This window comes from Ostrea edulis, chromosome 4 (genome assembly GCF_947568905.1).
Source record: "Ostrea edulis chromosome 4, xbOstEdul1.1, whole genome shotgun sequence".
In the NCBI taxonomy this organism is placed as follows: domain Eukaryota; kingdom Metazoa; phylum Mollusca; class Bivalvia; order Ostreida; family Ostreidae; genus Ostrea; species Ostrea edulis.
The window spans coordinates 59,194,720-59,338,898 of NC_079167.1; the positions used below are offsets into that span (position 1 = coordinate 59,194,720).

The following is a 144,179-nucleotide window of genomic DNA, read 5'->3' on the forward strand; positions in this document are numbered from 1 at the left end:
TTTGCATAATTTTCTTGGTTTGATTACGACAAAGTGCATATTGCCACCGTTTATTGGTTATTCATGAAACATAAAAGTGACTTTCAAAAAGAAAATGCAGATCTTTATGGAAAATCTTCCCACATCCAGGTTTAGATTTGTTTCTTTTCAATCCAAATTGTAGAACAGTTAAAGCTATTCAATTCGTTATATGTATAATCCGTTTTATTGTTTACTATAACTTTAATTTCCATTCCAAGTTCTTCTGTATCTAAGTTTTTACACTGTGCAATCCCATACTTTGTTTACACAAAAATTGTTTCTAAGTGCATGTCGGGTTAGACAGTTTTCATTGTATTTTTGATAAAAAAAACAAACCCCAACAACATTGTATTGTGATAATCTATTTTCAAAACGGTTAAAAAATAGGCTGATGTCGTAAGCTTCAGTTTTTACCAGAATTAGCCACATTATTTTGTAGACCAATAATGATATGATCTTGTCAAATTCAAGAAAAAGTGAGAACGTTTTCAATCACGAATGAACAATGCCTATCTTTCACTATAAAACAATGGTCACTTGATTTCATGAAAAGATCAAGTTGATTTAAATCAAATTATTTTATCTACATTTCTGATAATATACATGTACATGTAACTCGATTAAAATGAAAATGAATATTTCTATACGTCATACGTTTCTCTTTGACCGTATTGCCCTTTGTGTATTATCACACTGACTTACCTCCCTTTGGGATGTAATTTATTGATTTCTGTATATTCATTATGAATATTTTGTTTGCCAAATCATTTCTATCAAAAGTTCAGCAACCCATTTTTCTTGTATAAATTCTTTGATGTCATATGCAGGTAACCTTGGATCAGCCATTTTGTTTGCTCTGTTGTAGAACCTTAATTTCTATTAACATATGTTATGATGATATCCCATGAGATTTTTTTGAACGAGAGATTGTTGATAATCTTTGTAAAATCCCAAGTGAATAGCATTATTGGTTTCATGTCTGTTTTCCGTTTTACTAGTAATTAATTCATAGAAAGATACATTTTTGATCATGTATGTACACTTTTACATTGTACATATCATATAGAAGTCATTGAACATTATTACTGTAGATGTAAACATATTGTATAAATGATAATGTTTTATCAAATAATATCATCTAATCAACAACTATTTGAATAGTTCTCATTGGTTTCTTTTTAGTCATGACCAATACTTTACTTTGATAAAGTAACAAAACATTTCTTTCTATAAATCCTTTTAAAAAAAATTGAGAAGAGGGCAAACGCGGACGACGGTTTGAAGAGGGCAAACACGGTGGAATCAGGTGCCTAGGAGTAATCTTCTCCTCACACCTACTGTGAGGCTTATATCTTGTTAAGGTAAACAGAGTAATCCGTAGTCAAAATCGGTATGTAAAGAACGGCCTAACAATTGGTATGAAACACGTGTTATAGGTTGTATTTGTGAATAAGATCATTATAACAATCATATAATTTGCGAAATGCTGACTTTGAACAATACTGTTGAAACCCTTGTAACGTCGACTTATTTGTCATTAGACTGCATTGGGCTTTGAATTGATCATACACAAAACATGCTCTCGCGTATAAAATCAGTTGGGGAACATAAACACTATATGCGGGTGAAAATAAGAATCAAATACGTAATAGGGCCCGTAAGAAGATATCTTTACAGCCCTGTCCAATCGCCTTTAAACCCAAGGATGAGAACATTACGAAGGAAATCTAATCTCATAATCCATATAGCTTACTTTGAAGAATTTTTCACAATTACTATCAATCAATTTACTAGTAATTTGTACGTTACGGATCATGGTCAGCATTTCTAATCTATAACTTCTGCCTCTGTGCATCGAAGCACATAGAAGTTGTCAATTAAAGTTGAGTGTCAAAAGATTAAAATATTTATTATATCGTTAGAGTTATGTAATTTTATCAATTTGTTAAATGCTTAAGGTCCTATGTTGGGTATTCAGCATGAACATTTTCTTCCATCATCAAACATGCAGCACGATTTTTGATCGATTGAAATTGACAGTTTTTTGTTACAGAAGTAAAGATCTTTTATAGGTGGAGTAAAACATTTTTACACAGGATACACGTTTTATTATATAATTGTTTATAATATAATTATAGGGGTCTGTGTTTGCCCAAGTTCCTATTTTGTATTCCTTATAGGAGTTATGAGATTGATCACTGTTCGTTATCGTTACCTTTCATTTACATAAATCTGGCTCCTAAAATCGTGTTTGTCACCACGCTTGTCATGAATAGGAAAATGCGGAGTTGAGAACACCAAGATTAGTATATAAAAAGCATTCAACATTTTGACATACGTTAATGATAAATCAATATAGGAAGAAAACACAAATAAGAAACAAAAAGTTTTCGTTGTAAAGGCTTTCTTCCCACCAAAGCCGCAAACTGATAGTTGAGTTACATGACGTGTAAACATAAACTGAGCTCGTGCCTCGTTTTGAGATGTCTCAACTGTAACACTTCTACGGTACCAATTTTGATGCACCAGATGCGCATTTCGACAAATAATGTCTCTTCAGTGATGCTCAAGCCGAAATTTTGGAAATTCGAAATAACAATAAGCAAAAAGGAAAACTAGAGTGCCAAAAAACTAGAGCCAAATTCGTCCAAGGATAAGAGCTATGCATGAGTACTACATCTTTGCGCCAGTTTTTGAGATTTAGGTTTTATTGCTATGTTTTACACGAATCAAATACTATCATATTATTAATTAGATGTCTACATAATTTAATGTACCAAAATCGTGTCCGTGCCCCTTTAGCCTTGAAAACTAGTAAGAACCAAGTTCTTCTGCAGAATACCGGTCATTTTTGAAAACTTTATACAAATCAATGGAAAATGTGTGCTTTAGTCTCGTTCATTACAAACTTACTCTTTCAGGGACCTTGATCTTTCACCTGTAGTAAACCAAGATCTTTATTCAAAGCGCTATTTCTCCAACTCTGATAGATTTTGGGTTAAACTGTTCCTTCCTTGAATTTTCTACACAAGAAAGGATTTTGCCTGCTTTAGAAGCAAGTACTTAATTTTCATAAGACTCTTGGAATTTCACTCACAATCTGAATAAAAGTGTAAAGAATGTTTAGTCCTTATAACTCCACATTGTTCAAAATATGTTTTCCATCGGGGGTCCCTTTATTTTAATACCTCAAACGTTAGAACAAATGCGTAGGAATACAACATCTGAAAAAATAATCCATAAATATGGAAACGTTTGTAAAATTCAGTAAACAAATATCAACATAAACATATTCAATTTTAACTAAACGATTTTTATGATAACACACTTTGAAAACTGAACGAGCTTTAAATCCCGTTTGGGTCCAATATCTGAAGAATATGGTCTCTATTTGACGACTGGTGCATTTGTTATTATGGAGACAGCGTAGTGGTAGAGCAGGTAGATCCCATCAGAACCTGAGATAAACAAAGTTTACCGAATTGTAAACTCTTGAGCAGCTAGGTTATTAACCGATGAGAAGGCTTGATTATTGATTATGTGTATTAGATTACAATTATTATAGGATAAACTATTCTTTTTATAGAATATATCGATGTGCAAATTCTTGACATTTTACTCACAAACTGCATAAAAGTTTCAAGTGTTTTTATGTAAAGTATGTGAATTAAATGGCAAGAGTTTACGTGCCGATAAATTCATGGAAATAATGTTTAAAATCCTTATAATTCCAATTCGTTGAAAATATGTTGGCTTATTTATCGTTGGTACAAACACGTAGGAATATATTGTTTAAACAAATACTAGTAATCCGTAATTTTGGAAACGTTTGTGAAATTCAATAAGCAAACATTAACATAAGCATGTTTAATTTAACTATACGATTTATATGATAAACAATTGAGACACCAAATATAAACTAGTATGTTCATGGATAACAAGCAGTAAACACATGGTATGATCTTCACATTAAATCCAGCAGTAAACACATGGTATGATCTTCACATTAAATCTATAGCAGTAAAGACATGGTATGATCTTCACATTAAATCTATCAGTAAACACATAGTATGATCTTCACATTAAATCTATAGCAGTAAACACATGGTATGATCTTCACATTAAATCTATAGCAGTAAACACATGGTATGGTCTTCACATTAGATTTAGCAGTAAACACATGGTATGATCTCCACATTAAATCTATAGCAGTAAACACATGGTATGATCTTCACATTAAATCTATAGCAGTAAACACATGGTATGATCTTCACATTAAATCTAGATAAAGTGAAAGCAAATGAACGAACTTCAAGTTCCATAAATCTGCCATTTTTTCGTGTAGTATTTGAAGAATATAGTTGCTGATTAACTGCATAATGCAGACTAATACCTTTGTTTTTGTTGAGACAGGAACCAGACAGAGTTTATCGAATTTAAACTCTTGAATGGTTAGTTCATTAACCAATGAGAAGGCTTGATTATTGAATATGTGTATTAGATTGGGATTATTAAAAAAAAAAAAGCAATATTTTCTTAACATTGGAATACTGTCACTTTCACTTTATCAAGATTTAATGTGAAGATCATACCATGTGTTTACTGCTAAATTTAATGTGAAGATCTTACCATGTGTTTATTGTTAGGTTTAATGTGAAGATCATACCATGTGTTTACTGTGAGGTTTAATGTGAAGATCATACCATGTGTTTACTGTGAGGTTTAATGTGAAGATCATACCATGTGTTTACTGTGAGGTTTAATGTGAAGATCATACCATGTGTTTACTGCTATAGATTTAATGTGAAGATCATACCATGTGTTTACTGTGAGGTTTAATGTGAAGATCATACCGTGTGTTTACTGTGAGGTTTAATGTGAAGATCATACCATGTGTTTACTGCTATAGATTTAATGTGAAGATCATACGACGTGTTTACTGCTATAGATTTAATGTGAAGATCATACCATGTGTTTACTGCTATAGATTTAATGTGAAGATCATACCATGTGTTTACTGCTATAGATTTAATGTGAAGATCATACCATGTGTTTACTGCTAGATTTAATGTGAAGATCATACCATGTGTTTACTGCTTGTTATCCATGAACATACTAGTTTATATTTGGTGTAACCTTGGAGGCCAATACGACCAATGTTTCTATGCAAGAAATCATTCATGCAAGTTTGATGAAAATCAGATACTAGTAGGAGATGTAGCTTCGAAATATTACACAATGTCGAACCAATGAATGCATTCTCGTTCGAACATTTTATATCCACCACTACAATTACAGACACACTGTTCACAGGACACGTGGTATATCATAATATTGGTGTTTTGATATCTAAACCTATATATAACAGCCGCCCATAGTCCTAGTTTATTCTTGTTTAGTCATAATAACCCGAGGCTTAGAATGATACTCAGTTGATATAGGTAACAGATATTTATTTAATTAAGTGTAGATAGTCTTCATATACATGATGGAGCATAAAATGTCAAAATATTTTTGGATCAAGAGTTTCCTTTCAACATGTCAGACATAATCTTTTATTTCAATATAAACAGTTTTATAGTCAGTGGAATGACGTTCTGGGAGTTCTATGACATGCTTATTTGCATAAAGCCATTATCCTGAGTAAATGATTGAGATTAATTTGTCGTTACCTTTAGATATGATACTTTTAATCTCTTGTAGAGATTTGTTTTGTAGAAAAATTAATCTCTTTGTGCAGTATCAATCTCTTACAAACAATATACCGCCAAAACAGCTGAGACACGGTATCAAACTTAAAACAATCAATCAATCATTGGGAATATTGCTTAAAAAATAATAATATGAACATCTACTTAACGATGAGCTTATCAACGTTTCTTGTATTTTGAACAATTTCGATAATATTTCACCTCTAACACCGTTCATATTAAGATTGTGTGTTAAGAAAATATAATCTATATTTTTGTCTTCGGAAATTAAGAATTTGTTTGGCTCTGTTTGGCTCTATTTCTTTTATTTCGTGGACTAGAATTGATCCGCTTTGTGTTATTTTCATTCAGTGGTTTATCTCCAATCTTAGAAGGAGTTAATTACTCGCAATCTTAAACCGTTAATCAGTATAATAAATGATAAAGTGACAGTTGATCTCATTAACAATTTTGCGAAGTCAATCGTATTTAAAAAAGAAAGAAAAATGGCAGAGAGGTCAAGACGCCGAAAACGGAAATAATATAATAAGAAAATGGCGGAAGTAAATGTCACCTGATTTTTTTTTTGGACCATAGTTTATCGATTTTTTGGTGATAGCTGACGCTAATTACTTCTAGCACGTATGGAAGATAGCTTAATAGATGTACCTGGACAAAATGTGTACAATTCTAATCAATTTTGTTTTCAATATACATTATATACCAGGGTATACCCAAGGATTATCTGGAACCTTATTGTCTAAGATATATTTTGTTACCTAAAAACCAATCATAAAAACTTACAACTCAATCTCTCTACCTTAGCGGAAAAAAATAGTGCAAATTTATTTATATATTTCGTTTTCAAGTAACACAAAGAAAAGTAAAAAAAAAAAAAAAAAAAAAAATTGAATACTAGTATCTAAAATATCGTATACTTATTTTAAAATTGTTTGGTAGATCATTCTTTTTCTCAAACTGTGTTTTGAATCTTAAAAAAATGTTTTTAACACAGTATATTTTTTTCTCTTTTTTAATCTCTGGAGAAGTTTATTTCACATAGGTGTTGGTATATCCTTGCTATTATGTGAATTGTTTTCCATGCTCATTTGAAGCAAATGCAAAAGTTAAAAACCAAACAACAAAAGACACCCCTAAATGAAACACAATAAATAGATTGGGGGGGGGGGGAGAAAAAGAAAAACCTATTCCCGAAAATTAAACTGAAAAATCTCTTGAACAAACAAACAAAAAACAAACACACCCCAAATAACGTCATTAGAATGTTTCTTTTGTTCCCTTTTGCATTATTATGTTGTGTATCTAGATTTATCATTGTAAATCGGTGGCAGTGACTCTGTGGGGAGTGTTCGCTTTGTGATTAGGGCGTCGTGGGTTCGAACTCCGGTCATGCCTTGGCCGCGTCATATGGAAATCGTAAAATAAGTAGTGACTGTTCCTAATGATCGACAGCTAAAAGTGAGAGTCGCAGGTATTTCGTTGAAAACAGAGATAAGGTGTTGGGTTCTAGGATCCTGAGCACCATTCATAGGTCCACATTTGTGGCCCTTTACCTAGAGTTGGTAACGTCCCGAATATAAGTGAAAAATTCTCAAGGAGACGTAAAACAAATAAGCAAAAGTTATCTTTAGTTGCATTCGTGACAATTACTTTATTTGAAAGATAAAATGTACTCAGGATAATTTGCCATAAAATCACCACCATTAAATCACCCCAAATTATTTAACCATGAAATGAACAACATGTTTTGATATCAATTGATATTAAATCAATATTCCATCCACAAAATCTAAAGAACTTCGTAGGTTTTGCTCCTCTGCAATTGGCTATATGCAATAAATGATGACTCAATGTTATTAAAAGGTGCTCCATATACTCTCGTTCCCGTGGCCATATCGGAGAGCATCAAAATTTAGCGATACAGGATTGCTAAGGATCCCGTTTCTTTGCTGCTACAATTCCATTTCCAGACGTCATTTTCTTCCGCTAATTAAAATGATTAGTGATTGTATCTGTTGTCTAGAGTCATTATGTCTAAAGTAAAAGTTGTGTTGGACCATTATCACCGTTTCACTGGGTCCTTCCGCCCTAGTTTAGTGCTCTCTCCGTTTTCCTCTCGTATTATTATTTTGAATTCTCTGTCATTGTCCATTATATCATAATGTATGGCGATATATTTCACTGTGGTCACCCACGGTTTGTTCGAATGGTTAACCATAAATATTCAAACTCCCTCAAACAAACGATAATTCGGTACGTAAACTTTGGTAGCCTATAGCTTTCGTTCATTTCATAAATAGACCTGGAGAAAAAGGATCATTTTCAGTTGTTTTTCTTTTCCTTTCTAACTAAACACAAAATTTTCTTTCTGGAACATTTTCATAATGTAAACTTTAAATTTCGAAATACTTTTTAAATTGATTAAACCAAACTTTATGATTCAATAACATCATTTTCCACAGAAGTACCCACAAATGCTCTATCGTCAGACGCACCAACGACAACAACAACAGAAGCACTGACAACCAGAAAACCAACTGATATTCCCTCGACAACATCAACAGAGATACAAGAAACAACTATGATATCAGAACCAACAACTTTTACAACATCTCCAGTAGAATCTACTGTCCAAACAGCGACAGAAGAATTAACCATTACAACAAATAAGGAACTCACAACCACCATACCATTGATAGAAGAAGATGAAAGTACTACAATTACAAAAATAACAACGACTACAGATGTCACGAGTACATCATCAACAGACACCCCAAGTGCTATATCAACGGATACACCAACTACTATATCAACAGAAACTACAACTACTACATCAACAGACACAACTACTGCACCAACAGACACACCAACTACTACATCAACAGACACACCAACTACTACATCATCAGCCACATCAACTACTGCATCAACAGACACACCAACTACTACATCAACAGACACATCAACTACTACATCAACAGACACACCAACTACTACATCAACAGACACACCAACAACTACATCAACAGACACACCAACTACTGCATCAACAGACACACAAACTACTACATCAACTGACACACCAACCACTACATCAACAGACACACCAACTACTACATCAACAGACACACCAACTACTACATCAACAGACACATCAACTACTGCATCAACAGACACATCAACTACTACATCAACAGACACACCAACTACTACATCAACAGACACATCAACAACGACATCAACAGACACACCAACAACTACATCAACAGAGACACCAACTACTACATCAACTGACACACCAACTACTGCATCAACAGACAAACAAACTACTACATTATCAGACACAACAACTACTGCATCAACAGACACACCAACAACGACATCAGCAGACACACCAACAACTACATCAACAGAGACACCAACTACTACATCATCAGACACACCAACTACTGCATCAACATACACACCAACAACGACATCAACAGACACACCAACAACTACATCAACAGAGACACCAACTACTACATCAACAGACACAACTACTGCACCAACAGACACACCAACTACTGCATCAACAGACACACCAACTACTGCACCTACAGACACACCAACTACTACATCATCAGACACAACAACTACAGCATCAACAGACACACCAACAACGACATCAGCAGACACACCAACAACTACATCAACAGAGACACCAACTACTACATCATCAGACACACCAACTACTGCATCAACAGACACACCAACAACGACATCAACAGACACACCAACAACTACATCAACAGAGACACCAACTACTACATCAACAGACACAACTACTGCACCAACAGACACACCAACTACTGCATCAACAGACACACCAACTACTGCACCAACAGACACACCAACTACTACATCAACAGACGCGCCAACTACTACATCAACTGACACACCAACTACTGCATCAACAGATACACCAACAACAACATCAACAGACACACCAACAACTACATCAACAGAGAAACCAACTACTGCATCAACAGACACACCAACAACGACATCAGCAGACACACCAACAACTACATCAACAGACACACAAACTACTACATCATCAGACACAACAACTACTGCATCAACAGACACACCAACAACGACATCAACAGACACACCAACAACTACATCAACAGAGACACCAACTACTACATCATCAGACACACCAACTACTACATCAACAGACACACAATCTACAACAACAACAGACACATCAACAACTACATCAACAGACACACCAACAATTACAACCACAGACACATCAACTACTACATCATCAGACACACCAACTACTACATCAACAGACATACCAACTACTACATCAACAGACATACCAACTACATCAACAGAGACACCGACTACTACATCAACAGACACACAAACAACTACATCAACAGAGATACCAACTACTACATCAACAGACACATCAACTACTACATCAACAGACATACCAACTACTGCACTAACAGACACACCAACTACTACATCAACATACACAACAACTACACCAACAGACACACCAACTACTACATCAACAGACAAACCAACTACTACATCAACAGACACAACAACTACTACATCAACAGACATACCAACTACTACATCAACAGACAAACCAACTACTACATCAACAGACACATCAACTACTACATCAACAGACACACAAACAACTACATCAACAGAGATACCAACTACTACATCAACAGAGACATCAACTGCTACATTAACAGAGACACCAACTACTGCATCAACAGACACATCAACTACTTCATCAACAGACATATCAACTACTACATCAACAGAGACACCGACTACTACATCAACAGAGACACCAACTACTACATCAACAGACACACCAACTACTACATCAAGAGACACACCAACTTCTACATCAAAAGACACAACAACAACTACATCAACAGACACACCAATTACTACATCAAGAGAGACATCAACTGCTACATTAACAGAGACACCAACTACTGCATCAACAGACACATCAACTACTTCATCAACAGACACACCAACTACAACAACATCAACAGACACACCAATTAGTACATTGACAGAGACATCAACGACTTCATCAACAGCAACACCGACTACAACATCAACAGATACTCCAACTACTACATTAACAGATGCACCAAGTACTACACCCACTACAACATCAACAGAGACACCAACAACTACGTCAACAGACAAACCAACTACATCAACAGACATACCCACAACTACATTAACAGACACATCAACTACTGCATCAACAGATACAATAACTACAACATCAACAGACATACCAACTACTCTATCAACGGACACACCAACTCCAACAACAACAGACACACTAACTACTACATCAACAGACAAACCAACTCCAACATCCACAGACACACCAATAACAACAGCAGAGACAGCAACTACTACAACAGACACATCAACTACATCAACAGACGCACCAAATACTATATCAACAGATGCACCAGCTACTACACCAACAGACACAGTAACTACTACACCAACAGACGCACCAACAACTACATCAACAGACACACCAACTACTACATCAACAGAAACATCAACTACTACATTAATAGAAGAACCAACTACTATATCAACGGAGACATCAACAACTGCATCAACAGAAACACCAACTACTACAGCAATGGAAATGCCAATAACTACATCAACAGGCACACCAACTATTCCATCAACAGACACACCAACTGCTACATCAACAGACACAACAACTACTACATCAACAGACACACCAACAACGACATCAACAGACACACCAACAACTACATCAACAGAGACATCAACTGCTACATCAACAGAAACACCAACTACTACATCAACAGACACACCAACTACTACATCAACAGAGACATCAACTGCTACATCAACAGAGACACCAACTACTACATCAAGAGACACACCAACTACTACATCAACAGAGACATCAACTGCTACATCAACAGAGACACCAACTACTACATCAACAGACACACCAACTACTACATCAACAGAGAGATCAACTGCTACATCAACAGAGACACCAACTACTACATCAACAGACACACCAACTACTACATCAACAGAGACATCAACTGCTACATCAACAGAGACACCAACTACTACATCAAGATACACACCAATTACTACATCAACAGAAACATCAACTGCTACATCAACAGAGACACCAACTACTACATCAAGAGACACACCAACTACTACATCAACAGAGACATCAACTGCTACATCAACAGAGACACCAACTACTACATCAACAGAGACACCAACTGCTACATTGACAGAAATGCATATTATTACATCAACAGACACACCAACTACTACATCAATGGAGACACCAATAACTACATCAGTATATACACGAACTGTTACATTGACAGAAATGCCAACTACTACATCAAATGACACACCAACTACTACATCATTATATACGCCAACTACTACATCATCAGAAGCACCAGTTTCTACATCAACAGAAACTCCAATTTCTACTATATCAACAGATACACTGAAAACTACAGCAACAGTGTTACCAACTTCTACATCAACAGACACACCAACTACTACATCAACAGACACACCAACAACTACATCAACAGATACACCAACTATTACATCAACAGAAGAACTAACAACTACATTAACTGACATACCAACAACTACATCAACAGACAAACCAACTACTACATCAACAAACACACCAACTACTACATCAACAAACACACCAACTACTACATCAACAGACACGCCAACTACTACATCAACAGACACACAAACTACTACATCAACAGAAACATCAACTATTACATCAACAGATATACCAACTACTACATCAACATACACATCATCTACTACATCAACAGAAACATTGAGTTCTGCATCAACAGAGACACCAACTACTACATCAATATCAACTTCTACATCAACAGAAACATTAACTACTGTATCATCAGACACACAAACTACATCAACAGAGGCACCATCTACTACATCAGCAGAGTCACCAACAACATCAACAAAAACTCCAATAACTCTATCAACAAATACACAAACTACTTCATCAACAGTAACATCAAGAACAGCATCATCGGAAGCACCAACTACTACATCAACAGACACACCAACTACAACATTAACAGAGATACCAACTACTACATCAACAGAAACGCAACCTACCACGTCATCAGAGACATCAACAACATCATCAGAAGCACCAACTACTGCATCAACAGACACACCAACTAGTACACCAACTGAGATATCAACTACTATGTCTACAGAAGCACTAAGTAGTACATTCTTAGATTTAACAACTACTACATTGGTTGATGAAGTGGTAACTACATCAAAAGAGGTACAAACATCATCAATAGAAGGACTGACTGCTACGTCAACAGATGTATCCACCATTTCATCATCAGAAACACCAACTACCACATCAACAGAATCATCCCCATCTACATCAACAGACACATCAACTACTTCATCAGCAGACACATCAACTACCACATCAACTACTACATCAAAGGAAACACCAACAATGACATCAACAGAAACATCAACTTCTACATCAACAGAGATGCCAACTACAACTTCAACAGACACACCAACAACTACATCAACAGAAGGGCAAATTACTACATCTAAGAATGCATTGACTACTTCATCAACACCAGCAACTTCGTCAACAGATATGCAATCTACGTTATCAAAAGAGACACAAACTACTACATCAACAGACACACCAAGTGTTACTTCAACAAATGCACCAGCTGCTATCACTACGGTAGTTCCAAGCATTACCACAACAGTGGCACAAAGTACTACTTCCCCAAAGACATCAACGACTCCATCCGTAGAGACACCAGTTACTGAATCAACAATGATATCAACTGCTGCATCAAGTGACACGCAAAGGATTCTATCTACAGACTCACTGACAACTACAGCATCCGAAATAGAAACTACAGTGTCAACAGAGGGTCAAACTATACCAACCACTACTTCAACTGAATTGCCACATTCTACAACAACTGACATACCATCTGCTACATCAACAGAAACACTAACTACAACATTGACAGAAAGAGAATATTCAACATCAACAGAACCACCAAGTACTACATCAAGAGAACCAACAACAACTACTACATCAACAGAGACACAACACCCTACATCAACAGATCTACCAACTACATCAACAAATGTACAAAGTACTACATTAATAGACAGAACAGCTACTTCATCAACAGAAGCACCTATTAATATATCAACAGAAACACAAACTGCTGGGCCAACTAGTGCATCTACAGGGACACCAACTACATCTACTGAGACAGAAACTACTTCGTCTGTGGAAGTATTAACTTCTACATCATTACGAACAGAAACTACCATGTCATCAGATGGACAATCTAGTAGATCTACAGAAACGGGAACTCCTACAGTAACAGAGACAATATCTGGTATATCAAAAGAGACATCAACAATGAATTCAATAGAGGCACACACTACAACAGCTATGGAAGATCCAGGTACGGCATTAACAGAAACACAAACTACTTCTTTATCAGAAACACAATCTACCTCTTCAACAGCGATACCAATAATCATATCAACAGCCACACAAACTTTCACTGAAGCCCCAACATTAACAGATACAAAAACTACTACAATGACAATGACATCAACCACTAAACCAGCAAAGACATCAAGTTTTGCATCAACAGAGAAACCTACCACAACATCAACTGAAACAGCAACATCAACAGGAACAAAACCTACTACATCAACAGACACACCAACTACTACATCAACCGACACACCAACTACTACATCAACAGATTCTTTTAAATCAACAGACACATCAACTATTACATCAACAGGGACACCAACTACTACATCAACAGATACACCAACTACTACATCAACAGATGCACCAACAATTACATCAACAAAAATACAATTTTCTACATCAGCAGAAACACCATATACTACATTAACAAACACACCAACAACTACATCAAAAGATATATCTACTACATCATCAACAGAGACACCAAGTACTACATCAACAAAAACACAAACTACTACATCAACAGACACACAAACTACCACAGCAACAGAGACACTAATAACTACATCAACAGAATCACCAACTACTAAATCAACAGATACATCAACTGTTACATTAACAGACACACCATCTATTACATCAACAGACACACCAAGTACTACAGCAACAGACATACCAACTACTATATCAACAGAGACATCAACTACTTCATCAACAGAGACACCAACTACTACATCAACAGAGACACCGACTACTACATCAGCAGAAACACCAACTACTACATCAACAGTCACACCAACTACTACACCAACAGACACACAAGCTACTATATCAACAGAGACACCAGCTACTACATCAACAGGAACACCAACTACTACATCAATAGACACACCAACAACTGCATTAAAAGACACACCAACTGCTACATCAACAGACACACCAACTGTTACATCAACAGACACACGAACTACTACATCAACAAACACACCAACTACTAAATCAACAGACACACCGACTACATCAACAGACACACCATCTACATTAACAGATATACCAACTACTTCATCAACAGGGACAACTACTACATCAACAGACACACCAAATAATACATCAACAGAGACATCAACTACTACATCAACAGAAACACTGACAACTACATCAACAGACACACCAACTACTACATCAACAGAAACACAATCTACAACAACAACAACAACAGACACACCAATTACTACATCAACAGACACACCAACTACTACATCAACAGTCACACCAACTACTACATCAACAGACACACAAACAACTACATCAACAGACACACCAACTACTACATCAACAGACACACCAACTACTACATCAACAGACACACCAACTACTACATCAACAGAGACACCAACTACGACGTTAATGGAAATATCAACTACTATATCAACAGAAACACCAACTAGTACATCAACAGACACACAAACTACTACATCAACAGACACACCAACTACTACATCAACATACACACCAACTTCTACATCAACAGACACACCAACTACTACATCAACATACACAACAACAACTACATCAACAGACATACCAAGTACTACATCAACAGGGACACCAACAACTACAGCAACAGACACATTAACTGCTACATCAACAGATGCACCAAGAATTACATCAACAAAAATACCATTTTCTACATCAGCAGAAACACCAAATACTTCATCAACAGACACACTAATAACTCCATCAATAGATATATCAACTACTTCATCAACAGAGACACCAACTACTACATCAATGGGCACACTAACTTCTATATCAACAGAAGCGGCAACTATCACATCATCTGAGACACCAACTACCACATCAACAGAATCACCAACTACTACAGCAATGGATACACCAAGTACAACATCAACGGAGACAACGACTACTACATCGATGGAAACACCAACAACTACAGCAACAGAGACACCAACTACTACATCAACAGACACACCAACTTCTACATCAATAGACACACCATCTTCTATATCAGCAGACACGCCAACTACTACATCAATCGACACATCAACTACTACATCAACAGACACACCAACTACTACATCAACAGAGATGCCAACTACTACATCAACAGACACACCAACTACTACATCAACAGACATACCAACTACTACATCAACAGACACACAAACTACTACATCAACAGACATACCAACTACTACATCAACAGACACATCAACTACTACATCAACAGACACACAAACTACTACATCAACAGACACATCAACTACTACATCAACAGACACACCAACTACTACATCAACGGACACATTAACTACTACATCAACAGACACACCAACTACTACATCAACAGACACACCAACTACTACATCAACAGACATACCAACTACTACATCAACAGACACATCAACTACTGCATCAATGGACACACCAACAACTACATCAACGGACACATTAACTACTACATCAACAGACACATCAACTACTACATCAACAGACACACCAACTACTACATCAACGGACACACCAACTACTACATCAACGGACACATTAACTACTACATCAACAGACACACCAACTACTACATCAACAGAGATGCCAACTACAACTACAACATCAATGGAAGCAACAACTACATTTATGGAAATACCAACTATTACATCGAGAGATGCACCATCAACTACACCAACTAGTACATCAACAGATACACTAACTACTTCAACAGACACACCTACTGCTACTTCAAAAGACACACCAACTACTACATCAACAGAAATATCAACTACTACATCAACAGACATACCAACTACTACATCAATGGATACACCAACTACTATGTCAACAAACACACTAACTACTACTTCAACAAACACACCAACTACTACAACAACAGACACACCAACTACTACATCAACAGACACACCAACTACTACATCAACAGACACGCCAACTACTACATCAACAGACATACCAACTACATCAATAGACACGCCAACTACTACATTAACAGACACACCAACTACTACATCAACAGACACACCAACTACTACATCAACAGACACACCAACTACTATATTAACAGACATGCCAACTACTACATCATCGGAGACACCAACAACCATATCAACAGAGGCACTGACTACTATGACAATGAAAACACCAACTTCTACATTAATGGAAACACCACCTATTGCATCAACAGAGATACCATCTGCTATATCAACAGAAACACCAACCACTTCATCAAAGGAAACTACTACTTCAGCCGAGACATCAAAAACTACATCGATGAAGACATCAACTACTACGTCTAGGGATACAGCAGGTAGTATATCAACAGAATCACCAACTCTTACCTCAACAGAAACACCAAACAATACATTAGAAGAAACAACTACTCTATCAACAGAGACACCAACTACTACATCAACAAATACACCAACAACTACATCAACAGACATACCAACTACTACATCAACAGAGACATCAACTATTACATCAACAAATACACCAACTACTATACCAACAGAGACATCAACTACTACATCAACAGACACATCAACTACTGCATCAACAGAGACATCAACTACTACATCAACAGACATACCAACTACTACAACAACAGAAACATCAACTACTACATCAAAAGAAACACTAATTACCACATCAACAGAAACAAGAACTACTACATCAACAGAACAAACAACTACACCACTAGGTACACCAACTACTACAACAATAGAGTCACCAACTACTCCATCAACAGAAGCACTGACAACTACATCTACATACACAACAACTACTACATCAACAGACACAACACCTTCTACATCAACAGACACAGCAAGTACTACATCAACAAACACACCAAATACTACATCAACAGAGACACCAACATCTACATCAACAGACACATCAACTACTTCATCAACAGACACTTCAACTACTACATCGACAGACACACCAGCTCCTACATCAAGAGAGGCATCAATTACTACATCAACGGAGGCATCATCAACTACATCAACAGACACAGCAACTGATACATCAACAGAGACACCAACTACTGTATCAACAGACACATCAACTACTTCATCAACAAACATACCGACTTCTACATCAACATACACATCAACTACTTCATCAACAGAAACACCGAGAATTACATCAATTGAGACACGAACAACAACATCAAGAAATATACCAACTACTGCATCAACAGAGACAACAGGTACTACACCAACGGAGACATCCATGGGGGCATCAACAACTACATCAACAGACACATCAACAACTACATCAACAGACACACCAACAACTACATCAACAGACACATCAACTACTACATCAACAGACACATCAACTTCTACATCAACAGAGACACCGACTACTACATCAACAGAGACACCAACTACTGCATCAACAGACAAACCAACTACTACATCAACAGACACACCAATTACTGCACCAACAGACATACCAACTACATCAACAGACACAACAACTACATCAACAGACACATCAACTACTACATCAACAGACACACCAACTACTACATCAACAGACACACCAATTACTACATCAACAGACACACCAACTACTACATCAACAGACACATCAACTACTGCATCAATAGACACACCAACTACTACATCAACAGACACACCAATTACTACATCAACAGACACACCAACTACTACATCAACAGACACACCAACAACTACATCAACAGACACACCAATTACTACATCAACAGACACATCAACTACTGCATCAATAGACACACCAACTACTACATCAACAGACACACCAACTACTACATCAAAAGACACACCAATTACTACATCAACAGACACACCAACTACTACATCAACAGACACACCAACTACTGCATCAACAGACACACCAATTACTACATCAACAGACACACCAACTACTACATCAACAGACACAACAACTACTACATCAACAGACACACCAATTACTGCACCAACAGACATACCAACTACATCAACAGACACACCAACTACTACATCAACAGACACACCAACTACTACATCAACAAACACATCAACTACTACATCAACAGACACACCAACTACTACATCAACGGACACATTAACTACTACATCAACAGACACATCAACTACTGCATCAACAGACACACCAACTACTACATCAACAGACATATCATCTACTTCATCAACAGACATAACAACTACTACATCAACAGACACATCAACTACTACATCAATATCAACATCAACTTTTTCATCAACATATATACCAACTACTACATCAACGGACACATTAACTACTACATCAACAGACACATCAACTACTGCATCAACAGACACACAAACTACTACATCAACAGACATATCATCTACTTCATCAACAGACATAACAACAACTACATCAACAGACACATCAACTACTTTATCAACAGAAACACCGAGAACTACATCAATTGAGACACCAGCAACTACATCAACAGACACACCAACAACTACATCAACAGAGACAACAAGTACTACATCAACGGAGACATCAACGGGGGCATCAAGAACTACATCAACAGGCATTCAAACTGCTACACCAACAGACATACCAACAACTACATCAACATACACATCAACTGCTACATCAACAGAGACACCAACTTCAACATCAACAGAGGCAACGACTACTGTATCAATGCAAACACCAACAACTACATCAACTGAGACACCAACTACCATATCAATGGAGACACTAACTATTATATCAACAGAGATGTCATCTACTACGTCATCGGAAACACTGACTACTATATCAACAGAAAAACCATCTGTTATATTAACTGAAACACCAACAACTGCATCATCAGAAACTACTACTTCAGCAGAGACATCAAGAGAAAGCATTACATCAGCAGAGAAGTCCATTACTACACCAAGAGATACACAAGGTAATACATCAACAGAAACACAAACTCCCACATTAATAGAGTCAACAACTGCTACATTAAAAGAATCAACATTGACTTCATCAAAAGCAACAATGACTGATATATTAACAGATATACCAAAGTCCACATCAACGGAAATACCAACTACTATATCAGCAGAAACACAAGGTACTCCCTCAACAGAAATATCAACTACAATTTCAACAGTAACACCAAATACTACATCAACAGATATGCCAACTTCTATATCAACGGAAACATCCACTATTACATCATCAGAAACATCCATTACAGCTTCAAAGGAAAGACCAACTACTACATATACAGACACACCAACTACTACATCAACAGACACAACAACTACTACATCAACATACACATCAACTACTACATTAACATACACACCAACTACATCAACAGACACAACAACTACTACATCAACAGACATGCCAAGTAATACTCCAATTACATCAACAGACTCACCAAGTACTATATCTACAGAGAAACCAACTACAACAACAACAGACACACCAACTACTACATTAACAGATGCACCAAGTACTACACCAACTGCTACATCAATAGACACACCAACTATTACATCAACAGAGACACCAACTACTACATCAACAGACATACCAACTACTACATCAACAGACACAACAACTACTACATCAACAGACACACAATCTACAACAACAACAACAGGATCACCAACTACTACATCAACATACACACTAACTACTATATCAACAGACACACCAACTACTACATCAACAGAGACATCGACTACTACATCAACAGACACACCAACTACTACATCAACAGACACACCAACTACTACATCAACAGACACACCAACTACATCAACAGACACAACAACTACTACATCAACAGACACACCAATTATTACATTAACAGACACACCAAGAACAACATCAACAGACACACCAACAACTACATCAACAGACACACAAACTACTACATCAACAGACACAAGAACTACTACATTAAAGGATACACCAACAACATCAACAGACACAACAACTACTACATCAACAGACACAACAGGTACTACATCAACAGACACACCAACTACTACATTAAAGGAGACACCAACAACATCAACATACACAACAACTACTACATCAACAGACACACCAACTACTACATCAAGAGAGACATCAACTACTACATCAACAGACACACCAACAACTACATCAACAGACACACAATCTACAACAACAACAACAGACACACCAACTACTACATCAACAGACACACAAACTACTACATCAAGAGACACACCAACTACTACATCAACAGACACACCAACTACATCAACAGACACAACAACTACTTTATCAACAGACACGCCAAGTAATACTCCAATTACATCAACAGACTCACCAAGTACTATATCTACAGAGAAACCAACTACAACAACAACAGACACACCAACTACTACATTAACAGATGCACCAAGTACTACACCAACTGCTACATCAACAGACACACCAACAACTAAATCAACAGAAACTCCAACTACTACATCAAGGGAAATGCCAACAACTACATCAACAGAGGCACCAACTATTACATCAGCAGACACAATAACTAATACACCAACTACATCAAGCTACACTACTACATCAACAGATACACCAAATCTTCCATTCATTGATTCAACAATTGATTCATCAACACAAGCATTAATTGCTTCATCAACAGAAACACAAAGTGATACATTAATAGAAATATCAACAGGAAAACAAACTACTTCACCTACAGATATAGGAACTTCTGCATTAACATATAGACACACAACTTCACCAACAGAGACACAAACTAATACACCAACAGAACCACTAACTACTACACCAGCAGAAGCAGTAACTACTATATCAACAAATGCACACATTACTACATCAACACAAGTACCAACTACTACATTTACAGAAACACCAACTACTACAACAGTAGAACCATCAAGTTCTACATCAAAAGAAACACTAACGATTATATCAACAAAAGCACTACCTATTACACCAACAGATGCAGAAACAACTACATTGACAGAGACAATAACTACTACATCAACAGAGACACCAACTACTACATCAACAGAGACACCAACTATTACATCAACAGGAGCACCAACAACTACATCAACAGAAACATCAACTCCTACATCAACAGATATACCAACTACTACTTCATCAGATGTAAAGTCCGACAATACTGCGTCACTCCTGACAGAAGTACTATCGACCACTTTAGCTAAGATGACCACAGTTCCGACGACGGTTGAAATAGATAATTTGACAAACACAACTGATGATGCTGTAGAAATAACTTCAACAGGTGCTGCTACTACAATACATATTGATCAAACTACAGCTTCCATAACAGGTAAGAATATTAGGTTTGATACCTGTTTATTGTCTGGTGACTTCAGTTGACATGGAAAGGTTAAAATAACGAACAGTGATCAATCTCATAACTCCTAAAAAGAATACAAAATAGAGAGTTGGGCAAACACGAACTCCTGGATATAACAAATGGGATCAGGTGCCTAGGAGGAGTAAACATCACAGACAACTGTTCACATCAGTCATGAGCCCTATATCTTGATCAGGTAAAAGGAATAATCCGTAGTCAAAATCAGTGTGTAAAGAACGGCCTAACAATTGATTTGAAACACGTCAGACAGCGTTTGACCCACTGACAGGTTGTATTGGCAAATTAGATCGTTATAACTATCATAGAATTTGTGAAATGCTTACTTTAAACGAGACTGTTGAAACCCCTGTAACATCAGCTTATTTGTCAGTAGCCTACCCCGATTTAAAACTGATCATACGCAGAACAAGATCTTGCGTATCGAATCAATTGAGAAACATAAACACCATATGCACGTCATAATGGAATATTGCTGCATAAATATGGGAAGTTGATGACGGAGAAGCTGAGGTCATCCCGATTGTCATAAAGTTGAGTTAGTTTGCTGTTAACATCTATGTTCAATAAAATATCTTAGTATGAAACAAATGTGGAGGACTCTGTGGTGTCTTTTATTTCAAGTTCACCGGTATATATCGAAATGATACATGAATGAAAATAATTATTGTTAGTAGATAAATCGTTATCGATATATATAAATGTCGAGTTCAAGGCCACAGCAAGAGATTTTTTCTTCTCATGTGGAATTTGAAAAAATAAATTTTGCCTCGTAAGAATATAAAAACAGGTCAGTAATGAAGGAGCACAATTCGTGTCAATGGGAATACCAACATACTGTTGGAAGACCTGATCACCAAAGACTACGGAGATATTGTCACTGAACAACCATCTACACTAATTCTGACTACGGATTACTCCGTCAATCTGATTAAGATTTAGGGCTCACGACTGGTGTGACCGGTCGACAGGGGATGCTTACTCCTCTTAGGTACCTGCTCCCATCTTTGGTATATTCAGGGGTCTGTGTTAGACCTGCTTTCTATTTTGTATTACTTATAGCAGTTATGAGATTGATCACTGTTCGTTATCGTCACATTTTTATATATCACAACAAATAGTATTACTAGTACCATATCGGAGGATGCCTACCAGAGCACAACTACGGTAAAACGAACAGCACCACAAACTACCACAAGAACTAGAACTACAGGTGAAACAGGCAACTCTACGACTGCGATAAAGGCGACAATAGCATAGACAACTTTTGCAGGAACAACAATTAACACAGAAAGTACAATGCAAGAAAATCCATATGAAATAACAACAGGAGAAGAAACTGCAACACCTGAACTAGGTTTAACTACTCCAACTCAGAGCACTACATGCACAACGATTTCAACTGATTACAGCGCAAGCGATTTGTCAGATACGACTGGAAACGCCAACTTGACATTTTCCACTGAAAGAGCAACATTGGATGACGAAGGCTTATCTTTAATATAGCCACCATCTGAGAGTACCAGTCATTCGACTACAGAAGATAGTCTACACATAGAAACTTCCCCGACAAGTCAATCAACTACGCAAAATAGCATAGACATAACTTCCTTTACAAAAGATAAAACAATTTTACCTACGACTGTAACAATTACAGGAAACATACAGACATCTTATTCAACCACCGAAAGGTCAAGTAAATCTTTTATTACAAAGAGTACCGTTGGGTCAGTTATAAACGATTCAACCACAAATACGATAGTATCAAATGCAAATACAATAGGACACATCGCTGCAAATGACCACAAAAATGAAAACATCAGGTAGTACGACAACAAATGATGGAATGAATGGCAAGTACGACAACAAATGATGAAATGAATGGCAAAACACATACACCAACAACCACAGACATACGGACAGATACTGATAATACGATTACAACTGACAGTTTAGCCTCTACAGACATCGAAACAATTGCATCAACAACCACAGATACAAAACCATCCACTGAAAACACGATAATCACAGACAGTGCAACATCCTCTTGTAGTAACACAGCACTAATTGCAGACTTAAGCACAGGTATTTGGACAACTACAAATAGTGTAACTACAGTAGAAGGCACAAAAAGTACAATTGCAGATGATACCATATGAATTATTACAGACAGTCCAACTACAATCACACCAGAAGTACGATGACAATTAAAAACAGGCAATACAACAAGTGTAGAAAATACATCACAAAAATCCACATTTACCACGAAAAATGCAATCATGAACATCCCAACCTCTGTGGGAAATGAGATAAATAGTATCACCACATTAACAATTATTGTGGTCAACTGCTAATTAACTGGATGCATCAACTGATCACCGGATTTCATCGAAAGAAACACTTAGTAAAAATAAGTATTGATACTACACGTACCAGATATACATCGAACATTAAACGTATTTGTAGTCCTTTCATTTATAGCTTCACCCCATTTCATTACTGACTAGTTACAAAAAAATCCCTTTCTTTTCTGTCTCATAATATCTACCAATGTATTCAAACTTTATCTTTGATATAATAGGTATGGTGTTTTTAGAATCAGTCTTTTTAATATTGATCTGAAGTTATAAGATGCTATGGTAAGGTTAGAATATTGATGAACAATGCTAAAAATAGTAGACGAGCAAACGTGGGACTTCCCTTTAAATTTCAGACACAACTACTCCATATAACACCGTAACAACCACAAAAGAAACTACACCCTCAACATCGGAATCTGTTCTCACCACAGAGACCACACCAGCCACTACTAATGCTTCTACAGCGTCGTCGTCTGCGAACCCCACCACTTCCACGTCTGCCACCACCACCACCACATCAACGATACAGCCAACGACTATCAAAAATCTTCTTACAACCATGGTTAATAACGTTTTAACCACGACAGCCAGCGGCGGGAAGGTTACTACACTGGGAATTTTGACGACAACGTCTACCATCATTGAGGACGACAGTGAGGTAGCAGGTGTTATCAAGATTGACGAGGAGTTTGACCAGTCGTTGCTCGATCCCACCTCTGATGCTTATGCAAATAAGGTTGCAGAAATACTAGCACTGGTAAGGATCCAGGGAAAGCCACTGGTTGTATTGTTGTTGGTTTTTCATTCTGTCATCTACTCAAGGAAAAAAATCAATTCTAACGTGATGATTCCATCAGTATTGTTAGTATGCATCAAATTTGATAAGCATTTCATAAACTTTGAAGAAGATATTTTGTTTTCTATTCACGAATTAAAGAGCACCAGTGATCCACATTAAATACTACAAATGTTCTCTATTTTAGCTACAAAAACTTTTTGCCATTGCTGATCTTTCACAATATATCTCCAGCATCAATATAGAGGGATTTGTGTAAGTATGCTAAACCTAGATCATCTAAATTTATTCAGGCATTTGCGTAATTATATGACTAACATTAATTAAACTATTATATCATTGTTTCAGACAGGGCAGTCTCATTGTGAAGTTTAAAGTATCTTTCATTAGTGTCAGTTTTGACGCGTCCTACTTGAAAACTACGTTGAATACTGCTTACTATTCTGTTTTCGAGCCTCAGTATAAAATCAGAGATGAGTTCACACAATTTTCAGGTAAGGAGCTTAGTTAGGGAGGTATACTAATTAGTTAGGGAGGTATACTAATTAGTTAGGGAGGTATACTAATTAGTTAGGGAGGTTTACTAATTAGTTAGGGAGGTATACTAATTAGTTAGGGAGGTATACTAATTAGTTAGGGAGGTATACTAATTAGTTAGGGAGGTATACTGATTAGTTAGGGAGGTATACTAATTAGTTAGGGAGGTTTACTGATTAGTTAGGGAGGTATACTGATTAGTTAGGGAGGTTTACTGATTAGTTAGGGAGGTATACTAATTAGTTAGGGAGGTTTACTGATTAGTTAGGGAGGTATACTGATTAGTTAGGGAGGTATACTAATTAGTTAGGGAGGTATACTGATTAGTTAGGGAGGTATACTAATTAGTTAGGGAGGTATACTGATTAGTTAGGGAGGTTTACTGATTAGTTAGGGAGGTATACTGATTAGTTAGGGAGGTATACTGATTAGTTAGGGAGGTTTACTGATTAGTTAGGGAGGTATACTAATTAGTTAGGGAGGTATACTGATTAGTTAGGGAGGTTTACTGATTAGTTAGGGAGGTATACTGATTAGTTAGGGAGGTATACTGATTAGTTAGGGAGGTATACTGATTAGTTAGGGAGGTATACTGATTAGTTAGGGAGGTATACTGATTAGTTAGGGAGGTATACTAATTAGTTAGGGAGGTATACTAATTAGTTAGGGAGGTTTACTGATTAGTTAGGGAGGTATACTAATTAGTTAGGGAGGTTTACTGATTAGTTAGGGAGGTATACTAATTAGTTAGGGAGGTTTACTGATTAGTTAGGGAGGTATACTGATTAGTTAGGGAGGTATACTAATTAGTTAGGGAGGTATACTGATTAGTTAGGGAGGTTTACTAATTAGTTAGGGAGGTATACTAATTAGTTAGGGAGGTTTACTGATTAGTTAGGGAGGTTTACTGATTAGTTAGGGAGGTTTACTAATTAGTTAGGGAGGTATACTAATTAGTTAGGGAGGTTTACTGATTAGTTAGGGAGGTATACTGATTAGTTAGGGAGGTATACTGATTAGTTAGGGAGGTATACTAATTAGTTAGGGAGGTATACTGATTAGTTAGGGAGGTTTACTAATTAGTTAGGGAGGTATATTACATAACCATAATGACTGGTTTCCTTTGAAACATGAATGAAAATATGAATATCAGCAATATTTGTCTATTCCTTTTAAAGGATCAGTTCAGTGTAACCAAAACAAAAAACAAAAAAAAGAAAAGAAAAGAAGACCTATAGGGGAGAACAATTTTCCGGAAAAAGACGCATTTTTATATAAAATTTCTTTAGTTACTTCCTGTCATATATATATATGATTTTGTTTTTATATTTTCATTCCGAACCTATGATTTATTATCTACGATGTTGAAATTAACCTTAAAGTTCTTGCCATTTAATTAAGCACCGATTTTGACATGCATTTTGGCTTTGAAGTCCTTCAGACAGGCCTCTCCCTAAGATTCTTTTTGATATTTTGATTCTCATTATATAGGACATTAAACATACAATCATAAGACTGTTGTAAATTTTCTTCATTTCAGTCATTTGACTCTAATACGTTCTTTTTCTAAACGATGTCGCTTTAATGATCCCTGTTGAATTCCAACTAACATTTACAATGGATGCTTGGCGTTTTTTATCGTTATCTCCGTCTATCATTATGGTATGAGTTGAACTTTTCTAACGAAGAACATTTCTTCTTTAGTTAACGGTGACTTCGAGACCATAATGGGGAAAACCGAAACTACAACAAATGGTAAGTTACAGGGAAAATAAACTGCAACTATATTTGATGAAACGTTTTAAATCAAAGATAATTGGGCAATCGCAGGTTTGAACGAATTTAAGGACTTTGATCGTATCGCGCAATTTTCTCTGCATTATAATGAAATGCGTTCAGTTGAAGAGATCATTGATTTTTGAGATGTAAACTAGCATAAACATTGTAATTCATAACCATCTGATTGCCTGAATTGTAAAATTACAGCAATTGACCATTGCCTGAGTAACACATGCCCCTCCATGGCTACCTGTAAGAGTCTGCTGACCAGTTATCAATGCCTCTGTCCCCAAGGCTACGTGCTCAATAATAATCAGTGCCAAGGTAAAGTCTATTGTCTGCAAATTACTTTTATCCAGGGAGAGGAAAATAAAGTTCGGTGAAAATAAATCAACACTTCATTCTGCACATTTAGTCAAAGTCGTTGTAATTACATGTAATGCATCGCTGTTGAGTAACGGTAGATGCTTCCGGCATGTACACAAAAGAGGAAAACAAATGCATTTTGGTAATCATTTTGACCTCCACATGCTAAATTCAGAATCAAAGGAATTTTGTGAAGAGAAGTCAAATTAAGGAAGTGACGTTTCTAGGAGTCCATTTACAACAAACTGAACATCAGCTTTAAGGCTGTATTAATGACATTTTTTTTTATCGGACTCCTCGCCGTGTCCAACCAATTCAAATACGCATGTTACGTATGCATCTTTTGGTTCAATTCTTTATGTTTGTAGATGTGGATGAATGTCTGGAATTCCCCTGCTCAACACACTTTGTCTGTAACAACACAGTAGGAAGTTACACCTGTACGTGTGAAGAGGGTTTCGCTCTGGTCGAAGGCAGATGTGAAGGTAGAGTTATCCAGACCAAGACTTTTAGGACAAATTCAGGACGAGGAGTGTCACAGGAAAAACTTGAAAAAATGTTTTATGAATCAAAACCCGAGAAAATGTAATATCAGACAATTGTAATGATTGAATATTTCGATCATATATCATTCTCCACTTCATGCGAATATCGACACAGTTAAAGCACCAGCGACGTCTGCAATTTTTTGTTGTTGCTGAAATATCAGCATAAAAATTCAGATAACTAGAATGCACTTTATTAACATTTAATAAAACGTGATCATCTGATTAATTCTAAAGATATTTGTGGAGAAGATAACAATGATACATGTAATTACAGTAATGCTTATTTTATGGTTCAGATATCAATGAGTGCAATATTCAGAATGTCTGCCCTGCTGACTCCAACTGCATTAACTTTGAGGGCAGTTATGTGTGCGCTTGTAACAGTGGTTTCACCAAGATTAATGCTACGTGTATAGGTAATGGTATTTTTTCAAAATATCTACATGTATTGGAAGCTAAGGTTCCATATTTAAAGAAAATTATTGAAACTTTAAATCCGTGGCCGGTATTTCAGTCTACATAAAAATGGACGTAATTTTCGTTCAACTTAGTCGCTTTAATTAATTAATCATAACACACCAATGTATTCTATAATCTGACTTTTCTACAGATGTAAACGAATGTCAGAACAATGTTTGTCCAGAGCATTCTAATTGTCACAACACAGATGGAAGTTACACCTGTGACTGTAAACAGGGATTTGTCAGCAGCAATGGCGTCTGCGTCGGTAAAAAGAAATACAAGATTAACGAGATAACTTACAAGTTTAATCAAATTATAGAGACTAAATGGTATTAGTTTTAGTTGTATTTCAAATTTGCTTTAAATAATCTAGAATATTTTGTGGAGGAACTTTTGAGAGAGAGAGAGAGAGAGAGAGAGAGAGAGAGAGAGAGAGAGAGAGAGAGAGTTCCTTGATTTTCTGTACATGTAATTTACTTGTATCTCAAAAAAGTATGTAAAAAAAAGTTTATGCCGGTAATTTTCCCTCTTTAATATACCATTAATAATTTTTTTTAAATTCTATTTCAGACATTAATGAATGTTTAAACAATATTTGTCCTGCAAATTCCAATTGTGAAAATACACTCGGAAGTTACACTTGTTCGTGCAAATCAGGCTTTGTTGAAAACGGAACACAATGCGTTGGTAAGATAAGTAGATATTACTCACATTCATACTGTTATGGGGTATATGCATATCTCGGTCAATTTCTGCAATATTCATAAATATTGATTTTTATGTGGTAAAGTCCCTTAATCACAAGAAATTATGAACTGAATAGGGGTACTATCAGTTACAGCTGATTATTATGAACTTAATGGGGTGAAATTCGATCGTAAGTTTCCATTGATAAATATATAGGAAAATGCAGGCTATTGTAGAGGCTCAATATTGCGATAAATATCCCAATTCCCGTTTAGATCAATATACTTACCAGATGAAAAAACATAAAAGTGACTATGCAAAAAATTAACGACATCCGAAAAGAATTACGGGAGTCACAAAAAATTCGCCCACTATTGTTTGCCTTAAAAGCACCTGCTTGCATTCAATAGTTCTTTCAAGATCAAAAGTTCCATGTTGATTTCATTGCAATTTGTGCAGTTTCCGTCTCACATGAATATATTTTCAGCAAATTAGGCTAGCTTTTTGCCAGTTCATTTAAATTTCATTGATGCTTAAAATGCTCATAATTTTCATCTTTCAGTTTTTACCGATCTATTAGAACAACTCTTTTGTTCAAAACTAGTTCAAAATGCCCTCTCCTGCTTTTTGGTCTAAATAAAAATCGCACAGGTCTCCCAAATTTGCCTGTGTATATCGAAATTTCATTGATTTTATTATGTACTTTTCACTTTATGATTAAAAAAAACTTTAAGTAAATTGCACTACATATAATATTTTGAAGGGACTTGATGTGGATGGTTTTCAGAAGAAAAAACAGGAAACCAGAACATTTTTTCTCTTTTATAGTGCTTTTCATGATAGTTTTTAAAAATATTTATTCTACGTAATTTTTAAAAAGGTTTAGGTAAGCATCACGTAAAATATTACATAGAAATTGCACTTTTAGCTCTCTACCTTGATGATTTTGGTTGCATTCATCAATTCTTTTTAATTTCATTATGTAACTGTTATCTACATAGGTTTCAAATATTTATATCAAAACGTTCACAACTGATACAAAAAGAGATATTATGAAAACATTAGGTTTAATGAATAGACCCCTATTTCTTCATTTTATAGAACATTTATTATGGAGATTCACTCATACTAACTGTAATAAAGGTAAAACAGCTAAATGTAAAATTTCAGTCAAAAACGGTCAAATTCAAAACCGCCTGACTCATTCATAAGCATACACACTCTTATTTTTCTCTCTCAGATTTTGTAATATATCATAAATAATGTAGATGTATTATGATAAAAGTATACAAAATTGTTCTATGACTTTGAAATGCAGGAGGGAATACAGGAAGGACATGTAAGTTTAGTAACAAGCGATGTCTCCTTCAATGCAATGATTAAGGGAACACCTACAAGCTGATTTATTTATATTTTCTCAAGACATCGACGAATGCTCGAAAACGCCAAGTCCCTGTCGCGATAACAGCTTCTGTACCAATAGCTTGGGCACCTTCCAGTGCACGTGTCAGCAGGGTTACCTAGACACTGGAGATTCTTGCAAAGGTAGAACACATTATCATTTTTGTATATTACAATGTTTTCCCCACTCTCTTTCGATATCGGAAATGGAGACGAACTTCGTAATTATCCATCATTAATAGAGAAAATAAAACATTTTTACACAGATATAAATGAATGCGAACTTGGAAAGTGCCCGGATTTCTCAGTCTGTACCAACACAGGTGGCAGTTATTTGTGTACTTGTATTGATGGGTATATGATGGAAAATGGGACATGTGTGGGTAAGATTTACAAATACCTGCTCATAAATAATCAAAACCATACGCTGTCATTCATGTGTGGTTTATCTTGAAAACATTTGAAAGCAATGGCGAAGTAACATTTGATCATTTCACTGGTGTCATTTTCTCTACCAAAGATGTTCAGAGTGTTTGTGTTTAGAGTAAATCATACGAAATTCAGTACGAATTTCACAAGATAAGATTCATTTTGTGTAGCAGTTAGTGGAAATTCAGTACGAATTTCACAAGATAAGATTCATTTTGTGTAGCAGTTAGTGGATATGTTTGTGTAACGATATTGATCAAATCTCTGTTTAAAACAGCTTCATATAAAGAGAGATAACTCTAATAGCGCAGAAGAGATTCGTAAGTTATGTCAAGATTTAGGGAATCTAGTCAAACGTTTGCGGTCTTCGAATCCTTTCGTTGTATATTCCAGACATTAATGAATGCAAGAATGAGATGTGTCCTATTAACGCAGTCTGTTCTAACACTGTGGGGAGTTACACATGCACTTGTGATCCGGGGTACATTATGACAAGCGGTGTCTGCCAAGGTACGCAAATCTTAAAGTTTTCTTAAATTTACAACTATTACTGTTTTCCCCTCATGTAATAAAGCAACATTGAAAATTTTGGGTCTAAACGTTTACACGTCTGTATTCCAGATATCGACGAGTGTACCAATGATGTCCGACAATGCCCCACTATGTCAACGTGTATGAACACTGATGGGTCTTACTATTGTAAGTGTAAGGACGGCTATTATCAGTCAGGCCTTCATTCTTGTACAGGTATGTTTGATTCAAATCACTGCTGCAACAGCAAGCAAGTTCACACAACACCACTCTTATACTTATCATCTCCCCATTATACTGTATGAAAGTTATATTTATAAATTCATGATAATGCTTTTTTTTTCAATCGCTGACATTTCTGATGGTGCCATATATGGACATTTGTGTTTCAAGGATTACTTTTATTGAAATTTTCATTGTTTTCAGAGAGCAGTGTCTATAATCTTGACATTCGGATACAAAAAATAAATGGCAGTGACGCCATTTATTCAAACTCTTTGAATGATTCCAGTACTTCTGACTTCAAAAGTTTGGCAGGAAATCTAGAACACGTTGTAAGTACTTCTGGAAACTCTTTTGAATAACTAGTGTTTTCTCTAAAACATATCGCAGTTTAAATGCTCTGACAGTTATGGGCCCTTGCAAAATAAAATGGCAACCTTTTTGAAATTTTTTTTTTTAGGGAGAACTTTTATCTGGCAAGTTTCATTCTAAGGTACGAACTTGCCTACTCGTCTGGCACTAACGTGAAAGTCATGTGCGAAACCCGTGCGCTATAATGATTCCTAGTATTTGTCAAGGCATTCGAATTCATTGGGTTTTTTTCTGTCACAAAACGACTGTGTTTCAAACAGCATGTGGTTTGAATTCTTATGCACCATCCCCTTAATCCTCTTTGTAACTACTGACGCTTAAGACGTACAATAGTAGGATATCAAGGGAGTCTTTCACGCAGTTTTTCTTCTAGGACAGACTGGGTACAGGACTAGACAAACCTTATATTCATGCCATAGATTTATCTTCCTGTATAGTACTGAACAAACCTTATATTATCTTCCCAGTACACACACATGATAAGAATTTAGTTTGTTCAAAGCTGTACTTTATGTTTTCTGATAGAGAAATGTTTTAGAAAATCAGCATTTTAACCAAACTTTAGTAGAATTGAATAATATACAAGTTCAAATATAAGAACTCTTGTGTATATGAGGTGCATTTAGTGCTACTCTGAATATTGATTGATTGATTAATTGTTTGTTGAACGTCTTTCTCGAGAATTTATCGCTCATATGGAGACGTCACCAAGACCGGTGAAGGGCTTCAAATTTAGGCCACAGGGACTAAGCCCGTTTGGGCCCGAACTCTGTGATACCATAAATATAGAAAGGGGTCTAACTATGACCCAGATAAAAAAAACTACCCACCTGCTTCAAATCCCTAAAAAATCAGAAACTAGGTGCGGTATGTGTAATTTGCCGGTCTTCTTGCATTTTAACTACTTACATGCCAAATTTCAAGCCACGGGTTCTAAAAATAACAGATATACGTCATCGTTCTCTCGAAGATAAACTAGCTTTGAATATATGTCAATGGAAAACAAATACTTTGACTGAATTCCGGTCTTTCCATTTCATATTTTCTTCGCTGCCTTTCAACTTTGACGTCGCGTTTATTGTTTTTAAAAAAAAATATATTTAACCTATGATATCTCGGTGAAACAATAGTTTGACATCCATCACATGAGATAAATAATCGAAGGATCACAATGTTGTTACACACTAATCTTACAAAGTGAAAAAAAATGATGTAATTTTATGTCAATATTGCTTGTAATGATTCTAAAATATACCTACTTATGATAATAAATATAATATTTTCAGACAGATGGCATAGTTAGGACGTCACCAATACGTGAAGGTTATATGGGGACAACGTTTTATAAGTTTGAACCCGGATCTATTGTGTCTCACGGCAATATGTACTATGAACTGGAATCTAGCTTGTTATCTTCCGAAACTGATATTTTTGTTTTAAATTCTACGTCAGCATATCTTCAGAATTCAGTTGAAATATCTGAACTTAGTATTACAGGTAAATGTTTTCACCATTTGTAAATTCTGATGTTTAAAAAAAGGATTTTGTAAGTCAACTTCAATCATTAAACATTTTCTTTGTAAATTTCTAATTTCTGATATTTGATTTAGATATAAATGAATGCCTTCAGGAAGGTTTAAATGAGTGTTCTGAATACTCAAATTGCACAAATACACCTGGAAAATATAACTGTACCTGCTTCTCCGGATACTTGGATATTTCGGAAGATTCCTCGAAACCAGGAAGACTGTGTGTAGGTAAGTTTCATAAAGTGAATATCGAAACTGAACGAGTATTATATATATATATATATATATATATATATATATATATATATATATATATATATATATTTATGACCTTGTATCCACTATGTGGATCTGACACTACTAGGTATCGGGTGTTGTTGGACATTAATGCTGTTTTTATCCACTGCATCATCCTGATCCGCCTGTATACATATTTTCCTGTTTGTTCTATAGTTTGTCTCAACTACATCCCCATACACTTCATTTGTTTGCCCTTGTTTTCGTGCATGCATCTATATGTCGCATGACTCGTATTTGTAGGTGGACTCGCCTGAATTTAATTCATTTAATGCCTAATACGTACTATGTATCTTATTTTCTTTCGTTTCGGCCTTGGGTGTCAACCTTGAGTTTTCAATTTGTACCATTACTGTATTGTTCCAGATTCTTTCACGAAAATTTGTTTCCTAAAACAGTGCTAGAATTATAAGTTTGATATACATTTATTGCATGATAGTGAGGGAGATATGAAGTTCTATTAACACAAGAAAAATCATATTGCCCTCGGTCGTTGCCCTCGGGGAATATGATTTTTCTTGGATGAAGAGATTTTCATACCTCCCAAACATTCATGCAACAAGTTGTTTATCATATCAAAATAAAGCAAGACTACAAAAATGCATTTATACATTGTATGTAGCTGAGATCGCCCTTACGGTAACACCGCGTCGTCAACGTATTAGAGGGTACAAACAACGAAATACAGTGTTCTTGTATTTCCTTTCTCCTCGAATGCTGATTACTAGTATACTTAGCGCTCAGGATCCTACATGGTTTTTGTATAAACCAAAATCGGGTGATTTAACTGTATATCGGAAACCTGTGTATTAACAAATTCCTTTTGTGTCTTACGAACCTTGAAAGTAATGACTCGGACTTATTGTGACGTCACAATAAACTAAGTTTACCTTGACGTAATTTATGGAAACCGCACGAGGCTGTCGAAGGGGTGAAATAAGGTAGTGAAATATAATGTTTGAGAGAGATGTGAAGTTTTATCCTCCTTGCACGTGACTGTCTAAACCAATCAGGTAACGCATTGTATAGAATTCTCATATTGAAGTACAATGATACGTCTTCTTTCAGCAATCAGTGACCAACATAAAGACGTGATACAAGGACTGACACTGGAAACTGATAAAATTCACTACTTAAGATCGGAATCTGTTAGTGTAACCATACGGCTGTCACGTGGTTCTCATGTGTCCTATAACATTTCATACGGAGACGGGTCAACAGAACAACGTGGTTACAGTGAAATTTTGTCCTTTCTCTCAGAAGCTGTTTTCTCTCATAAGTAAGTGTACCTGTTTATTGTTTTCTTTCTCATATTTTGTACTTAATTGATTCAGGCAGGGTGTGCCAGATTATTAATCAAATTGGGAAAAGGTAAATACCGTTCCAATACGTAGATATATATATATATATATATATATATATATATATATATATATATAGCTCGCGCCGGTGAGAAAGTTTCCCAGTTTACTTTCGGAAGGTCGGTGGTCTCTTCCCAGGTACATTGTATCTGGGTTCTCTTTTCCACCAATAAAAACTGGGCGCCACCATATAACTGAAAAATTGTTGAGTGTGTCGGAAAACATCAATCAATCACACACACACACACACACACACACACACATATATATATATATATATATATATATATATTTCTTTGCAGGTACACAACAGCTGATACGTACAACGTGACTGTATGGGCAGTTAACGAAATAAGCCATGAAAGCAAATCCGTGACCATAAACGTCGTCGATGATATTAGGAATTTGAACTTAACGCACACATCAACTAATTCCAGCTATGATGGACAGAAGAGATTTGAACTAAAGACTCCACAAATTTTGCGAAACGTGAACGTGACTTGGGACTTTGGAAATGGTTTTGAACAACCGAAACTGATGCCAATATTCTCTTCCATTGTACCTTTGACTGTTGAACATTACTTTGATGTGGGAAACAAACTTGTTAGAGTAAATGTATCGAACGAAAGGACTTACCAATTGATAAAGGAAACGTTCTACATCGAGGAGATGATCTTTGGTCTGGCTGTCACATGCAGCACGTATGTCACAGAACCTCTGAAAACTCTGTACTTACGATTGAGCTTTTTGACAGGATCCAATGTGACTATTTACATAAGCTATGGAAACGGAAACCAATTAAAATCGGTCCTGAATAATAACCGTCGAGGAGAGTATACGAATTACTACCCATTTGTTTATTCAAACATCGGAATATACAACATTTCAGTTAGAGCTGTGAATACTTATTCCGAAATGAACGCTTCAACTTCCTTAATCAATGTAGAAACTCAGATCAAAGACCTTTCACTGTCGACCGGAAGTGTCGTAGACCTACCACCAGGACAGGTAAAGCTGACATTGTCCTTTAGCGGAAGTGATCAGGAGCCATGTTGCATGACGTGTAGGACGTATATAAAGGGGTTGTATCAGCAATATGATGAAATCGCTCTTCTTAAAAAAGGCAACCCGACTGAAATTTTAACTGTTTGGAAAAACGAAAATGATGTAGGAACCGCTGACATTGAGCTCCTTTGTGAAAACAAATTAGGAAACCAAACTTTCAAAATCTGGACCACTTTTCAAAGAAAGATTGAGAATGTACAAGTGAGTGTAAACAAAACGTCAATTAGTGCTGGTGAAAGTATAACTATTAATTTTGACATTGGGATCGGCTCACATATACACTATCAGTACGACCTAGGAAATGGTGTTCAGAATAGTGTAAATATTCAAAGCACCCTTGTTATGAATTATTCGGTAAGTTTATATAACAGCTATCAGCAAATTGGAGTTTATAAATTGAAGTTTAACGTCAGCAATCTTGTGTCCACAGTCATAAAAACCGTGGAAGTCCAAGTCCTAGAGAAAATCAAGGGCTTGAAATTATCACGATATTACAAGGTATCCGATTTAACGGAAACCTTACACTATGGACATGGCTCAAATGGTGATATATTTCCTTTGGAACGATCTGTTATTTTTGAAGCCACTGTCAGTAGTGGAAACGAAATCATCTATACTTGGAAATTTGGGATGGAAAACGGGTATGTTACCAGAGATGCGAAAGTAACGTATAAATTCAAAAGTATAGGATCACACTTGATATCAGTAAATGCAAGCAACGGATTATATTTTGAATATAAAGAATTTAATATCATATTGGAGGAAATTGTGAAGCCTTATTCATTGAAAAACGATGGACCAAAAATGGCATATGATCTGATGACATTTACTTTGGAGTTGGCGAATCCTGGAACAAATCCTTGTTATCTTTGGTTCATGGGAGATTTTTCACCTATCATCATCTATGGTGAGGCTACTTGTAAAGAAAAGGCTGAATTGAACAATTATGAATATAAATCATGGAATGTGTCCAACGCAATCCTTCATCAACACATGTTCCAGTCCAATGGAACTTTCAATGTCAGGGTTACAGGCTTTAATTTGGTATCGAGCCAGAGTATCAATGACATAGGTGTAATAACAGGTGTCAATTGTTACTACCCAGTTGTGCACATTATTGGCGGAGGACAAAGAATAGACGAACCTGTCGATATGTATAGATCAGAATGGATTAATCTAGAAAGTTCAGCGGAGATCAATTGTCCTGCGTCTACCGGTCCCGATTATCATTGGAGAATATTTAAAATTCAGCAGGGTGATACGTACCTCAACAGAGTATTTAATACCTACGAAGTCAGTGCCATTTCTACTGATCATTTCAAAATATTGTTTCCACCCAAAACATTTTCATCAGGGTTGTATCGGATAAGCTTAAATGTTTCAATGACTGGCATTCCAGGCATTTCGTCCGAGGATTATACATATCTAAACATAACAAAAACTCCGCTAGTGGTTCGAATCTCTGGTGGAACTGCGCGTAATATTGGTTATGATTCTAAATTAGTTTTGAATGCATACGAAATGACATATGATCCAGATTCACCCGACTCCTCTAACTCACCTAATTTCACATATGAATGGAGATGTCGAAAGGAGAAAGAGGTATTTCCTTCTGTCATAGATTACATTAGCATTCCAACTCTTGAAGAGGCATTGAATCAAACAAGACGTGACGGGTGTTTCGGTACAGGTATAGGAAAACTTCCAATTTCATCTGGGTTGATTGAAGTCTCGACGTTGCTTCTAGATCCCCATTCGAAAAACGTCTTTGAAGTACGTGTCAGGAAAGATACGCGGGAAGGCATATTTCAGCAGACGGTTGAAGTTATTGATGGAGATCCTCCAGTTATTCAAATTGTGTAAGTCTCAGCATATTGCTATACCTTGAGACATCGTTTCTGCTACAGGATATACGTATATTTATATTATTTGTAATGTCAATTTTTATTACCACAGATGTGTGGAAAACTGCAACTCCAAAATGAATCCTTCAAGTTCATTCAGTATCCAAGGGCAATGTCAGTCTTGTAATCTTTACGAAAATGTTGACTTTGAATGGCATCTCTTCTTAGAGGAATCTGGAGAATTTCAAGCGGTCAATAACCTTGATTCACTGTTGGTTACGGGTAAGTTACAAACTTTTTTCTCCTTCTTTCACAAAAGGTAGTTTGTTTAGTATATCTGTATAAGAAAATTATTTGATCAACAGATACAAAATCCTCAGTCCTCGTTTTTGAATCCTCAACTCTGATTGGTGGGAGATCATACCGATTAAGGTTATTGGCCATTGTCTATGGATATACCAATAGTTTTACAGAATATGAATTTATTACAAACCTACCGCCCTATGGAGGAACATGTGGCATTAATCCGACCTCTGGTAAGTCGCTCTTTACTGTACAATTAAGAATGTGATTACGGCACATCTGACAAAAGATTTGCTCTAGTTTATTATAATTCCTTGAAACTATGGCCAAAGTTCATGAATTAGAAATATTCTGGGGATTTTTCCTCATTTAGTTACTGACTATATGAATTAGTAATAAATGAATTCAAAGAAAGCAACACTTTTGATTTGGCGAGATAGATTATCAATGATTCGTGTATAAGAAGGAACTTACAATATTTACACAGTTGAATTATACTAGAATTTAGTATATATGCTCTAATTTCACTATCTATACAGGGTATGCATTAGAAACCGAATTCATTATAAGCTGTAACAACTGGGTGAATCCTGGTGAAGAAGAAAACAAAGGGGCGGGGTTGCTCTACAGATTTTGGTCAAAGCTTCGGGGTCGCCAGGACACACAACTTCTGTATTATGGTACAGATCCGTACACCCCAGATACAACCTTTCCCTTGGGTCCAGAGGAAAGTAATTTCTTACATGATGTGATTGTAAGGATAGAAAATCCAATTGGAGAATACGTGGAAACGTGGTTAAGTGTTAAGGTATCAAAGCCGGTTATCCAAAATGATATAAGTGAATTGATTTCGCTCACATCAGGGCAGGACAACACGCTTGATAATCTTCTGTCTTCTGGGAAAACACAAGAAGCCAAACAAGTTATCGTTGCCGTAGCCTCGTTGATCAATACATCTCCTGCAGAGGTTTGAGTTTCCTTGGTTCTAGAAATTTACTTCCTATTTTAGAGATTGTTGAATGTATAATTTGGATAAATAAACATTTTCTCTTTCATTTCACAACAAAAAGAATTTTAGATAGTATTTTCCTCTATTTAAAGATCGGAATATCGAGAGCATCAGTAATAAAATCTAATGACCCCGGTCTTTCAACAACCACGAGATCGACAACAAAAGTGACAACGACGCCGATTCCATACACTACCACATCTCTACATTTAGATTCTCAACCTACTGGAGAGTATGTAAACACTACTACAGATATGCCGACAGTATCAAGCAGCACTGCCAAATCTACCACAAGCAAAATTACGACACCAATTACCACATTATCACCAACATCAACTGAACCCCTTACAACTTACTTTGTCGGAACAACTTTGGATCCTGCAGTCGCTGAGGCTGAAAGACAGCGGAAAGAAATGGAAGAAAAGCAGAAGAGGATAGAGGTAAAGTTGTTTGCGTATCACATGCACAATTATTAAAAATAAATTTCGGTTATGGGCTTTCATATTCTGTGAGTTGTCTTGGAATATTATAGCTTCGGGAGTCACTCTTGACGACACTCTCTGCAGAGACAAACTCCTTGACTATGGATTCTCTACAACAGACAGCGCTTTGCTTCAGAGTTGTCACGCATGAATCGTCCGAGTTGTCCGAAACCTCACAGGTAGTTAAAATGCCCAGTTTGCAACTTTAGATATCACGTGAACGTGAAATTTGCATAATGGAAAATAAAAAATTTACAATAGAATTTTGATTTTTCCTCCATAGTTACAACAATTGCTATGACTTTTCATGATAAACAAAATAACATTGTTAGGAGTTAGCAGTTGATGCAATGTCTGATGTAGCTGATTCCTTCAAGAAGATCATCAGTCAATCACAAACAGATTCTACAGTTCAGACATACAGCGCAGCTGAAGGTAGAATTATTACCTTGCATAATGTAGAATTCTGTTGTTTATGGCATTCATTCGTTCTTGTTTTATTTTCTTTCTTGCAAAAGGTCGTATTTGTTAGGCGTAAACGGACAAAATAGTTAATATCCCGCTTTGATAAAGTTATGTCATGTAACAAATGCTGTGCTTCTAGACATTCTGGCCTGCCTGAGTTCTGTTATAATTGCTGCTACTGGAGAAGAACTAGCGGAACTACAAAAGATCAATGAGGAGGAAGGGTCCATGGGAGATGACAGTAGCACGATAGATAAACAAACAACAACTACTACTACCACAACACCAGCACCGATCAATGCAGGTTTAACAACAGAAAGTCTAGGAACGACGAAGTCTCCAGAGCAAATAAAACAGGAATCAAACGAAAAAGTAAATATCTTGATGTACCCAATGTAAGAAAAAACTAACAACAACATATAACCTACAACAGAACTTATTCTAGACGAATGTTATGTCTTCTTTTATGCAGATGTGTTCTCATCTTTGATATGATAAAACGGACATGCACTAATTTATAGGTTCGAGCATTGGCTTCCAAAGTATTTGATGTAGCAGAGGTTGTCTATAAAACAATTATTAAGGACCGGGTGCCCGGAGAGCCTCCAGTTGTTTTAGAGTCACAACTTTTCACTATAGTAGCTGAGAGATTGGCTCTAAATGCTGTGAACAAGACGTATCTTGATACCACCACAGGGTCCTTCCAAATGCCCACTATGGACACTATAATGACGCAGAACACTTCATATGTTGATACAAAGGTATATGGAATGCAAAAACAAATCATGTTGCTTAAGTTGATTCGGATGTATTCGCTCAGTTTTCCTTAGTCGTGTAAGTTAGATGATAGTAGATAAACCTTTGTTGTAGGTTCTGAGTTCCAAAACAAACCCCTACGTATGGGATTCTTCAGCGAAATACATCAACTCTCCAGTCCTTACTCTTAATCTGTACAATAGTGAGGGAAATGAAATTGCGGTGAAAAATCTAAATGATAGCATTACGATAGATATCAACATTGATGACTCGAAACTGAGAAGATCACAAATTAATTTTCCGTTGACTTCAAAGGAAACACTATCTTATCATTACTTCACTGTCAGGTCAAACATGTCATCTGTTCATATTGTCATAAAACCGGAAGATCCAGAAACAAGACTCGAATGCTACATAGGCATTGGTAGACAACCAACAGTAAACAGTTTCGACTCCAACTTCACAATTCCACGCAAGCTAACGTACAGCATTTTGGATGAAAATTTGAGGCAAGAACTTGAACATACAATATTTCTTGCCCCTGAATATGTACAGGAAAAAGGCATTGGAGCGTATTATCTTGGAGTTCGACCAGTCTGTAAGTAAGATTGAAATTACCAAAGTAATAAAGCGGTTTCAAACTGTCTAAGTGATCTCCCCTCGATAGTATTTGTTTACACAGAGCGCTAAACAGCCATATCATACTCATTCATCTACATATACTGTTTTGAGTGTGAGCACATGATACTTCTAAGAAAAGGTGTCAAATGTAATACCTTATAGAAAGTCGTCTTTTCTAGACAATGAAACAGAAGAGGAAGAATATATAAACTATGACGATTATTACACTGACTACGGTATAGTAACTCCACCTGATCTGCTGAACTACACCATAAGCTTTGTCACTTCTGGGTGTTTCTACTGGGACGTCGACTCAAATCAATGGGTTTCAAACGGATGTCAGGTAAGTGGTACAATACAATAGCGTTTCAAGTTTTATTATACTTGCATCACAAGGAATTTCATGTATGGTTGTTAAAATTAATAGAATGAATATTTCATAACATATGCATGAACACATCAACACATCCAAAACATTGTTTTGGTAAGATTGCTAGAATCAACAGACTATGAAGTTATTGTAATTAGAATATATCACAATACAAGAATGTAATTGTTTTACGTAAATTTTATATGTTAGATTGTTTTAAATTTTAGGTCAGTTATTTTTCAAATTCCAACTATACCAGATGTCTGTGTAACCATTTGACGTCATTTGGCTCCGATTTTTTCGTTCCACCAAATACAATAAACTTCATGACAGTTTTCAATGACTTTGAGGCAAAATTAAGAGACAATTGGGCAGTCCTAGCCGTGTTGTGTTTGATGTATTTCCTTTACATGGTTGGAATGGTCTTTGCAAGGCATAAAGATAAAAGGGATATCATAAAGGTATTAGAATAAGCAAATTCATTTTTACCTTTACATGTTTTTGTATATTGCACATGTGATTTGTTTTACAATCGAACTAATATTTACTTTCAGTGGGGCATAGCGCCACTCGCCGATAACGTAGTATGTGACAAATATTTCTACCAGCTGACTGTGTGTACAGGGATGCGTCGAGGAGCTGGAACCAAGTCTAAAGTCAGTTTTGTCTTAGCCGGAGAAACCTATGACACCGGGGTCAGAGAACTGATAGACGAAAAGAACATTAAGGTACGTGATATGTCTTCAATGATTCTTAATTGAAGGAGACAGACGCAGGAGAGTGTATAGACCTCTTGTCTAGTTGAATTTCAACTTTGTAGCAATACTTTTTCTTTACGTTTTTATTACAGACCTGTGATCGTGGAAATATCAACAACTATGTGCTGTCTACATCTGAGTGGCTGGGGCCATTAACATTTATAAGGATCTGGCACGATAATACTGGGGAGGGGAAATTTCAGGGGTGGTACCTTAGCAAAGTCATTGTCACTGATCTCCAAACATCAGAAACGTATGTACTGCTGAAATACTGAATAATGAATGTGTTCTTTGGTTGCAATTTTATTTATTTCTCTATCTTATTTTTTTTTTTTTTTTTTACATTAGGCACAAATATTATAAAGTACTATGTATTGTATTTTATCACCAGCACTCAAATGAATTGCTTATCTGAAGTTTTGATGTTATATTAACAGATACTGCTTCCTTTGTAATCGTTGGTTAGCAGTAGAGGAAGACGATGGGATGATTGACAGACTACTTCCGGTTGCTAGTAAAGAAGACATGACTAACTTCCAAAACCTCTTTATGACAAAAACTAAGAGGAGCTTCACGGATTCTCATCTCTGGATCTCTGTATTTAGCCGACCTCATCGGAGCACGTTTACTCGCGTTCAGAGAATGTCTTGCATTTTGTCACTTGTCATGACAACAATGATGGTGAACGCCATGTTCTATCAAGCAGAAGACAGAGTACAAAACAAGGAATACGTCTCTCTGGGGCCTTTTGAATTTTCTTTGAGTGGATTTTACATAAGTTTCGTTAGTAGTATGATCGTTTTACCAATAAATATAATCATCGATCAATTATTCCGAAAATCAAAACCCAAACGGAACAGAGTCACCAATGCGTTTATGGGTAAAAATGTTCAACCCCTAGCAGCATTGTCACATATCAAATTGAGACCATGGAGTCCACCAGATGATACGAAACTGGAAGATTACGTAGATAAACCGTATACGCGCCCTGATAGTGCAAACAGTACATACTCCATGCACTCCGATTCTGCACTCATAGAGAAAGGAAAGAAGAACAATGAAATAGCCATGATCAGCAATCCACAAACAAAACAGTCCAAGAAAAAATCAAAAAAGTTCATGTTACCACATTCCTGCATCTATGTGGCGTATTCACTGGTGTATATCTCGGCATTACTTTCGTCGTTTATAACATTTCTGTACAGCATTGAGTGGGGAAAAGAGAAATCATTAAGCTGGTTGTCATCAATTCTGATGTCCATTTTTGAATCGGTGATAGTAATCCAACCATTCAAGGTACTTTGATCTTGAAAATTAAAGAATTGCTCCTTACTTTTCGTTATCTTCAAAGAAATAATACGCAGAAATGGTAGGGAGATAATTGCAAATTTTAATATTTTTACAGATAATTATTGTTGCCATGTTACTGTCGATCATACTTAAGAAACCAGATATCGAGGAGGAAACAGAAACGAGTGAAGAATCTCAGATGACCAACCAGTTATTACCTGATGAGGAATTGTTATACAAAAATCCAGTCAAATGTACTTGCATCAAATATTGAGTTAAACGTATTCCCTACATGAATAATGAAATAAGAAGGATATGAAATGAGACAACACAAAGCTATAAATGAAAATAAATATCATAAATCATTTGCTAGTGAAAACTTTACTGTATGTATAGTTTTATATTTGTCTTCATTGTTGCATTTATAATTTCAGCCGAGAGACCGGCATTGAAAATTGATCCACCCGACAAGGAAAAATTGGCCCAGGACAGGGAAAAACGATTGAAGGAGATTACCATGTTCGAGATAATACGGGAGATTGCATTTTACTTTGTTTTTGTGGCTCTGATTGTTCTAGTGGCCAGTCATAACAGGGATAAAAAGGCATACTACGTGAAGGAGGCCATGAGTAACGTCCTTAATATTAACAAAATCAGCAATGTAAGCTATATTTACAGCATTGTCTTCATTTAAATTACAAACAATACAACTTACAATGCAACTGGCACATAGACAAAAATTATATACAAATTATTTTCTATTTCAGCGAAGTCATGTACCAGACTTTTGGCATTGGTTACTGAAAGTCCTCTTACCACGCCTGTACATTTCAAAACAGTGGAACAATAATCCGGTGGATAATGATGAAAAGCGAATGATAGCGACAAGGGTAGCCTATAGAGTTGGTCCTGTGCGTATTCGCCAACAGCGTGTTCGACAAGGTAAAAAGAATCGGAACATAACATAACGAAGCGAGCATTTTTTTTTTTTACAATTACGACCAGAAGTTTTAGTACCTTGAATAGCAGATTTAAGGTAGCTACGAATATCTTTATCAAGAATGTTCTGTGTATTATAGAGGAGTGCAAAGCTGTTCCCATGATGTACAAGTTTATCGAGTCTTGCAGCCAGGAGTGGTCAGTTACGATGGAAGACGATGCAACATATATGGAGGGATGGACGACTCCTATGGTTAATCACACCACCATGCTTATGAACTATCCCTGGAAGCACCGCTCCTTGTTTGATGATGCGGGGCTCCCTTTTTCGGGAGAGTTCGGTGTGTATACGGGAGGAGGCTATGTCGCTGATCTGATCGGGGATCGAGAAAGGGCGATGAAAATTGCAAATGAATTGATGTTGAACAATTGGATTAATCAGTATACGAGGGCAATTTTTATAGAATTTACTGTATATAATCCGTACGTTAACATGTTTTCGAATGTATTCATAGCATTCGAAATGCCGACGATGGGGAAGATGTTAATAAAGGACTCCATCAAAACCTTTCGTTTGTTCTCCTATCTTGGTGGTTATGGGATATTTGTCGTGCTGAGTGAGATCGCAACATTGTGCATTGTGATATACTTTATTGTGAGGGAGGCCAAAATTATCAAACAGCAAAGGAAACACTATTTCAAGAGCTTCTGGAATTGTCTCGAGATGTTCAATATGGTCTGTGCTATTACAGCAGTGGCAATGTACATTGTACGACATATGATAACACAATTGGCAATGTACTCGGTTAAAAAACTTAGAGGTAAGAATTCATTATACATAAGAAAATTTATTGGGATAATCAATTAAATATACGAAATTCCAAGAATATTGCTTTTTTAGCTCACCTGAACCGAAGGTTCAAGTGAGCTATTCTGATCACATTTTGTCCGACGTCCGTCTGTCTGTCTGTCTGTAAACTTTTCACATTTTCGACTTCTTCTCCAGAACCACTGGGCCAATTTCAACCTAACTTGGCCAAAAGCATCCTTGGGTGAAGGGCTTTCAAGTTTGTTCAAATGAAGGGCCATGTCCCTTTCAAAGGGGAGATAATCGCAAAAATAGGGTGGGGTCATTAAAAAATCTTCTTCTCAAGAACCACTGGGCCAGAAGAGCTGAAATTTACCTGAAAGCTTCCTGACATATTGCAGATTCAAGTTTGTTCAAATCATGGCCCCCCCGGTGGTAGGATGGGGCCACAAGGGGGGATCAAAGTTTTACATACAAATATATAGGGAAAAACTTTAAAAATCTTCTTCTCAAGAACCACTAAGCCAGAAAAGCTGAGATTTACATGAAAGCTTCCTGACATAATGCAGATTCAAGTTTGTTCAAATCATGGGCCCCTGGGGTTGGATGGGGCCACAATAGGGGATCAAAGTTTTACATACAAATATATAGGAAAAATCTTTAAAAATCTTCTTCTCAAGAACCACTAAGCTAGAAAAGCTGATTTTTACATGAAAACTTTCTGACATAGTGCAGATTCAAGTTTCTTCAAATCATGGCCCCCGGGGATAAGATGGGGCCCCAAGGGGGGGATCAAAGTTTTACACACAAATATATAGGGAAAAACTTTAAAAATCTTCTTCTCAAGAACCACTAAGCCAGAAAAGCTGAGATTTACATGAAAGCTTCCTGACATAATGCAGATTCAAGTTTGTTCAAATCATGGGCCCCGGGGGTTGGATGGGGCCATAATAGGGGATCAAAGTTTTACATACAAATATATAGGAAAAATCTTTAAAAATCTTCTTCTCAAGAACCACTGAGTCAGAAAAGCTGATTTTTACATGAAAACTTCCGGACATAGTGCAGATTCAAGTTTGTTCAAATCATGGCCCCCGGGGATAGGATGGGGCCCCAAGGGGGGGATCAAAGTTTTACATAGAAATATATAGGGAAAAACTTTAAAAATCTTCTTCTCAAGAACCACTAAGCCAGAAAAGCTGATTTTTACATGAAAACTTTCTGACATAGTGCAGATTCAAGTTTGTTCAAATCATGGCCCCTGGGGATAAGATGGGGCCCCAAGGGGAGATCAAAGTTTTACACACAAATATATAGGGAAAAACTTTAAAAATCTTCTTCTCAAGAACCACTAAGCCAGAAAAGCTGAGATTTACATGAAAGCTTCCTGACATAATGCAGATTCAAGTTTGTTCAAATCATGGGATCCGGGGGTTGGATGGGGCCACAATAGGGGATCAAAGTTTTACATACAAATATATAGGAAAAATCTTCTTCTCAAGAACCACTGAGCCAGAAAAGCTGATTTTTACATGAAAACTTTCTGACATAGTGCAGATTCAAGTTTCTTCAAATCATGGGCTCCGGGGATAGGATGGGGCCACAAGGGGGATCAAAGTTTTACATACAAATATATAGTTAAAATCTTTTTCTCAATAACCACTGAGTCAGAAAAGCTGATTTTTACATGAAAACTTTCTGACATAGTGCAGATTCAAGTTTGTTCAAATCATGGTCCCCGGGGGGTAGGATGGGGCCACAAGTTGGGGGGGTGTCAAAGTTTTACATACAAATATAGAAAAAAGCTTTAAAAGAACCATTGGGCCAAAGAAGTTGACATTTACATGAAAGCTTTCTGACATAGCGTAAATTCAAGTTTGCAAAGGGTAGTTTGGGCCATAATAGGGACCAAGGTTTTACATGCAAATATATATGGAAAGTCTTCAGATATGGGACAAGGTGACTCAGGTGAACGATGTTGCCCATGGGCCTCTTGTTTTTATCATGCATTAGTAAATGTTTTAGTACAATTTCTTCTTACATTTTTTTGCAGACAAGTTTTACAACTTTCAAAAAGTGGCCATGTGGGACGAAGTCTTCGGATATTTCATGGCTTTTACGATTTTCGTTTCCATTATAAAACTTCTTCACTTATTTCGCTTCAACAAAAGGATGTCTATGATTGCAGGAACCCTGAAATACTCTACAAAAGAACTTTCTGCTTTTTCTGTTGTTATAATCATTCTGATCATAGCGTTTGCATCCTGGGGATATGTTATGTTCGGTCCAAAGATGTTTGCATACAGGAATATGTTCCAGTCAATTGAGACGCTGTTGGCTTTTGCACTAGGAGATTTTGATTACCTGGCTTTGGAGAGAATCAATCGCGTGTTTGGACCAATTTACTTCTTCTTGTTTATTCTATGCATTATGACTATTTTGTTAAATGTTTTTGTTACAATCCTCAACGAATCTATTTCGGCTGTTAAATCCGATATCTCCAAACAGTCTAATGAACACGAAATTGTTGCCTTTATGTGGTTACGTTTCAAAGACTGGGTTGGCATTGACTTCGATAAACTCTTCGAAGAAGTAAAGAGGAAATATATTCTGGGTAAGTTCCCACGTTTTCTGATGATAAAATGTCCATGTGTTCTGTTAATATCATAGTAAATTACAATAATCATATGATATCAAAGATGCAATATTTTGGAAGTACATTGAGTATAATGTATCAAAACTAGCTACGTGCTATATGTATACATTTGTAAATATAACATGCACCCGTAAATCCTTAATAGGAGCTGGCAAAACAAAACAGAAAGAAAAGACTGAAGACATTGAAGAAAAATTGCGCGAAATATCCGAAAGACTGGAAAAACTGGGACAATACGACTCATCAAGAACGGACCATCCACCCCCTGATATGAGACCAATGAATGAGGCCACGAAGGAACTTTTGTTTACTCGTTTGTTTCCAACCATGAGACATCAGAGTATTAATTTACATTAATCGGAATCTGATATTGTATTCTGTTTGAAAGAGCGGGTACGTTAAAGTGCAAAAACAATTCTAGTGATACATGTACTGGTATCTATGTCTATATATAGGTATAACGCCTAGTGTTGATTGGTTAATCAATTTGTTAAATGAAGTTATGAAAATGATATATGTGATATTAGTTGTTAGAAAACGAGGGTTGTTGAGATTGAAGTTTTGACCACTGCAGATTGCTAAAGTTCTGTTGTTGGAGACGTGGTGAAAGTTTCAATCTGTATTTGTCCCATGTTCTGTTATGTTGTGGATTACTTTCTTCTTTTTAGAGATATCTATTTCTACCCTTTACCACACGAAAATTCAACTTCCCCTTCAATATTATTTCACACACACATATACACACACTTTTGTCATGTTATATATTTTGGTACTGTATAATAAATTATCAATTTGTCTAGATTAATACGTAGTTATTGAGTAGTTACGTCATAATCGTGGATTTATTACACAAAGGCATACCGTATGCAATATGCTGTTTACTGACGATATGTAAATTCTATATCCTACTCATATAGCCTATTGATGACTAAATGAAATCCACTCCCTTTTGACTTACTGACGGTATACGAATTTCTATGATATGCGTCATGAGTGAAGCCATGTGAAACCCAGTGAATTGTCTGCAAAACTACTATCTTTGCTCTTAATTTTGCATTTTGTTTAGGATTTTTGGGATTGATCACTGTTCGTTATCTTAATCTTTTTCATTTTAGAGGTGATAATTCTTAAACTGCTGAGTTGTAAAGCCCATTCTGAAATCAACAGTGTAAACGAACAAAGCAGTCCACTTCTGTTCAATTCAACTGATTCAAAATAATCAAATTTTGAAAGATTGATTTTCAAATGCTATTTATAATACATATCTTGAAATAGTTCAAAACCGTAATCCCTCTTGTAAAATGGAATTTGAAAAAATCCTTAACTAAATGTGTTTTCAATCTAAGATATTCCGAGGCATCTTCTTGCCTCCCGATTGAACGTTAATATCCCATTTTGGATATATCTCACTTGGACTGAACCTGTTAACCTCAACAGAGACCGATGACGTAAACCAGCTGATCGTTATCATCCATAATGGCGGTGCAAATAGGTGTTGGCAGTATTCAGTCAGTGTTCGCCCGTTTCTTTTCATTATAGAGCAGGACAAATTAGCAAGATATGAGTATGGCATGACATGTTAATTATCTATTTACTATAAAACATACCCAATGCATTGATTCTGAAATGGGAAAATAACACAATAGTAGTATAATTTTCAATCAAAATTTATTGTACTTTTGAATCATTTCTAAATCTTATACCTCATTAAAGAAAATGTATAAAAAATAAGGTGGAGATAATGAACAGTAATCAATCTCATAACTCCTATAAGCAATACAAAATAGAGAGTTGGGCAAACACGGACACCCTGGACATATCAGAGGTGGGATCAGGTGCCTAGGAGGAGTAAGCATCCCCTGTTGGCCGGTCACACCCACCGTGAGCCCTCTATTTTGATCAGCTAAACGGCATTACAATCGGTATGAAACATGTCAGACCGCATTTGTGACCCAATGATAGGTTGTTAACTTGCATTAATCTTTAGAATGGCTGGTAATGATTCATGGGATCACCAGTGGTTAAATTTCGCGATTTGTCCTGTCCGTACCACGAGTCTGGTCGCAATGAATTAAACTTCTTAAAAATAAATTTACAAACGCGATTACAATTTTGTATAATTTGTTTCTCAATTAAAATACATACCACATACAATTGAGGATGCTCGTTGGTCGACAATGGCAGTCGGCAGGTGATAATATTGTCAATGTTACCATCAACTTCAAGCGGTATATAGATTTGTCAACAATTGCAAAGATCAGTTTATGAAAGCTCAGGTGAGAAACTTTTTATTTTAGTAATCCAAATATTCTCTACAACAAAATAGTTAATCGATGAATTAACAGTAACAAACGATGTAATGTTTGAAGGACAATATTCTCGCCGAGTAAGTGAACAGGTTCACCAGCAAAACTGCCGGTCGTCTGTGTTTTTGTTAGAAAATGATAATTCGTAAGAAACAATTTGAAGGAGGCTGCATATAGATAAGTATACATTGCTTTATCATGGTAATATTCTCTCAAACAATACTGAATATTTCGTGATTGAAGTTAAATATATATACATGTACATGTATATGTATTCCTTTCTCATATTTAACCAAACATAAGATTTTAATTCATATAGAAAATAGAAATGCATGTATTCGCAAATTGTGCAAAACATTAGTTTATAGTTTATACATTTTTAGGAAAATTCATAAATCTGAATAAGATGTTAATACCTAGACCACGCTATGAATGAAGAAAACTCGGAAGTAATTGTATTACACAATTTTGTTATTTCAGATGATATATACTTGACTACATAAAGCCTCAAGAATCGAGAAACCTGCTTCTTTGAATGTGCTTGTATTGGGTACTTGTGAATATTTATGCAAATCCCATTACTTGTTTAAACCTCTTCGTGAAGTAGTCAATGAACTCGTACTCATTCTGTTTCCCTTCAAGGTTTTCTTTGACTGTCGAGAATGCATCAGCAATGATGGTCAAGAAAATGCTCATCAGACCCACGTATACGACCAAAATGAACATGAAGAAAAATATGGGGCCCAGCACGGGTTGTGCAGTTTGCATGGCAACAAAATCAAAGCTGCCCAGTGTAAACGCAAACATGGACTCTGCTGCGCCTACGACATTGCTATAGGAAATCATGGAATTGCTGAAGAGCAAGAAACCCGTGGCTGTGAAAGTCCAAAAGTACAGCAAAAATGCAATGCTAAATACTTTGAGGTCTTTTGTAGCGTACTGTACTGTTTCGCCCAACATGCCCATCTTCTTGTTGAATTGTAAGAGTTTCAGGAACTGGACAGTGGCTAAGAACACTACGAAACCACACATGAAGCCATACATTTCATCATAAAGAGCCAGGGATTGGAAATTCACGTAATCAGCTGCAATACAGAACACACTCGTTGTCAAAAACGTTATTTCAATAAATTGAAGCAGATGCACATATTACGACATTATCGATGTGTATTTTTTCTGCCCACATTTTGGAATGATAATCAGTGTTACTATCATAGTATATATTAATCTGCATATCACCACTGCGTGCGTCGTGTAAGGGTTGCTTATTAAGATTGCGTAGAGGGGTATATTTCGAAACGGATACTCGGTCTGAAGAATTTTCATCGGTTACAACATCTGCAATCAGTTGGCAGCAATATTGTTGGCTTTTTCATGATAAACATATTTTAAGCAGTGCTTATTTTATATATTATTTGAAATTGTTTGTTGTAAATCTAGGGGATACTATGCGATCGATTCATCTCATCTACTCGTTGATATGATATCACATTTTGCTGTTTTAAACTATACAGGTAATTTGCGTTCGAAAATTTATGCGCGGAATTGCAACTCCACAATCAATTGATACATCTCTCAGTATGAGGGTAAATAAGAAAATCCAGAATTTTCTATATATTCAACAGAGAACGTAGTAACTATGTTTCGCATCGTTCTTACCTTTTTCTGGATCCTTTAGCGCTTTCATTGCCAACGTTGTTAGTGTTTGTTTAAGTGCATACATAGCTATGACGGCTATGCAGAAGCAGAGAAGCGCAAACTCCAATTTGTTCCAAAATTCCTTGAAATACTTCATCCTCTGTTTCTTCACTTTTTTGATACACCGTACAAAAAAGTACAAACTGAAGATAGCATAAATAACCTCTGCGATAAGGACCATTACCCCCAAGCCCCCAACGTAGTTCAACAATCGGAACACCTGAAAAACAAAACAAAGGAAAATATAGGGGAGAATTATAGTCAATACTATTCCTTAGACATTTTCGCAGTTTGTTTTATGAACACGTGACAATAACGGGCAGAGAATAATCTCATAAATCCTAGAAAGAATACAATATTAAGAGAAACAAACACTGACCTCTGGACATACTAGGGGTGGAATTAGATGTCTCAGAAGAGTAAGCATCTCCTATTGACCGTTCACACCGATCCTGAGATATATACCTTGATGAGGTAAACGGAGTAATCGGTAGTCAAAATCCGTTTGTAAAGAACGCTCTAACGATGTGTATAAAACACGTCAGGCAGCATTCGACCCAGTGAGAGTTTGAATTTGCAAATTAGATCGTTATAACGACCATAGAATTTGCAAAATAATGACTTTAAAGGAGACTTTTGAAACCCAGTAATATCAACTTATTTATCAGTTGACTGTCTCAATTTAAAAACTGATCATACGCAGAACATGCTTTTACCTTGCACTCAAGTCTTGGCACTGCTCCTCCAGTCGACAAGAATTCAATAACCATAATCATAGAGCCAAACAAATTAATGTTTGGGTTGTACACTGTGAATTCTAGAAAAATTGCTCTGGTATGAGCATCCATCCAAATATCATTTTTCAATCCATTCAGACTGTGTTTGGTTCTTTCAACATTTCTTTCGAACATGTACACATATCCGCCGCCTTTGTAAGTCGACATCGTTGCCATATATGGCGCATTTGCTAACTTTACCGAGCTTTGGTATACCCAAGGACCAGGGTTTTTTAACTTTGTAAGCATTGTTTCATTTTCAGGACTGGGCTTTTCCCATTTCGGTAGATAAACTTTGGCATCGTCGTCCGTCCATCCGTATTCATCTCGGCAGTGATGGATCAAAGTACGCATATATGGACCGACTTTGCAGGTATCTGTTGAGGACAAAGAAGCAAATATAACGTTGTCAGAGTAAATATTGGCAATTAAGACTCGCATGTGGCAGTTTATGGACTATGGTAAACTCAAGAGTTCTAGGAAAACGTACTTGGTTTAACACGAAGCTGCCGTAGCCGAGGAATACCCACACGTCTTGAGGCCATATCTTTAATACACCTTTTTTCCCACCAACGCCTGATTTCAGTCCCATTATGATAATGGGTGGCGTAAAGAGAAGGAACCAACTTAGTTTCAAGCCATACCCAGTACTGATCAACTGTAGATATCTAAAAATGATTTATATGTAGATCAACAATTTTTTAGTTGCGTTCACCGACAGAAGTAAGTTAATATAAAATATTTCCTTCAGTCTTATGAACAGAAATATTTACCGACTCAAAGTTGTGGGTAAAGCTGTTCTTTAGATTCGATGCATACATATAGGAGTTCGAGTCCCTTTGCTGGTAAGAGAGAAAGAACAAGATGATGACAAAGAAGATATAAGCGCTTAGTTCTTTCAAAACTTCTTCCATTTTCAGTTCTAGCAGGCGTTGCTGTCTCGCCTCTTCTAGTGTAGCTGGGTCTGGAGGTTGAAACTCAGCGTTTGCCTCTTTACGCTTTGCAGCAATTTCTGGAAGAAGAAAAAAGTGTTAACAGTTAAGATATCAAAGGTACATGTACACAGATATAAATTAGTGAAAATATTACAAACCCTCTATTGTCCCATTATCCTTTCCAATGAATTCCTCATCATGTGCTGCAATGACATTATTCAAGTCTTCATTCGTGTCCTCTTCATCTAAAGCAGGTTTCTTTAGGATACAAGCTATGAAAGCAACGAGAAACATCACCTGCAAAGAAACATTATTTTTAAAAACTCATTTGTAAAAGGTTGAAATGTGGATTGCCGCTATATCATTTTTATAAACACGAGATAGAAAGGGATATACTATACCTTTATAGGTTGAACAACGATAACAGATTGGAAAAAAGACAAAAGGAATGTCGTGAGCCATTCATTTGCCTTTTCCTTCCCCCACTCTAAACTATACAGGATGGTAAAGAATCCTGCCGTCGTGATGCTGAAGAAACACACTAGAAAGATGATAGTATATGATACATATTTATATTTGTCTGACATGAGATCGACAGAGAAAATGAAAGACAAACCCTACGAAGTCGATACTTACAAACCCAAGCAATGTAGAGACACCAGTGTGGCAGAGTTCCTGGTTTCTTTTTCTTCTTCTTTTTCTCTTTTTCATCTTCAGGTACACCAACAATTCTTGTTTTCGGAGCGTCGTCATCATCTGAATCATTATCATCTGCTCCGTACTTGGCCTTTTGTTTGAAGTTGACTAGATCAGAGATATAATCCTTAAACCGCTTCCATCGACTTGGCATAGTCACATCACCCCAAATTTGCGACCCGTTCGTGACATTCTTCCATTTACCACGCTTTGGCTGTTGTTGGTGCCTTTGTATCACGGCATTTTGTTTTGGGCGACATTTTTTGAAGAAGGTGATCAATATAAAGTTGACAGGAAATACTAGCATTGTGCTGGCAAAGCTTACAAAGAACTAAAAGAAAATATGATTTTTATATTACTGTATATATCAATATCATGTGTTATATATCTAAGCATATACTATAATCAATAACTTCAACTTACCTGTTGTACAGTGAATGACACCGGACCAACTTTTAGAGCTTGTGATTGCTTAGCATTATCATCAGATTTAAACCACATGGCGTTTGTAATCATCGTCATAAACAAAAGTGACATGCAACATGAAATACGTTGTGCACGCGTGAAGCTGCTTTTCGTAGGTCTTGAGAAGACGGAAAACCACAGATGTTCATTGGAAAGCTTTTTGCGGACATTGGCAGAAAAGAGTTGCTTAAAAGCTACTAAGTCCTCCAGTCCAGCCACTGGGAGGATTCTGTCTACCATTCCGTCATCCTCCTCCAAAGCTAGCCATCTGTCACAGAGGAAAATGTACCTGGAAAGGATGAAAAAGGTTAATTTAACGAACATTGATCAATCTCATAAACTATTCAAAATTTGAAAACCGAGCAAAATAAGGCGCTTAGGATAAGTAAGTATCAAAGGATGAATTCGCATGCTTAATATATCAATATAATTTCATTAAATCATTCATTCATTATATACGAGGGCCCTCGTAACACAAATAGTATCGTAAGCCGTTCCATTCCATTCATCGGGATAAACGGTAATTTGCAGAGAGAGAGAGAGAGAGAGAGAGAGAGAGAGAGAGAGAGAGAGAGGAAGGAAAGGGTGTGAAAGGTCAGTATGGTTGAGTGTGAACGGTCAGTATGGTTAGTGTTTGGGTGTGAGAGTTTCCAGTGGTGCTATTGTATGGTGGTTGTAAGTTACTCTTGTGAGTTCTTTTACTGATTTTCGTGCTATACAAGCAAGATCCTAGTAAATTCCACACAAATCCTACACCACTCCTACATTTACCCGGACCAAGTGATTATATATTCAAATAAAAAACCATATTCAAGAAACTTAGTTCCACTGCAATTTCTATGTTTTTCGAGTTTATGGTAAGAGTTTGAATTTACTCTATTGGTATATATTAGTCTATTGTACGACATTCTAGATACTTTGAAATCATTATTTTAATTTAACTAAATTTGTAAGTGAAAGAGCATATACCGATCGTATATATTTTTATCACATGTTTACTCCTTTATCCAGTGGATATCATCCACTACATAAATTTCAATTATTACACTATGTTTTCCTGCGGTGTTTGTGACGTCACAAACAAACGTCAATTTTACGTAGTTTGTTTACAAACTGTCAGGAAGCAAAATTCCCAACTTTAAATGAAACTGTCAAAACCCCTGTAACTGTAACTAATTTGTCAGCAGCCTGCCTCGGTTTGTAAATTGATCATACACATGATATGCACTCGATTATCGAAACAATTGGTACACATAAGCACCATATGTAGGCGATAATGGAATATTGATACATTTGTACATAGACATTGAAGTTGACGACGAAGAAGAAGTCATCCCGTTTGTGTTCGATTGCCATTAACGTCTATGGTCCATTTTATTTAAAATTGGAAATATTCATTCTGTAAAGCAGGACCATTGGTATAGTGTTATATATGTTCTCTGGGACAAAACAAGTCTCCCTAACGATTGTAAATATTATTCATGATTGTGTTTATCAAGGTTTATGAAAATAAGATACGAAGAACATCAGAATTAGAATATATACATTGTATACGCTATATACACTGTTCTATTTACAATGCACAATCGAATTCTCAAACATGCCTGTCACCAGTCTGAAGGTCAGTGATTTGTACTTGATCCAGAAACCAACTCTTCGATTTCCCTTTGCCACTGTTGTCGTGCCAGATCCTCATGAAAGTCAGAGAGCCAAGTGGTTTTTCCACACTACAAATGTAGTTTAGAATACTACCACTTTCGAGTTCCTGTGAGAAATAAGGATATATTAGATAATGAGAATGTCAATACAATTAATCAATTACAATGTATATCCGTTTTCTATACAATTGCTTATATTCTTTATAAACGTTCTCTGTGAAAGGTGAAGATAACGAACAGTGATCAATCTCATAGCTCCTATAAGCAATACAAAATAGAGGGTTATGCAAACACGGACCCCTGGACACATCAGAGGTGGAATCAGGTCTACACAATTTATTGTTCAGTTTCCTTTTTTTGGGAGCAAAAATGGTCCTGGATTTCTTAAATGTTTTATGTAGAAAATGAAATGCAGTAATTCAATAACATATCCTTTAGTAACTACTGATGGAATGAGAGAAATATATACACAGTTAAATTGGCAAATGGAGTAATTGAAATACAGTATATTTACATGTGGTTTCACTCCCTACCTTTCTATGACCATCGTACAATCGTCTAACACCGCTGTCGCCATTCTCCCCTGACATAATGAAGCTGACTTTGGACCTCGTTGTCGCGTTCTTACGGACGCCCGTCTGTACCGTCATCTGGTAGTGATAGTTATCCGATGGAAGGTTGTCTTCCAAAGGTGTGGCACCCCACTGAAAGGATAGGAAGAAAGTTATTGACTTTCCACGTTAACAAATTAATGCATGTCGAGGAATCCCGGCGGCAGATTGCCAATCAGTTTATTCAAAGCTGAAAGTTCTGAATATGATATAAATAATATGGTTTTCCCCAGTTGGGTCTTTATTTCGTAATATTACAATTGTAAATGTTGAATACCTTTATAATATCCCTCTTATCCATATATCGTGACCAGATTAGCAACATGATGTATACGCCAATCAAAGCTACGACGGTGGAGAAAACAGCTGCATTCTCATTCAGATTTGCAAACTTTGCCCATACGTTGGTAAAGTCAATTGTGTTGGGAGGTACAGCAAAATCGCCACCAAACGAAGTCAAGTGAGTACACAAGCACTCAGTGTTCCACTTTGTTGTACCATTACCAACCTATAATAGTTACATTATGATACTGTTACCTTCATTAGCAAAATTTTTATTAATGACAAATTTCTCTGTTTCAAATGAATATGCCGGTCTTTCCCAATGTACCGAGTTTACTTAAAGAAAGTGAACATGAAAACAAATATTTGCTGCATAATAAACTTAAAAAACCTACTGAAACTAAATAGTGTGGCCTGGAACTACTGTGCTTGTTTTTATTATTTGATCAATTAAACACTCCAAGTTAAAGATTTATGGAGGTCATCTATTATTTCCCAGCATGCATCTGTGCTCTGACGTAGATGAGGAACATTGGTGCTGGTGACTAGGTAATTGTTTCAGCAGAAGAACTTATGGATTCCTATTATAATTGATGGATAAGGTTTTGGAGTTCTCCAGCTCCTCCAACTTCTGAACGTACCAAGAAGCACTGTACATTTCAAGATTCAAAATCATGCAATTTACAATTATATTATTTGTTTACACTAAACAAAATACTTATTCAAAAGCTGTATTAGAATCTGAGGTTTTAAGAAATCTTTCTTAATAGTAGTGTTCATTAGGAAAATCTCCTTTAATTCATGTCATAACAAATGAGGGTTTAACAACTCTGACCCCCCACCCACCTAAGAGGCGGACCTCGTCTGACCCAGTAAAACATAAATCTTGATTGCATGTCTGCAACAGAAGTATTACTGTATTCTATCACGTGTATGTTACACATATTGGAAATGTTTACACACAAATGGCGGCTTAGGTTTAAATTTTAATGCATATGAATACAAAATGTATTTTTCATTTTTTGTGTTTTTCTTACTTGTTATTTAAGTCCTTTGAGGCTCTTCCTTTCTGAATACATAAATGTAAGCTGTATCAATTATAACTGGACTTAGACACACGATGTCAAAATATGGGTGTAGAGAACTACACTTTATGTGTATATCTATGTAATCGGACACAAAATGTTCAAACTCCTGACAAGAAAGACACCCCTTGAACATAGGTACAATTTCCATAAAGAAAAATCCTCTCTCATTAAAATCAACTGCTGGTGAAGAACGCAGCTAGGTTAAGGGCTTCCATAGTAAAATGCACAATAATAATGAGGTGAAATTGCACTTCAGATTCACAGGTATTATTACACTTGTTACGGTTAAACACCGAAACGATACTACCCATATGTTGACTGACTGAGCTACCGTAAATTCCCCTTATGGTAATTTTCCGTGACGTCAGTTGAATATCACGTAACACTGTATTGTTAGAAAACAACAAGAGGCCCTACTTGTCAACAAAAGTTCAGGTTCATGCGGGTAACCAGCTGAATTTTTATTGATATACTCGGAAAGAAATAAAAATTCTTAAAATGGAAAGTGTTGGGAACAAATGCATACTCAAACTAAACATGCTATAACTTAACAACATATCAACAGTCATCAGCGAATTACCGGGGTTGTCCACATTCCTATACATATATACCGTTAATATACAAGATAGAAATTGTTCCCTGCATTTTTCAAACGCATGAATATATCTAAAAAATATTTCAGAAAAATTCATATTGTTTTTACAGCAGATGAACCTGAACTTTGCCACTGTTTCTGTAGTATGAGATTATTTATGTACATAAGAAAATTTTTATTTTTTAAACGCATCAGTCATTCAGATTAGGGGCGATTTCAAGGTCACAATATAAATGAATATCACCTTCGTGCATACTATATATAAAAAAATGGAGAATGATTTGATGTCATAAAGGAATAATATATATACATGTAATCATTAGACAAGAAATGTTTTCAAGTATATAGCTTATCACTTGATAACAGTAGTAAATAACGACAAAATATTATGACACTTTCTCCGCGATACAATTATCAGAACCTGTACGTTGTGACGTACTTTTTCGTTGTGACGTCATATGGTGCAAAGTGCACAGAGGTACATTTAACAGCACTGTGATTTTTCTCGGATAGCCTTAAGTGAGCTGCGAAGCATTATTCTGAAAAACAATTTCTTCCTCTGTAACATCAGGTTCAAATTGATATCCCACATCTAATTCACTTTCGGCTTATGACGTTTTAATGTTGATGCTGAAATACACAATATTTCCTACTGACGTCAGCATCAGAGCTGCCCTCTAGTGGATGCTAAGAGATAACCCAGCAGGGAAGTCATGAGTTTTTTTCAATATGGCAGCTCACAAGGATTGAAAAGGTTAGTTAACCTTTATGAAATATCTCCCTACTGAATAAAACTACATGTCAATGATTTTTAGAATTCATTATATACATCAAAATGACAAATTAAAACCCTATGTCACACTTTCATGTTCACTTCCTTTAATATTTCACATACCCATGAAAATACAAGAACTGTCTCGTTTTGGGGCATACGAATCGATACTTCGACTGAACACATGGTAAGTCTTGCATAAGTTTATTTTCTCATTTGAGGTATTATCAGACACCTTTTATGTTAATAAATACATGATCATCTTAGGTATCAGTCACAAATCACTGAGAAGAATCCAGAAATATACATATTAAGGCATATAGGCAGCCTAATACTAGTACAGTTATTCCATTTAAAATCTTCTCTTTAACCCACCCCACTCCTAACCTCCGAATATGTGGTGTTGTTTGTTGTACATCCATAATGTTTAATTTACCTTGCAACCATCCCCCTTCCATGTCTCTGTTTCGTCGTCCCAGAATTTACAACTTGGTACAAAAGACTGTGTTGAGTAGTTTAAACACGTCTCACTACTTCCAAAATCGACGTCAGTTTCTGAACGAAAATGCATGTGATAAAAAATAGATTCTTACAAAATAATAGGGCACTAGAATATAAATTGTTCCCTCGCATAGATACTGATAAAACAACTCTTACTTGCAATCCCAATGCTAACCCAATATGTTCCATTCAATTTCGTCATATTCTGTGGCGGATAGAAGGTATGCAACATCTGATTCAAAACATCTGGATCTTTACTCTGATGACCAGGGAAATCGATAGGTTCGTGGGGCATTGTTGTCTTGTAGTCATAATGGGTGGCATTTGGCCGATCTTTGTATTTAAAGTAGACATTGAATCTATCTCCTTTTCTGTCGGGCCACAATAGGAAGTGGAGCGCAGTGTCATTTTCAGTAACTGGTACAGGATGGTTGTTCCACTGAGTGGCGTCTTCGGGAGAAACACCCCTTGGTACACACAACATCCACTGGAATGGTTCTGGTACATCTTCCGCTTTTCCTTTTGGAGAAGAGATTGAACGGCAGGGTAGTTACATATATTCTTACATCAATTAATTTCTTATATGTCGTGTCAACTTAAAACAATGAAAATGTGCAACGATCTCTCCATGCCTATTACCAAACTCCACAGTCATAGAAATGGCAATCATGGCCATCTAATAAAGTCAAAATTTGCTTACCTTGTATCATGAGTTTCATTGGCGCTTTCGTGTTATTCACCTTAACTTTACTTCCGCCACCACTTCCAGACAAATCCAAAGACAAGACGGAAGATTTGATCCCATTGGAATTAGCGCCCCAAGTCTTGGGATTACCTTTGGTGGTAACGAGCTAAAAACCAAACACGGTAACAATTTAATGAATTCTCATAAAAGTGCTAAAAGGGCCAAATTCAGAGACACACTTACGGTAGTGCCAACTCCGCCTCCATCATCTGATTTTGGTATAACTCCTTCAGGTATTTCAAAACTACCAAAACTTGATGACATTTGTGCTGGACCTAAAGTTGCGATGATACAATTAAAAAAATTAGAAGTTACCATCAATAATTCCATTGCTGGATAATCATTTTCTTTCAAAATTTATATTTTGTAAAATGTACATTCTTATGATATTGACCACTATCAATATGACTACAAGGTCATTTACGAGACTGATCATAGTTCGTAAATTTCACTTGTTCATTCTTCTAAAAACGGTTGTCAACAACCATGAATCTATAATCTCCGAATAATAGTTTGTTATTATCACTTTACTGAAAATAATTGATATGGTGCGTAAGGATTATGATGATGTTAAAATGTCTGAAATATGCAGTTATAAAACAGAAACAGTTCATACCAGGTTGATCCGGATCAATGTTCTTTAACCCCAGTCCCATCCCTGGAGCATTTATAGCACACTCTTGTTCCAGGTCGTCTTCTCCCTCTACTTCGGCCTCTGCTTGTGTTCCGTTTCCAGGAAGCGATCTTCTTCGTCTTCGTCTTCTAGAGGCTTCCATTTTCCCCAGCAAAAGTCCAGATATGGAATCAACCGCCCCAGTGCTTGCTGTTGCTACATTTTTGTCCTATATTTACGTATGAAAGATACTGAAGTTAATGGTAGTCTCAAAGTTTTCATAAAATACTATACATCGAATACAAAAAGAATATTTTGAGGCAGAAATATGATTTTAATATGTATTTAAAAAAAGACCAAAAACTGTCCATTCTGGTCGTAGAGATCAGTTCTTTATCTTACAGAATGGACAGTTTGAGGCATGTCCCCTAACTTAATCATTATCCACATTCTTAACAAAAGACACAGTAACAGGTAAACACTTCCTACAGTCTTTGAAAAATTATGGTGTTTTTCATAGATATTGTAACAGTGTTTTGTTAAAAGAAAGGACAGCTGAAGGTAACCTCATGGGATAATTTCAACGAATCAGTCTTCCCACAGTTTTTAAAGACGAATTACTTCAATATACACATATATTGGGAATTAAATGATAATGATGATAAGGTGAAAATAGGGGGTGGGGTAATCAATTTAGAAAATCTAGTGTTTTTAAATATTTCATAACATCATCTCTTTTAAATTATTTCATCGAGTTACTCAATACCTCTAAATTTTACATATATGATACACTTATTTCTACGAATCCTTTATATTCCATTAAGGGCAGCTGGGGAATCATGCTATCATGGATCGCACTTGCAAGACCATATAATTCATGGAACTACATATATTTGTCTATCAACGTCCACCCTATCCCATTACATTGCATTTCTGAGGAGGATGTTTATGGTGTTTTCTAAAAATATATATAACCCTTGTTTTCTTTTGGGCATCAGTTCTGGGATATGGATTTTTTGAATACATAGTCATATTGGATGCTTTAAATGTGGACTAAGAATATGTGATCACATGTAAAGAACAAAAGGGTGACGTCACATCAATGATTTGATAGTTGATAGTTTGATAGTCTGATCCTTTTAAATACGTTACTGTTATATACTGAATGTTGTGAAATTTATACATACTGCCAGTAATCTCTCTTGGTCTAGGAGATCTTTCTCATGCCTGCAATACTTTAACAAATATTTTTCAACATCAAACGGTTCCCACTCGATTATAACGTCCCGGAAAAATTCTTCTGCGTCGGCTAAAGTGGTTTCCTTGTTAATCCACATTATTGCATAGTAGTTTTTCACAGCACGTCGAAATGCCTTTTTAAATATAAACACAAATTCATATAAATCGTCAAAGAATCGATGAAGATTGGCATCTTCTTCCTTCATTATAAGGTCGTACGAGTCGAGTTGGTCGGCGTTGCTGTCTGTTTGAAGTGGCACCGGATTCTGGGATGCTTCCCGCTTTTTCCTCCGTTTCCTTGCCGCCACTTCTGCCTTATCTTCCGTAGGGAGCAGGTTACTCATTCCTGTTACCGCACCTGTTGAATACAAAAAATATACATTGATACTCGGTTAACTATTTACTTTGTAATGAAATTATGATAAAAGAGTACGATTTTGTAATCTTCATAACACTGGGATTACATTCAAGATGATATTTTGAAACGTTGATTTTAAAAAATCGCTCCTTCTAAAGCCTTCACGGATCACTGTCTGATAGAAGAATTAATATCCTAGGCACTTTCCCTGACAATATGATGATTATTTCAAACAGAGTTTTAATATAATTTAACTCACTAGCTGAGGCGTCTTTTACAGCATCGTAATTGGAATTTCCAAATTTGTCTTTCATCGTGTTCATACTCTTATTGACAGCGCTTCCTCCAGACGCCTGAAGATATAAAGAACTTCTAAAAATCAAACCGATAATATTATTCAACTGATTTATAAAAAATATTTGCATGAATTGATTTGGTACCCTAGCAGAAGAGCTGGTCTGGTCCGGATTTGATGTTAGACCCGCTACAGCACCCGCAACTCCTTTGCACTGGTCAAGATTTTCTGTTTTATCTGCCAAGTTATCGAGCAAATTTGTCATAAATGCACGGACCTAAAAAAAGAAAGATAAAAAGATAAATTATATATGTACTAAGAAGTACGATTTGTTTTTTCTTCTTCAAACTAATATTGTTAAGGTATCTGTATTGGCACTACACAATAACTTATGCAACGTAAACTATTTGATTTCATTTCAGATGAAAGGAATAGGTTGAAATTTTAAGTTCATTCTTAACTAATTTAACTTTCGGACATCCTCGGTTAAATGTATATGTACATTGCATTCGTCTTCATCACACGTGGTCGTAAAGAAAACAAGGCGTCGGTAAGTTTTGTCATTGATTTCATGTCCCGTGGGGATCCGGGTTAGAATAGGTCTTCAGTACCCCTTGCTTGTCGTAAGAGGCGACTGAATAGGGCGGTCCTTCGGATGACGCCGCAAAACTCGAGGTCCCGTGTCAATGCAGGTGTGGCACGATAACGATCCCTACCTGCTCAAAGGCCATAAGCGCCAAGCATAGGCCTAAATTTTGCATGCCCTTCACCGGCAATGGTGACGTCTCCATATGAGTGAAAAGTTAAACAATATACAATCAATTAATCATTGATTTCATCGACTGTAAATATAGGAATAAGGACCCGTCAGTCTAAATTCATTGTACTAATTCATGTGTAAATTACTAAAGGTAGTTATGCACAGGTCTAAGAATTTGTAGAAAAAAATAGACGTAATATATGCTAATAAGACAGTCACGTGGTCAACACTCGGCTCGTTTTGGAAAGAAAATATGTAAAAATACAGACTGTATTTTGAAAGTATTTTTTCATTTATATCTCTACAACCGTAATTTTTTTAATGCATGTTTAATAGTCTTTTTTCTTTTTCTTTTTCTTTTGGTTGCATTTAACAAATTAAAGATGAATTCTTATGATAATAAAATGTATATAGTATATTTCAATTTGTACCGTAAAACGTGAGGGGAAAAAACCTTACCTCTGTCAATTCTTCTTCTTGGTCATCACTAGTACTATTTCCCTGTCAAGAGTATATTTTTATATCGATTAAACAAATTGATATTAGAGATAAGTACTAGCATTTTGAAAGTCTGAGATTGGGTTTCACGTTTGCATGTTTATTGTTTGTACCAATAATTGAAATGGGTAGAGAAAACACATGGATCTCAGAACCTTGGGAACCAATTTCATTCAACTTTTAAATTGTATATTTATATTTAATTCAAGAATGTACGTCCCTTACCGCGCATTAATATACAGCATAAAACAAATAAGAATAACCATACAGCGGTGAATACTGACCCCACCAGTTAAAAATTCTCCAGACACCACGGCCACAGCCCTGAGTAAACTTCCACAATCTTTTATACTCGCCATGGCATCCAACTGACCGGCAATATCCGTTGAATTGGTCAATTTAATTTTCACTGTCTGTGTTGTGCTATTTATACGACCCTCTTTTGAAACAAACAGTTTGAAAACAAACTCTTCGGAAGCAAAATATTCTGCTGGAAAAGACACGCGACCATCCATAACCGAAATGGATTTCGTCATGTTGTCAACATTCATAAAACAATCTCCATAATCGTAAAGTTTTACAGGATTATTTGTACTCTCTTTGAACATATTGTCCTCGTAAATCAATGTAGATCTTGATGATAACTGCTGGAAGGAGACGGCGTCTGCCGATTCAAAGTCCTTGCTTGTGGCGCAAACAAGGTCGAATTCTAATCCGGTCTTGCTTTTTGTTAACAAATCAGGATCACGGGAAGGATTCAAATCAAAAACTGCATTGGCATATATCAGAAAATCTGTTTCTTTTTCGCCTGCTATTTCAGCGTATGGATTGGATGCTTCGATTGAAACAAATACCGACTTTTCTTCTGTCCTTAGACTGTGACCCAATGGGGCCACAGAAACCGTCAGTCGGTACACGCCATACGATAAGAACACTGCCGGGACGACCAAAACGTTATCGGGCGATTCCAAGGAACAAATTTCTTTAATTGGTTCCTTCTTGCCCTTGTTGAATTTCTCAGCTTTCCATGAAAAGGTAAACAGATTAGCCGATACACAAGAAGATGTTGCAGTGACCGTTATGTTGAATTCTTCCGAACGGATTCTTGTTATGGGATTAGCGAAAGAAGATTGAACATTTGCAAAGTTTACCGCAGGCTTTTGACACTTAATGTCGTTTACATCATCTACAATGATGCTCTGACAAAGTTTAGCTCTAACAATAGAAAATGCATTCCTTATTTTTACGTTCACACTATATCTTCCACTTCTTGTGTACAAATGTCCCACTGTAATGATCTCATCTGATACTCGAATAGCGTAAAACTGCGTTAAGGATGTCACTGATCTAATCTTACGATGAAGATTTTCTGTAGTTGTTATCGATGTTGTTTCTGTTGTTGGATTTAGCGTTGTTGTGGAATTGAGATTCTCAACTACAGTGATAAGGGTGGTCAATGTCTGTGTAGCATTACTGGAATCTTCCAAGGATGTGTCATTTGTCGACGTACTGTTTGAATCAATGCTTACATCATTTTCGTGACTTCCACTGGTGACTATTCCATTTTCTAGCTGTCTATCTGTAAATGTAAACTTTCCATCGCCAAAATCTATCTCATACGTGACATCAGATCCAGTATAGGTCGTGATGTTAACCTTTGCATAATCATTTTTGAGAACACGACCTAAAGTTGATGTCTGTAAATCTACATGAGTAAGGTTCTGTCCTACTTGAACCAAAATGCACTGAAAGACCTCACTTATTTGATTTTTGGCCGTTACACAGATTTTATATATTCCCCAGTTGTCATACACATGTTTATTTTGAAATGATGTAAACTTTTCTGATGGACTTCTGTAGCTGACGTCATCAACCTTGCCGTCTCCATGTCGTATATGAAATTCGACTTTGTCCGGTCCAGGCATATTACCATTCAGGTCCACCTTTACTACCACGGGGAGGGTCTTATCCGTTATGTTACTTGTAGTCAGTTTCATAGACACAATGGGAACTTCAATAGAAATTAAATCCTCTGCACGAGAGACGCTGATATCATTAGACATGTCCACGACGACAGGGTAGTATCCAAGAGAGGGGTATTCCACTTCAAACGTCATTCCTAATGATTCCTCTGATTTGTCAATGTAAAACATGAAGTGTTCACCTATACCAAAAGAGCAGTTAATGAACGTCTCCAGTCCGACAGGAATTTGAACGGTAATGTTGGTTGTGAGATGCCAAGCATTACTTCTTTTCATTGGTGCAATTGATGCCTCCTCCACCGAGTGTTGTACATAGAATATACGTTTAATAAGCGTCTTTATCCCACTTTTAATGGTAATAAGATTCTCATAAGGTTTTAGGTCTAATGATTTGACCAGAATCCCATTCTCCAATACTTTGGATTCTAGTGTTTGTTCTCCATTACGTATGACATTCAAGGTCTCTAGGTATCTTTCGTTACCATGAATCCTGAACAAAAAGGAATCGTTTCTGTTGTGATATAGAAATGGAATGTCAAATAACTTGGAAACGAATGTTGTTGAATTCTTCGTTTCTCCATAAACATTCACACAAGTATATTCGATAAGATATTCTCCGAAAGAGTCGTATGTGTGATTGATGTACACTTTGTTGAAATAATTTTGTGACGCCTGCTCATTGAAGGCCTTCATGTCTCCAAATGTAACCGTGCATTTTGTGACATAATTGCTAAATGCCAAGAGTTCATATTCGGCTGATTGCTGGATTGGTGAGTGTATCGCTGACACAACAGCCATTTCTGGACGTACCCCTTCATCCACGTCTTTCACTTCGAAATCAACCTCCGCCGACAATAATATATCACCTATAGACGTGGAAACGGTGACTGTGAAAATATCTTGAGATGACCAAAAGTGACTTAAGACCTTCTCTTTGGTATTCAGTGTAATACCATCTCCAAACTGAACTTTAAAATTTTCCTGTGTATCAAAGTTTGTTCCTATTTCGATACCAACGGTTTCAAAAGGTTTAGTATATGAACTTTTATGCAGAGGGTGTGCTCTAACCGTCAGGTGATAGTTATGTGTTGTTGTAAGTCCAGACACAGAGTAGAATTTACCGACTCCTGACCCTGAAATACATCGTTCGTCTGTGACGATCAATGGTAAAACATCAAGATTTAAGCAGTTGCACTTATCATTTGGACTAATTTCAACTATGGGACTGTCGCAGTGTGCTCTACAGGCGTGAACTGCAGTTTCAGATGTTGATAAATTCAACAAGGAACCTTCATCTGTACTTTGAAGTCTGCATCCGAGGTAGTAACGTTCATCATCTGCAATTGTTTAAGGTATTTCATAACTTATAACAGATCAATCTGTAACATTATTCGTTTGAAATAATTTACATGAACAAAATTTCATATCAAATGTAGTAAAAAGAATAATAATATTTGTTTACCTATTGGATGGTTATCAGTGTTTTCTGCAGAATTATAAATGAAAAGATCTTCAACATCGAACAGGTTTTTGTCGTCAATCGCCCTCCCCTCCCTGTCCCTTCCGATAACAATTTCGGAAAAGGGATCAAAATTGTCTCCTTCATATTCTCTCTTTTCTGGTCCAAGTTCTTTCAGAAGATGTCCGTCCACGTAGAGCTTTAATCCGCCACTATCGTTCCAGGAGCCAAAGATATTGGTCCACACATTCGGGAGTAGTCGGAAAGTGTGTTTCCATACATTTTCGGATTTGGAAATACCGAATTCATACTGGTCGCCGTACCTTTGCAATAGGTAAAACCCTTCAGAGAAATATGAATGTCCCCCGTTTGTAATGACGACAACTTCCGGTGATGTTTCGTTTCCTGGTCTCGGTTTTAAAAAGAAAGTGACAGTTATACCATTCGAGCACTTGTTGATGTTCCCCAAACACCAGTGTTGGTAAATTCCGAAGTTGACATTGGAACCCACTTTTGGGGATGTGCCTGTGATAAAGGTCACATCGTCCTCCACGTACGTCAAGTGAACATCATTCGCCAGAACAGGAGAAATAAGCAGCCCTAAAATGATACATGAGATATGGCAACTAAAACTATATACTTAATTTCAAAATAGAGAACTTCATTATTGAAATTGTCAAAAGTTAAAATGCACGTCATATGCATAAAAGGTGAAGATAACGAACAGTGATCAATCTTATAACTCCTATAAGTAATACAAAATAGAGAGTTGGGCAAACACGGACCCCTGGATATACCAGAGGTGGTATCAAGTGCCGAGGAGGACAGTCTGATTAAAACCAGCCCCCCTTCTCCTATCGTCGTCAAGACGACGATAGGAGAAGGGGGCTGGTTTTAATCAGACTGCGAGGAGGAGTAAGCATCCCCTGTCGACCGGCCACACCCGCCGCGAGCCCTATATCATGATCAGGTAAACGAAGTTATCCGTAGTCAAAATCAGTGTGCCAAGAACGTTCTAACAATCGGTATGAAACACGTCAGACAGCATTTGACCCAATGATAGGTTGTATTGGCAAACTAGATCGTTATTTCATTTTGGACTGATACCTTTTTTTCCGGTTTTTTGATAGAAAAAAATCATATAATCAGTAACATCATTACTATATCGTATATCCTGAGAGATAATCATCAAAAATATTCAAATGAATATCGAGACAAGGAAGTAACAAATGCTTCAGTGTTAAGGAAGTATTTTTCTATTATCCAGATACATCTAATTGCATACTTATATGAATTTTAACATTGAAAGTTTTACTATTTTACCAATGATTGACAGTAATGAAAACAATCGGGAGCGATGGGCAAAATAACAAAGTGTTATGAATCCGTTATAGCCACAACGCTTGCGATATATTTATATCACTAGATGAGTCGAAACTAAAACGTGTAATGATACTCGAATCGTTCAGAGGTGGTGGTGCATTAGCGGCAGTATCATTACTGATATGCTCTTCCATTTCATTCTATGAACAATGGACAAACCCATAAGGCTTTTTTTTTAAAATTTGATTTTTAATATTTCTGTCAAGGAATTAAATTATTCCATACGAATTTGAAACAATCCATTTTTCACTAGATTGAGAACACGGTAACAATAAAGAGAATATAGAGGTGACATCAATATACATTTATATATAAGCTACTTAACCAAGCCCAAATATCGTGTTTTGATAATTAAACATCTTACATACCTACAATGCAGAAACAAGTTAACCTAAACCAAAGTCCTGTTCTCCTATTGTCGGACATTTCATGGGCGAATCTTTCCTCTAATGGTCTTTCCAAAACTGTTTTCTGAAGTCGTATGTTAACCTTAAGAGAATCTTGAGGGCAAATCTATGTGTCTGAATAATTTAATAAATCGATATGAATTGGCTTGATTTGATTACGCCAAGAAATCATTTGCAGACATCTGGGAATTTTGAAGAAAACTTCGGTATTGTTTCTTTCCACCTGACCATCAATTATGCATGTTTAATTAGTCACCTTCATTCTTTTCTATAGCTCTGGTCACTACTTCTGTTTGACGTAAGAACAACAAGTTGGAAATAACTAGTTTTATGCACATCACGAAACACACACATAAACTAGATTTTCTTTTAATTACCTCCTCCTCGAAACTTGTATCAGATTGATCTTTGATTTCAGTTTGCAATGGAAGTCCTTCAAGAAAAAGGACAAGAGAGAAATTATATAAATCACTAGAATGTGTATCTAAACTAACCCAACTACACAAACGATGAAAATTATGGTACAAAACTTGTATCATTCTCTCTATTTATGACAATTATATACGTCATCTGAAATACATCTCAGTATAATTGGTAATAATACACACATTACAAACATTTATTACGGAACATTGATAAGGGGAGGTTACTTTGACAACCATAACGACATGTATAGTTACCCTAACAAAAATATAGTTGATAATATCATCATGTTTTTCAAATACTGCCAGCTACAAAATATCAGTGAACCTTACCACTACTTTAACATCAAGACTTGGTATAGATTACATGTATAGACCCCCCCCCCCCTACTTGTTTAACCGTATGCCCCCACCCCCTCTTTTTTCTTTTGACTTATGCTACGTTCCCACTGTCGTGCGATCCATTACGGACGACAAGATTGATCATTCGTAGCTGATTGCGGAAGTTTTCTGGAATTTCAGGTTTTGATACGAGGTGATGCGAGTTAATATTTTCTTACACGATTTGTTGGGCTTTGACACGGTAATGTCACGGTAGATATATTTCAGGTAACACGATGTGTCACGGAATGAACAATATGAAATTAATTTATCACATGTTCTAGAACACGTATTCTATGTTATGACTTATATTAAAGCCACTACCATTGGTTACTATTTTTAACATTCAACCTGTAAAACAGGTATTCAAGCAAAGCACGATCTTCCTCATTCGAAGGCTTTTCTTAGCCGTATTTCCCCTCCTACCCACAGTTTGCACAAAGTTACAATATTGTTTTAGTTATGAAAGTATCATGTGCTTCTACTAATATGTATTTTTTGTTTTGTTTATTACAGATGAAGTTGAAATGAAAACTGTAATATATTTGTACGTTTAATAAGTGCGAGCATATAAGCGCTTCTTTCTCTTAACATGTGTGTTGGTATATTGTAAATAATTTATGTTCGTTTGAGTGGAACGAATTAGTACATAACACCTGTTCAAATACGATCACATACGTTCTGATACGATTGTCCCGATCTTTACGATTGGACCTCAATTTCATACGATCATTAAGATCCGGGTTCCTGATTTGGGACGAGCGTGTACATGTACGAGCAGATACGTTTGTATACGTTACGATACGTCAATCACGAACCGATGCTCCATGTTGCGATATCGCGATGTCTTTCACAATCAGGATCGAAGACGGTTTCAGGTACGTTTGGATCCCGACAGGTATATGTATAGATCTGCAGTCCGACTGACCATTGACTTCATTAATTTTCAAACATCTACAGAAAGTGAACACTGGAATGGTTGAAGTTGAGGTTGATGACAATGTGATATTTACAGCATTACTGTATGCTTATATCATAAAGTTCTATTGTGACAGATCGTGGGACATCGCAACATAGCTTGGTGTTTATCTTCTAAAATATTGAACTGGATCATCACGATTTGGAAACACGATTAGATGCGATATGTTGCATTTTTATTATATGCAATAAAGTCTTATGCAATTATGACGGCTGAATATTAATCGTTTTGGTTGCCAAAAAACAAAAAAAATGGTAGACGAATTTTTTAACGAACAACACAATTTTCACGACTAATGTCAAGATTGGGTAAGATTTGATACGATCATTTATGAATTTTGCCTGTAGTTGAGGGTAACATTGAAAATTTTCACCCCGACAAAACCATTGTTGACCAACCGAAGCGTAGCGTAAAATACGACGAAACAAAAAATTGTAAACAACAGGGGGGGGGGGGGGGTCCTCGGTTTCGGGGCACATTTTCCAAGTAATTACAGCAATTTAGGTGAGCAGCAGGTCAGGGAGATCATACTTCAAGTCTCTTCAACTCAAAACCCATCTCATCTCTTTTATTTGTCGGACAGGGCTTCTTCTCTTCCACTGGCAGCCTTAAAGGAGGTCACAGAGTACGAATTTATTACGCGTCGTGTGATTGGTCCGCAAATAATCCCGAGACCATTCGAATGATCCGGAGACTAACCAATGGCTGTGCGAACCAATCACACGGTGCGTACAACAAATTCGTATAAATTGATTGATTGTATCTTGCTTAACGTCTCACAAGAGAATTTTTCACTCATATGGAGACGTCACCAAGACCTGTGAGGGGCTTCAAATTTAGGCCTATGTTCGGCGCTTACGGCCATTGAGCCGTGAGGGTTCTTTAGCGTGCCACACCTACCATTTTTAAGGTCATCTCCGAGGACCCGTGACATTTACACCTGATGTCGAGCGTTTGGCGTTGGAACTGTCACTCCCTGTTATAACGACAGTGAGTGAGTGAAAGTTACGTCTGTCGCGACCGGGACTCGAACCCCAGACCTTCCGCATACAGGGCGAACGCTCTAACCTCTCGGCCACCGCGGGATGAGATTAGACAAGAAAATTCACACATTTATATGCCACCAAAAAATTATCCAAAAAAAAAAAAAAGGTATGATAATTAATATTCATACTTAAGGAGCCTGCGGCTGAACTAGAATCTCAACATAATTCCGACGATCAAACACTTATATTTCCAATGTTTTTGCCTTCGATATAGGATAGCCATTTCCTCATGAATGGATTTGAAAACAATGTGCGTATGAATCCTGATAAAAAAAATAGTACGTGTCGCTGTGTTAAGTCGAACAGAAATGAAAGTAGAAAATAAATATAAAATAAAGTTTTGAAAATACATAGACTGCAACGTTTCACGTCAGTCAGTATACTTTTCATGAAGCGCAGACGTCGCGTTGCATTTCATAAATATACCCTCATGAATGTATTTTTAAGAAGTGAAATTCATTTCTTAAATATCAGAACAAATGTTTCCATACTTCCTAAATGAATATTCTCTAAGCATATATGCTTACTGACGGACATCTTCACAAATCAAGGGCTATTGATTCGTTACCTAGCACTAACATTGACATCGGTCACCATTCAAAATTTGGTTCGAGACGGAGGATGACGCAATACGCTCAAATTAAATCAGCCAATGATATTCCTTGTTTCAGATGCAAGTAAAAAATGGTGTCTATTGACGAGAAGATAAGTGAAAAACATCTAGTCTAATTGTTTCTTCAAAGAAAATAAATTTTCCGAAAATCATGTTGCTGTTGCTGTGCGTGTTAAGTTTCGTTTTAGGCCGATTATAAAAACTATTTTCTGATTGGCTCCACGCTACAGGTTACAACACCGATAACATGCTCCGTATCGAACCCATGTTTTGAATGTTGACTGAGGGTTAGTGCGAGGTAACGAACCAATGACCCTTGACTTGTGAAAATGACTGGTGAATTATATATATATATATATATATATATATATATATATATATATATATATATATATATATATATATATATATATATGAAAATTTAAAAAAAAAAATATATATATATATATATATATATATATATATATATATATATATATATATATATATATATATATATATATATTGGAAAATTGAGGGGGGGATCGTACCTTGACCTCTTTCCTGTCATTTCGACAGTCTATACGCAACAGATAAGAGATATACATCCTGTATGTTGAGATCATATATACTGGTAGGAAGTTCTGAAACGATGGAATTGATACAAGTTGTACAAGAAAATTTATTCACGCAAGCGTCAAATTCGACCGCAACTACTTGGTAACTATCAAAACTATGTAAGGTGAAAAACTGTGATCAATCTTATAAATACCACAATGGATATGAAAATGAGAGTAGGACAAACACGAATACCTGGAAATATCAGAGGTGGGATCATGTACCCAGGAGTAAGCATCCCCTGTTAACTATAAGTTAACTAAGCAAACCATTTAGAAACCTTCATGTTTTTATGATATATCTAAGCTTATTTTTATGGAGCGCCAAATTAACATAAACTCAAATAATTGAAGATATCTTCAATTCTTTAAAGATATCATAAATTCAATTATTGTTCTCTTTAATTGAATTAATGCGCGCATTAAATCAATATAATGCTCTCATCAAATAATTATATTTCCTCCCTGCATTAGTCTTAAACTTTGACCATAGGCCTTCTGGCAAGCTATGGGTATTGTACACACTTTAGATAATATTCCATTGTATTAAATCTTTCAAAATACTCGTGTAGAATGTACATAAAACAATTTTAAAAATTAGCTATTTCAATTTTTAAAGGTATGAATATAGAAAAAATGAACATAAACCGTACAGCAAAGAGAAAGTAAGTAAAACAAACTCTGTTTATATGAAATAAAACCATAAAGCTATGAATAAATTTACATGAAAATAATTAGCGCGCTACTAGTGATTCACATAAAACCACTTATTAGAAAACAAAATTATATATATTCAGTGGTCAATGTCAAAGTCACAAGGTCGTTGGAAAGGTCTTCTTACAAGAAATGCACATGCTAAATGTAAAACCAGTAGGCCTACCTCTTACGATTTGAAAGATATAATATGGCTTATAATTCAAAAGTAGGTTGAATGTCAATGTTAAGGTCACCAGATCTAAGATTTTTAAAAGAATAAACATACAAAATATGAAAGCTTTATCTCTTACCGTGTAAAAGATATGACAATTTTTTTAAATTGCCACAGACAGACTGATGGACGGGCTGCAACCTATATGTCCCCGAACCTTCGATTGCGGGGGGTGGGGGTGGGTTAAAAACAAAAGGAAAAGAATTTGTCGAATAAACTGGGGTCGAGTTGTTTAACCTCATTTTCGTAGGAATTATTTCAAGTATTCTCGTTTTTTCGATACCATAAAAATAGTGAGTTACACCTTTTCCGTATGCAAATGAATTGTTTTATAAATGTATTCTATTATTAGGTATAAATACACGGTAGTTGATAATCTTACTTGGTCGTTTTTGTTATCTTAATAAATGAAAAAGACAGAAACACCCAAAAGTCCGAATTTTCTCATACTTCTAGCGTATTTGGTAAACAAACATTATTATTTAAACTTTGTGACCTACATATGTGTAGATATGTTTTATTGCGCACTAAGTAATTTACATAGAAATGAGTGAGACAATAGAAAAATTTAGAAAACTAACACAACTTGTCTCCCAATTGATATAAAATGAAAGTATACATGTAGGCATATTTTCCCCATTTAAAATATTTAGATTTATTGTGCAGTTTTTCTGTATGTCTATGGCCCAGCATATGTTCCTATGATAAATAATTGATCATTATGATTATATCCATTTTACCCATGTAAATCTTGTGAGACATTTGATCACTACCAAAACAGAATAATATAGAAAATGAAAAGAAATTTCCAAGTTTCATCAGTAAAGTGTATCTTGTGCAGTGTCTGTTGTCTTGTATGCTGCATAGCAAAATATTTACATGGTTGAAATAAATTTAATTTTTTTTAAATCGCATTTTATCCAGTAATATAACAAAGATTATGTATCAAAAACATTTTATCTACACTTCAATTTCATGAGTTATCTTTTAAAAAGTAATTATTGATCAAAGTTCCCTTCATAACCCTTGGTTTGCCCTGAAAAGTCTCTGTAAGGTAATGGCATAAGAGCATAAATTTAACTTTGCATTTGGTTAATATATCTGTAATGTACTTCAAAGTAAAGGTGTACTGAATATGAAATAAGTCAATATTGTGATGCTCAACAAATGTCTGAGGAGTTCTGCAGTCTTCTCACTTCATCTGGACATCATGACCACTAAAGCTTCTCCCAAGATTAAAGAATGTCCTTCACCAAAATTTCCAGTGAGAATCCCCCCTCCCCCCAAATATAAAGGCCAAAATTTATCATATAAATAACTAAATGTTATTTTAATATTAAAAATTTAACAGCATGCACCATATACAATAATAGTAGAAAGCAAAGTGGAAGTGAAAAAAAAAAGTCTTCCATGTTGATGTGTTTTTATTGAAGTCTTAACGTTTTATCTACAAGACAAGTTTCTCTTTCAGATATGAGTTCCCCAAGGGATCTTCCTCAGTCTCAGGCAATGAACAATGCAGTGATATCTGGTTCACCGAGTAATCATCATCACCACTTTCTTATCCCAAGCCCAGTACCAACTCGCAGAAACAGGACGTTCTCTCAGTGAGTTAATCTTTATATTTTGTTGTGATTGGCTTAATATGAAATTCGTAAATATATTTAAATTTAGAGGAACCTAAACCAAGATAACCCTAAATTGAAATTGATGAAATAACAAGGTACATTGTATGGTTGTGTATACATTGGCCCTAAAAGGAAGTTTAAATAGGCAGATCAAATAAGAGCACTTTTCCCATTATATGAAGGATCAGAGACTGCAAAGGGTATGATAAATTAAATATCCCACAATAATGCACACATTTTGTATGTACATGTATAACATTGTGATTTATGCAGTAGTCTCTATTACAAAGTAAGTTTAGGAGTGGGTATAATGGCATCATTGTGTCCATCCATCTGTGAACATGATTTTGTTTGAATATTTTTAAAGATGATAGTGCATGTATTTTTCTGAAAATTTGTACACTCTTTATTGCACCATAATTATTGATAGATATTGAAGTCAAAAGGAATTTTTAACTTGTAGGTAGGTGAAATCAGAATATTTCGAAATTTGTGTCTTTCTGGTCTTCAGCTATACAATATTCAGGGTTTGGATGTTGTTGAACACTGATCGTAGACCAGACAGAAGACCCAGGTCCAATTTAGTTTCAGTGGTAGATAAAAATATGGCTTTTTGGTACCAGTAAACTTGATGTACATTTACAGTACATACTGCATGCTGTTGCAGCATTGTTCATCAGCCATGGAAATAGAGATAGACCAGACAGATGACCCAGGTCCAATTTATCTTTATTGGTACATGTAGATAAAAATTTGGCTTCTTGGTGCCAGTAAACTTGATGTACATTTACAGAACATGCTGCATTTTATTATGCCTCTTCTGTCAATCAAATAAATTATAAATAAAGATCAATTGCTAATTTTTTTTAATTCAGTCAAAGTTATGATTGCTAATAATCCAGACATTCATGAACATCAACCTGTATTTGAGAAGGTTCACTTAATATTTCTGACCAAGTGCACCACAGCACTGTGGTCCATCAAGGTAAATAAGTTAAGGTTGAACTTTGATATTTCAAATAAGCCCCTCTATAGATGAACCATATGAGGGGATTAGTTCCCTTAGGACAGATCTAGTTCTACTTGACTGGAGGATATAGTTTTAATGAGATGACAGTTAAACCTTTGAGACAATCTCCAAAGTGGCATAATTTTTGAAGTGCGTTTTTATAAAATCCTGAATTAATGATAATGCAAAATGCACAGAGGAAAATTGAATTTATTGTAGACCGGTGTTTATGATGTAGATCATTTTAAAAAGTTGTTTGTTTGTTTGTTGTTGTTGTTTTGTTTTTTGTAAAGGAATGGCAAAAATCATGCATTACTTTAATACTTAGTTAGAATAAGATATATTATTAAACATTGTCAGAAAATGATGTTTTAGATCAGAGAGAGCTAAGCAGGGAGATATCTACAGAGGGGTTGTGAGGGACTTCTGTAGGCAGAAAGGACATGGATTCATTATACCCGAGAATGAGAAAGACACCATTTTTGTTCATATCTCAGAGTAAGTACATAGTATTCCAAGAAATTCTCACTTTGTGTTCATTTCATAGTCATAGTGAATTTCAATTTCATCCCATTAAGAATTTGCCCTAAACCATTTCTTACTACCTTTTATGTGTTGAGTAAATGATTTAAAATGAGGGTGAAAAATCCAAATATAAATTTGATGTGAAAATTTCACAATATACGCTATATACATATGGCAAAATGAAAGTGTTTTCATGTCTAGAACAGGGCTACTTGAAACCTGACAATATGATTCTTTAGTACTAGTATACATACAATGTTAACTCAAAACCCTGGATACCTTGTGTAGGGAAAAGTTTTTCATCTGTCTGTATGTTTAGGATTACAGTACTAAATGATTAGGACAGTTGATCAATATTCCGGTTTGAACCAGTCCAGTGCTCAGGGAAAATCATTTCCTGTAATATCAATTGCTTTCTTTTATCTGTATGGTCATTATTTGTTATCCAGCTTGTCTGTCATTCTTTTCAAGTGTAATATCAATGAAAGTTTGTGTGAAATTTTTCTCAAAATGTTTGTTTCGTTTATGGCTTTGTAACATTTAATGGAAATTAGTAATTGTTCAATAATGTTTCAATATAATAAACATTGAACATGGAGTAACTATGATTTGTTTATTCTCCCAAAAATATAGGTTGAATTTGTAACTGAGAAATTGATATGTGATGATACAGAAAGTAACTTTACAGATTTTATTTACAGTATTGAAGGTGAATATGTCCCCAAGCCAGGCGATGAGGTTACATATAGAATCATTCTGATTCCTCCAAAGAATGAGAAAAAGCAAGCAGTGCATGTCAAAATTACCCATCTTGCACCAGGAGTCTCCCACGAGAAATGGGATTCTAGCCCGGATTTGGAAGCTCAGCCCAACTAGAGTCCTGATTTCACATCAGTTACTCCCCAGCTCTGAGTGCCATCACGACATCATTTACAGCATTTTGTTTTAAATTTCATTGGACATTGTACAATGATACACTTACATGTACTTCCTATTCACGTGCACCTTTATGGCCAACGCATAATTAAAGGAGATTTTGACCTCTTTTGTATTGTTATCTTGTAGTTTTAAATAATTTTCATTGTGCATATATTAATGATACATGCGACAAACAAATTTTCAATGCTTGGATATCTATTTATAGCTCACTTAGCTGAGGGCCAGTATGAGCTACTGTCATCACATCATGACATGACATCTGTTATCAGTATTTGTAAACAGTCATGTTTTAATCTTTTTATCCAGAACAGCTGTACTTCTTTCTTGGTACAAATGTTCCTTTTGTGGTCTTGCAGAATTGTTGTTACTTTTCGGACAGATCCAGATTTTGATATGACGATCCTGGTAATTGATTGGATGAGACAATTAGAAACCATCTCCAAAAGGCCTGTGTACCTGGAGTTACCTTCACTTGGCATTTATCATCTGTTGCCTGTCTGTTATGAGTGTATGCAATCAATTTCATTTCATTCTTTTATGGAGTAGCCATATCCCTATGCACATTACTCGTCAAAAACGTTCTATAGAATTGAAATTTCACTTTTGGGGGTTATCCAAATATCAATATGCTGTCGTGGCATTTGATAGGTTGAAGTTAATAAAGGCAGCTGAGGAATTCAGGCTCTAAGCACCTCCCGCTCCTTCTGTAGTTTGGTTGCAAACACTTTATTTATAGCCTTATTATGTTAAAAATCTTCAGGAAACCACATCTTGTACAATGATGAAAATAAGGTTTTTACAAATTAAGTGTGATTTCTCTTTTTATCTTCTACATGTATTGTCATTTTTGTAATATGGAGAATTTGTGATAATGATTGATTATTCATTTGATTCAAACATGAGTATTTAGTCATTATGAAGCACATGTATATTAAATACACATACATCAGAGGAAAGTTTGTTTGTGATATGTATCCTTGATATTTTACATCGTATAGTCATAGTATCTGTGCTGTAGCTTTATGTAGATGATTATTTTGTAGAAAAAAGAAATAACAAATAATTTTCCACCTGGGTCCAATGAAAACTGGACCACTGTATACACAGAACCGGGTATTCTTATTTTGCTTCTTTCTTTTTTTTTCTTTCATGAATGATGCTGCACTGATTAAAAAGACTGAAGATTATCATGTCAAAAATACTTCATTGTTAAAGTACAATTTAGGAACATTGTACATCTTCTGTGTAACATATTAAAAATTGGTTATCAGTAGTGCTAACTTGTAATGAGACTGTTGTTGTTTATTCAGACACTTTATTTTCTCAGTATACATGTATTAATATTACAGTTCTCTGCCTTTTGCATGATAATAACAGTTTAGATTACAAAGAGTGTGCACCTCTTCTTATGATCAGTTTTCCTTATCGTAGAATGACCTTTTCTTTTGGACTTTTTGAAAATTGTATATGAAAAAGGGTTTATAATGTGATATATTGAGGAATGCTCAAAACGGTCTTTACATATCTATGTATTTGTTTGCCAATAATAATAATAGTCTGTAGAATGTTCTAATTTTAGACTCATTCTTTTTATTGCATCCCTAATGGAATACAAATCATTAATTCTCAATTTGGAGAAAGTCCTTCATTTCAGCCTGTAAGAATAAAATCCTCAAATTGATTATTCATATTTATAAAGTTTCTGGGCACACTCATTGATACTTTAAAATGGCTCAGTGATGTATGTAAAATATGTACACACCAGTATTAATATGTGTAACAACAGGGTTTATAAATAATATTGTAGTATAGTTTCAGACATCTCGGGGGTCCTTTCCAACAACTGCCTCAATACACTAAGTGGTGTTGTATATTTATGAATTTTGGGGAGATACTGAACTGAAATGACGAATCAATCTGGCAAGATAACGAAAACACGACATGACACCCACAATTTGAACTTTGAGGAAGAGTCCGGTATTTTGACTGGGAAACAGTAGAATTGTTCACCATGTGAAATTTTGTATATGTAGTGGGTTGTTCATCTGATGTCTGTTATCCTTTCGAGAAGTTTTGCATCACTCATTGTCTTCAAATTAAAATTTCAGAATGCAAAATGTAGCAAATTCTTGTGTGTCTTGTTTACTAGTACCAGTCTCTCACTGCTGATTTATTGTCAGTAAATATTGGCAGGCTAATTAATATGTTTAAATCATGCCTATTTATCCCCCCCCCCCCCCCCCCCCCCCCCCCCCCCCCCCCCCCCCCCCCGGAAGAAATACAATAGAGATGAAAAATCTGTCACATGACTTGTTGAAAATGGCACTGATGATCAGAAATTGTTTAAAAGATTGTTATCAAATGTTGGTATTTGAGAATTTTGATTTTTGACTACAAATATGTTTGCCATGTTGTAGGACATGGACTCTGATCTAACTCTTTAACATGTAAATGTAAAAGTTGGGTTGGTTTATTACAGTGATTCCTTTTACTGGATATTTGATTGATTGATTATTGTTGATATTTGCCTAACAACTCCAGAGATATATAAGGAAAGCGCATCTAGTCATCCACAGTAACTAAGTTTAATAGAAATTACTGACGTAAACATCAAGAATGTCGCGGATTCGGATCTTCTTTTTCATTCTGGAAAGAACAAATGTCTTTTTTATTACTTAAGACAAATCGAGTTATATTTGATTGAGCAAATGATTATTAACGGTAACATGCATATAGCCGTTATTACAAAAATGTACTTTATATCAAGAAACATAACACATGAAAGAAAGAAAGAAAAATGATATTCTTTCGTTTAAGAAAGAATAGCAATTATGTAATGTTTAATGTATGTGTATATTTTTCATAATTATGGTATATTTGTTGTGGATCCTTCTGTCTAAAATATCAAATTTAGTCAATAAACCGTAGTTGGAAAATAATTTTATTCCTTTTGCTTGCTCATGCCATAAAAGTATTTGAAAATTCCATAAATGGGTATTGGTTTACGAGTGTTTATGACGTCATAATTATCGACGTTTATCAACGTCATCAGATTATGACATCACAGTACTTCACTGTAATATAGAAAATGAACAAAGACAGGCACGATATTCTCTACAATCAAGCACGCAATTTGCTGAATTATGATGTGAAGAAGGTATGGTTTGATATCGACCCCTATTTTGAGAGGAGAGAAAGGGACGACCAAGAGTTGCCAAACTTCGAACCTCGTCAGTCAACCATTTTGTGCGAAAAACTCGAGTTCACAGGTCGGATAGAGCGTAATGAGTTGCAAGCAGGTATGGAAAAATATTACAACAACAAAAACGATCTTCACTACTGATATCATTTTCAAAGTATGTTTTGTGCTATTTTGATATTGTTTTTAAAAGAACACTTGACTTTATTTGACCTTCATTAGAAATCAATGTTCAACAGTGGGGAAAAGTTACACGCAGCGAAATTTTCCTGTACTCTGAATGGAGTATCTACATGTATTTAAGTTTTGGTTTCTCTGCTAACAAAGAGTGACATCCTTACGTTGTAAAATGCGGGGAATAGTTAAAAAAAAAACCAAAAAACTACACATGTAGATATTACCCCAAAAATCCAGACAAGCTAAAACTCGCTCATTTGGAGAACTATATTTTCCCCACATAAGATAGCAACTCCCAAATTGGACCACCCTGGCATTAAAGGGTCATGGTGTGAAGTATATAATAATCATTGTACCATAATTCTATTTAGAATATTTTAGTACAGTGTGCTTAACTTTATTTGAACTTCGTTAGAAATTAATGTCCATCCATAATCATGAGTAATACTACAGTAGAATTTAAATGTTTCTCTTTTAAACAATTTTATACAGGGACAGGGGGTTGTGGTTACTTGTGCGCTCTACTTCTAAAACTGGGGCACGTGTCCCCGTTGCCCCTTTAGCTTCGCCCTTTCCTGTAACGTTTGAGGCGTAGACGAATTTTTAGATATCTTAGAGATGATGTTAAGTAATTATAGGTTATAGACTTTGTATGGGAAAATATGACGACCGAGTTTTTTAGCGCGTTCGCGACAAAAAACGAGGTCGTCATATTTTCCCATACAAAGTTTATAACCTTTTTATTATATAATTTCAATTTCATTTAGAAATTTAGAAATTAACAATAATTTCATTTTTAACAAATTCTTTATTGGTTTAACTGAAAGATGAAAAACACGAAAAATTTGAAATTAACGCCGTAGTAATTTGTGGGCGTGATAAAAGCACCGGCTTGTGTATTGATTGTGACGTAATGTTTGCGGGCCGGAATGTTTCCGGGCATATATTGTGTGATAAATGCCCGAAAACTTTTAAAGAAAAATGAAGAGATGAAATTGAAAGTACATTGTATTAATAATGAGTCATTGGCTATCTCAGTGGTCGATATTACTGTACTTGAATTCATAGTGTAAAAGAAAGTAAACGATACAGTATACATGTATATGTTACACTGTATAATTATACGTTTCCACGTTTTTTTTCACACTGCAGATGAGTTTTGGGACTTCTTGTACTCCGACAAATGGAATCATGGTTGCTCGATAAGAATTCTCGAAGGACAACTCTTCGATCAAATACAGACCCAACTTCACAAATTGTTAAAGCGACAGAAGATCGGTCAACATCGAACATTCGCGTTCGCTAGGAACAAAAGAGCTCAGCGAGGGTGTTACACATTGGCTAATCAAAAGGTGATCACTCTATCATAATCAAAACTGACTGGTGGAACAGTGCATTTTGATTTGTTCAGATCAAATTATGCGCAATTTAGATGTGGTATAGTACCAATTATGATGGAAACTGGAAGATATAAATGAAAGAATTCATATAATTTTTTGTTAGCTAAATACTACATAGAAGATGAAATTTTTATTTTTAGTCCCCATATATTAGTATGAAATGTGAAGATAACGAACAGTGATCCGTCTCGTAACTCCTATAAGCAATTAAATTAAAGAGTTGGACAGACACGGACCCCTGGACACACTAGAGGTGGGATCAGGTTCCTAGGAGGAGTAAGCATCCCCTGTCGACCAGTCACACCCGCCGTGAGCCCTATATACTGATCAGATTGGTGTAATTTTTAGGATGACTGATCACTAGATATGAATATTTGCGTTTTCCATTTTTGTTGAAGAAGCAACTGTCTCTGATGTCAAAAAGTCTAATTTGTAGATTACCGTGAGGAATGGTCGTGTAAAGTGTTGAAAAGTCATATGTTTTGATATTGTTGATTTGAGAAAAGTCTTGCGATTTCAAGTTTACTAAAAGCTCTTTAGAATCCTTTTATTTACACCATTTCTAGCATATGTAGTAGCACAGTATGCTTGAAGTTTCTCCTTCGCATCTGTTAATATTTTCGTGGACTTGGTAGAACACTTACTGGATCCAGCAATGTAATACCTCGACATTTTCGTCAGATTTAGAATTTTTAAATCATGTTTCCACTAACTTTCTACGACAAATTTCCAAATATTGACTGAGTGTTCTGTGCATTATATAAAGATTTTGTTGAATATTCTTATAATAGCTGTCACTATAATAGAAAATCTACTCGCTCTAAATGTATTATAAGTACACCGTGTTACTGCGACCCTATCGTTGTCAAGCAGCCTTTTTATCTATCTACCTGCCTATTTTACTTCAGAGCTGTGACGAGATGGAAGAGATTTTGTTGTTGGAGTTTACATATTATGGTCGTGTTCATTCACCACGACTGTATGAATCTACCTGCAGTTCCTACGAAGGAACCACATCTGGTATATATTCCCAAAACAGATCCAGCGAGACAGAGGCAGATTTTATTCCCCTTGTCCGGAGAGGAGGTTGGTAATTTATAACAAGAGACCTACGGGTCACATTGCTCACCCGAACAGGTGCCCTTTCCCACGTAAAATTTCAAACCCACATTATGGTCTCGCATCGTAGTGTGAACAAATTTGAATCTATACCACGAGGTTGTATACAAATGTTACATGTATTAATTCAACAAACTGTGACTAGACATATTGTGACTGTTACAATTAAAAAAGAAATTGAACATTTCATGGAAAACCCTATTGTGACCTTATCTTGCCCCTGGGTTCGAACAAACTGCAATCTACATTATGATAGTAACAAAAAAGTCTTGCAAGTTTCGGTATAGTGGTTTTTGGGAAGATTTTTAAAACACCCCTCTCATTTTATCACATAACCCCCAAGGAGTTACGTTTTATTTGACAAATATATATTTGTTAATTGAATTCTTTTGCATATTAAAACAGCTCTTCTCTTCGACAAGAAGTGTTATTTATGACACCATGGGCTTTTGGTTGTCTTTAACTTTTCCAGAATTACTGAATACTAAGTCAATGATCATCTGACCTGGGTTCTATCTTAAACTCACCATAATCAACAACCGAGTATCACGTAAACTTTAAATCTTTTTCAGCCTCCACCGACAGCAAGGATTTATCCCTCATTTTACCCCCAATCAAACACAGACGATCAGTTGATATTTCAGAAAGGACAGCGCACAAAAAAAGGCCAACGCCTGCAAAACGAACGAAAGGAAGACCAACACGAGTAATCCGAAAGCCCCCCGAATCCACCCCAAAAGAGATCAGTAACGTTAGTTCGGACAGCGATTACAAATCTCTGCCTCCACTCACAAACTTGAAACATTTAAGATGCACAGAGAACGTTGTATATGGAAAAGATACTGTCTGGGAGGAAGTACCACTGAGCGAAAACGTTCTAGACTTGGGTGAAGAATTTTACTTGTCAGATATAGTGAAGGAACGTGAAAAACAAACCCATGCAGATTACGAGTCTGTTAGCAAAAAGTTGGCGAAGTGCAAATTTGAACTGCTTAAGAGAAAGGAAGAAAAGAAAAAACGAGAAATTTGTTCTACAGAGAAGAGTTCATGTATTACGCCCATGCCGAGCTTTGATATCGAGAAAATACAACTAGATAAAACAATGCCTAGGGGACCAATTTTCAAGTTTCGCTTTCCAGAAATTCCCAGTTTTGAACAATTAATCGCCATATTGGAATCCGAAGAATGCCATGATTCTTTTTCTAAACCGTTGCGGAAGAAAGTTACTGACAGACACAATTTCATTAACTTACAACAGTCACTTAGAAAAAGAAAAATGACAATGGGGAAACTGAAGACCGCAAGTGTTGGCGGAAAGAAAGATGCAATAGAAACTAAAAGCCGATCTCCCGTGTCGCGCACCTTATCGCCTGTGGTTGCCGTCCCCCAAAAGAAACCCAATATGCTCGCCACTATGTCAGAGGAGGAAAACATCGGTACCTTGGCAGCAAAGGTCAAAGGTGTTACAAATTCAAGAAAATGCGAGATTCATGTTCACAATTATATTGAAAAGATAAAACGCTGTAAAGAGAGTAAAGTGAACTCGGTTTTAGAATCTTTCTGTATCACCAATATTCCAATCATCTTACTGACGTCTCCTTCTGGTGAGATATCAATCCTCTCGGATGTTGCCACATTCAGTGCTTTAAGAAAGTATGTACGAAAGAAGGTCAAACCTGGAAAAAAGAAAATGGCCAAGTCTCTAAAGGGAGAAGGCAGTGAGTTTATGTCCTCTTCTTTTGACACAAACAAACTCAACTTGCAATACAGTCTCGAAAGGATGGACAATTTCTTGAAGAAAAAGTCCGACTATGAAAACAGAGCTCAGACATGTGGTCAACTCATGATACCCGAGGACTCTAAAAGTGAGAAAAGAATATCAACATTTGAGAGAATCGAACCCTCAATTGGCATCAGAAGATTAAAGACTAAAACATTGCAACAAAAAGAGAGGAAACCGGTTGAACAGATAGGATTGCCAAATGTTACCGAATTTTCATTGATCGATTTTGAAGTAAGGCTGCTCCAGTCTTTAGATGATTTCCTTGTTCGTAAAGAACATGTGGTTTCTACCATCAACGGAAAATCTTTAACAACTATAACATTCACAAAAAAATCTGTCTTTAAATAATGATATATATATATATATATATATATATATATATATATATATATATATATACATATATATATATAATTATAGGTAGGCATGTCTTGGAAGGAAAAGTATTTCCACAAACACTTGTGTATCCTGTTGAATCCATTTATACATAAAAGAGTAAAACAATATAACACATTGTTCATTTAATGATTTAATGACGAAGTTCATTATGACAACAAGGATTTCAGAACCTCAATGAACTGTTGCTTAATGTGTAATCCAATTCAAGTTGTTTTTAATCTCTGTACCCTTTCAATAATTCAAAATTGTTCAACATTTGATAAAAATTTGCATGGAATTTGATTTCATAAAATAAGACACTTCATTTTCATATAAATTGATTTACTTCTTTATTAAAAAAAAAATTCCAGTTATAACTCCCAATAAAAAATTGTATGTTTCCATTTTTTTTGGATTAACACTGTAAGAAAGTGCATGTACATTGAATGTTATCACCCAGAAGAACAGCCCTGACACAAAATTCAGTGATTTTTCCTACATTGTTATGCGAAATTTGCTCTTAAAATTTGTGAATTCCAACCATTTTTTCCCCCCAGTCTTGTGTCTCTGTTGTAAAATTCTACAGAAAACGATCCTGGACTATGTTTGTGTTGCTTTTGTCTTGAGCAAGATAATTGAAAAGACACATTATCTCGTACACCATAGTGTCAATTATTTTCATTGTGCAAATAAATTATATAAACATGGCAACAACAAAAAAAAAAAAGAAAAAAAAAAAGAAAAAGAAAATAATCAAGCACTCAAAACAATTCATATACATTCAAACACACATGCAAAAATTACTCAATCAAAAGAAGTCATTAAATGGTTAGAGTCTCATTTGATCCCTTATTAATCTCTTAAAATTCACCTGAAATCTAAAAAGACATATTCTGAACGATATATAAACATCTTTGTCAAATTTGTTGTAATTTGACACAAGTAAAAACTTTAAACACATGTTGTGAATACTTTGATACTTTAAAAAAAAAACCTGCAATTAAACTTTGAATAACCTGTACAGTGAAATAATATAAAAAGAAAGCCACTTTGATTTACTATTGCAAAACTTTTTTGCCCTTTCTAAGTTGTACCAGAACTATCGTGTTAGGTTATTAAAATACTCAAAAGAAAAAAAAAATTATTTGTGCGACAAGTTTACTATAGTATTTTTGCTTCGGTATTCATTTGATTTCATAAGCATTTTTAATCAATGTATAAACATGTATCAGAGAGATGTACATACCTTCTGTTCCAAAATCAAATCAAACTTTTGTTTTAAACAAAACTCGGGGATCAAACTTGGCCCTTACCATATAAAGCTCCTTATTTAAGTATTACGCAAAGTATATGAAAAAGAAAGTCTGCCTGTAACAAGAAGTCACGGAATGCTACGTAAAAACCTCTTGGTCTCAAACATACAACTGTTTTAATGAGAGTAATATCTATTTACACATAATTTACTTAATTCAGATAACAAATATAAAATGAAAATGCTGGAATTTAATAAAGCAGAAGAACAAAAATGTTATGCATTGGAGACTTCAGAACTAAACAACATGAGTTTGGAAAGCATTATGCCCCTAACTTGGCAATATTAGCAAATTTTGCTTTTACAAATGACCTTGACCTTTATTTGTATATAGTTTTGGCCTTGACCTTCCAGTTATTCAACTATGAAAAGTGATGACCAGTGGAAAAAAAACCATACAGATGGACCAAACAAAAGTATTCCTCTGATTATTTATCTCAAGGGCATAACATTTAAGAATTCTACCTCAAATAATAATGGAAATCCAGCATGCAAATAAATGAAAAAGTTGGGGACAAATGAAAATGTTTTCTTTCAAATACAAGACAACACATCACCATGCTTTTTAAGTAAACCCTGTTACTTCAAGTACTTAATAAAAGACCACACAAATACTTTCAATCTTCCACAAATTTGTTTTTCATATCACAGTTCAAAGTGTATGTTCTAGGCAGCTGGGCTGATCTAGTCCATTATCCATTAACTGGCGTACTTCTTGGTCCACTCCATGGCCATTTTGTTGTATTTTGCACGGTCTGTCTTGTACAGCTTGGCAATTTCTGGCATCAGTGGATCATCTGGATTTGGATCTGTCATCAAGGCATTTATGGACAACAGGACTGTAAAGAGAGACACAATGCATTACTGGGTAACAAACAAATATAACTACATGTAGTGGATATTGCTTTCTGAACCAAGTAAAAACATGTCTCCCTTCCTTTGAATGGACTGGAGTTCATCAGTTTTAAACTACAAATACAAAATTTAAGGTGCATGTAAATAATAACCCATAATCTTTATTTTAAAACGATGTGTGATCCTGACCAATGGGATAAGTTTTTACATAAATGTAAGATGGCTAGTTACTTGTTTCAGAAGTTGTACTGGATTAAGCAAATACTCGGAATATAATAGATTGAAGCAAGGTAGAAACTAAATAATTCTTTGTTGATATGAAGTTTTGACATATAAAGGTGTGATATTCACCAGTTTTATCTGATATTCACTGTTATCATATTACGGAAAATCCATTACAATCCCAATCCTCGGACCTGTTGATATACAAGTTAACAAGAACAAGGTGAATTCCCTAGATCTTGAATACAAAGAAAAAGAAAATGCTATTTCGAGAATTTATGTCCAAAAAATTTGAATGCATGAAATGACATCAGCACTTGATGATATATGGTTCCATTCCAAGAGGCTGAAGAGCTGTGGCACATTAGCACAGACCCTGAAGTGTACTACTACACCACTGCAATGGTGTACAAATGCTGAACAGTTTGGGAAAAACGGTTTGAACTAAACAGTTCTCAACGAGAATGGAACGGTTCTTATCGGAAACGGAACGCTTCGAGATTGGGAATAAATGGTTCTCATCATGAATGGAATGCTTTGGTCCTAGATGAGAAGGAACGGTTTGGCCTCGATTTCAAATTCTGCATTTCAGACACTTTCGGTACTTTTTATTCATACATAGACATAGCGGGAAAGAGAGATATTACTTGCCAAAATAAAAGTTGAATTTCAATATTTTAATATTATGAATATTTTAAAATGGAAGGAAGGCGGATGAAAGTAAATTAATATATACAATTATATGTGCCTCAAATTCAACATGGGGATATTTACATAAAGTTTATGTAATCAATAGAAAAAAATTTCACACTGATTCAGTTCAGGCTAGGTCCGATGTCAACGTTATACAATGTAACATTATCACGCTTTACTCAAAAATGTGATTTTTTTTTCCCGATTAAGGCACAAGTAATTTTAAAGAGTATTCAGTTTGTACATGTATCACATGTATTTTTTGTAACCTTTAATCAAGGACTCATATAGCTATACAAATGTACATTACAGTGTATATAGTGAGATAAACTGCTTAAAATTTTAATCATATGCATATTCTGAATAAATGTATCCAAAATATGTACATGTAATTTTATGATAAATAATAGTTAAGGATTCTAATTTGAAAATTGGTAATAATAATTATTTTCAATAATAAAACAAAAGATTTTGCATTTAAACCCGATAGGCGAATGCCTGCATTGTTTCAATATCAGGGTGACTTATCCTGTTGATTGATGGTACATGTAAAGGTACCCATTTGATACACGTACATTGAAAAGGCTTTGAAGACATCTACAAAATTTTTATAGAGGGATATCATGGAAGACAATGTCACCTGAGACGGGAACCTATAGTGTGGACTTTGTGTCCTGTAAACTAGTACATGTACACCGTTACTCTAGCATCTCTTCGTGTCTCAATCACTTCATACCTTCTTTTGAAGATGACATCGCATCAGTTGAAATTCTAATAATTTTCCTTTTTTAACATTTTCATCATTTTGAAACATGTCATATTCATATTAGTCCAAGAGTTATGAGTGCTTAAAGTAGATCTTATAATTGGACATTTTGTTAGTTTCGAAATCTGCCAAAAACAAACCAAAACAAAAACACAAAAAAAACCAAAAATACCCACTGCACTTGACCCTTTTCTTTTCATCATCAGTAACCATGGTAACATTATCATTATTCATTTATTTATTTGTTTCAAAATGAGTAATATATTTTCACATTTTCTTCTTCAATAAGTTGATGTCCATTCACAATCTTGATGAAAGTAAATTTGCCTTTCACCCCAAAATAAAAACATGCTATGTCTTGTCGGGATAAACTGGTAATTTGTCTGAAAACTTTTACAGCAGAACTCTCCACCCTTGTACAACTTAAAATATTGTGTTGAATCAAGAGGAAAGGATTAAATCCAGTCTTCCTCCATCTCAACCAAATGCCATGTTGACCTACAATAACAGACTGATGCGCAAGTTCCGAATGACCATGTGGGAATGAATGCTTTGAGGGAACAAACAGTTTAAGATGAGAATGGAACGCTTTGGTCTGGGAATGGAACACTTTGGACTGAGAATGGAATGCTGAGCGATTTGAATGCAACGGTTGATGTGGGAACAGAACGGTTCTTATCGGGAGTAGTATGCTTCAGGATCTGTACTTAAGGTGGGTTTTGCCCTTTTCACCAATGGCAATGGTTTTTTTTTTAGACGAAATAACTTTTTGCAAAAAAAAAAATGTAAGTAATAATACATGTATGTGTCTTATGTTTCTTTTGTCACCTGTTTGACTATTCAGTCAATTAATTCAATAGGCATGTGCATCCGGAAATTTTGTGTTGCTCCAGTGCTTAACAATTTTAAATTTTTTAATTATTAGCATTATCAAATTGGCAGTATTATTGTGCATTATATCACTGTACTGTTTATAGTTTAATATTCAAGGTCATGGATAAAAATATTTCAATTGTGATGTGTTTGTTTATAGCTTTGAATGACATATTAATATGCACAAAGCAAACTGCCAATTTTCTTTGAAGTTCAGTCTGTACCAACATAAAAATAAAAATTCTAACTTAATTGGACCAAAAAACCCCATCTTTTTTTGGCTTGTCAGAATGGGGAAACATAAACTTGTAGCTTCTGACCCAAGTCAGACAAAAATTATATATGTTTGGCTTTACTTCCCACTCGGGGTCTAATCATCTAACCACCTGCATAAAATCCAAAGCCCAAAACCTTCCATACCAAAATGTAAAGGCAACATCGATTAGATACCATTTCGAATTGAGCTTGACGTTTTGTGACTTTGGAAGTCCATATTAGACTTTAATACTGTTGATGCATTTAGAATTCTTTGTGAACTCTCTAACAATTTCACACATTGATCTGTTGATTACAACAATGCCCTTCTCTATGGAGTATACAAGTCATATATTGAGAAATTTCAACATAGACTGCTTGTCTTCTAACAAGGAACCAGAAGAGAAACCATATCACCCCATTAATGGGGAGTAGAATGAACTGTACCTATCACCCCATTAATGGGGAGTAGAATGAACCGTACCTATCACCCCATTAATGGGGAGTGGAATGAACCGTAACTATCACCCCATTAATGGGGAGTGGAATGAACCGTAACTATCACATGGGGAGTGGAATGAACCGTAACTATCACCCCATTAATGGGGAGTGGAATGAACTGTACCTATCACCCCATTAATGGGGAGTAGAATGAACCGTACCTATCACCCCATTAATGGGGAGTAAATGAACCGTAAACCCTTGGCTAGTGAAGATGGATTTTTTTTATTCAGTTAGAGCACTGTAGCACATGTATTTTAAAGACACATAAATTTAATATCACTAACCTTTTGAAACAGTGAGTGCTGGTGACCACTGAGATCTGAGGATGTCCAGACAAATATTGCCATTGCTGTTGATGTTTGGATGGTAAATCTTTGTTGTAAAGGAAACCTGTTTAGGACAAAAAAAAAACCCACATTGTTGTCACCTTGCGATTAAAAAGTCTTGTTATGTACGCATGTTTCTCGTATCCTTTTCTTAGTAATCAATCACATTTCCTAGAATAATGCTTCCTATGATACTCATAACTACTAATTAATTCAAAATGCATAATTTCTCTCCAATAATCTTTAAGAAATACTTATTGAATTATTCTGGATGCGAGTAACACCAATCTCTCATCACCCAGTTCTCAATTAAACTGAACTCCCAGTCAGAAAATGTAACCCAGTCTTACTTTGGGAGGTTTAAATGGGTAATCTGTGGGAAACTGTATCTTCAGGAAATAGAGTCCACCAGAATAAGGGCTATCATCCTATCAAGAAAACAATATTGATTATGTAGCTTTTGCATGACATACCTTGTGCATTCCTCTATGTCCAATTTTGCTAAATCATACTCTGTAAATGTGTTCATATTTACAATCTGACACTAGTTAATACATCAGCGAAAACATCTTTATAATTTAAAAAAAATTGTGTGTGTGGTAAGTAAATCCATTTTGTGTTGGTTTAAGAAATCTATTTTGTGTGTGTGCCTTTTAAGAAAATCCATTTGTGTGCGTGTGTGTGTGTGTGTGTTTTTTTAAAGAATTTAAATCCATTTCATGTGTTTATGTGTGTTTAAAAAATAAATTTTTTGTCCCGATCAACTTACCGGTCCTTGAATCGTTGCTTTCCAACTGAACACTAAAAGTAAAAAGCAATTATTTACTTGTAATGATGAGCAACATCCCTATCAAATCAACTGTATTACACATACTGTATATGGGTAAGTTTTGCACATTTTATTTTCACACTTTTTCACAGTGGGAATATTTGAAACACATTCAAGAAGAAGAAGAAACAAGATGTGTTTGTGAAACACAAATGACCCCGATAATGGTCAATTCCAAAGATGGCCAAGGTCACAAGGACAAATGTCTTAGTACCAGTAGAAAGATTTTGTCATAAGAAATGTTTAGGTGCAATATGAAAGCTCTAATATTTACCATTTAGAAGTTATGACCAAAGTCAAATTTTTTTTAAAGTAGGTCAAATGTCAAAGTCAAAAGGTTAAGTACCAATGGAAAGGTTTTGTCACAAGGAATACTCATGTGAAATATCAAAGCTCTAACACTTACTGTTCAAAAGTTATTAGCAAGGTTAAAGTTTTCAAAAAGTAGGTCAAACTCCAAGGTCACAGGATAAAAAATGTTGGTACTCACGGAAAGGTCTTGTCACAAGGAATACTCATGCGAAATATCAAAGCTCTAGCACTTACAGTTCAAAAGTTATTAGCAAGGTTAAAGTTTCAGACAGAATGAAAGAAAGACAATGACAGACAGGACAAAAAACAGTATGCCCCCTCCCCCCAAATCTTTGATCTCGGGGGCATATTCAAACTTAGATTAAATCATATTTATTTGGGTAAAAATAACAGAGTGAAAATTTCCTTTGATGCAGTACTAGTATTTTGATATTTACAGTGCTACGTTGTTTGTTTTACAGACTGGCATACTCAATCTACTTACTGTCTGTGTCTACCTCTGGACCAGCTGAACAACCTGCAGGAGGGTCTGATGTGATGTCTTTCAATTCCTGAAAGAAAAAAGAAATTCAAACTAAAAAAAACCCCAAGAGATACTGTGAGCAATGCTCACTAAGATTAAGAATACCCCCCTACCCCAATCTCCCAAAGGGTGTTCTTAATAGGTATAAATTACCTCTTTCCTGAGTGTAAAAAGAAAGGGCATGACAAAACCCTGGGTAGTCTCTTCTCTAGGAGTGTGCTTGACCTTTGACCTCAAAAGCGATAGGGAACATCTTCGTCCCATGGGTAGTACATATGTATGATATGGTGACTGTAGGTGGAAAGGATAATGCCTTAGAGCCCCGAAACCATATTGCTACTTCGATGTCTAGTGCGCTTGACCTTTGGACCAAAAAATTGATAGGGAACATCTTTGTCCCTTGGGTAGTCCATATGTATGATATGGTCACTGTAGGTGAAAAGGATAACGCTTTAGAGCCTGGAAACAATTGCGTCTACAGACGGATGGACAGAAAACCTGATTCCAGTATAACCCCCCCCCCCAACAAAATATACAAGAGTGTCAGTCCCCCCCCCCCCCCCCCCCCAAATCTTTACTCTCTTAATTATTATGTTCAAGTGTATATACCAAGTTTCATGAAATTCCAACACATGTCCATCAGCAGCCATTTCCATGGTTATTATAAACTTCCTATTTACTGCACACTCCTATTAGAGCATGAATCTAATTCTGTCACATTAATGCTGATTACCTTGAATGCTTTGCTTGTTGATCTTAAGCCAGCAATGTTTGTTGAATTGAATGATACTAATCCTGAACCTATCCTCTTTCAATGATTTTTCTACATTTTTTTCAAGAATAACCACAACATACACAAAGTTTGTTTGGAAAGTCATTGGGTAAAATGCTGTCTGACTTGATTCATACCAATTGACAGTTCTTTACACTTAATTTTCACTTTGAATTACTCCGTTTACCTTATCAAGATACACGACTCAAGGCAGGTGTGACCGGTCTACAGGGGATGCTTACTTCTCCTCAATACCTAATCCCACCACTGGTATGTCCAGGGGTTTGTGTTTACCCTACTCTTAATTTTGTATACTTTATAGCCATTATCACCTTTCATTCATTTCAGATGCAAGGAATGGCATACAAGAAATGTTAAAAAATGAAAATGACCACAGTTGAGAGATAAAAAAAATTTATAAGGAAAGGAAATGGTCAAAGAAGTGTAAAAATTGTCCCTCTTTTAACCAGTATTGACCACTGACCCAGTCAATACTCATATTGACCACTTTTTTGCCAACCCTGCCTCTAATATGTGATGAAGGGAAAAGTATTATACAATATATCAACACTTTTGGAGCAACATGGATTGAAACCAGAAATTAGTTTGTGTTTTGACATTGAATAGGTTATGGAGAGAAAGCAAGACAAAGAAATAAGTTAAGTGTTCTTATCTCTTGTGTTTCATCAGACAATGCTGAAAAAGTAATCCCTAGAATCTCGCTGAACAACAGATGCAAAGCCAGGCTCAGGAAAAAGTAACACAAATGATTATTTAAAGCAATTACCAAAAAATGCCATCACATTATTGTAGAACAACTATCCAAAGAGTATTTGAAACCAATGTTTAACTCCTTTTCTTTGGATCCATTGTAAAGAGAACAAGCTATATTTATCAAGGAAAACATCAACCAAATTTTTTGAATTTAAAATCTGTTTAGTCGAAAGAAAGATCAATGTGATGTCTGCTGTGGCTATGAAATTACAAACATATCAAAGGTTTACACCCATCATATCCAGATGAAAATGGCTGCACAAACTGCAAAAGAGACTATTAATAAAGAGCATCTGTCAAAAAGAAACTGAAAGTTATCGTCTTTGACTTGCAGGTTTTACTTCTGTCTCCATTGCTCAAAGCTGCCTCTACCTATTGCAAGATCCAAATTAGAATGCCATAACCTCACATTGTCTGATTTATGTACACATGCTACTTTTGGAATGAAGCCGAGGACAATTTAACAACAAATGCATTATGTCTTGTATCACTGATGACTTAAGAGAAACTTCATACAGTTGTATAACAATATTGAAAAAGTTGCTTTGTTTAGTGACAGTTACACGTTCCAAAACAGGGATGTTGTTCTTGATATTGCTTTGCTAAAGGTGTCACATGTTATCACGCCTCAGACAAAATTGTTGAAATCTAATTGTTCAGATCTTGGTCACATGACGCCGTGAAAAAAACCCAACGCATCATGCAAGAAAAATCCTCATTGAGCGAGTAATTCATTGGCAGGTTCAACTTGCAGCCATGACAAAACGGCGAAGCGATTTGGGCAGACTAAGTTGTATGAAAAATACATGGTGTGAAAAGAAAACTCATATCAGGCGAGGCGAAGTGTATATTTCTGTATCAGGTCACTGTTTAACTAATAATATAAACCTTCAGATTGTTCAGAAAATTTTGAAAAAGGGACATACACGAATAGAAGTAGATAGTGTTCTTAATAGTATCATTGAAAGGAAAATTCACAGTAAACTAATATTATAAAGCCCACAGAGTAATGTAGATATTTTATGCAAAACTGTAAGCTATCCAAATCCTACTCGGTAAAATATTTCCTGCATGATTTCTTTAAGGATTTCACTACCTCAAATAACTAACAGTCATTACAACTTGGAAGTAAAGCTGCATGGTTACCGATCTTGGGGTTCGAAATACTTATCTGATGGTATGATTTATATATACAGACTTCATCATAATGAAGACTTCATGGAATTCTCAAGAAGATGGGCAAAGTCATGCACAGGCATGTAACATTGTTTTCAAAAAGGGGACAGTCAAAAAAGTTGACTTCACAGTTGTCCAAAATAATGTTTTAAGCTGAATTGATATTTCATAAATAGGGTAAAAAAAAAATTGTCTCTCCTGAAAAGTATCTAGATACAATATAGTTTTGAAAGCACACCATATTCAGCGACGATCCAAGATTTGTTAAGAAGGGTACACAATATGCTAGAGGTTGCCCCTAATAGGTTGGAGGTTGCCTTGCCTTAAGGCCCTCAGTAGGTCCTGACCATCCACTCCAGGATATCACCCTGGCCTGGAGGTTATAAAACTTTTCCAGTACTCATACTCAGCCATGTTTGTTTTGAGTACAACTCTGAGCAAACTTTGAAACATAATAAAAAAAATCTTGAGCATGTTCTCCATTTGAGTGCGAGAATGATTTTAAAAATGTTTTACAACCTTCACTTTTGACTATGAGCATGATTTAGAGCACAGAGTGTGAGTTTGAGTATGAAAACGTGCTCAAAAAAGTTTTATAACCCCCAGGCCAGGTGAGGACCCAGGGGGTGAAGCCCCTGGGTGTTGAGGCTTTTTAGGTCACTTTCATGGGTTATTCTAGCTATACATAACAAAATCAATAAATAACAACAAATAATATTGATTTAGTCACAAAAAAGAGAGGGGGAGCTGTAAATCCGCCATTGATATCATACATTGTGATTTCAAAATTAATTTGGACATAAAATTCTGTAAAAAAAACAAACCAAAAGAACCATGATTCATGTGAAGTTGGGTTTTTCATAAGAGATTATAAGAAAGATAAATTCTCAACAATATTACGAAGATATGTTAGACTAAGCCGCAGCAGTCAATTCTTTTCCAGGAAACAAAAGTCAAAATGCCCGTATCATGACTTTATCGATGATTTACTATTCATTCTTTCTTAGATATTCTATTTCATATTGATTAAACTTATAAAAAAAAAAAAAAAAAAAATCCATTCTTATTATGTTGCAACTTAGCAAGCCACTAAATATAGATCATTTCTTGCAATTTTACATAACCTTAGCAATAGGCCTATATGAAATACAAAAAGATATCTCTTGAATAATATTCCTCAATGAATAAAAAAAAAGACAGATTAAGTCAATGTAGTTAAAGGACACGACATATACCTTTGCCAACCTTTTCAGAGCCATGATAATCAATCAGATTAAAACGATCACAAAGCAACTGTGAATTTCTTTCGTTTCCCGACCAAGCTTCAAACAGCTCAAGGTTGAACTTCCGTCTCGCTACAAACACTTCGTTATCGGGCTCGGAAACAGATGGAAGGAGCGATGTGGATATTGACGATTGACGCGATCGCGCGATTGACTTGATAGACTCTATTTTATGAAAGAGAGAACGACTTTAAAGTTGTTTTTTGGTTTTTGTTTGACAAACATGTTTGTTCTATTCTGTTGATACCGTTATAGGGGCGGATCAAGAATTTTTAAAAAGTGGACCCTTTTCCGCCCAAAAGGAGGGGTGTGGGGCAAGAATATAACGTTTAAAAATATGACCATTTTTGATAAAATTTTCAACGGGGGTGGGTGGGGGACAAATCTAGATGGTAGTAGGTCGTTCCGTCCCACAGTCGGTCCGTCCCTAGTCGATCCGTCCCATGGTCGATTCGGCCCATTTTGCTTAGTCGATCCAGCCCCTCTAATTTTTTTTATTATCAAAGATATGATAAATGATTATTACTTAAGAAAAAGGGAAGTTTTTGCATATATATTGCAGTTACAGTTATCAAAATTAGATAACTGCCGAAGTTAGACGCGTAAATAAAATTGTTTATACAACCCTTAACTAGGATTTATAATTTTTGTTTGAAGTGCGATGGTTATGAAAATATGTGCTCATTAATTATTGTAAAAACATCGTTATTCAACTATGTATAGCAATCAATGTAAATGAGTGTCCCATGTCCACTGATCATTGTGAAAACACCTTAGTGAAAACAGTTTTTATAACTGCATTGTTGTGCAACCTTTGCTCATTAATTACGAGCTTACAGTAACCTAACTATATATTAGAAGTTTTTTTGTTTTTTTTTTTACTCCAGAAGTTCAAAGAATTGCTCATGATTTGGAAATAGAGTGTGGCAGGTATAGAAATATTCCAAGAAATGACAGAGTATGTCAATTTTGTCTAAAAACAAAAGGTATTCTTTGTATCGAAAATGAAGCCCACTTTATCGAATATTGTGATGTGTATATAATGATCTTAGAAAAAGCTGTCAAATATCAAAACATCTCTTCTTTTTGGGAAACACTGAAAGCTTATTTCAATATGGAGGAACAAATACCTTAAATGCTAAATGGCAAAGTATGTTTTTCTTGCTTTTAAAAGAAGAGACATTTGTTATGATAAATAGTCTCAAGAAGATTAATATACATTACGTGTCATCAAGGTTAATTAGTCTGCAATCAAGCCATAAATACCATAGAGCATATTAAAGGATGGCTACCTGATGACAGAAGATATCAGCGGCACACACACCATGAAGATGAAATACGCAGATGAATTAAACCAATTCAGTACTGTAAATAGCACTTAGAAAAATATTTATCGACAGGGATTGACCGACATTTTTTTTCGGCGTGACCGTTTTTGAGGGCGAATAATAAGTATTGGCATCTATGTTAGTATAAAATCTATGTCCATAACAGAAGGGGGGAAATCCTTAAGTTAAAGGGCAAGGCAACCCCAAAAAAATTTACAGGATAAACGATAGGATTAATTATCGTATGATAACGATTGCCATACTATATTGTTGATATACACGGCCTAGATATGCTTCAGTACTAATTTGAAAACGTTAAAAATTGAATTTCCCGCTTTCTATAAAGGCTGTAATGATGTGGAACTCTTTTGTAATTAAGGTAACTCCATAGTATCTCACGTATTTCTATTTATTAGAGTTAATTAAAACTAATAAATTATTAAATAAAATATATAGGTCATCACACTTTTTTAAGATGCGAGACACACATAACAAAATCATATATCACCGTCAGAAAATTGCAATTTTCCTTCAACAGCATTATCAAAATTTCACCAAAACAACTGGTGAAAACAATAATAGTATTCATAACAATTTCATGAAACTGTTTTCTTCACAAAAATATACAAAATGTCTGTAAAAAATAAAGGAAATCTATCGCATAATAGACTTGATAAAGAAATCAAATTCAATATTTTGAAACATATCATTGATTATTCATCTATAACTTTGACTTTTGAAATAGTTATTTTTAACAAGATTTTTTTACAGTAACTTTTGGAAAAGACTCCAACAAAATAAATGTTCGTATCATGCATAAATGTAAATAAATCGTTGATTTTTCAAAATCTGATGACATCACAGGAGTGTGGAACACCACAGAAATCAATAATTTTAACGTCACACCGTCTGATGAGATTCTAAGATCATCAAAGATGTGCATGTGGTAGATTTTACGAATAAATAGGTTGATGCCTACCTGTCAAGCAGTTAATTACCCTAATCATAATGCGAAGGGGGAGATGTGAAAACAGCTAATTTTTTTTTTAAATTCCTGACCCAACCAAGTCATCTAAAAAGAAAAGACTATGTAAACTGTAGATTCATCATTTGCGTAATGACAAGTTGAGGTTCGAGACATTGTTATGAAGAAACGTGTACCGTCTGCCTGGTTTGCAACTCAAGTAATTTGATATGTGAAATCATGTTCTGCCTATCGTCAGTTTTTAAAACTAAGCAGGTTACTGGTAAATAAGTTGATGTTACATGGGTATCAGTAGTATCATCTAATGGGATACTTAATCAGCAATGGGATCCTCCTCTAGGTGGTACATGGAAAGTGGGTACCAAAACGGCCCCAGACAGAACCCCACATACATGTATATGTCATTATGCCTGCAAACCTAGTCCCCAGCTATGGGTCAATAGATGGTCAGATGAGGATCACCAGCCCTGTAAGGCCAACTCGTCTAGAAAAGGAAAATTTCGAACAAAAACCCAGGACAGATGGAGTTTGTTAATAAGGCCTTGTGATCACCTAATTGAGAAAACCCCGACAGAAAACTGACCCTCTAGGTAGGAGGTTGGGCCAATCATCCAGTACTCTGTGAAATTATTGCGATTACAGAAACAGAGCAAATCCAATCAATACCGAGGATACTTTGTCCTTCTAGAACGACATGGCGAAAGCCAAAAGGAAAACTCAACGTCGAACAGGACTCTAGTAAACCCCAAACATACCATCCGAATCTGGAATGTGGAAACTCTTTACCAGGGAAGCCATGCCGCGCAATCATCAGCAAAGAAAGGAATAGAAGTCATGGGAATAAGTGAGACTCACTGGTAGGTCTGAGGAAAGTGAGATTAAATGAAGGGACAAGTATTCTATATTCCGGAAGAGATAATGATATTGATATGGAAAGATTGGCAATCATGATGGCAGAGGAAGAAGATATTTCATTGATAGATTGGACACCAGTGAATGAAAGAACTACAAGCTAGGTTCTACTCAAATTTCATGAAAATGACAGTTAAAATGCTAGTGAAGAAGCCAAAGACGAATTTTAGTCAGCATGGACAGTGTACGTCAACATGATATATTGATAAGAACGGGTGATATGAATGCAAAAATAGGGAGCGAAAACAAAATTTTGAAGGAATATTGGGAAAACACGGATTAGGAGCGAGAAATGACAACAGTGAATGTCTATGCTCTTTTTGCGATGCGAATGAATTGGTAATATTCACAAGGAAACATGGAAGTCACATGACGGAATAACAAGAAACCAAGTCGACCATACATTAGTGAAATAGAAATTCAGAACCTCTGTGATGGGTACAAGAGTACAACGATCAGCTGACATTGGAATGTGGACATCTCTAAAATTGAAGCTGACGAAAATTTAAAAAAAATAATAAAAGAAGGGAAAGGGGACAATAGAATGACATTCGTAACAGATCAACTGAAAAGTTCGGAAACAAAGCAGAATCCATTGTGACTTTGAAGAACAAGTTTCAGAATTAAAAAATCACCATCAGGAACAAACTGGAGATGCGATAGAAAATGAGTGTAAGATCTGCAAATGTGTTATCCAGAGCCAGCAAAAGAGGTGTTAGGAAAGAAAAGAAAACGAAAGCAACCTTGGATCAGTGAAACAACCTGGAAAACAATAGATCTAAAACTTCATAGTTATTTCGGATTTCAAACATTTCGGTTGAGCATCACTGAAGAGACATTATTTGTCGAAATGCGCATCTGGTGCATCAAAATTGGTACCGTATAAGTTTTACATTATGACTCCTGGGTCGAGGCCTCTGCTGGTGGACTGTTAGTCCCCGAGGGTCTCTACAGCCCAGTAGCTAAGTACTTCGTTACTAGCTTGAAAATACGGATGTATATTTAATTGCTGTTATAAAATTTAGAAATTCATTTCAAAATTAAGGATTATCTCCCTCATGCATAGCTCTTATCCTTGGACGAATTTGGCTCCACTTGTTTGGCACGCTGTTTTTGGCTATATTTAGATCTAAAACGTCATAGTTATTTCGGATTTCAAACATTTCGGTTGAGCATCACTGAAGAGACATTATTTGTCGAAATGCGCATCTGGTGCATCAAAATTGGTACCGTATAAGTTTTACATCAGAGTGTAGACATAACAAAGAAGATCGTAGCAACTCATTCAGGAAGATTTAGAGGGCGATTACAATATACCTATAATGAGAAAGGCAGAAGAAGAGACAAGTAAGAAATGACTAGAGACAATGGGTGGAAAGTATAGCAATACAGGCAGAGGTGGGAGCAAGACACCAAAAAACATGCGGACACTATACGAACTTGCGAAAAAGTTGTGTAATAATGACAGACCAAACAAAGAGGTATGATTTGAGATAAAGTTGGCAAGTTCATCAGTGGTAGAGAAGAGACAATGGGACAAAAAATATGAGGTACCGTACCTTTACTGGATTCCGAAACTTCACAAAGGTCCTTACAAACAGGGATGCATTGCTGGATTCAGTAAACGTTCTACCAAATCTGATAAGAATTAAATAATTTGATACGCTCCTCTACGATCGCTACACACCTTTGTGTAGCGATCGTAGGTTAGCGGATCAAACAATCTGATTAAAATAAGATCTTTGATCCGCTCCGTTATTGTTATATCGCGTGTAGCGGATCAAAAGATCTTATTTTAATCAGATTGACGAATCAAACGATCTAATTTCAATTACATGTACATATAGATTGTGTTCTATCAAGCCCCAATCTTTGTTCCTCTTGAAAATATTAATTACTGAGAACCTTCAAAGGTATTATGCCACAACATATGCCAGAATTGGTGAAATCAAATGTGGAGTTTACGAAATCTTGAAGAACTGTTAGTAAATTTGAAATCATAAAACTTAACATCAAATTGTACGAATTTTCAACACTTTTCAGACCATTCCTCACGACAAATTAAATTACTCTGAAGTTGATATGAAAAAAATGCTGGAGTTCCTCATTGACAATATCTTCAAGGTCTTTCTTGATCAGGTCTTCCAACAGAATGTTGGAATTCCCATGGGCACAAATTGTGATTCTTTATTAGATGACCTATTTTTACAATCTTACGAGACAGTATTTATTTAAAACATTCACACGAAGAAACAATATTTTGTTGTTGCTTTCAACATGACATTTAGATATATCAATGTTTTAGCTACATTTATTAACAATACTCATTTTCATTCATATGTCGATTTGATTTATCCCAGTGAACTTAACATAAAAAACACCACAGTCTTCTACATCTGCTTCACACTTGTATATTTAATTGATAACGACAACCTAACAAATCAACTTTATGACATCCCGACTTCAGCTTCTTCATTGTCAATATTTGTGTAGCAGTATTCCATCATCACCTGCATGTCATGTTTATGTCTCTAGATTAGCATCATATAACGAGGAAGTTGTTTTCTCTATAGAAAGCGTTTAGACTTTCGTGGGTAGTACATGTATAAACAAACGTCTGGATGATCGGGATTAATATCTGCCCCCATTCCGATCCCGGCCTAGTATTTTTCAAAATTTTCAACAAAAAATAATGATTGCTTGTCTGTTTTGCTACAGAAATCGTTAAAGACTGAACTATTTTCAACATTACTAACTTCATCACTATTGGTGTCCGTGGAAACGATTTCTTCTTGGTAATCAGTCACAAAGCTTGTCTCCAACTCATCCTTGCAATTTAGTCATATTTTCTCTTCGTGGACAGTCGTCTTTCAAACCTTGAAACGCGCAAAGAGGACGATTTTGGTGATTCCTTTGTCCTAGAGAATATACTAAACACAGCTGTACCTTTGAGTTAACCAGCCATAGGATTCTGACCTGAAAAAAAATTATTAAAAATATATGAATATATTTATACTTGCATATAATGTATATCTTATATCAGCATAAATTAATTTTCATGTCAAGATCGACTCAATTTATTAATAAAAAGTCGGTTATGGGGCACCAACTCAGCTGAAATGCAAACTGAACTTATATTTCTTCGAGGAGGCCTGTGACTAAATTTCAGGGCTATATATGAAGCAGAATTTATTCAAAAACTTCTACGTGAGAAGAAAAAATCTCTCGCTGTGACCTTCAATTCGACTTTTAGATATATCGATGACGTTTTGTCTATTAACAATGATAGCTTTCATTCATATGTCGATTTGATATATCCCTGTGAGCTCGAAATAAAGGACACCACAGAGTCGTCCACTTCTGCTTCATACTTAGATATTTTATTGAAAGTAGACATTAACGACAAACTAACAACTCAACTGTATGACAAACGGGATGATTTCAGCTTCTCCATCGTCAACTTCCCACATTTATGTAGCAATATTCCATTATCACCTGCATATGGTGTTTATATATCTCAACTGATTCGATATGCAAGAGCTTGTTCTGGGTATAGTCAGTTTTAAATCGAGGTAAGCTACTGACAAACAAGTTGATGGTACAGGGATTTCAACAGTCTCGATTGAAGTCAGCATTTCGCAAATTCTATGGTCGTTATAACGATCTAGTTCGTCAATACAACCTCGCATTGGGTCAAATGCTGTCTGACATGTTTCATACCGATTGTTAAGCCGTTCTTGGCACACTGATTTTGACTGCGGATAACTCCGTTTACCTGATCAGGATAATGGGCTCACGGCGGGTGTGACCGGTCAACAGGGGATGCTTACTCCTCCTAGGCACCTGATCCCACCTCTGGTGTGTCCAGGGGTCCGTGTTTGCCCAACTATCTATTTTGTATTGCTTGTAGGAGTTATGAGATTGATCACTGTTCGTTATCTTCACCTTGCATCTGTATCGGTAACGAAAACAAGCTTTTTCTACTAAGTGATACTATGACCTTGAGAAACAATAGGCATCCTCCGCTTGGCACAAGGTGCATGTGTACCACGTTTGACAGTCCTAGCTCAAACGGTTCGATCTCTATCCTGTCTACAAGGTTTTCCTATGAACTGATACGATTTTAAACTCTGACCTTGAACTTTCTCTCATTATGGTGAGTAAATGTACCAAATTGCAAGATCCTAGCCCCAATAGTTTGGTCTGTTGTTTGGGTGGTTGTATGTTGTTTAACGTCCCGCTCGAGAATTTTTCACTCATATGGGGACGTCACCACTGCCAGTGAAGGGCTGCAAAATGTAGGCCTATGCTCGGCGCTTACGGCGTTTGAACAGGGAGGGGTCATTATCGTGCCACATTTGCTGTGACACGGGGCCTCGGTTTTGCACTTTGTGTTTTGCCTACAAGGTAAGGACAGATTGATGAAGCCATACCAAGTTGCTCAAAAGCGATAATAGTGCCAACACTGATGCTGTGCAACTACGCAGTACATCATGCAAGGGAAGATAACTCCCACAAAATATCTCAAGAACGAGTTTGAGGACAATCCGATTTCTCTTGTGTAAATATTTCTTACAAAAGTTAGAACGTGATTTATAAGCATATGAAAAAGTCCATTTCCAAATAAGAAAGCCGTGGACAAGAGACAACAAGAATGACTTCTTTATATGATATTCATAGAATAACAGTAAGCTACACAGCTGCTACATGTCTTCTCGCCATGGTTCGAATCCACTTCACGCTACACTGTTACTTCCTGTTTTGGTCGAAAGTAAAGGCAAATTGTAGATTTCCTATACACAATTAAGTGGAACTATATCTCAAGGTAACCGACTTCGTTCCGAGGACAAAAATAATCATTCATTCTGTGTTACTCGACTTAAGTACATGTGCCTCGTGCCATGCGAAGCAAAAATGGCTATGTTTGTCAATCAAGAAATTCTTTAGTTGAGAACGAGTTCTGTTGTTAGATAAATACTAAGAACAAGTGTATTTCATTTCAATAGCATACATCGGTGACATTGTTGTACAAAAAATAGAAAGTAAGTAAGGAATTAGCCCCAGAGTAATTAAAACCAGATATTACCATTAAAAAAATTCATTTGGAAATAACGCACTTAAATTGCTTAAACAATACATGCAGCATACTACATCATTGTAAGAGATCTATTAAAAGTTCCCTCCTCTATCCACAAACTATTCCCGTGGGGATCCGGGTTAGAGTAGGTCCTCAGTACACCTTACGTGTCGTAAGAGGCGACTAAATGGAGTGTCCTTAGGATGAGACCACAAAATACGAGGCCGCGTGTCACAGCAGGTGTGGCACGATCAAAATCCCTTTCTGCTCAAAGGCGATAAGCACCGAGCATACTAGTAGGCTTAAATTTTGCTGCCCTTCACCGGTAAAGATGACGTCTCCATATAAGTGAAAGATTCTCTTGAGGGACGTTACACAATATACAGTCAATCAAGCATCCACAAAATGAAGGCAATGGGGTATGTGAAAAACAAATTATTGTATTTTTTTTTTGGCCTAAAGTCATAAAATAGAATGAATATGGACGAGCTTTTAATACCAGATCCGGCCAAATGCAGTTTCATCCAACATTCAAATTGTACCTCTCATCGTGGAAAAAGGGATAACCGCTTACTTTATTTCTTGCAAAATTGTTTGAATTTATATTAACGTATGCCAGCAGAGTCATCATTGTTCATGTCGTCATTCTCACTGAAAAAAGTCATGTAATTCTTATGAAATTATTAAAATCCCTAGGGTTCTCTGGGGTTAGTAGGACAGGCCGATTATGAAATCCAAGTTGTGCATTTGTCAGATGACAACATTGTCTGTCAGCATAGTATGAGGCGTGGATCTGGTATTCATTGCCATTTAGTAATATCCCCCATTCAAATAGGTGACACCACCAAATGGCCATTCATGACATACATCCACAACTGAGTTCTACAGGAGTGTATCAGTCAACCCAACCGTTAGGGTTATCAAGTGAAATCCATACTCGTGTTTTGAAATATTACTGGAAAACTCTCATGGGAACTCCTGTCTGTGAACAGTTGTTAACTACAAAACGAAACAGTCGATAGTAAACTCAAGAATACAGATGATTTGCTCATCAAATCATGCTTACAATAACTCCAATAATGGATCCCAGATGAGGTGGACATTATCGATTTCTAGTCCCAAAACACCGTCAAAACACTTACAGATACATTCACTTGCCGGTATATACAAAAAGATGACGTCACTAATTGACAAAACCATGGAAAAGTTCCCAGACACCAACATTGTCATCTCTCTAGCGACACCACGGAAGGACAGTGAGGATTGGAATGCCAAAGGCGAACTTGTAAATGCAGTACTGAAACACAACTATAGAAAAGTAAAAAAAAACAAACATCCATCTGTGTGACAACAGCAATTTAGCAGATCAGGGTAGGCCCATACCAAGACTAATAGAACCAGATGGCATTCATCTATCAGCAGAAGGAACAGCTGTCCTGGCAGCGAATATGAAGAGTCTAGTAGACAATATTTGTAACGTTTCTCACAGACGACAGGAACAAATGTCTAGTCGCAGACCAAGACATAAAGATTATAGGAATCACTCCCAGGATGATTATAGGAATCGCCACGAAGGATACTACAAGAACTCGGATGAAGGTTACAGGAATCGCTATGGGAAAGGTTACTCAGGAAGTCATTACACCAGTAACTATGACAGGAGCTTACCAAAGAACTGGCGGTGGAACTTGGCGTTAGTGCAGCAGAGCAAATACATAAACTTATCTAGTCAATAAGATTTAAATTTTCACTTATACTTACGTCTGATTATTGTTATCAATATTTTTTCATATCGTTTTTCATTTTTTCTTTTATCCTAACGTTTTGAACAACAATTGCACAAAACTCTATAATGAGTAGAATAGAAACGTGCTTGAACATTTGTACCTGGAATGTGGGAGGCATGATCTCAGACTATATAAATAAATCAACAGAGAAACTATTCATTGATCAAGTGAACAATCACGACATAGTCTTACTAACTGAAACCCATATCGGATATGATACTGGTATTGAAATCATAGATTTTTTGTATTACCCAATTTGTAGGGGAAAATCATTAAACCATAGATTTTTTGGTGGATTAGGAATCTTAGTGAAGAGAGGTGTTAGAAAAGGCATTGCAATATTACCAAATACGAGCACAGAATATCAATGGTTAAAACTGAAAAAGGAGTTTTTTCATTTTAATAAGGATATTTATTTATGTTTAGCATATATATCCCCCAAAACTTCAAGTTTCAATAAAAAACAAAACACTGATATACTTGAGCAGATAGAACAAGACATAATAAACAAATATGGAAACTTAGGTGATATATTAACAGGTGATCTTAATGTAAGAACAGGTATGGAGTTAGACTATATAAAAGGGGACTCTGTCTCACACATTCCAGTTAATGATGATGTCTATGATGTGGATGTAGCAGTTGGGGAAAGACACAGTAGAGATAAGACTTTAGATAGTAGAGGAAAAGAATTATTAGAATTATGTATTGCAAACAAGCTTAGAATAGCCAACGGTAGAACATTTGGTGATATATATGGGACATTTACATGTCATAATTATGCTGGTTCCAGTGTGGTAGATTACTTCATTGTATCTGAACAGTTGTTAGAAGATGTCTTGTATGTACATGTATCTGATTTTTACCTTTATCTGACTGCCATTGTAAAATCTCAATGAAACTTTTATCATAATTTGAAAGGGAGTATACATGTGACAGCATGCAGGAGATGCCCAAACGATACAATTGGGATAATTTATCTGTAGGAAACTTTCAGAATTTTTTCATGCATCCAACCGTCCAGAATGATATAAAGCTTTATTTAAACACACCGATAGAGTATAATGAACAAAGTATAAACAAGGCCACCAACGACATTCATAAAATCCTAAACAAAGTAGCTAAACTATCTTTACAAAGAAAAACACAACATAGAAACACAACCAATAAAAAATAGTTTGATTCCGACCTTACAAAAAAGAGAAAATACTTATGTGAGAAAGCAACATTACTTTCAAGATTTCCCAATAACCCTTACTTACGAGTTCCTTTTTCAAATTAAATAAGGAATATGCCAAGCTGCGGAAACGTAAAAAGGGAGAATTCAGGCAGGGTATTCTAGATAAACTAGATCAAATGAATGAAACTAATCCTAAAGAATATTGGAAATTAGTCAAATCGCTTCGTGAAAATGAAGGGGAAAAAAAGAGAATTTAGAGAAGAGTATTGATGGGGATACATGGTTTGACTATTTTACTTCTCTTTCTAAATTACCAGATCATTACAAGGACAGAGTTAAGACTATAGAAGCCGTAATTAATAAACTAAAAAACAGCCAGACCTGTAAGTCTTTTAGCAAATTGGATTTCAAGATATCTTTGTCTGAAATTCAAAAGGCCATATCTACTTTAAAGTAGGGTAAAAGTCCTGGTTTAGACAACATCTCAAATGAAATGATAAAAGCAGCTCAAATATATATACATGTAAATCCTTGTATCTCAAAATTATTCAATATGGTCTTAACATCAGGAATCTATCCAGAAAAATGGTTAGAAGGTTATACAACACCCATCTTTAAATCGGATAATCCAAAGCTCCCCCAAAACTATAGAGGAATAACTATAACTAACAGCATAGCGAAACTTTTTAATATAATTTTAAACGGCAGGCTTGATACATTCTTAACTGAAAACAAAATAATACACGAGAGTCAAATAGGATTTTCAAAAAAAATCCAGGACATCAGACCATTTATTTGTAGTTAAATGTTTAATTGACAAATACATTAACACTGGCAATAAACGACTCTATGCATGTTTTGTAGACTTTCACAAGGCATTTGATACCGTCATTCATGAAGGCATTAAACTAAAACTCCTACAATTAAATATCAATGGTTTATTCTACAACATATTATGTAGTGTGTATAGGCACAACAATATTTTCATAAAAGTAGGGAACAAGTTAACCCTTCCATATACACCAGAGATAGGAGTCCGACAAGGTGATGTCTTAAGCCCAAATATTTTCAATATATTTTTGAACGATTTTTCTAAATTACTGGATGAAGAAACCATTGGCTCTGTCAATCTTTCTGGAAAGAAAATCACCTCTCTTCTATATGCGGACGATCTTGTACTGCTTTCAGAAAACCAGAATGGACTACAAAACAAACTAAACTTACTTGAAAAATATTGCAACGATTGGTGCTTAGAAATTAATACCAATAAGACAAAAGTAGTCATTTTTAATAAAAGCGGACACCTAATTAAAGAAAATTTTGTGTTCGGTAACATATGTATTGAATGTACTAACAAATATAAATATCTAGGAGTAATATTATCCTCCTGTGGTTCATTCAAGGAAGCAAAATCTGATCTATACAATAAAGCTCTTAAGGCCTCATTCAAACTTTATAAAGACATCAAATCTATCGATCCACCAATTAAAACATTTTTGCATCTTTTTGACCATATGATAAAACCCATCGCCTTGTATGACTGCGATATATGGGGAACACTTTCAGCACGCATGCTGGAAAAAGACAGATATTTATATGATATCTTTAAAAATTGGGAGGTGGAAAATCTGAATATTAAGTTTTGTAAACATCTACTGGGTGCCGGTAAGAGAAGTACTAATATTGCAATAATCTCTGAATTGGGTAGATATCCTATGTTCTGCTCTATAATCCAAAGTATTTTACTATATTGGCATAGACTTGAGAATTGCCCAGAATCATCCCTATTATACAGTGCTTATACAGAGAATATCAATCTGAATTCATATAATATAAATTGTTGGTACAAAAACATTAGTTATTTTAAGGAAAAAATGGACATTTTGGTACCCAATTGTAAAAATCTCAAATTCTCATTTTTCAAAAAACAAATGAAGAATCAGGTACGGAAATAATTTTTACTTTACTGGTCAAAACGACGTGAAGAGGGTCAGAAATCAGGAAAACTCACAGCATATTTTTCGTATAAAGAAAACTTTACTATGGAAAGTTATATATTTTTAGAATCCCTAGAATTAAGAAAAACTCTATGTAGATTTCGAATTAGTGCACATGACCTTCGAATTGAAAGAGGAAGATATGAATTTACAAAAACCAATTCTGGCCAGAAGATTTCTTTAGAAAAAAACAAAAGAATTTGCGAATTATGTAACCTTAATTGTGTAGAAGACGAATTTCATTTCCTTACTGATTGTCCATTCTATGTTGAAGAGAGAAATATGTTTTTAATGGTATATACAAGCTCAACAACAATTTTATTTGTCTAACAAATAAGGACAAATTTACTTGGTTGATGATTAATGAAGACAAACCAGTAATTGTCAAATTGAGTGAATATTTAGTGCAAACTTTCAGAAAAAGAAGTGATGCTTTAAAACTGCAAAAATCATTATAGTTTATTATTCATATGTTGGTATAATACTGATACTGTCCATTTACTTGTGTATAAACATGATTAGCAATTCATATATGTATGTACTTGTTTCCCCAACATGCTGCATCCACATGCAGTTTGCAGTCTATGTAACCTGTAGTTAATGTTGTAAACTTTCTTTCTTTTTTGAATTTCCTTCTTTATAAACTGTCTTACTGTTATGCCCTCTGGGCCCAAAATTGGAATAAACTTATCTTATCTTATCTTATCATATTCAGGTGTGGTCGAATCTTTCACATTGTGAGGCCTAGGATTATCAAAGCTGGTCAACTGATATATATTTGGGGGTGTCGCAAAGTAAATTAGGTCACTGTGGCCCAGTTCTGGATTTATGGCCATCCATATACAAATCGTGTCCGGATCCTGTCTTTCACACCGTGAAGCCTGAGACCATCAAACTTGGTCAGATGATGCATCTTGTGGTGGGAAGGTATGTCGCAACCCAAAAATAGGTCAATGTAGTCTCCTGGAATTTTATGGCTATGCATACTCATATTGTGTCTTGATCATGCATTGCACCCTGTGAAGCTTCAATTTCTGGTTTTAATCAGGTGATTTACCATTGAGTTATTCTACCGAGTACTTGAAATAGCATGGTTGGTATATCCAACTTAAATGTTTTCGGGACCGGACGACAACCAGCCCCATGCAAGAATTTCATGTGTCTACTTCAGGAATAAATCACAACATTCAATATAATGGAACAATCTGATTCAAATCAGAAAAATTTACTTTGATCCTCTTACGTAGATCGCTACGTGACTGGATCAAGAGGTCTGATTTTAATCAGATTATATACAGTTAAAATATGTATTTCAAATGGAAATGAACAAAGGAGATAATAAGACGATAGACATATTCCAGAATGGATGTAAAGAAGGTTAATGAAGACAAAACGGGAATCTCGAGTGAGAAGTGAAGACAGAGAACAAGGATGAGAACGATCAGTGAGGAAGTAAACAGGAGAAGGTCGAAGTTAATTAGACATACACTGAAACAAAATCCTACCAGTGACTGCATTGCTATTAGCATCCAAATTTAGGTAGAAGAAAATGTGGGCTACCAAAAACAAGATGGTGATGCACAATAGAGAGGGAGATAACAAATGCTTGATGGCAGTCGTGGAAGTAAGCAAGAACAACAGGAATGAATGGATGCACTTTGTGGAGGCCCTATGTACCACGAGACACAAAGAGGATAGGTGACAGGTGTCGTGCTGAGATGAAGAAGAATGTCAACAGATGTGAAGATAGACAGCAAGGAATTCATCCTAGAAGCACAATGTGATTGTGCAATTGGCATAGGTCCGGATGGCCATTTTAAAAAGTGGGCACGGTTTTGTATGGTGCAGTAATATTTGCTAAGAATAAATATATCAAAACGGAAGAAACAAGTACTCAGTGCTTATAAATCTTAATTCATTGTAAGAAATTTTAAAGTGTAACCGTTTACGTCCATAAACTTTTACCCTAGACCTGAAAAATATCGTGAAAATATTTCATATTCTGATCAATACAGAAATGTTTGGTTGAATTTCCAGGGGTATCTAAAATGCAAATCTACGAAGCATCACCCGAAAATCACTAGTTAAAGACTGCAAACATAAGTCATATTTGTGATATTGACTTATAATGCATAGAGACAGCCACATGGGGACATAACTCAAACATAGCATGAGAAGATGTATTATCACATGTAACTCTTTTTGAATAAAGTGTTATTTGGTTAAGACTAAATAAATTCACAATATCCATGCGATGTTTATATAATGGGTTGTTTTTGCTAGATGTACAAATGTTGAAGATGATGGTTTCCTAGACAGCTCGCAATTTACGTAAGTTTTCTTCCCAGTGTTCGATGAAAGAAATCTGAGTAGGAAGACGATAAAAATCGCAAAATAAACGATAGGTTTTGTTTTCGGTAATAAAAAAAAAGAAGGTTTAAGCCATAGTGTCTCTAAGTTGTCGTTATTAAATAAATCTTATGTCTGTTCATGCAAATGCAAGGTAGGAACGTATATATACACAAACGCCACATCCTGATATATCCCGGTCTTTCCAATGAATACACTAACATTCAATGTAGATCTCGCTGTCTTTAAAAGAATCAACAATCACGTCTCTGTAATGGTTACCAGTGAGGTCTTGGATTTTTCAGCTATTATTCGCAGTTCAATTGTAGTTAGTAAAGGGATCTTGCATTTAAAAGAATGAAGTGCATTTCTTTCATTTGAAAACATTAGAATTCGTTTAACAGTCATCCTTTCATGTACAGTTTTGGATTTGGAAGGACCTGGGTTTAACTGAACATCGCCACTTAGCATTAGCAATAGCAGGATTTTGGAGATGGTTTAAGGAAAGAGGCAGTTTTTACAGGTTCGTTGACACACAACCTGAATTTCCCCAGTAAGATTCCTATTGTGGTAACATAGATTGGAAGTTCAGCAACAGCAACATTTCGAGGTGAACTAAGTGTTGTTAACAAGAACACTACTAAAGTTTGTATTTTTTAAATTCAGATTACCTTCTACTGACACTGTATTCTTGACAAAACAAAGTAAATTAAAAAAAAATTCAACTTCAAGATATTGTTCATATCCTCCACTTTTCATCTACATCAAATTCTCTGGTGTAGCATTCATCCTTAAACGATTATATCCGTAAAGGAGTTGCAAAATAATTCCACATAATATCTCAAGAACGAGGATGAAAGACAACTTCTGGTGGGAAAAAATCGATTTCCATTATGTAAAATGTTCTGCTTTTATTTTTACAAAAGTTGGGAAAGGGACGAAAAAGTCCATTTCCAATTAACAAAGCTGTAGACAAAAGACAACAAGAATGAGTTCTTTACTTAAATCTACAGAGAAGAAGTAAGCTACACCGCTGCATGTCGCTCTATGCTGAGGTTTCTTATCGTCATGGTTCGAATCCAACACACGCTACACTTTTACTTCTTTCTTTTTCTTCTTCAAATTTCGCCTTTTCAACATTTTTAAAAACAATATTGTTCTGAATAAAAATGTGTATATTTTCCTTTACTGTTCTAATTAAAATGCATGTTCATTCATCCTTCATATAAAAGGCATTAAAGTAAAAGCAATTGTAAATTCCCTATACACAAACGCAATCAAGTGGAACTATATCACAAGGCAGCAGACTTTGTTCCGAGGACAATAATTATTCATTCTGTCAGAGACATATATCACATATCTTGTAAAATTGATTGATTTTATATTAACGTATACCATGGAATATGGCGGCAGTCATTGATGTTCATGTCCTCACTGAAAAAGGTCATGTAATTCTTATGAAATGATTAAAATCCTTAGGGTTAGTAGGACAGGTCAATTATGAAATCCAAGTTGTGCATTTGTCAGATGACAACATTGTCTGACAGCATATAATGAGGCGTTGTTCTGGTATTCATTGCCATTTAGTGATATTTCCTATTCGAATAGGTGACACCACCGAATGGTCATTCATGACATACATCCACAATTGAGTTCTACAGGAGCGTCAACCGTTAGGGTTATCAAGTGAAATCCATACTCGAATTTTGAAATATTACTGGAAAATTCTCATGGGTCTACCCCGATCAAAATTTAACGTTAAACTTTGATGAAAAGCGGTCTTTGACAAGTGATCCTGCGGTCTTTTAACGGGGTCACCATTTAAAGTTACACCGCCTGAATGATTCAAATCCCAATCTTGTATTAAGACAGCAATAAATATTTTTAATGTACACTTTGTTAGGCAATACTTGAACCACTTTCAATATTATATCAAATATTATTTCTTGCCTTATATATTGTTCTAAAGGTGAATCACTACACCGAAATTTCATTTGATGACTTGTATTAATAGCATCTCATTTTTTCCTTTCTGAATATACATAGTAGCCTCACACCAGCTTATTTCATGAAGTGTGTTAGCGCTTCTTCTGAAAAGTAGACCAATGTTACAGTTTATGACATTATTTGTCGAAATGCGCATCTGGTGCATCAAAATTGGTACTGTATATAAGTTTTACTTTATACTCTCGTGTATTTCTAAAAATGAAGATCACGTCCTACTTTCATTTCTGTCGGAATTCCCAGTCGTTAAGGATGTACTATATTTATACACCACAATTACAACGTATCCATGAAGAAATGGCATCAAATAAGCAACAATGTGATTATCCTTCTGCTATCAGATACCATGGATATGGCTAGACTCAAGAAAGACTGCCCGTTAGAGAACATTAAAATGGAGAGGTGGAACAACACTCGGATCACCTCGGCCAAATATCCATACCAGCATTTATGTGGCCAATTACTTTGGAAAGTGGTTTATCAAATTACAATTACTTGGAAATTTCATGATTATTATTACATATACAATTAAAGTACTTCTCTTTTGGGCAGTAATTCATTAAATTACAGTTACTGTTTCCTAAGTAATCATGAGTACATTTGATTACTTTATTTAAAAAAAATTGATAAGGGCATAACTATTTATCAGGAACGTATACACATAATAACATTCATTTAGAAAATCGTTATTTTAACATTTAAATTGCATGATTAAAATAGCTTAATGAAATGTTTTGTCCCCAAGTCTGCATCTTTCTGGACGAAAGTTCTGAAATTCTGATTGTTAACACGGGAAAGGAAAGTTCTGAAATTCTGATTGTTAAAACACGGGAAGGCGAAAGTTCTGAAATTCTGATTGTTAAAACACGGGAAGGCGAAAGTTCTGAAATTCTGACTGTTAAAACACGGGAAGGCGAAAGTTCTGAAATTCTGACTGTTAAAACACGGGAAGGCGAAATATCTGAAATTCTGACTGTTAAAACACGGGAAGGCGAAATATCTGAAATTCTGACTGTTAAAACACGGGAAGGCGAAATATCTGAAATTCTGACTGTTAAAACACGGGAAGGCGAAAGTTCTGAAATTCTAGCTGTTAAAACATGGGAAAGTGAAAATTCTGGCTGTTAAAACATGGGAAAGCGGCAAGATGTACCCCAACAATTAAACGAAAGAGAGCACTAGTTTGGTGTAGAACATTTCCTGTTGTTTCAAGCCCAGATACTCGTTCCTATGTTTTCTCTGTAATGTAAATTAGCTGTATCATTATCCACCTCACATTTTCACAAATAGAAGTTTTGACTTCGAAATTTAGTTTTTACTTATATTTTGTAAGTATTAATTGATTTTAAATTATTTAGATAGAAGCAATTATTAATGCTCACTGTTCCATGATCAAGTATAATAATTATTACAAGTGTACGGATATTAATTTTTTTTTACACGAAAGCGTTTGCAGTCGCCGCCATTGTTTACTTTCTTTGTCTGAGTCCCAAAGTCCCCGTCGAGGCCTCATTACGTCACCTACGAATAGACCTCTCCTTAGCCTAGTACACGAGGCCTTCCGAGTGCAAGCACGAAGGCCTGGAATCCCCCGTCCAATGGCTGCGTTCCATGTGAAAATCAATATGGCGGCTAGTAAGGTAAAACAACATAGACACACTTAAATTTTGATCAATTTGGCATTTTCTTGCTGGTTCATATGCAAATCAATTACATGAATACAATTTGTAGGACTAATTTTCAAGCATCTGGACATAATCTAAAGAGAAAGTAATTGCATGCCAGTGACAAAAATATACCTACACAAAATATTGATGTACATATAACGCTTGTATGCACTGTTTATGTTTCAACTTAAGCAGGGAGATGATATGGTGATCAGCTGGTGATATTGTGAGATAGACGAGGCTCGTTTAATACTCGAGTTCGGCTATTAATACCGAGCGAAGCTCGGACGGGCCGAAGGCCCGTCCGCGAAGCAAGGCTCTAAAGGTAACACGTATGTAAAAGAAAAAAGTCAAAATCAGCAAAAGAAAAAGAGACAATCTCTATATACGTTCAATGAAATTTTCGTGATCCATATGGGCGCCGCCATTTATTTTTTCATTACCTGCTTCAACAGTTATTCGTGTTTTATTTTGAATGCCAATAATAGAAGACTCTGACGTGCAATTCGTAATTTAAACACTCAGTTAGTTTAAAGTGAATAGTATAATTATCAATGTAACAGGTTTTAGCAAATAATTACATATAAAACCGTAATACGACTAAATAGATGAACGAGTTCATGAGTTCCTTTAAATAAGAATATACGATAAAATTACGGTTACATTTTTACCATTTTGAATTTATTGGTTAATTTTATTTAGTTTTATAACGGCCTTTTTCATTGCATACGGAATGTATTATTGTTGTTTATAATTGTTTGCTTTGGCAAAGAGAAAAAAGTCGAGGCTAAATGTGACGTCACAATGCACAGTTTACGTCGCCTTGCGTTTTATTTCCCGCGTTCAATGAATAGGCGGATCCTGTAAAACTGTTGTCCCCATATAAACCCCTTTGATATTGAGATGTTACTGGGTTTTTAACGCAAGGAAAATTTCATTTAAATATATATTTTTAAATGAATCATAACCTACCATACTTAACGGAATTATGATTACCACTTGGGACACTCCGATGACCATTACATGGTTCGCTCGGTCCAACGGTCACACCGTATACATATTAGATGGTTCAAGGCCGTATAATGCTTCTACAGCGTAGAAAATGATGCATAAATTGTATTCATATAATTGATTTGCATATGAACCAGCAAGAAAATGCCAAATTGATCAAAATTTAAGTGTGTCTATGTTGTTTTACCTTACTAGCCGCCATATTGATTTTCACATGGAGCGCAGCCATTGGACGGGGGATTCCAGGCCTTCGTGCTTGCACTCGGAAGGCCTCGTGTACTAGGCTAAGGAGAGGTCTATTCGTAGGTGACGTAATGAGGCCTCGACGGGGACTTTGGGACTCAGACAAAGAAAGTAAACAATGGCGGCGACTGCAAACGCTTTCGTGTAAAAAAAAATTAATATCCGTACACTTGTAATAATTATTATACTTGATCATGGAACAGTGAGCATTAATAATTGCTTCTATCTAAATAATTTAAAATCAATTAATACTTACAAAATATAAGTAAAAACTAAATTTCGAAGTCAAAACTTCTATTTGTGAAAATGTGAGGTGGATAATGATACAGCTAATTTACATTACAGAGAAAACATAGGAACGAGTATCTGGGCTTGAAACAACAGGAAATGTTCTACACCAAACTAGTGCTCTCTTTCGTTTAATTGTTGGGGTACATCTTGCAGCTTTCCCATGTTTTAACAGCCAGAATTTTCACTTTCCCATGTTTTAACAGCTAGAATTTCAGAACTTTCGCCTTCCCGTGTTTTAACAGTCAGAATTTCAGATATTTCGCCTTCCCGTGTTTTAACAATCAGAATTTCAGATATTTCGCCTTCCCGTGTTTTAACAGTCAGAATTTCAGATATTTCGCCTTCCCGTGTTTTAACAGTCAGAATTTCAGAACTTTCGCCTTCCCGTGTTTTAACAATCAGAATTTCAGAACTTTCGCCTTCCCGTGTTTTAACAATCAGAATTTCAGAACTTTCGCCTTCCCGTGTTTTAACAATCAGAATTTCAGATATTTCGCCTTCCCGTGTTTTAACAATCAGAATTTCAGAACTTTCGCCTTCCCGTGTTTTAACAATCAGAATTTCAGATATTTCGCCTTCCCGTGTTTTAACAGTCAGAATTTCAGATATTTCGCCTTCCTGTATTTTAACAGTCAGAATTTCAGATATTTCGCCTTCCCGTGTTTTAACAGTCAGAATTTCAGAACTTTCGCCTTCCCGTGTTTTAACAATCAGAATTTCAGAACTTTCGCCTTCCCGTGTTTTAACAATCAGAATTTCAGAACTTTCCTTTCCCGTGTTAACAATCAGAATTTCAGAACTTTCGTCCAGAAAGATGCAGACTTGGGGACAAAACATTTCATTAAGCTATTTTAATCATGCAATTTAAATGTTAAAATAACGATTTTCTAAATGAATGTTATTATGTGTATACGTTCCTGATAAATAGTTATGCCCTTATCAATTTTTTTTAAATAAAGTAATCAAATGTACTCATGATTACTTAGGAAACAGTAACTGTAATTTAATGAATTACTGCCCAAAAGAGAAGTACTTTAATTGTATATGTAATAATAATCATGAAATTTCCAAGTAATTGTAATTTGATAAACCACTTTCCAAAGTAATTGGCCACATAAATGCTGGTATGGATATTTGGCCGAGGTGATCCGAGTGTTGTTCCACCTCTCCATTTTAATGTTCTCTAACGGGCAGTCTTTCTTGAGTCTAGCCATATCCATGGTATCTGATAGCAGAAGGATAATCACATTGTTGCTTATTTGATGCCATTTCTTCATGGATACGTTGTAATTGTGGTGTATAAATATAGTACATCCTTAACGACTGGGAATTCCGACAGAAATGAAAGTAGGACGTGATCTTCATTTTTAGAAATACACGAGAGTATAAAGTAAAACTTATATACAGTACCAATTTTGATGCACCAGATGCGCATTTCGACAAATAATGTCATAAACTGTAACATTGGTCTACTTTTCAGAAGAAGCGCTAACACACTTCATGAAATAAGCTGGTGTGAGGCTACTATGTATATTCAGAAAGGAAAAAATGAGATGCTATTAATACAAGTCATCAAATGAAATTTCGGTGTAGTGATTCACCTTTAGAACAATATATAAGGCAAGAAATAATATTTGATATAATATTGAAAGTGGTTCAAGTATTGCCTAACAAAGTGTACATTAAAAATATTTATTGCTGTCTTAATACAAGATTGGGATTTGAATCATTCAGGCGGTGTAACTTTAAATGGTGACCCCGTTAAAAGACCGCAGGATCACTTGTCAAAGACCGCTTTTCATCAAAGTTTAACGTTAAATTTTGATCGGGGTAGACCCATGAGAATTTTCCAGTAATATTTCAAAATTCGAGTATGGATTTCACTTGATAACCCTAACGGTTGACGCTCCTGTAGAACTCAATTGTGGATGTATGTCATGAATGACCATTCGGTGGTGTCACCTATTCGAATAGGAAATATCACTAAATGGCAATGAATACCAGAACAACGCCTCATTATATGCTGTCAGACAATGTTGTCATCTGACAAATGCACAACTTGGATTTCATAATTGACCTGTCCTACTAACCCTAAGGATTTTAATCATTTCATAAGAATTACATGACCTTTTTCAGTGAGGACATGAACATCAATGACTGCCGCCATATTCCATGGTATACGTTAATATAAAATCAATCAATTTTACAAGATATGTGATATATGTCTCTGACAGAATGAATAATTATTGTCCTCGGAACAAAGTCTGCTGCCTTGTGATATAGTTCCACTTGATTGCGTTTGTGTATAGGGAATTTACAATTGCTTTTACTTTAATGCCTTTTATATGAAGGATGAATGAACATGCATTTTAATTAGAACAGTAAAGGAAAATATACACATTTTTATTCAGAACAATATTGTTTTTAAAAATGTTGAAAAGGCGAAATTTGAAGAAGAAAAAGAAAGAAGTAAAAGTGTAGCGTGTGTTGGATTCGAACCATGACGATAAGAAACCTCAGCATAGAGCGACATGCAGCGGTGTAGCTTACTTCTTCTCTGTAGATTTAAGTAAAGAACTCATTCTTGTTGTCTTTTGTCTACAGCTTTGTTAATTGGAAATGGACTTTTTCGTCCCTTTCCCAACTTTTGTAAAAATAAAAGCAGAACATTTTACATAATGGAAATCGATTTTTTCCCACCAGAAGTTGTCTTTCATCCTCGTTCTTGAGATATTATGTGGAATTATTTTGCAACTCCTTTACGGATATAATCGTTTAAGGATGAATGCTACACCAGAGAATTTGATGTAGATGAAAAGTGGAGGATATGAACAATATCTTGAAGTTGAATTTTTTTTTAATTTACTTTGTTTTGTCAAGAATACAGTGTCAGTAGAAGGTAATCTGAATTTAAAAAATACAAACTTTAGTAGTGTTCTTGTTAACAACACTTAGTTCCCCTCGGAATGTTGCTGTTGCTGAACTTCCAATCTATGTTACCACAATAGGAATCTTACTGGGGAAATTCAGGTTGTGTGTCAACGAACCTGTAAAAACTGCCTCTTTCCTTAAACCATCTCCAAAATCCTGCTATTGCTAATGCTAAGTGGCGATGTTCAGTTAAACCCAGGTCCTTCCAAATCCAAAAATGTATATGAAAGGATGGCTGTTAAACGAATTCTAATGTTTTCAAATGAAAGAAATGCACACCATTCTTTTAAATGCAAGATCCCTTTACTAACTACAACTGAACTGCAAATAATAGCTGAAAAATCCAAGACCTCACTGGTAGCCATTACAGAGACGTGATTGACGATTCTTTTAAAGACAGCGAGATCTACATTGAATGTTAATGTATTCATCGGAAAGACCGGGATATATCAGGATGTGGTGTTTGTGTATATTATATGTTTCCACCTTGCATTTGCATGAACAGACATAAGATTTATTTAATAACGACAATTTAGAGACACTATGGTTTAAACCCTTTTTTACCGAAAACAAAACCTATCGTTTATTTTGCTCTTTTTATGGTCTTCCTACTCAGATTTCTTTCATCGAACACTGGGAAGAAAACTTACGTAAATTGCGAGCTGTCTAGGAAACCATTATCTTCAACGTTTGTACATCTAGCAAAAACAACCCATTATATAAACATCGCATGGATATTGTGAATTTATTTAGTCTTAACCAAATAACACTTTATCCAAAAATATTTTTACATGTTATAATACATCTTCCCATGCTACGTCCCCATGTGGTTGTCTCTATACGTTATAAATCAACATCACAATACTGACTTATGTTTTCAGTCGTTAACTAGTGATTTTCGGGTGATGTTTCATATATTTGCATTTTAGATACCCCTGGAAATTCAAACAAACATTTCTGAATTGATCAGAATATGAAGTATTTTCACGATATTTTTCAGGTCTTGGGTTAAAGTTTATGGACGTAAACTCATCGGCTCCTGGAAATCGGAGAGAGTCTGCTTTCATACGGTTACACTTTAAAATTTCTTACATTAAATCAAGAATTGTAAGCGGTCATAACTTGTTTCTTCCGTTTTGATATATTTATTCTTAGCAAATATTACTGCACCATACAAAACCGTGCCCACTTTTTAAAATGGCCATCCGGACCTATGCCAACTGCACAATCATATTGTGCTTCTAGGATGAATTCCTTGCTGTCTATCTTCACATCTGTTGACATTCTTCTTCATCTCCGCACGACACCTTACACCTATCCTCTTTGTGTCTGGTGGCACATAGGGCCTCCACAAAGCGCATCCATTCATTCCCGTTGTTCTTGCTTACTTCCACGACTGCCATCAAGCATTTGTTATCTCCCTCTCTATTGTGCATCACCATCTTGTTTTTGGTAGTCCACATTTTCTTCTACCTTTGGATGCTAATATCAATGCAGTCACTGGTAGGATTTTGTTTCAGTGTATGTCTAATTAACTTCGACCTCCTCCTGTTTACTTCCTCACTGATCGTTCTCATCCTTGTTCTCTGTTTTCACTTCTCACTCGAGATTCCCATTTTGTCTTCATTAACCTTCTTTACATCCATTCTGTATGTCTATCGTCTTATTATCTCCTTTGTTCATTTCCATTTGAAATACATATTTTAACTGTATATATATTCTAACTGACCAATGTTCTACCATACAATCTGATTAAAATCAGACCTCTTGATCCACTCACGTAGCGATCTACGTAAGTGGATCAAAGTAATTTTTTCTGAATTGAATCAAATTGTTCCATTATATTGAATGTTGTGATTTATCCCTGAAGTAGACACATGAAATTCTTACATGGGTCTGGTTGTCGTCCGGTCCCGAAAAACATTTAAACTGGATATACCGTGTTTGCCCGACTATCTATTTTGTATTGATTTTAGGAGTTGTGAGATTGATCACTGTTCGTTATCTTCGCCTTTAATACCAACCATGCCAGTTCAAGTACTCGGTAGAATAGCTCAATGGCAAATCACCTGATTAAAACCAGAAATTGAAGCTTCACATGGTGCAATGCATGATCAAGACACAATTTGAGTATGTATAGCCATAAAATTCCAGGAGTTTACATTGACCTATTTTTGGTTCGCGACATACCTTCCCACCACATCATCTGACCAAGTTTGATGGTCTCAGGCTTCACGGTGTGAAAGACAGGACCCGGACACGATTTGTATATGGATGGCCATAAATCAAGAACTGGGCCACAGTGACCTATTTTAGTTTGCGACACCCCCAAATATATATCAGCTGACCAGCTTTGATAATCCTAGGCCTCACAATGTGAAAGATTCGACCACACCTGAATATGATTTATTGTATATGATACCGGAAAGTTCAAGATCATTGCGGCTAGCCTAGGGGCTACGTGTTAGATATTGTAACGGCCAAGCGATTGATTTTATAGTAGTTGCCACCAATTGTCTTCCTTGACAACAATCCAATATTTTGAAAATTGACTCTGATGTAAAGTTTACTAATTTATTGAGTTATGTATAAGTTAGGTGAAGTTTGTTATACAACAATGTAATACTCCAGAAATATTTCTGGGACTTTATGCACAGAATATAAAAGAACAATCGTAACAATATCAATTACAATAGAGTTATAGCGACTGAACCTGGTGCCAATTGTATGAATTAATACTAAGTTATAGTCTGACCCAACCAATGAAAGGTGAAGATAACAAATCCATATATTAAATTATCATTGGTATAAAATAATAACCGGTTCCCCTCTTTAGATTGATTAGTTGAATTGTTACTTCTATGAATAATATTCTGAACTTACACTTATTATTAAATTGTGACTTTACACCAGTAATTCTGAACAAAGGTAACTGGGAATGATTCTTAACCTAAGTAATTACCTAATCTAATCCTAATTAATTAATTAATCTCCAGATCAGCCTTATCAGGTAACACTGGGAACGTCCTATTCGTAAAGTAAAATTAGCTATCTCCCAGAATCTTGTCGGATTCTGACTTATATACCCTTTCTGAAGTCCGGGCAACAGACGGGACAATCCCACTAGGGACGGGGCAACGCACGTACAGACGGGTCAACCCTAACTTTCCCCGGACAATCCCAATCCCCATCAAACCAACCCCGGCTAAGTATTCTACAGGACTATATCGTTTATCTATAACTAAAATAACTTAAAATCAAGTCTATAAATCCAATTATAATAAAGATCAAACACTTACATTATAAGCACTCTTCGTAGTAAAAACAGCCGTCTGCAACCTAAACAACTTTGACCCGAAGATCCGGGTCAATTAAAAATAGACGCGGCCCTAACTCTGACTTTTATAAACAAATATGGCACCTAACACGAACAACGTGCTTGTTCATCACATTAGAAAATCGCTATATACACAAATATATGTGGATGAACACCATGCTACTGAAGTAATCAGCGTAAGTAGGCAATAGTCATATTAATAACTTGTGGTTTTTCATACAAACCTTTGATTAAAACTATAAATAACACCGGTAACATCCAGTGTAAAAAAAATAACACATGGCACATATGCACATGTATGTAAACATAGTCAGTCAACGACTGGAAATAACGAGAAAAGATCGTAAGTTATAAATACATATAATCAAGCTTGCAATATTAACTAAAATAATCCCATTTTCCTACATTACCCTCTGCTTAAGTTTTCAATGTCCTCATGAAAACTAAAAAATAATAACAATGTTTCCTGGCATTTAAAGTATACACCCTCTGCTTAAATTTTTCTATCCATTTAAATCCTAGCACATGAATAATCTTGCCAACTGTATTTTATTTCTTAGTCACTCCTTACAATTCTTAAGAGCAATTATCAATATGTCTTAATTAATGCCACCCACTGGTTATAACAATTGACCATATAAATGACAAACAATATACAACAAGGTGGTTTATAAATAAAGACAATTAATACAAAAGAATCTTTTCATGAATTTTAAAGTAGCCTAACTATTGCCTAGAATTACCTCCTCCTTGACCTCCTTCCTTCTGCCTGTATTCGAGTTCAGCTGAATAAGGTAGTTCCAGTCACTCATCTTTCTGGTGATGATATATGGACCGATATACAAAGGTTGGAGCTTAGGACAACTACCTTCACTCTTGTATTCACGGAGATACCAAACCAAATCTCCTTCTGTGTATGTCTTATGATTCTGTTTTATGTCGTAAAATGCCTTTTGTCTTTTCGCTGCTGCTTCTAAATGCTTTCTTGCTACTGAATGGGCTTTATTAATTCTTTCTCGTATTTTGCAAACGTATTCACCACAATTCTGTATTGGTATGTTTTTCTGAGGTGCGACTGTGAGATCAGCTGGAAGCCTAACCTCTCTTCCCAACATCATCAGATTTGGGGTCAGTCCAGTTGAACCATGTGGAGTTACACGATAGGCGCCTGCCAAACAACCTAAGTTTAAGTCCCAGTCAGTTTGTTCTCCCCGTAAGTAAGACTTGATCATTCTGACAAGGGTTTTATTGAACCTCTCGACTTGTCCATTGCATTTGGGATTCCTAGGACTAGTGTGTGTCTTCTTTATTTCCAATAACTCGCACAGCTCTTTAAATAAATTACTCTCAAAGTTTCTTCCTTGATCGGAGTGGATTGTTACAGGGCATCCGTATCTACTGATTACTTCATTTAACAGTTTCCCTGCACATGTCTGCGCTGTCTGATCAGGAATGGGCATTATTTCCACCCATTTTGTGAAATGGTCTGTTGCTACAAGAATATACTGATTTCCTCTTGGGGTTAGTGGAAGAGGTCCGAGAATATCTGTAGCTAATCTGTCAAAGGTTGCTCCGACTCTCACCGTTCCAAGTGGGGCTCTAGGATTTCTAGCTGGTGGTTTATTTTGAGCACACATCTTGCACTATGAAATCCACAAGTCAGTGTCTTCTCTGATTTCATACCAGTAAAACCTCTGAATTGTCTTCTCCTTGGTCTTCTTTCTTCCAAGATGTCCGGATAGTAGTTAATCATGCATTTGTTCCAATATCTCATCATGTAGTTTCTTTGGAGCTATGAATTGCAGAAATCTTCCTGTACCATCTTTTTTTTGTATAATTTCGAAATAGTATTCCATCTTTTATTTCTAATTGTTTCCAGTTAGTCCAGTAGTGTCGTGTAGCAGGTGATTCATGTTCCATTTCCTCTGAATTTGGTTGTGTATCTTTTTTTACTGCTTCCATAATTGGTTTGATGTAGGAATCTTCTTCTTGTAATTGTTTGAATTCCCTCAAGGTGTATCTTTTTGTCCATGGAACCCACAATTCTGTGTTGTTGTAGTCAGTTTCTCTACTTCTTGTTTGTACTTTGCGAACAATGGTGTCTTTTTCACCTGGTGGATCACTTGAAATTATCCAGTCGCGCAAGCTACTGTCCATTTCTGCTGCCCTCTTCTTACATTTCTTACATGGTCCACATCTCAAAGCTTCCATATCGTCTTCAAGAGTACATTCACAATCTCGAGGATGAGCTCCCCTAGACATAGTATCAGCATTAGCATGCTTCTTTCCTGGTCGATATTCTACTGTGAAGTTGTAGGCAGATAATATCTCTAGCCATCTCGCTATTCTTCCCTTTGGTTCCTTCAAGCTGAATAACCATTTAAGAGCTTGATGGTCAGTCTTCACTTTAAAATTCCGGCCTAACAGGTATTGTCGATAGTACTCGATGAAGTAACGCAATGCAAGAAGTTCTTTATCTGTGACGCAATAGTTTTTCTCTGCTTATTTAGTGTGCGGCTTCCATAGGCAATAACTCTTTCTGTACCATTTTGGACTTGGCTGAGTACGGCACCTATGGCAACATCACTTGCATCCGTGTCTAATATATAATTTCCATGATCCAATGGATAAGCCATAATTGGTGACTTGGTCAAGATAGTTTTGATTAGGTTAAAGGATTCCTTACATTCTTCTGACCAATAGAAAGGTATGCTCTTCCGAGTTAAATTTGTAAGTGGTTTTGCAATTTCCGAATATCCTTTAATAAAGCGACGGTAGTAGCTTGCCATTCCTATGATTTGCCTCACCCCTGTCACGTCTTTTGGTTCCGGCCATAGTGCTATCTTCGCTATATTGTCCGAGTTTGGTTTCACGCCTTCCTTTGAGACTATTTGTCCTAGAAACGTAACTTCCTCTTGTAAAATCTGGCACTTCTGAGGTTTGAGTTTGAGTCCGGCTTCTTTCATCCTTAACAAAACTTGTTCTATTCGTTCCATGTGTTGTTCAAAACTAGACCCAAACACAATAACATCATCCAAATATATAAGGCAGGTTAGCCATTGTAACCCACTCAGTGCAAGTTCCATTACCCGCTGGAATGTAACTGGTGATCCTGTCAAGCCAAAAGGCATCCTCGAAAATGCGTACAACCCATATTTAGTTACAAATGCCGTTTTAGGAATGTCCTCCTTCTTTACTGGAACTTGGTGGTACCCAGCAGTCAAATCAAAAGTCGAGAAATATTTTGCACCTGCAACTGCATCGAGGCAGTCTCTCGTTCGTGGTATTGGGAATGCATCCTTATTTAAAGTTACGGCATTTAATTTCCTATAGTCTACGCAAGGACGGATCTTTCCATTTTTCTTCCGAACTAGCACGATTGGTGATGCCCATGGGGAATTTGACTTCGTTATTATCCCTTGTTCTTCCATTTGCTTGATTAATTTTCTTTCTTCTTCTCTCATGTTGACCACACATGGCGCCATCATCAATGAAGAATTTTCAACAAAATTTTGTGAAGGTTCTATTAAGACCTCGGAATTATCTTCTTTTTCATTTCTTTCTATAAAGACGTCAATGATTGCTTCACTGGAGCCAGGAACTTTAAAATCATCCGCTGATCGGACCTTTCTAGTCGTCTCAGGATTTCCAATTTGGATACATGGAATTTCAATGTTTGAATTTTTAAATTTAATTCTCCCTTCTGACAGGAGTATATCAGCAGGCCCATTGGTAGAACTTTGAAGGATATCCATGCCTAAGAGTCCTTCATCAGCAATTTCAGCAACTATGGCTTCATGCTTAACTTTAAAATCCTCTAAGTCGAAATCAAAAAGAGCCTTCCCTAATTCAACTAAGGGTGCTCCACATGCACCAGTCAACTTTGTTGTTGGATGCAGCATAGGCCTCTCGCTTTCCGGTATTTTCCGGTAAACACGGTCTGAAATAACAGTCTTTGTGGCACCTGTATCAGCCGTAAAAATCATTTTGATTCCTTGTACTTTGCTTCTAATGTATAAACCATTGTCAATTGGTTTTTTCCTTCTAATAATTTCTGTTGGTGAATCATTTTGTACAATTGATTGGTTAGAATTTTCTTTTAATTCAGATTGGCTGATTTCAGTAAGGGTCTGTCCTTGGCCACTCAGGTCGACCCCATCTAGTTTAAATGTGCAGGCAAGGAAGAGCTGGCTTGCAATTCATTCCTGTATGATGTATTTGTTTGTCTTTCAGGCGTATTCCTCCTTGGGTTCATCTGACTTGCAAGTTGGAATATAGGAGGTCTGTGGAGAAAATTTGATGATCCATTTTGACATACTTTTTGTTGCACATTCTGCTCAAAGTATGGATTATTTCTTCTTTCTTGGACGTCTTGTCTGTGTTGACCAAAGTCTCTGCGAGGCCAATATGGATTCTGCTCTGTTGGTTTAGAATTGTTTTCTGGGGATACCATTTGTGAATTCCCAGGTCCAGTATGGTTATTACCATGTTGGTTGGATGGATACTTCCTCTTTGATTTTCTGGTCAGCTGATAACATGTTTTAGCTTCATGGCCATGTTTATTGCAGATTTGACATTGCGGTTTGCTTCTGTCATCTTTCCTTACATCCAATTCCTTAATAATGCTCCGCAGTAGATCCTCTTTCTCCTTTTCTCGACTTTCCGTCTTATTAGTATCATGTCCCTTCAGATTCTCCTGTTTTTCTATAGGGAAAGCGCCTTTTTCTTTGTTTAACTTTTGTGAAACCTTTCGTGTTTGTGACGATATGGCATCATCTTCCTGTTCACTGTCGGTATCACTTTCTAAATCTTGAAGTTCGGTCCTCCTGATCTTCTGTCTGTTCTCTCTGTAGTCTTCCTTCCCAGGTTTTCTTCTTGTGTCCTCGTACATCATCATGTAATATACGGCTTCATCTATATCCTTTGGCTCTTTATGGTATTCGACTTCGAAGCTTGCCTTAGTATTCAGTAATCCATCATAAAATCTCAATAGGTCTTCGGTTCTTGTTGAATTGTTTCGGTTTCTATGAGCTTTCCCATACAGGCATTTGAGATCTGCTGCATAATCTCTGATTGATTCTCCAGGGCGTTGCACTCGACGACTGAACTGTGCAGAATAGGTCTTCGCAGTTTCTATATCTTTATATCGATTTCCCAGTTCTTCAACCAGCTTGTAGTAATTACCCCTGGTTCTTCTTGATAACTGGCCGAATACGAAATATCCAACTTGTCCTTGGAAACAAGGTAGCATTTTGTTCAGTCTAACATTTGTTGACCATCTATTTCTTTCTGCCAGATCTTCAAAACGATTGATCCAGGTCTTCCAGTTCTCTTTTCCTGTGAAGTTAGGGATTCTAACTGTTCGGCTTTTCTCATCCCGTGTAGTACCCATGATTTCATGTGCTCTTAAGCTTTCATTATCTTATGTATCTTCTGCGGAAGCGCTCCCCTCTGATTCTGAATCTGTAAAATCTCTTGTGTTGTTGTTTCCTTTATACTTAAATGGCCTCCTATGTGTTGCCTGTATAGTTTCTCGTACATCGTTAGGGTTGTGTTCCTTCAATTTGTAGAGTATCTGACGGTTTATTTGCATGATTTCCTGGGCCATCTGCATATTTTCTCTAATGCCGTCCCTTGTTACCAGCAGAACCGATGTGATTTCTCTTATTTCCTCTACTACATTCTCTAATGCTAATGATATAGACTTCAACATTTCAGTCTGATCATTGTGGTTGTCCTCCCGTCTTGATGTAGACTCTTGATCTCTCGGTATCTGTTCTTCGTTGATATCTTTGCTATGCTTCTCAGGACCTTCAGTAGTACTCAGAACGTTCACATCATCATGATCTTCTTCATCAAAAACGCGCAAAGGAGAATTCCGGCAACTTCGGCGTCTACCACTTCTTGGCATTTTCCAAATTACGTATCGTAATTGAAGGAGATCTAGTTACTATATGTATTCTTATTTTATTTAATTGTTTGTTTATAGTATTTTTATAGTATGTAATGGTTACATGATTTAATCTGAAGTATTGTGATTTAGTTATCTTGGAGGGGACCTAAGAATTTACAATTATTTATATTTGATGAGACGTAAGAATTCGAATCGCTGGACCAATATATAGGAAATACTGATCCCACCGCTGCCACCAAAATTTATGTAACGGCCAAGCGATTGATTTTATAGTAGCTCCCACCAGTTGTCTTCCTTGACAACAATCCAATATTTTGAAAATTGACTCTGATGTAAAGTTTACTAATTTATTGAGTTATGTATAAGTTAGGTGAAGTTTGTTATACAACAATGTAATACTCCAGAAATATTTCTGGGACTTCATGCACAGAATATAAAAGAACAATCGTAACAATATCAATTACAATAGAGTTATAGCGACTGAACCTGGTGTCAATTGTATGAATTAATACTAAGTTATAGTCTGACCCAACCAATGAAAGGTGAAGACAACAAATCCATATATTAAATTATCATTGGTATAAAATAATAACCGGTTCCCCTCTTTAGATTGATTAGTTGAATTGTTACTTCTATGAATAATATTCTGAATCTTACACTTATTATTAAATTGTGACTTTACACCAGTAATTCTGAACACAGGTAACTGGGAATGATTCTTAACCTAAGTAATTACCTAATCTAATCCTAATTAATTAATTAATCTCCAGCAGGGCCGTAAATTACATGGAGGCGGAGGAGGCAGCTGCCTCCTCCAACTTTTGAGCCAAAAAAAAATTAAAATTTAAAGTTCATTAGAATTAAAAAAAAAAAAAAATACCAAACAAAAGAAATCGACAGAATAAATTAAAATGAAAGCAAATCAAAAATATTAACTTAAAGACGTGCACATAATTCCGTTTCGATCAACCAAATTGGTTCCACTACTTCAAAAGACATTGCCGACAAAAAAGTTATTTCAGATCGCCGTCTGCTTTAGCGCGTTCATTTCACTTGTCACATCAAAGGTACTGCAAACGATTGATCCATTTATCGACATAACTGTTTTCGCTTAAAACAATGCACGTGAAACTGTTCACATAGATATTTTAATATTACATTGATCATGTTGATGATGCTGTCGTTCTTCTTAACTGAGAAATCCCGATTTTGAAAGATTAAAGAAAAGAAGATAAATATGTAAGTGTTAATTACATGAAGTTAATTGGAATTTTCATTATCTGCTTTGATATTCATTAAACTTTTCAATTTAGATCAAACTCATTTATATGCCTATATATAAGCTATGTTAACCAGCATATTCAAGAAAATGTAAATTTTACCAAACTTTGATTTATATACAGTTTTACTTATTAAATTAAAATTCATTTCTTCACTCAGGGAAATTATTTTACGGCATTGACTAAAACATGTCTCATTGAATAGAGTAATAATTTTCAAATTAATATTTATAGGTCAAAGCGACACAAGACAGAACATGGGAAGCAGCAGCGCTTAGATGTATATTTTGCTCCAAACAGATCAAATAACCCTGATTTGGTCAACATTGCAACATAAGAAGACGATACCAGTGGTTCAACTGATAGTATTCCTAGTACCAGTGGTACTGCTGTTATTTGTTCTACTACGCCACCACCCCAGAGTTCTTGCATTGAAGAAACAGGAAAAATAGGATCCGATCCTGCGTTGTTATGTTGTAAGCAACTATCAGATGAAGAACGACGGAACATTCTTTGTCCTGAAAACAAACTTCCACTATCATTCAAATATCCCAAGAATAGTCAAGATCGGCGTTACAACAGATCATGGGAAGACACGTTTCCATGGTTAAGCTACTCCGCATCTGTAGATGGGGCTTATTGTGCGGCTTGTATTGCCTTTCAGGACCCAAGTGACGAAAGACAAAACCCGGAATTTGTTCAAGTCCCATTTCGCGACTGGAAAAACGCAATGGGTGAAAAACGGGGTCAGTTAAAAATACATGCACACAAAAGCATTAGAAATGCGGGACAGTTTCTTGGCTATTTCTAATATGGAAAAACCGGCTGTCACTCAAAGCATCAGTAAAGCTAGGTCAGACAAAATAGAACGAAACAGGGCAGCTCTGACATCTATAATTGATATTATTATCACTCTAGGTAAAAGAAATATAGCCTTTAGAGGTAACTGGAACAAGGAAATCTCGGAAGAAGATGGGAATTTTATGTTTTTTATTAATTGGAAAGCTACCTTTGACGAAACATTGAAATGGCATATTTCAAAAGAAAACCCTTATGGTAAATACCTTACTCCTCGAGCTCAAAATGAATTCATCTTATGTTGTGAGCAAGAGATTAGAAAAAACATTCTAAAGCGATGTGAACAATCTCCCTTTTTTAGTGTTATGGCGGACGAATGCACTGATTGTTCAAATCAAGCCCAGCTCTCTATTTGCATTCGTTACATTTATGAAGACAATAAGACAAGTCAAGTGACGGAAGACTTTTGCGGATTCATTGAACTAAAAAGTACTGATGCGAAAACGATTTCAAATTGCATATTAGAAAATCTTCGTAAATGGGGCTTCAATTTAGCCAACCTCAGGGGACAAGGTTATGATGGTTGTTCAACTATGTCTGGTGAGGTTTCAGGTGTGAAAACACGTATTATCGAACAACTGCCAAACGCCAAATACTTTGTGCATTGCAGATCCCATTGTTTGAATTTAGTTATTGTCAATAGTTGTCAAAATATTCCAGTGGTACGAAATTTCATGGCCATTCTTGGGAAAATCACATGGTTCATTAACGGTTCTAGTAAAAGAAAGAACATTATGAAATCAACGCTAGATCTGCCTGCAGAATCTAATTTAGAATTTGACATGCTGTATGATGAAGAAGAGCGTGTTTTTGATCAGGAAAAGCGATGTTTGCCAACACTTAGCGAAACTAGATGGACCTCTCGCGTAGACACTTTAACATGGCTATTGAAACACTATACTAAAGTTCTTGACATTTTACAAGAAATCGAAAACAAGACAGTTGGACACTCTGATGCAACTGTTTACAGCACAACTCTTCAGAATTTTGAAATACTACAGGTAGCCGTAGTTACACAGTTTGTACTTGGATACATTCGACCCCTGTCAATTGCACTGCAGTCAGTTAATTGTGATTTAGTTGAGGCTCATACGCAGGCAAGACTTTTAGTGACAACTATGACCGTTATTCGTACAAATTATGACAAACAATTTCATGATTTGTTTCAAAGGGCGTCTGCTATTGCTACAGAAAATGAGATAACCGTGAAACCGCGGACAGCTGGACGACAAAGACACAGGGCAAACGCCGCAGCAGAAACCGTCGAGGAACACTTCAGGATCAACCTGTTTATTCCTTTCATTGATCATGTCATCAGCCATTTAAACAGCAGATTCCCAGAGGAAGTAAAACCTGTACTTTTCGGATTTTATTTAATGCCACGTTTCCTCCAAAAACTTAATGACGATATAGTAGAAATAATAATGGAGGAGTATAGAAATGACATTCCGTTCCCTGACGATTTTCAACAGGAGCTTCATCGATGGCGAAATTTCGTGCAACGCAGTCAAATTCCTGAATCATACTCGGTTGAGGCCGTTCTTAGTTTCACATCGGACTACTACCCAAACATTCGACGTATTATGCAGTTATTGTTATGCATACCGGTTGGATCATGTTGCTGCGAGCGTTCTTTTTCAGCTTTAAGGAGACTGAAAACCTGGATTAGATCAACAATGACAGAATCACGCTTATGTGGCCTATCCATGTTACAAATACACAGAAGTGACGACGTTGGTGATATTGATAAGAGTGCGGTACTCAAACGGTGGGATGCATCTGGTCATCGAAAGATTGAATTAGCATTTGATGTTGCACCTGAGTCTGAGGACTTGTGACTTGATCTATTCGACTACTGGACAAAAACAAATGTTAATGTCATTGTTTTTATCTTGAAAACATGCAGCTTAATTTCAATATACTAGTATTTGAAATCGTGTTTATTTAATTGCATATCCTTATAAGAAATAGAATTTATGTTGTTTCCAATAACTAAGAACATGATACCTCCCTTAAAAAGCATTCCAAATCTTTCTTTTAGAATGAGTTAGTCAAGTAACATCTTAGAAGGCCCTAGAATCAAGGATTTTGCACGAAACGTGTTCAGTGTGCACAAAATGTGCTCAGCGTCTGGGGGGCCTGGGCGGCCCCCAGACCTCCGCCTAATTTCCTGCCTCCTCCAAATTGAAGGTTAATTTACGGCCCTGTCCAGATCAGGCAACACTGGGAACGTCCTATTCGTAAAGTAAAATTAGCTATCTCCCAGAATCTTGTCGGATTCTGACTTATATACCCTTTCTGAAGTCCGGGGCAACAGACGGGACAACCCCACTAGGGACGGGGCAACGCACATACAGACGGGTCAACCCTAACTTTCCCCGGACAATCCCAATCCCCATCAAACCAACCCCGGCTAAGTATTCTACGGGACTATATCGTTTATCTATAACTAAAATAACTTAAAATCAAGTCTATAAATCCAATTATAATAAAGATCAAACACTTACATTATAAGCACTCTTCGTAGTAAAAACAGCCGTCTGCAACCTAAACAACTTTGACCCGAAGATCCGGGTCAATTAAAAATAGACGCGGCCCTAACTCTGACTTTTATAAACAAATATGGCACCTAACACGAACAACGTGCTTGTTCATCACATTAGAAAATCGCTATATACACAAATATATGTGGATGAACACCATGCTACTGAAGTAATCAGCGTAAGTAGGCAATAATCATATTAATAACTTGTGGTTTTTCATACAAACCTTTGATTAAAACTATAAATAACACCGGTAACATCCAGTGTAAAAAAAATAACACATGGCACATATGCACATGTATGTAAACATAGTCAGTCAACGACTGGAAATAACGAGAAAAGATCGTAAGCTATAAATACATATAATCAAGCTTGCAATATTAACTAAAGAATCCCATTTTCCTACAATATCTAGAGATCTTGAACGGTTCGCTCAATGTAGCGGCTAGGTAAAATGACGGAAAATAAACACTTTCTTGTATATCGAGCAAGTTGAATAATATATTTTGTTAATATCAGATCTATGTTATTTTTTTCCGAAACCGAACATCCGGAAATGGCGAGATTATTACCGTAAAAATATAATAAGCCTTCAAAATAGATATCCGGTTTTGAGAGACGTGCAGTGCGACGACCTAACGTCGAAAGATGAAAATGTTCATTGGAGTTTGAGATTAGGATTGTGTTTAAGCCTTATCAATATGCATTTTTGCACAATATTTCTGAATTGTCAGTATACATTAGCTCTATATTATCCGATTTTTACAGTCCAGCGGATAGAGAAGTTCTATATATCGTCTGCTTTCTTTGGTGAAAAATTAAAAAGTTGTTGCAGTTAATTTTTTGTTTTAATGTCGTTCTTGACAGATCTAACGTTATATGCACTTCACTTCAAATAGTCAACATTTCTCGAAAGAGAATACCCTAACATCAAGTATTATTTCCAAACATAGACTTGACACAATCAATAATCCCCCCCACCCACCCACCAATACAATCATTTATCAGTGCAAGAGATGTACGTAACTTGCACTAATAATAATAATAAAAAAAACCAACAAAAAAAACCAAATACATACAAGCAGGCATGTATTATTTCTTCAAGTATTTTCTAATACATGATATAACAAATATATACTTTTAGATCTCTAGAGACACCATCAGTTTTCTGGTCAAACATTAGTGACAAATTCTTTTACAGTTGCCTACTGAAAATGCATAAAAAAAAAAATGTTTCTTCTAAATATCACAAAATATGATCTTTTCTTATACAAAGAAATAGGTCCAATAACGTTTTTAAAATGTCTTGTTTTGTTAAAAATCAGTAGTTGCAGGGCTCTTTGCCCTGGACCCAGTGCATGCGCGGATCTAGCACTCGGAAGGCCTCGGGTACTAGGCTAACCTCTCCTATGTGACGCAGTACAATATACAGATTTGTATATTGTGATTCCGCGATTATCACGCAGGCAAATAACACTAAAGAAGTAGTTCGTAGTTAAAAGTTTAAAGATATTGACATTAAGAGCATTAATATAAAAGTATGATTTTATTTTAAACATAAAATGATCAAAGATCATTAAAAAGTAGGGAGACTCTGTTGAAGTTATTGTGTAAAGTAATGAACTTGATGTTTACGTTCTTGTTTTGAAAGTTGTTTACGTTTGACGTTATGTTTTTTGTTCATTCTACAGTGACGTCACACGGTATACGCGGCCTAAGAAATCGCTATCCCATAATGCCTAAGTGGAAGAGTTTGGGTTGTGAGCAAACGAACTCTGGCGAAAGTTTGGTCCGAGTCCCCGTTGTTGCTATGACGTAACGATGGTGGACGGGGTTTATGCTGCGACAGTGGATCGGTGTATTCTTGAGGGAGATATTGTGACCAAATTTCAAAGTTGTACATTCATCCGTTACGGAAAAAAGTCCGGAAAACATGACTCGGGACGGACGGATAGCCAGCCGGACGGACGGGACGGACGGAAAGTACAAAAACAACATATGTCCCCCTGAAAGAGGGGAGACATAATTATGCACTACAATTGGAAAAGATCAAATGTTACAACGTTTGACGTACCATACATTTCCTATATGCCCAATTTAGATTATGTCAATGTAAAACTTATACGGTGCCAATTTTGATGCACCAGATGCGCAATGTATTTTCCTAGAATATTGGAAAGGAAAATATTCCTTATATGTTCCCACCTTTTATTTGAGTTTGAGGGAACAATGGTTGCACCTGTTCTTTATCCAATATCCGTTTGGTGGCCTGTTTTTATTAGTATCATTACGAAGTCCGTGACGTAGGAGACCGTCTTGGAACATTGTTGACTTCTACTAACCCTACATGCTTGTCTCTGGACGCAACATTTGTGCCTAATGTGTCGTACGCCTGACGTCAGAATTTTGATTTAGTCCGACTGACGTTGAGATGTACTTTCACTCGTTGAAGAAACTTGAACAACACACGGGTTAGTACCCATAAGATTATGTCATTTTTGTATGGTAGTGATGATTTATTAACATTGTCCCTTACAGTCTGTCCCTCTCCAACATTCATTAATATGATCATCATAATGTTCACTAGCACAAGGCTTCCATGCTGATCAAGATATCTTCTCGTACATTCTTCATCCATCATTATGGGTTAACCAATCTTGGGTAAAATTAATTGCAAATTTCGCATGCAAATGAATAATGATGGATCATGAAGATAAATGCAACTTGTTAAAGCAAAAGACTCGTGCTAAGACCACGATTCTTGTCGTAACTAAGAAGCTTATACATATAGAAGTGTGTGTGCGCGCGCGTGCGTGTGTGATGTGTATGTCAATTTTTATCTTAAACTCTTTATCATACGATATGTAAAAATTACTTGGATACATATAATTCATACTATCAATAAGAGCAATACAATTTACAATAGTATCGTAAAATAATATAATCTTTATCTGGTTGGCAAATGCTTTGTGCATGTAAATGTGCATGCAGATGATATTTAAGCAATGCCTTGTTATTTTTTGAAAGATGTAGTCTCATTACTGCATGCAACGGTGTGTGCATACAAATTGAATAACGCGTGTTGCCGATGTGCATGCGCGACAGTGTTTGTACGCCCAATAGACTTCAAAGATAACGTATTTGCAGTTATAAGCAATTATCATTAAAACTTTCTAATGCTTTTCATCAAAGGATTTAAAAGTAAATGTAAATATATAGTTAATCAATGTATAAAAAAATTACCATTATAGTAAATCAATGCACCTAGGTTTTTACCAGAGTAAATCACTGAAGCAAGGTTTTTACTATAGTAACGTAATCTATTCAAATATTCCTTGATGTACCTTTAAAGGGACTGTTCACGATTCCCTCCAAATTTTGTTTTTCACTTTTAATGATCAAAGTCTACTGTCTAATATGTTAAAAACGTTACATAAAAAAAAATTAAGATTATACATTATTGCAGAAGCTCATCTTCAAGAGTTTTAATTTGTTTTGTAAACAAAGATTACGGTATGTTATTGTTTGCAAATACCATAGTAACGTAATGTACCACATGATCCTTGATGTACGTTTAAAATGCAAAAATAGTAACCCGCATGTGATAGGAAAATAACTTTTATCAAATCAGCTACCGGACTCCGAATCAAATCACGAAAAAAGACACACACACCCACACACACACACACACACACCAAAAAATTAAACATCACAAACATTACACTGTTCATATACAATGTCTAAGCATGAAAAAGGGCAGTATATGATAAATAAAATATCAACATGTAAACATCCATATACCATGTCATATCAGCTCGAGAATGGCTCCATAACAGCCTGAAATTCGCTCGTAACAATCAACATATCATAGTTTTAGCAATGATAAATCAAATGTATCAAAGTTTTTACTGTAGTAAATCAATGTTATAGAGTTTTTATGATAGTTAAATTAATAAATTACCATTATAGTAAATCAATGCACCTAGGTTTTTACCAGAGTAAATCACAAAAGCAAAGTTTTTACTGTAGTAACGTAATCTATTCAAATATTCCTTAATGTGGTATGTTATTGTTTGCGAAGTTTTCAAAAGAAATTGACATCAATCAATCACATTGCAAGTATTCTTTAGGTAAAATTTGTCATCTAATACTTAATTTTGTGACTTTGCAAACTCAGCATGCTTTATATTACAAAATGAAAGTTTTACTGGTTTGTTTATAAGCATATAAAGACTCGAGTCTTTGTTTACATAACAACGTTAAGGCTAAAATATTGCTTTTATTTTTGCATTCAGAATGTCAAAAGTTTGGCTGTTAACATTAAATGAGTTATATTTTTAAGTTTACCATCAAAAAGGAGAGGGGGGCGTGAACCAATTCCTTTAAAATGCAAAAAAGTAAACCGCGTTTGATAAACAGAATAATATTTTATAAGATCAGCTCCCGAATTTCTATCTAATAAAAATCGATTCAAGAACAGAAATGGCCGTTAATATCATCTATCATAGAGTTAGCAGTACATGGATCCAGATGAAATAGAAATAAACTGAAGTATTTGTGGTAGAGAATCAATTGTGTAATACTTTTAAGAAGTCTACCCAAGAGATGACTCAGCATTTATAATAAAACCAGATTATTTAGATAACTCTTATTTTACAAAACATTCTGGAAAATGACATATTAAATGTAGAGGTTTTTCAAAAAAACAGAAGCACTTTTAAATTGTCACATATATCTCTTCAATGTTTCTATAACAACCATAATGTACAAATTATGAAAAATGTCGGGTAAAAGCTGTGAGAGGTGTTGGTTACATAAAGCAGTACCATGTTTAAACAAGATGTGTTTGTGAAACACAAATGCCCCCGATAATGGCCAATTCCAAAGACGGTCACGGTCACAAGGACAAATATCTTAGTACCAGTAGAAATATCTTGTCACAAGAAATGCTCATGTGCAATATGAAAGCTCTAATATTTACCATTTAGAAGTTATGAACCATGTCATATTTTTAAAAAGTAGGTCAAATGTCAAGGTCAAAAGGTTTAGTACCAACGGAAAGGTCTTGTCACAAGGAATATTCATGTGAAATATCAAAACTCTATCACTTACTGTTCAAAAGTTATAAGCAAGGTTAAAATTTTCAAAAATTAGGCCAAACTCCAAGGTCAAGGTCACAGGGTAAAAAAATGTTGGTACCCACAGAAAGGTCTTGTCACAAGAAATACTCATATGAAATATCAAAGCTCTAGCTCTTACTGTTCAAAAGTTATTTTGGCAAGGGTAAAGTTTCAGACAGGATGACAGACAGGATGACAGACAGGACAAAAACAATACCCCCCCCCCCCCCCCCCGATCTTCGGTCTCGGGGGCATAAAAATGACAAGGTTCAACTACATGTAAATTTTTTGAACAATGTCCGATCACTTCCAAAAAATACACATGCATATCTTCAATGCTTCCATAACAGCTGTACAAGGTCTGAAGGATGTAAAATAAATGCTGCAAGAGGAGTTGATTGCAAAAATAGGTACCGTATGTTTATTCAAGACATACTTAGAAACTGACAAAGTTCAACTACATGTAAATTTTTCGAAAAATGTCTGATCACTTTCAAAACGAAACATGCACATCTTCTTCAATGTGTTCATAACAACTGTACAAAGATGGAGGAATGTCAAAATTGAGATGTGAGAGGAGTTGATTACAGAAAGTAGGTACCCTACTACAATGACGCCCGCGTGCCATTCACAATACTATAAGCCGGCTGCACTTTGTGCAACCTGGCCAAAATCATAAACACTATACCGTTCATATACAATATCTAAGCATGAAAAAGGCGTTGTATATGATAAACAGAATATCATATGCCAAAATTCATAAACACTATACCGTTCATATACAATATCTAAGCAT

At 35.8% G+C, this 144,179-nt stretch overlaps 6 protein-coding genes across 7 annotated transcripts; 4 read left to right on the plus strand and 2 right to left on the minus strand.

Moving 5' to 3' along the window:
- Positions 1-7,897: 7,897 nt before the first annotated feature.
- Positions 7,898-50,651, plus strand: LOC125669069 (uncharacterized). Its single transcript, XM_056161409.1, is given in 53 exon segments — positions 7,898-7,928; positions 8,195-8,443; positions 8,906-9,849; positions 10,237-10,515; positions 10,830-11,464; positions 11,561-12,092; positions 12,562-13,096; positions 13,178-14,338; positions 14,690-15,427; positions 15,479-15,598; positions 15,767-16,279; positions 17,342-17,431; positions 17,480-18,628; positions 19,487-20,232; positions 20,677-20,905; positions 21,776-22,759; positions 25,521-25,924; positions 26,151-26,218; positions 26,312-26,478; positions 28,487-28,603; positions 29,014-29,130; positions 29,490-29,609; positions 29,804-29,920; positions 30,226-30,342; positions 31,765-31,887; positions 32,010-32,126; positions 32,566-32,682; positions 32,794-32,919; positions 33,130-33,257; positions 34,584-34,794; positions 34,908-35,054; positions 36,192-36,402; positions 36,787-39,408; positions 39,506-39,675; positions 39,759-39,929; positions 40,236-40,663; positions 40,798-41,145; positions 41,238-41,366; positions 41,520-41,622; positions 41,792-42,024; positions 42,174-42,413; positions 42,523-43,006; positions 43,209-43,372; positions 43,627-43,860; positions 43,954-44,127; positions 44,250-44,410; positions 44,595-45,453; positions 45,563-45,701; positions 45,882-46,108; positions 46,215-46,389; positions 46,527-47,207; positions 49,248-49,808; positions 49,999-50,651. Coding segments are annotated over 53 exon segments (19,854 nt in total). The 3' UTR covers positions 50,208-50,651.
- A 1,445-nt stretch (positions 50,652-52,096) lies between these two features.
- LOC125669071 (uncharacterized) lies at positions 52,097-75,963 on the minus strand. Its single transcript, XM_048903516.2, has 25 exons — positions 75,944-75,963; positions 73,127-73,197; positions 70,186-70,782; positions 67,026-70,060; positions 66,703-66,744; positions 65,629-65,760; positions 65,448-65,541; positions 64,779-65,188; positions 63,595-63,820; positions 63,162-63,253; positions 62,934-63,084; positions 62,390-62,752; positions 62,169-62,287; positions 59,273-59,503; positions 58,918-59,088; positions 58,331-58,491; positions 56,685-57,015; positions 56,202-56,592; positions 55,967-56,106; positions 55,724-55,862; positions 55,404-55,642; positions 55,121-55,298; positions 54,571-55,007; positions 53,816-54,074; positions 52,097-53,241 (listed from the first exon to the last, which is right to left on the minus strand). The coding sequence occupies exons 1-25, from the start codon at positions 75,961-75,963 to the stop codon at positions 52,721-52,723; spliced, it is 8,550 nt and encodes a 2,849-aa protein (XP_048759473.2). The 3' UTR covers positions 52,097-52,720.
- A 1,191-nt stretch (positions 75,964-77,154) lies between these two features.
- LOC125670860 (calcium-regulated heat-stable protein 1-like) lies at positions 77,155-83,159 on the plus strand. 2 transcript variants are annotated; one of them, XM_048906269.2, is made up of 4 exons: positions 77,155-77,230; positions 78,409-78,544; positions 79,950-80,072; positions 80,801-83,159. In XM_048906269.2, exons 2-4 carry the CDS (start codon positions 78,411-78,413, stop codon positions 80,973-80,975), a joined length of 432 nt encoding a protein of 143 aa, XP_048762226.1. In that variant the 5' UTR covers positions 77,155-77,230; positions 78,409-78,410; the 3' UTR covers positions 80,976-83,159. The 2 variants fall into 2 exon arrangements, with proteins under 2 accessions (XP_048762226.1, XP_048762225.1); XM_048906268.2 differs by having other exon boundaries at positions 77,176-78,201.
- A 939-nt stretch (positions 83,160-84,098) lies between these two features.
- LOC125670036 (uncharacterized) lies at positions 84,099-89,103 on the plus strand. The gene is made up of 4 exons (XM_056163205.1): positions 84,099-84,337; positions 85,567-85,766; positions 86,723-86,900; positions 87,506-89,103. Exons 1-4 carry the CDS (start codon positions 84,127-84,129, stop codon positions 89,062-89,064), a joined length of 2,148 nt encoding a protein of 715 aa, XP_056019180.1. The 5' UTR covers positions 84,099-84,126; the 3' UTR covers positions 89,065-89,103.
- A 129-nt stretch (positions 89,104-89,232) lies between these two features.
- LOC125670037 (ubiquitin-conjugating enzyme E2 D2-like) lies at positions 89,233-100,660 on the minus strand. Its single transcript, XM_048904948.2, has 6 exons — positions 100,522-100,660; positions 96,526-96,592; positions 95,670-95,701; positions 95,251-95,328; positions 94,859-94,964; positions 89,233-91,245 (listed from the first exon to the last, which is right to left on the minus strand). The coding sequence occupies exons 1-6, from the start codon at positions 100,543-100,545 to the stop codon at positions 91,106-91,108; spliced, it is 447 nt and encodes a 148-aa protein (XP_048760905.1). The 5' UTR covers positions 100,546-100,660; the 3' UTR covers positions 89,233-91,105.
- Positions 100,661-135,644: 34,984 nt separating this feature from the next.
- On the plus strand, positions 135,645-137,558 carry LOC130053816 (52 kDa repressor of the inhibitor of the protein kinase-like). The gene has a single exon (XM_056161410.1). It carries the CDS (start codon positions 135,645-135,647, stop codon positions 137,556-137,558), a length of 1,914 nt encoding a protein of 637 aa, XP_056017385.1.
- The last annotated feature ends 6,621 nt before the right edge of the window (positions 137,559-144,179 follow it).

Excerpts from the sequence above, each read along its gene's own strand:
- LOC125669071 (XM_048903516.2), bottom strand. The coding sequence starts at position 75,963 with ATGACAGGAAAGAGGTCAAG. Across the intron at positions 63,821-64,778 it reads ACCAAGAGAGATTACTGGCA|GACAAAAATGTAGCAACAGC; the intron begins GTATGTATAAAT and ends ACGTAAATATAG. Across the intron at positions 55,863-55,966 it reads TCGTTGTTCAACCTATAAAG|GTGATGTTTCTCGTTGCTTT; the intron begins GTATAGTATATC and ends GTTTCTTTGCAG.
- LOC125670860 (XM_048906268.2), top strand. The coding sequence starts at position 78,180 with ATGTCCTTCACCAAAATTTCCA. Across the intron at positions 78,202-78,408 it reads GTCCTTCACCAAAATTTCCA|ATATGAGTTCCCCAAGGGAT; the intron begins GTGAGAATCCCC and ends TTTCTCTTTCAG. Across the intron at positions 80,073-80,800 it reads ATTTTTGTTCATATCTCAGA|TATTGAAGGTGAATATGTCC; the intron begins GTAAGTACATAG and ends TTTTATTTACAG.
- LOC125670036 (XM_056163205.1), top strand. The coding sequence starts at position 84,127 with ATGAACAAAGACAGGCACGATATTCTCTACAATCAAGCACGCAATTTG. Across the intron at positions 85,767-86,722 it reads ACACATTGGCTAATCAAAAG|AGCTGTGACGAGATGGAAGA; the intron begins GTGATCACTCTA and ends ATTTTACTTCAG. Across the intron at positions 86,901-87,505 it reads TCCCCTTGTCCGGAGAGGAG|CCTCCACCGACAGCAAGGAT; the intron begins GTTGGTAATTTA and ends AATCTTTTTCAG.
- LOC130053816 (XM_056161410.1), top strand. The coding sequence starts at position 135,645 with ATGCGGGACAGTTTCTTGGCTATTTCTAATATGGAAAAACCGGCTGTC.
- LOC125670037 (XM_048904948.2), bottom strand. The coding sequence starts at position 100,545 with ATGGCTCTGAAAAGGTTGGCAAAG. Across the intron at positions 96,593-100,521 it reads CTCTGAAAAGGTTGGCAAAG|GAATTGAAAGACATCACATC; the intron begins GTATATGTCGTG and ends TTTTTCTTTCAG. Across the intron at positions 95,329-95,669 it reads AAGCAACGATTCAAGGACCG|GATGATAGCCCTTATTCTGG; the intron begins GTAAGTTGATCG and ends TTTTCTTGATAG.